Below are 135,977 nucleotides of genomic sequence, written 5' to 3' on the forward strand. Positions count from 1 at the left end.
AGCCGCAAGGGCAGACCCCGGCCCTGCCTGCGTGCACCCACTGGGGGCACACGGCTCCAGCAGCCTCACATCCGGCCCTCCGCGGCCCCACCCCCGTGGTCTCATCCTTCCACGGACAGACTGATTCCTGCCCGTGTGAGCTGGTGAGTTCTGGCGACTCGTCTGGTGTCCCGTTAGCTCCTCCTGGACCACGCCTGCAGGGGTCCCTCCGACGTGTAGGGTGGCAGTCACAGTGGTGAAGCAGGGAGGTGGGGGGCGGTTCCCCCAGGCATGCCATCAGAGGGACATCAATGCAGAAGGGTGGCTCTGGCTGACCCATCTCTGCTGACCGTCGGAGTGGCGGAGGTCGCTGTGTGCCGTGGAGTCTCGGCCTCTTCACGGGGCTCTGGCTTTCATCAGTCCTGAGACCCATTGGCAGGTCTGTTTCCTGGGGATACTCTTGTAGCCAGCACCACTTACAGGATCAGTTGGGAAGCCGTGTTCATCCCAGACATTTTGGATACAGACTTTTTACCAAAGGCACTATTTATGGAGGAGTGGAGCTGCCTTGGGAAGCAAAGGGGAGGTGGAGGGGCACTGGAGGCTTGCAAACAGGAAACTGTCACCGTCTTATAAGCTGGAATGATGAGGGTAGCAGCTAGTGTTTCTGGAACCCACAAGGAGCTGGGCCCACGGAGCAGGGCTCCCCCACGGCCGTGGTCTCAGAGGTGTGGCGGCTGCCAGAGGCTTGGCACTGAAGCTGGGCGGGAGCTCGGAAAGATGACCTAAACTACTGAGGAGTTCCCCGCTCTGGTCACTCGTTTATGTCTCCCTTGGGCTGATCCAGCCGGAAACTGGCTGGCGTGGGAGCCAGCCTCCCAGGGCACAGAGCAGGGTGGAGGCCTGTGAGGGTAAAGGGAGGCTGGAGATGAGAGCCTCGGGGGGTCAGGCTGTGACTGGGGGCTGCCACCTTGGAGAAGGGCTTGCAGCCAGGGACTGCTGCTGGGGGCTTAGCAGAGGAGGGGTCCAGCTGAGGCTGACTGCTGCTCCAGGACAGTCACCAATGGCCTCCACTGCTGCAGGGGCATCAGACTTCAGGGATGATGAGACCTGGCCAGAGCCGGGGAGGAGGAACAGGCCCCCACTACAGTGTTCCTTGCTTCCCCACCTCACCTTCTTGCCCCCAAACAAGAAGGCCGAGGCCCAGGAGAGGGAGGTGAAGGCCTGTCCGAGAGGCAGGTCATTGCTCTTCTCCTCGTGCCAGTGGTGGAGTGAGTGAGCAGACCCAACCCCGCCCGAGTTCAGAGCCTGTGGGTCACAGGTGCGGTCAGCAGTGAGATTCCCGAGGGAAAGTGGAGGGCTGAAACTGTCTATGAGATGAACATTTTAAACTGTCGGGGATGTTTTGATGCCTGAATGTTGTGGACCCTGCCTGAGCCTGAGATAAAATTATGGGAGAGAAAGGGGGATTGGACAGAGCACAGGAACTGAGACAGCTCATTACACCCTAATGAGCTGAGATGCCTCAAAATAAACCTAGTCCAGGTGGAGATTGGATAGATGGAGGATAGATGGATAAGTGGGATGGACAGATGTTTGGATGGTTGAATGGATCAGAATTGGATGGGTGGGTGGGTGGATGGATGCATGTTTGGGATTGATGCATGGATGGATGTAGGATAGATGGATGGACAGGAATATGAGTGGATAGAAGGATGAATGGATGTGCAGGTGGACGAATGGACAGGAAGATGACTGGATGGATGGATGGAAGGAAGAATGGATGGTTGGATGAACGGATAGAAGGATGGATGGATAGAAGGGTGGGTGGATGGATGGATAGAAGGATGGATGGATGGGTAGAAGGATGGATGGATGGATAGAAGGGTGGATGGATGGATGGATAGAAGGGATAGAAGGATGGATGGATGGATGGGTAGAAGGATGGATGGATGGATGGATAGAAGGATGGATGGATGGATGAGTAGAAGGATGGATGGATGGATGGGTAGAAGGATGGATGGATAGGAGGATGGATGGATGGATGGGTAGAAGGATGGATGGATAGGAGGATGGATGGATAGATGGGTAGATGGATGGATGGATGGGTAGAAGGATGGATGGATGGATAGAAGGATGGATGGGTAGAATGATGGATGGATAGGAGGATGGATGGATAGATGGGTAGATGGATGGATGGATGGGTAGAAGGATGGATGGATGGATAGAAGGATGGATGGGTAGAAGGATGGAAGGATGGATGGACAGAAGGATGGATGGATGGATGGATGGATGGGTAGAAGGATGGATGGGTAGAAGGAAGGATGAATGACTGTGTGGCGTGGATGACTGGACAGCAAGATGGTTGGATGGGTGGAGGATCAGCAGGGGTGCCTCCTGAGAGCTCTGGGAGACTCAGACCTGGACCGAATCCTCCAGTGGACTACTTTGCTGCTCCGTCTGCTCCCCTCTACCCTCTGCCTCTGTTAGTGAAACCCTGACTCAGTGACCTGTTGTGTGGGTTGAGAAGGCAGGGGTGGGGCAGCTTTCTCCCAGCCAGGTTGGGGTCAAGGGGAGGCACAGATCAGAAAGAGGTGCAGGTAGGCGCTGAGGTTTGGTCTGGGCTCTGCCCGGGAAGCTCACCTGGGCCCTCCAGATGTTTATGGAAGGCCCCAGGGCTCTTCTGGATGGGGCTCATGAGGGCAGGTGGCAGAACTCCGTGCCCCTGTCAGCAAATAATGAGGTAAGCACTGTGGGTGCCAGATCGGCATTTCAGTGGGCGGGGCAGGGCTGCTGGCTGAGCGGGATGTGTGAGCAGAGAGATCCAGGCAGACCTCGCTGGTGTGCTGGGGGCGCAGCAAGGCGGCCAGAGTGTCTGGAGATGAGTTGGGAGAGGCGGAGGGACGGGGCGGGGCGGGGGGCACACAGGCCTGGCGGCCACCGCAGCGGTTTCGAGTTTGAGCGGATTCCATGCCCTGGGTGACAGGACGCGCCCTGGGTTCGGGCCGTCTCCGGCCGCTGCGTGGAGAGCACACAGCGCAGGGCAGGGGGAGCCGGGTCAGCCAAGAGGGCACTGCAGCGGTGCGGAGCCGGGCAGGGGCGGCCCCGCGGAGGGCCGGGCGCGCGGCTGGAGAGGCCGCGGACGGCGCCCGGGACGCTCGGGCCGGGGCGGGCGCGCCGCCAGGCTGGGCCGCAGCCCGCTCACCCGAGTTTGCGGAGTACACTGAGCGCCTTGCTGTCTCCGCAGGAGGGCTCCTGATCCGGGAGGCTGCGGGCGCTGGGACGGTTGGGCGGCGCGTCCCAGCCACTGCTCTCGCTCCTCGCCCGGGAGCGCCGGCCTGGAGCCGGGTGTCCGCGTGGAGAGCGCCCTCGCTCCCCGCGCCCGCGCGCTCCCCGCCCCCCGCGCGCTCCCCGCGCCCGCGCGCTCCCCGCCCCCCGCGCGCTCCCCGCGCCCGCGCGCTCCCCGCCCCCCGCGCGCTCCCCGCCCGCCGCGCGCTCCCCGCCTCCCGCGCGCTCCCCGCCCGCCGCGCGCTCCCCGCCCCCCGCGCGCTCCCCGCCGCCCGCGCGCTCCCCGCCCCCCGCGCGCTCCCCGCCCCCCGCGCGCTCCCCGCCCGCCGCGCGCTCCCCGCCCCCCGCGCGCTCCCCGCCCCCCGCGCCCGCGCGCTCCCCGCCCCCCGCGCGCTCCCCGCCCCCCGCGCGCTCCCCGCCCGCCGCGCGCTCCCCGCCCCCCGCGCGCTCCCCGCCCCCCGCGCGCTCCCCGCCCCCCGCGCCCGCGCGCTCCCCGCCCCCCGCGCGCTCCCCGCCCCCCGCGCCCGCGCGCTCCCCGCCCCCCGCGCGCTCCCCGCCCGCCGCGCGCTCCCCGCGCCCGCGCGCTCCCCGCCCCCCGCGCGCTCCCCGCCCCCCGCGCGCTCCCCGCCCCCCGCGCGCTCCCCGCCCGCCGCGCGCTCCCCGCCCCCCGCGCGCTCCCCGCCCCCCGCGCGCTTCGCGGCACCGCCCAGCCCGCGACCAGCGCGCCCCCTGGCGGCAGCGAGCCGTAACGGCGCCGCGTGCGCTCCCCGCTTCCCCGCGGCTAACCGGCTGCTCCCGCTTCACAGCCACAGCCCCGGCCCTGGGCAAGGGGCTTGCGCGCTCACCGAGGCTGTGAGCCACGGCGTCCGGAAATAAACCAAGATGCACGGATTGTAGTGAAGAGTTCTTACAAAACGTGGTCCACTGGAAGAGGAAATGGCAACCCACTCCAGAGTTCTTGCCTGGAGAACCCCATGGACAGTATGAGAAGTCAAAAAGACCTGACACTGGAAGAGGAGCCCCCGGTGGGAAGGTGTCCGGGATGCTACTGGGGAAGAGCAGGGGGCAATTGCTAATAGCTTCAGAGAGAATGAAGAGGCTGGGGAAAGCGGAGGCCCGCCAGTTGTGCATGTGACTGGAGATGGAAGTGAAGTCCGTTGCTGTAAAGAACAATACTGCATCGGAACCTGGAATGTTAGGGCCATGAATCAGGGTAAATTGGAAGTGGTCAAGCAGGAGATGGCAAGAGTGAACATCATCATCTTAGGAATCAGTGAACTGAAATGGACTGGAATGGGTGAATTTAATTCAGATGACCATTATATCTACTGTGGGCAGGAATCTCTCAGAAGAAATGGAGTAACCCTCATAGGCAACCAAAGAGTCCGAAATGCAGTACTTGGATGCAATCTCAAAAACGACAGAATGATCTCTGTTCATTTCCAAGGCAAACCATTCAATATCACGGTAATCCAAGTCCATGCCCCAACCACTGATGCCAAAGAAGCTGAAGTTGAATGGTTCTATGATGACCTACCTTCTAGAACTAACACTAAAAAAAGATGTCCCTTTCATCATAGGGGACTGGAACACGAAAGTTAGAAGTCAAGAGATACCTGGAGTAACAGGCAAGTTTGGCCTTGGAGTACAAAATGAAGCAGGGCAAAGGCTAATAGAGCTTTTGTCAAGAGAACATGCTGATCATAGCAAACACGCTTTTCCAATAACACAAGACATGATTCTACACATGGACGTCATCAGATAGTCAATACCAAAATCAGACTGATTATATTCTTTGCAGCTGAAGATAAAGAAGCTTCATACAGTCAGAAACGGTGTAGAAACAAGACCTGGAGCTAACTGTGGCTTAGATCATGAGCTCCTTATTGCAAAATTCAGGCTTAAATTGAAGAAAGTAGGGAAATCACTAGATCATTCAGGTATGACCTAAATCAAATCCCTTATGATTATACAGTAGAAGTGACAAATAGATTCAAGGGATTAGATCTGGTAGACAGACTGCCTGTAGAACTATGGACGGAGGTTCAGAACATTGTACAGGAGGTGGTGACCAAAACCATACCAATGAAAAAAAAGCAAGAAGGCAAAGTGGTGTCTGAGGAGGCCTTACCGATAGCTGAGGAAAGAAGAGAAGCCAAAGGCAAGGGAGAAATGGAAAGATAAACACTAACCGAATGCAGCATTCCAGAGAATAGCAAGGAGAGGTAAGAAGGCCTTCTTCAATGGACAGTACAAAGAGGCAGAGGAAAACAATAGAATGGGAAAGACTAGAGATCTCTTGAAGAAAACTGGAGATATCTAGGGAACGTTTCATGCAAGGGTGGGCGCAATAATGAATAGAAATGGTAAGGACCTAACAGAAGCAGAATAGATTAAGAAAAAGTGGCAAGAATACACAAAAGAACTATACAAAAAAGATCTTCATGATCCAGATAACCACGATGGTGTGCTCACTTACCTAGAGCCAGACATCCTGGAGTGTGAAGTCAAATGAGCCTTAGGAAGCATTACTATGAACAAAGCTAGTGGAGATAATGGAATTCCAGCTGTGCTGTTCCAAACCCTAAAAGATGATGCTGTTAAAGTGATGCACTCAATATGTCAGCAAATTTGGAGAACTGAGCAGTGGCCACAGGACTGGAAAAGGTCAGTTTCCATTCCAATCCCAAAGAAAGGTAGTGCCAAAGAATGTTTCAACTACCGTACAATTGCACTCATTTCACATATGAATAAGGTAATGCTCAAAATCCTTCAAGCTAGACTTCAGTAGTATGTGAACTGGGAGCTTCCAGATCTGAGTTTCAAAGAGGCAGAGAATCAGACGTCAGATTGCTAACATTCTTTGGATCATGGAGAAAGCAAGGGAATTCCACTTATACTTCATTGACTACACTAAAGCCTTTGACTGTGGGGATCCCAACAAACTGTGGAAAATGCTTAAAGAAACTGGAATACCAGACCATCTTACCTGCCTCCTGAGAAAACTGTATGCAGGTCAAGAGGCAACAGTTAGAACCAGACATGAAACAACTGACTTTCAAAATTGGGAAAGGAGTATGACAAGGCTGGATATTGTCTCCCTGCTTATTTAACTTACATGCAGAGTACATCGTGAAAAATGCCAGGTTGAATGAATCACAAACTGGAATCAGGTTTGCTGGGAGAAATATCAATAACCTCAGATATGCAGATGACACCACTCTACTGGCACAAAGTGAAGAGGAAACCAAAGATCCTCTTGATGACGGTGAAAGAGGAGAGTGGAAAAGTTGGCTTAAAACTCAACATTCAAAAAACTAAGATCATGGCATCCGGTCCCATCACTTCATGGCAAATAGATGAGGGAAAAGTGGAAACAGTGACTGATTTTATTTTCTTGAGCTCCCAAATCACTGTGGATGGTGGGTACAGCCATGAAATTAAAAGATGCTTGCTCCTTGGAAGAAAAGTTATGACAAACCTAGACGTGTATTAAAAAGCAGAGACATCACTTTGTTGACAAAGGTCTGTTTAGTCAAAGCTATAGTTTTTCCAGTAGTCATATCTGGATATGAGATTTGGACCATAAAAAAAGTTGAGTGCCAAAGAATTGATGCTTTTGTTTTTTGTTTTTTAATTGATGCTTTTGAATTGCGGTGCTGATGCAGACTCTTGAGAGACAGCAAGGAGATCAAAGGAGTCAACCTAAAGGAAATCAACCCTGAATAGTCACTGGAAAAACTGATGCTGAAGCTCCAATATTTTGGCCACCTGATGTGAAGAGCTGATTCATTGGAAAAGACCCTGATGCTGGGAAGTTAGTTAAAGTTAAGTCGCTCAGTCGTGTCCGACTCTTTGCGACCCTGTGGACGATAGCCTGCCAGGCTCCTCAGTCCTTGAAATTTTCCAGGAAGGATACTGGAGTGGGTTGCCATTTCCTTCTCCAAATGCTGGGAAAGACTGAGGCAAAAGGAGAAGGGGCCCCAGAGGATGAGATGGTTAAATGGCATCACCTACTTAGTGGACACGAGTTGAGCAAAGTTGGGAAGATAATGAAGGACAGAGGAGCCTGGCTACAGTCCATGGGGTTGCCAAGAGTTGGATGCAACTTAGTGACGGAACAACAACAGTGGGCTTCTCTACAGAAGCCCTCATGGCCTCCGGAGTCCAGGACGGTGGGCAAATGCAGCCCTTCTGACACACTCGACCCTGGTGGGACCAGAATCACCACCTGCCAGTGGGGAAGGGGTCCTCGCAGGCTTAGGAGACCTGCGGCGCCTGGGGTCCACCCTCACTGTGCAGCGAGGGTCCGCGGGGGCGGGGAGTGTTCAGAGGGGCATGGAAGGGCAGAGTCCAGCTCTCCGGGAAGGGCCAGGACAGCTGGGGCCCTGGCCACACCCGCTGAGGCCTGGCACCCTGGATGCCCAGTCCCGCCTGACCCGTCGGCAGCAGCAGCCCTGGGGCGGCAGGAGGCAAGAGAGGAGCGGGGTGAACGGGGGCTTAACTGGAGGGTCTCAGGAGAGATGGAGGAGCACGGGGGATTTTGCAAGCGGGCGGGCTGCTCAGTGTGTTGGGGGAGCTGAGAGCTGGGGGGGCTGCTGCTCAGATTCCCGAGAAGAGGCGGTCTGAACCCCTCCCAGGTGGTGAGGTCCTCCTCGCCGGCAGGTGGAGGGAGGGAAGGGGCGGTGAGGTAGGTCCTGGGGGTGCCGCCCCCCCCCCCGGGGTCTCTGGGACCGCTTGCGCCTCCCGGAGCCCCAGACCCTGTCTCAGGTGGCCCCAGGTGCTGTCAGAATCCCTTGGAGTTCCCATCTGCCCACTGCTTCTCCAGGGGTCGGTCATGGAGCAGGGGCAGGGACCAGGCAGATCACTTCCCCCTGCAGCCATGGACGGGCGGAGTGGGCAGCAGGCTGGGGCCCGAGCCGGCGGAGGAGAGCTTGGGGACCAGGGCCCGGCGGGTGATGGGCCGGGCCAGCGAGCGGAGCTGGTGATCCCCCCAGGGCACCTCCAGGCTCCCAGCTCCACGCCTCCCACTGTTTAACTGAACCCCAACCCTCCAGCCTCGGCAGCCCCCAGGATAAGGGTGCATGGTGGTTAAAAAAGTGTTTAAGCTTGTTTCCTGTGTGCGTGTTTCAAACTTACAGGAGAAGCAGTATGCTAAAAAAAATGCTGTTTCTTCATGTTACCTGGTTTTACAGAGGTATCATGTGCCCTAGGTACCCGCCCACACCGTAACTGGATAGTTACTGTAATTTTTACTTGTGTAACAGTGAAGAGTCTGTCTGCGATGAAGGAGATGCAGATCTGACCTTTGGTCGGGAAGATCCCCGGGAGGAGGAAATGGCAACCCACTCCAGGATCACATAGACATCCCTGTAAACACCCGCGGTCTCCATGTCCCTGCTGGCATAAAACCCTGGGCCTCCAGAGGCCCACAGCCTAGCAGGCAGAGCAAACCAGAGACAAGCAACTGTCCTGACTTCCCAGGAGCTGGAAATGCAACCATACCCCAGTTAAAAATGAAATCTGGCCCTCATAAGGCTTGGGAAATACAGCGTACCCTCCAATAGCAAGGTACGCAGCGCAAGGCTTCTGGACGTGAGACGCTGTGTTCCTAATCACCTGAGTCATCTCCATGAGCTCCTCGTATTTGAAACCAAATTGTATCTCCCCACCTTAAGTCCCGGGATTTCTGTATCGAGCTTCTTCACGTGTATTGGAAAAAAACTTGCAGGCCTTTCACTTACTTACAGCTGATTTGTCGGTCAGACGGAGAATTTTTTGTGCTTTGTACAGTTAAATTTCGGATATTAGGTGTTCATGGAAAGGCCGTTTACAGTAGATATTTCTGTAACGTTTCTCTCTTCTTTAACACTGATGCTCACTTATTTGGTTGGACTGAACCCCCAGGGAGGCCCCAGCCTTCCTTCCTCAGGAGTCGTCTTGCCGCTCATTCTTGGCGCTCGTGAGACGCTCACAGCTGGGCTTGCAGCCTCTAGCCCCCCGCCGCGTCCATCCATGGAGTAATATCTGCCCTCAAGTGTTGAATCTTTCACTTTTCTGCTTAGTTTTCAGCTGTTTTCCCTTTGCGACCTGGTCTTAATCTGGATACGATTCTGATAAGAGGCTAGAGTAGCTTCTGAGCGTCTGTGTTTTAGACGATAACTCGTGTGCTATGCTGTGAGGCCCTCAGGCGCGTGCGACTCTTTTCAACCCCATGGACTGTAGCCCGCCAGGCGCCTCTCTTCATGGGATTCTCCAGGCAAGAATACTGGAGTGGGTTGCCACTTCCTACTCCAGGGGACCTTCCCAACCCAGGAATCAAACCCAGGTCCCCTGCATTGCAGGCAGATTTGTTACAGTCTGAGCCACCAGCAAAGCCCTAAAAGATGACTCTACCCAAACTCCATTTTTTTTTTTTACCCCATCTTTATTTGGTTGTAGTTCTAATTCCCAGTGTTGATGGATCACAGGTTTGATTTAAAATTTTTTTCCTTTCCTAGGTTACTATTATTCATTGGAAGGACTGATGTTGAAGCTGAAGCTCCAATACTTTGGCCACCTGATGTGAAGAACTGAGTCACTGGAAAAGACCCTGATGCTGGGAAAGATTGAGGGCAGGAGGAGAAGGGGGTGGCAGAGGATGAGATGGTTGGATGGCATCACCGACTCAATGGACATGAGTTTGAGCGCGCTCTGGGAGATGGTGAAGGACAGAGAGGTCTGGCGTGCTGCAGGCCGTGGGGTCGCAAAGAGTCGGACACGACTGAGTGACTGAACAGCAGCAAAGGTTACTATTAAATGCAACCTTCTTGCACTTCATTCCATGCACCTGTTCTTGTTCTTATGTTTTTTCCTTTATTTTTTTTTTTTTTGAGGTATAATTCAGTATAATTTACAAACAACGACAGGCACAGATCTCTGCTGCAAAGCGCCGGTGGAATATTGGCTATAACACAATGCCTCCACCTCTTTTCATTCTTTCTTTTTAAGAACTTTAAACTGAGACGTAATTCACATACCACAAAATCCTCCCATTTAAACCGTATAATTCTGTGGTTTTCAGTATATTCAGAGCTGTGTGAGCGTCACCCATCAGCAAGACCTAATTTCAGAAGCTCTGCTCATTGGCCGTTTGTGTGTCTTCACTGGGGAAATGCCTCTTCAGACCCTTCGCCTGTTTTAATTAGGCTTCTTATTATTATTGCCGGCTGTAAGAGTTCTCGATGTGTTCTGGTTATTAGGCTTATCAGACACAAGACTTGCAGATACTTTTCTCTCACCTTGTGGGTTGTCTTTCAATTTTCTTGGTAGTGTCCTCTGCAGGCAAACGTCCTAAATTTTTCACAAGTTAAATTAATGTTTTCCTTTGTGGCTTGTGATTTTGGTGTCCTATTTAAGAAAACTCTGGCTGACCTCAGGTCATGCATATCTCCCTCCATGTTTTCTTAGAGGCCTAGCTCTTACACTGAGGTGTCTGATGCATTTTGAGTTAATTTTTGTATATGGTGTAAGGTAAGGGTCCAGTTTTATTCATTTGCATGTAGCTATCCGATCTTCCTAGCACCATTTGTTGAAAAGTCTGTCCTTTCCCCAGTTAAATGGTCTGGGCAGTTTTGTCAAAAGTCACTTGACGTTATATGTGAGGGTTTGCTTCTGGGCTGTCCATGCTTGTATTCTTTATCTGTTCCTGTGCCAGTACCAAACTGTTTTAATTACTGTAGCTTTGCAATAAGTTTTTTTTTTTTAAATAATTTTTAAATCTTTATTAAATTTGTTACAATATCGCTTCTGTTTTCTGCTTTGGTTTTTGGCTGTGAGGTGTGTGGAATCCTGGCTTCTCACCCGGGGACTGAACCTTCACCCCCTGCATCGGAAGGCAAAGTCCCGACCACTGGACAAGGGAAGTCCCCTGTGGTATGTTCTGAAATGTGGATCCTCCAACTTATTCTTCTTCAAGAGCGTTTTGGCTATTTGAAGTCCTTTGCAATTCCATATGAATTTGATGACTGGCTTTTCTACTGTGGGAAGGGGCTGTTGGACTTTTCAGAGATTGTGCTGAATTTGTAGATTGCTTTGGGCACTGTCGACATCTTAACAATGTTGAGTCTTCCTGTCTGTGAATAGGGGATGTCTTTGCATTTATATCGTTTCTTTTCAATTCTCTTCAGCGGTGTTTTGTAGTTTCTAGCATACAAGGCTTTCATCAAGCAGGTGGATTTATTCTTAAGTATTTAATTCTTTTAGATGTTGTTTAGATGGAACTGCTCTCTTAATTTCCGTTTTGAAATGTATTTATTTATCTATTCTTTTTGACTGTGCTGGGTCTCGGCTGCTGAATGTGAGCTTTTCTCCGACTGCGGCGAGTGGGGGTGCTCTCTGGCGTGTTGTAGGGGCCCCGCGCTGCGGTGACTTGTCTTGAGGCGGAGCACAGGCTCTAGGGCCCGCAGGCTTCAGTAGCTGTGGCTCCCGGGCTCCAGAGCACAGGCTCAATAGCTGTGGGGCATCGGCTTAGCTGCTTCTCGGCATGTGGGACGCTTTTGATACTTTTGAACTGAGGTGTTGGAGAAGACTCTTGAGAGTCCCTTGAACTGCAAGGAGATCCAACCAGTCCATCCTAAAGGAGATCAGTCCTGCATATTCATTGGGAGGCCTGATGCTGAAGCTGAAGCTCCAATTCTTTGGCCACCTGGTGCGAAGAAATGACTCATTGGAAAAGACCCTGATGCTAGGAAAGATTGAAGGCAGGAGGACGACAGAGGACGAGATGGTTGGATGGCATCACTGACTCGATGGACATGAGTTTGAGCAAACTCTGGGATTTGGTGATGGACAGGGAGGCCTGGCGTGCTGCAGTCCATGAGGTTGCAAAGAGTCAGACACGACTGAGCGAGTGAACTGAACTGATGTGGGATCTTCCCCAATCAGGGATCAAACCCGTGTTTCTTTCATTGGCAGATGCATTCTTTACCACTGAGTCATTCTTTACCAGGGAAGCCCTTAATTTCCTTTTATTGCCTGAATTATTTGTGATCTTACTGCTTCCTACTACCTAACATTTTAATGTTACGTATTTGCTTGTCTTCTGTCTCCTTTGCAAGACTTAAACTTCCATAAGGGTTACAGCTTAGATTTTATTGTCATGGTATCTTAACAGTGTCAGGCACATAGTTCAGTACATAACTCTTGAGAGCATAGTAATGACAGAACCATTCACGTATATCAGCATTCGCTTCAGTTTCTATAGCTTTTGTCTTGGGCCACAACAGAGAATACTGCACAAGAGCTGTGACCATGAATTTCCTGCAGTGAAGGTTTTATTTTTATGGCAAAAATTCTTCATCAGGGAATTGACATCCACTTGTCTTTTTAATCATATCTGCAGTTTTCAGACTGCTTTCCAAGGTGATGCGATGATTCCCCTCTCTGCCATCAGCGTACAAAGGTCCCCCACCCCTCCCCTAACCCGGGACCACCAGGCTCGTGTTCAGAGTCAGCAGCCTGGGGGTGGAGCCTGTGTCAGCGGTGCTCGAATCGGCATTTCCCCCACGGCCTGTGAACTTAAACACCTTCACGTGTTTGTTGATGAATTGCTCTCCTGTGAATTGCTTATTTCCTTTGTCCACTTTCCTACTGGCTCTTAAAAATCTGTTTTTTGTCAATTTCCAGGAGCCTTTGGTCTATTATAGATATTTATCATTTATCTGTCATCTGCTTTACAAAAATTTATTTTTCCAAATTTATTATTTTCATATTGTTTATTTACGGCTTCTTTTTCCACAGAAAATTTAATATTCCTACAAAGTCACATAGATCTACCCCTCTCCTATAGCTCCAGGGTGTTCGACCTGAGGCAAGGCATTCTTGACTCTGTGTTACCTGCGTGTTGATTATGCATGTGTTTTTCTTCAGTTCCTTGGTTTCTGCATTTAATCACTTAATCAGTCTGGCTCTCACAATGACACAGCGTGTACATTTTTCTTCCAGATGGTTCTCTACTGTAACAGCGCCACTTAGTGACTAACCCGTCCTTCCTACTGAATTTACCTGCCTCTTCTGTCACGAAAGAAATTCTCCCCCAAGTGGTAACGACTTCTAGCATTTCTATCCTGGTGCCGGGTCTGCTCGCTTATTCCTAAATCCATAGTGTGTCTGTCAGATCAGTGTTCAGAGACTGGCCTCATGTCTGGGTGGCAGATCCTCCCTTGCTCCTTTTCAGTCTTTTCTTGCCTGTTATTGGGTATTTATTCTCACATATCAGATCGTGCACTCCTTACTGCCAAATTCAGACATAAATTGAAGAAAGTAGGGAAAACCACTAGACCTTTCAGGTATGACCTAAGTCAAATCCCTTATGATTATACAGTGGAAGTGAGAAATAGATTCAGGGGATTAGATCTGATAGAGTGCCTGAAGAACTATGGACGGAGGTTCGTGACATTGTACTGGGGGCAGTGATTAAGACCATCCCCAAGAAAAAGAAATGCAAAAAGGCAAAATGGTTGTCTGAGGAGGCCTTACAAATAGCTGAGAAAAGAAGAGAAGCAAAAGGAAAAGGAAAAAGGAAAGACATACCCATTTGAATGCAGAGTTCCAAAGAATAGCAAGGAGAGATAAGAAAGCCTTCCTCAGGAATCAATACAAAGAAATAGAGGAAAACAATGGAATGGGAAAGACTACAAGAAAATCTGAGACACCAAGGGAACATTTCATGCAAAGATGGGCTCAGTAAAGGACAGAAATGGTAGGGCCCTAACAGAAGCAGAAGATATTAAGAAGAGGTGGCAAGAATACACAGAAGAACTATACAGAAAAGATCTTCACGACCCAGAGGATCACGATGGTGTGATCACTCAACTATAACCAGTCATCCTGGAATCCGAAGTCAAGTGGGCCTTAGGAAGCATCACTATGAACAAAGTTAGTGGAGGTGATAGAATTCCAATTCAGTTCAGTTCAGTTCAGTCGCTCAGTCGTGTCAGACTCCTTGCAGCCCCATGGACTGCAGTACACCAGGCCTCCCTGTCCATCACCAACTCCCGGAGTTTACCGGGAGTACACTGGAATTCCAGTTGAGCTATTTCAAATCCTAAAAGATGATGCTGTGAAAGTGCTGCACTCAATATGCCAGCAAATTTGGAAAACTCAGCAGTGGCCACAGGAATGGAAAAGGCCGGTTTTCATTCCAATCCCAAAGAAAAGCAATGCCAAAGAATGCTCAAACTACCACACGATTGCACTCATCTCACACGCTAGCAAAGTAATGCTAAAATTCTCCAAGTCAGGCTTCAACAGTACGTGAACTGTGAACTTCCAGATGTTCAAGCTAGATTAAGATAAGGCAAAGGAACCAGAGGTCTAATTGCCAATATCCACTGGATCATCAAAAAAGCAAGAGAGTTCCAGAAAAGCGTCTACTTCTGCTTTATTGACTATGCCAAAGCCTTTAACTGTGTCGATCACAACAAACTGTGGGAAATTCTTCAAGAGATGGGAATACCAGACCACCTGACCAGCTTCCTGAGAAATCTGTTTGCAGGTCAAGAAGCAACAGTTAGAACTGGACATGGAACAATAGACTGGTTCCAAATCAGGAAAGGAGTATGTCAAGGCTGTATATTGTCACCCTGCTTATTTAACTTATATGTAGAGTACATCATGAGAAATGCTGGACTGGATAAAGCACAAGCTGGAATCAAGACTGCCAGGAGAAATATCAATAACCTCAGCTATGCAGACAACACCACCCTCGTGGCAGAAAGCGAAGAACTAAAAGAACGTCTTGATGAAAGTGAAAGAGGGGAGTGAAAAAGTTGGCTTTAAGCTCAGCATTAAAAAAACTAAGATCATGGCATCTGGTCCCATCACTTCATGGCCAATAGATAGGGGAACAATGGAAACAGTGACAGACTTTATTTTTGGGGGCTCCAAAATCACTGCAGATGGTGACTGCAGCCATCAAATTAAAAAACGCCTGCTGCTTGGAAGAAAAGTTATGACAGCATATTACAAAGCAGAGACATTACTTTGCCAACAAAGGTCCATCTAGTCAAAGCTAGACTACTGGTTTTTCCAGTGGTCATGTATGGATGTGAGAGTTGGACTACAAAGAAAGCTGAGCGCTGAAGAATTGATGTTTTTGAACTGTGGTGTTGGAGAAGACTCTTGAGAGTCCCTTGGACTGCAAGGAGATCCAGTCAATCAGTCCTAAAGGAAATCAGTCCTGAACCTACACTGGAAGGACTGATGCTGAAGCTGAAACTCCAACACTTATAGCAACCTGATGTGAAGGACTGACTCATTGGAAAAGACCTTGATGCTGGGAAAGATTGAAGGTGGGAGGAGAAGGGGACGACAGAGGATGAGATGGTTGGATGGCATCACTGGCTCAATGGACATGAGTGTGAGCAAGCTCCGGGAATTGGTGATGTACAGGGTAGCCTGGTGTGCTGCAGTCCATGAGGTTGCAAAGAGTCGGACACGACTGAGCGAGTGAACTGAACTGATTCTTACATATAAGTTTTAAGTTTATTTTGGCCATTGAAAAGACCTGGGGCTCTACCTGGTCCTCATTTCTTTTGTTCAGATCATGCTTTATATGGCTCTATAGGAGTTTCCAGCTTTCTTCATATAGGTCATGTGCCTTTCTTTGTGTACTTAAATTTTTTGTTTTGTTTCCCATCACTGTAGGGAATGCAATAGATTCCCCATTTTTAGAAGCTCATTAGTGGAATAGAAAAAAATGATGGATTATTCCATATTCTCTCTTCCTGCCTATTCACCAGATTATTTTATTCACACCAGTGGTTTTTACTAGTTTTTCATTCTTCTTTTCCAGTGTTTATGCTGATCCTCTCAGTCTCATCTATATTCATAAGTGGGATGGCTATCTTTCTGTACCATCTGTTATCAGCTGGGGGGGGGGGGTCCGCCTTTTCCTGTGGGATGGAATAGAGCCGCACTCAGACTGGTCTCTAAAGGCAGGCAGAGGTCTGCTCCTCCTGCAGCCTGCACCCCCACCCCCCCCCACCCCACCCCGCATCCTCCCCGCCCCGCCCCGCAGCCGCCTTTGCTCGCCCCTGGCCCGCATCCTGGAAGACAAACCAGCTACAGCTGCCCTCCTGCTCGTGGGGGAGGTTTGAGGACTCAGGGGGCCTTTGGCTGACGGCACCTCTCAGCCTGGGGAGTAACTGCTCGGCCCCCAACTTGTAGGTCTGGGGGCGGGGGAGGAGAAGCCGGGTGATGGCCCACCAAGGTGGGCAGGGGGAGCCAGGCGGCCCGCTGCTGGGTGCCGGCATCATCAGGGTCCCAGAGACCTCCCAGCAGGGCCCACTTGGAAGAGACCTCAGCATGTGCCGCTCGGGGGTGAGGCAGGGCAGGCCTCCAGGGGCGGCCCTCAGCTCAGAGGCGCCCAGTCCTGGAAGGCTCCTTCCTCCGCCTCTCCTCACCTCGACCCCAGGCCCCCGGCCTCCGCGCCACTTTCCCGCGGAGCCCGGGCTCCCATTCTCGGGGAGCGCCCACTCTGGGCACCTGCACCCTCTCCTTGGATGCCCTTGACCGCGCCTCCATCCCTTAAAGGAAAGGACGTCGACCCAAGCGTGCCCCCACCCGGCCTCCTCCATCCTCCCCTCCCGCGGGGCTCCTCCTTAGTCGGGGTGGGGGTCGGGGATGGGAGGGGACGCTCATGTACTCGACACCGGGGTCCTCCCGGCGCGCTGGCCGCGAGCAGGTCCCGGGATTGAGTCCTCGGGCTCCGAGTCCGGCGGGGACACGGCGGCCAGCGGCCAGCACGGAGCTTCCCGAGCCGCCTCCGGTGCCGCGTCCTCGCTCCCCGTGGTGCCCCCAGGGCCTCTCGGGGCGGCGAACACGGACTGCCCACCGCGGGCCGCCCAGGCCCGCCCCTGAAGCGCAGAGCCGTGTGGCTCGGTTTCAGAAGCCCCTTCCCTGTGGCCGCTGGAAAGGAGAGGCGCGGGGGCTCTGAGGCGGGGTCTCTGCCGGCCGGCCCCTCGGGACCAGGAGAGGGGCCGTCCCCCGGGGCCCCTCCGCCGAACGCGGGGCTGGATGGGCTGCGAGCCTCACAGCCCGGTTCCCTCCTTCTCCCGGGGCGGGAGGGGAGAGCCCACGCTGGAAAGCTCGTCCGTCCGCTTCCTGCCCGGCTGCCGCGCGTCGTCCCCGGTCGTGGTCTCCCACGGCCCCTCCCTGCTCCGTGCATCCCCGCCCTGCCGCCCCGGGGCGCCCCTCCGCTGCCGCCGGTGCGGCCTTTTCTCGGGGTCCACCCCCCCAGGGTCCCGGCCTTTCCTCGGGGCCCGCCCCCCCCAGGGTCCCGGCCTTTTCTCGGGGTCCGCCCCCCAGGGTCCCGGCCTTTTCTCGGGGTCCGCCCCCCCCAGGGTCCCGGCCTTTTCTCGGGGTCCGCCCCCCCAGGGTCCCGGCCTTTTCTCGGGGTCCGCCCCCCCCAGGGTCCCGGCCTTTTCTCGGGGTCCGCCCCCCCAGAGTCCCGGCCTTTTCTAGGGGTCCGCCCCCCAGGGTCCCGGCCTTTTCTCGGGGTCCCCCCCCAGGGTCCCGGCGTTTTCTCGGGGTCCCCCCACCCAGGGTCCCGGCCTTTTCTCGGGGTCCGCTCCTCCCCCCCAGAGTCCCGGCCTTTCCTCGGGGTCCGCCCCCCAGGGTCCCGGCCTTTCCTCGGGGTCCGCCCCCCCAGGGTCCCGGCCTTTTCTCGGGGTCCGCCCCCCAGGGTCCCGGCCTTTTCTCGGGGTCCCCCCCCAGGGTCCCGGCGTTTTCTCGGGGTCCGCCCCCCAGGGTCCCGGCCTTTTCTCGGGGTCCGCCCCCCCAGGGTCCCGGCCTTTTCTCGGGGTCCGCCCCCCCAGAGTCCCGGCCTTTTCTAGGGGTCCGCCCCCCAGGGTCCCGGCCTTTTCTCGGGGTCCCCCCCCAGGGTCCCGGCGTTTTCTCGGGGTCCCCCCACCCAGGGTCCCGGCCTTTTCTCGGGGTCCGCTCCTCCCCCCCAGAGTCCCGGCCTTTCCTCGGGGTCCGCCCCCCAGGGTCCCGGCCTTTCCTCGGGGTCCGCCCCCCCAGGGTCCCGGCCTTTTCTCGGGGTCCGCCCCCCAGGGTCCCGGCCTTTTCTCGGGGTCCCCCCCCAGGGTCCCGGCGTTTTCTCGGGGTCCGCCCCCCAGGGTCCCGGCCTTTCCTCGGGGCCCGCCCCCCCCGGCCCCACCCACTCCTCGGCCGGCCACGCCCCCGGCCCGGGAAGAACCTGCTGGTTGACCGCAGGGCGCCCCTGGTGGGCTAGTGGAGGGAAGGGCAGGGGTCCCCCGAGGGTCGGTCAGCAAGGCCTGGGGGACCAGCCTGGTACGCTGGGGCAAACTCGGGGACACGGCCCTCCAAGGGGAGGGAACAGCCTGTGAGAAGGCTCAGAGCCGGTGCCGGTCACGCAGCTCAAAGCAGGCAGGGGGCTGGCCCGGCAGCTCGCCCAAGGGGCTCAGGCGGCCGCTTGACCTGAGGGCCCGCAGAGCCTGTCTGTGCTGGGGGCGCCACCCTCTGTGGGCCAGAGACTGCGGCCAGAACGCAGGTCAAGGAGAAGGGGTGAAGGAGGCCAGGCCCCTGCCACCTCCTTACCCAGGGCCCCAGGATCTGGGAGCGGGAGGTGAGCTGCTGTCCTTGGAACGGCTTCAGGGAGGCGGTGGGCTTGGACCTCAGGGAAGGGGAGGCAGTGGGGGGTTCTGGAGAAAACAGGAGCGGGGTCTCCTCCTCCACGCACTCCCCCTCCCCAGACAGCCCCCCTCCTGCCCGTCAGGCCCTTCAGACCCTGGGGTTCTCATCCTTACCCTGTCCACCCTACGCAGTGATGCTGGGGACCCTCCAGGGCTGTGGGGTGTCCCGAGGCAGGCGCAGTGAGGCCAGAGTGCAGATAGGGGGTGGTGAGGGGGCTGGGGGTGGGAGCGCAGACCCCCAGGAGCCTGCGGAGGGAGCTTCCTGGGAGGGAGCGAGGCTGCTGGGGGAACACGGGCGGCCCCCTCCAGCCTGTGGCTGAGAGCTCCCTGATGCGTCTCCTGAAGCTGCTGGGCTGGTAGGCTCATCTGTCATTGTCTTAATTTCAGTTATTTTTTAAAAGATTTATTTATTTATTTATATCAGTTTCCCTGATAGCTCAGCTGGTAAAGAATCCGCCTGCAATGCAGGAGACCTGGGTTCGATCCCTGGGTTGGGAAGATCCACTGGAGAAGGAAAAGGCTACCCACTCCAGTGTTCTAGCCTGGAGAATTCCATGGACTGTATATGTCCATGGGGTCGCAAAGAGTGGGACACAGCTGACTGACTTTCACTTTATTTTATCTCTGGCTGTGGTGGGTCTTTGTTGCAGTGTGTGGGCTTCTAATTGTGGTGGCTTCTCTTGGCTTCTCTTTGGATCTGGTGACGCTCGGCGCTAAGGCTTCAGTAGTTGCGGCCCATGGACTTAGTTGCACCACAGCATGTAGGATCTTCCTGGACCAGGGATCGAACCAGTGTCCCTGCATTGCAAGGCAGATTCTTGACCACTGGACAACCAGAAAAGCCCTTTCAGTTATTTTTAACTTTAGAATTTCCATCTGATATTTTTTTCATGGACTCCGGGCCTCTGGTAAAATTCTCCATCTTGTCGTTTGTTTCTCGAATGTTCTAATAATTATTATTTAAAAAGCCAAATTGATAGCCCCAATATCTGGATCACCTGTGAGTCTGCTTCTTTTCTTTTCTAAAAGCTGTGCCGGGTCTTCGCTGCTGCACGCGGACTCCAATTTGTGGCGTGTGGGATCTCGTTCCCTGGCCAGGCATGGAACCCGGGCCCTCTGCACTGGGTCTTAGCCACTGGACCACCAGGGAGGCCCCTGCTTCTTTCTTCTCTAGATTCTTTCGCTCCTTCTTCCTTCGTCTCTTTTGTCCCCGTGCCCCGGCACGCCCTGTAACTAGGGGATGAGTGTCGGGTCTGTTCAGGATGGGGGTGACGTACGTCTCATCGGCTGCAGACTCACTTGCGGGGGCCTCAGCTGAAGGCTTGGGTGTTTCCCACAGCTCCCTCCTCCATGCCGGGGCTCTGGTTTCTCTCTCCACCACCACCAGACTGCTCAGCATTCCGCTTAGCCTTCTAGGCTTTTAGCTGCCATTTTCCACGTGGCTTCTCAGTCCTTCACCCCAAACAGCTTGAAGTGAAGTGAAGTGAAGTGAAGTCGCTCAGTCATGTCCGACTCTTTGCAACCTCAAGGACTGTAGCCCACCAGGCTCCTCTGTCTGTGAGATTTTCCAGGCAAGAATACTGGAGTGGGTTGCCATTTCCTTCTCCAGGGGATCTTCCCGACCCAGGGATCGAACCCAGGCTTCCCACATTGCAGGCGGACGCTTTACCCTCTGAGAACCAGGGAAGCCACCAAACAGCATAGAAATGGGCAAATACCTCCAGGGGGCAAGAGGCTCTTCGATGGGGTTTCATGCCGGCGTTTCTCTCCCTAGGCCATGAGGATGTGGAGAGCTCAGGTGCTATGTTCTCCTTGGCCTCCAGGGACAGCATCTTCCACAGATCAACAGGCTCCCAAGGGGGAGAGTGGCCGAGGACGTGCCTCATTTCAAGGTCATCCTCTCTGGTAAGGGCCTCAGCCCCTCAAGTCTTGGCTGCCTCGGTTGCTCACCAATGCCTTCAAACAGTTGTGTATTTTTAAAAGTCTTTCGGCCATACCATGCAGCACGTGGCAACCTTAGTTCCTGATCAAAGCCGTGCCCACTGCACTGGCACTGTGCAGTCTGTCACTAGGCCGCCAGGGAGGTCCCCAGCTGTGTACTTTTAAATGTGGCTTTAAAAGTTGCTTTTGATGCAGAGTTTTGTCTGATGTTTGCTATTCATCATAGTTGGAAGCATGATTAAAAATTAAATGGTCTTATAAACTACAATGAGTGCTATGGATTTGCTTGGTATATGGTCAGAACAATCTACTGGATGATTTAATTGACTCAGAAATTATCAGGGCTTCCCAGGTGGTTCAGTGGTAAAGAGTCCGTCTGCCAATGAAGGAGACATGGGTTCGATTCCTGGTCTGGTAAGATCCCACATGCCATGGAGCCATTAAGCCCGTGTACCGCAGCCACAGAGCCGGTGCTCTAGAGCCTGGGCGCCGTGACTCCCAGCGAGGGAGTTACGTGAGCCTGAGCGCACATGCACAGCTGCGGGGCCCGAGTGCCTGGAGCCTGTGCCGGGCAACGCAAGAAGCCGCAGAAATGAGAGGCCCTCGCGCCGCAACTAGAGCAAAGCCCCAGCAGCAGCGAGGACCCAGTACAGCCATAAGTAAATAAACTAAAAGTTTTTTTAAATTGTCAAAATTATGTGTTTTAAATTTTATAACAAAAATAAGAGAAATCAGGTTGCATTTATTTTAGTAAGAACCACATTAAGGAAGCATATCAAGATAGAGTATGTGGTTTTCTTTTCTTTTCCTGCTCATGAAATCTGACACTAGAAACCACGAGAATCTTAAGCCTGTGTGACTCCCCTGGTGAGTGGTTTCTGTGTGGGAATCGTACACCTGACTTAGCCAGTTCCTCTTTAGAGGAACTAAAGAGCCTCTAGATGAAGGTCAAAGAGGAGAGTGAAAAGCTGGCTTAAAACTCAACATTAAAAAAACTAAGATTATGGCATCTAGTCCCATCACTTCATGGCAAATAGATGGGGAAAATGTAGAAAGAGTCAAATTTTATTTTCTTGGGTTCCAAAATCACTGTGGACAATGATTGCAGTCACAAAATTTCTCCTTGGAAGGGAAGCTATGATGAACCTAGACAGTGTATTAAAAAGCAGAGACATCACTTTGCTGACAAATGTCTGTATAGTCAAAGCTATGGTTTTTCCAGTAGTCATGCACAGATGTGAGATTTGGACCGTAAAGAAGGCTGAGCACCCAAGAATTGATGCTTTCGAACTGTGGTGCTGGAAAAGACTCTTGAGAGTCCCTTGGACTGAAAGGAGATCAAACCAGTCAGTCCTAAAGGAAATCAACCCTGAATATTCATTGGAAGGACTGATCCTGAAGCTCCAATGCTTTGGCCACCTGATGTGAAGAGTTGACTCATTGGAAAACACCCTGATGCTGGGAAAGATTAGGGGCAGGAGGAGAAGGGGATGGCAGAGGATGAGATGGTTGGATTGCATCACTGACTCAATGGACGTGAGTTTGAGCAAACTCAAGGAGATAGTGAAGAACAGGGAAGCCTGGAGTGCTGCAGTTCATGGGGTCACAAAGAGTTGAACATGTCTAGTGATGAAACAACAACAACTCAGCCAGAGCCCCATTCTAGAATCGTCGGAAAGCCCGTTCATCTCCCATGAGAGGAAACAGCATGCTAGCCACATGCAGTGTCTTGTTTTGATACCTGGGAGTTGGTTCATCTGTTCCTTCCCGCCCCAGGGAGGCTGCAACCACTCCTCTCCTTGAAAGAATTCTGGTTTCTGCTTATGTGACTTGGGTCCAGTTTGAGACCATAAGGCCTTGGAACATTTTAATACTTTCTTGTTTGAGCCATCAAATCAGAAGGAAGAAGTCTGCATAGTGTATGTATCTGGGGTGCAGCAGACACTAAAGCGCATCATGATATGGGCCGAAGCTGTAAAGCAAGGATCTGGGCTTGGAGTAGCAAGCAGGCGGGGCTGTGGGTGCTGCCAGGGTCGGAGCAGACACCAGGTGACGGTCAGCGTGCATGCAGGACGCCAAGGAAGGCTGTGGTGTGTAACAGTGTCGATAAATGATGATGTGATGCAGTTCAAAAATGTTGACTTTTAATTAAATGTTTACAACTATTCAAAGAGCACATGTGCATGAGTTAAAATACACAAATTAAGTAAGTGTCCAGAGTTAAAAAAAAAAAAAGTCTTTGGTTAGGACAAGGATTTAAAAAAATGTTTTAAACTTTATTTGGCTATTCTAGGTCTTAGTTGCTGCATGGGGGGCCTTCAACTGCGACATGCAAACTCATTTGCAACACGTAGGTTGAATGGTTAAGACTCTGCGCTCCCAATGGGGGGTGCTGGGGTTCCCTCCCTGGTCAGGGAACTAAAATCCCACAAGCTGAGCAGGCAAAAAGAAAAGAATAACATGTTTGTTTCGGGTCCAGTTCAGCAGCAGTGACAGGGATCTGGACTGGCCTTGCTGCTCAGCTCCTGGTCTTCTCCTCTTGGTCATATTATGGCTGCTGCAGCTCCAAGCATCACATCCTCAGCCAGCAAAGGCAGTGTGCAGACGGCAGTGTCTTCCCTCACCTCATCTCTTCCATGGGAGGTTTAGCATTCCCAGAAGCACCCTTCCCCACCCTCTGATCGAAAGCAGAAGCCCCGTCACTTGTCAAATACTGGGCATGTGCCCACTCCCAGCACTGGCCCATCCTCTGGGAGATCAAGAACTCTGCACCAGGGGCTGAAAGCACCTGGGTGTGCTGGCAGGAACCAGGTGGGGTTTCCAGGCAGAGTCACTGAGGTGGGAGGGCCGAGGCAGCACTGCAGACCAGAGCAAAGCCCTTCCCGTCCCCTGGGGCTCCTGGGGTGACCCTAGGTGGGAGGACGTGGTCCTGCAGCCCTCCCTCACCCGCCTTGTCTGTAACGGATCGCAGGGTTATGTGGGGGCACATGAGGACCTGGACCCCGAGACGGAGCTATGGGATTATGGGGGCTGGGTGGGGGCGGCGCATGAGAGCCTGGACCCGAGCAGAGGCGGGCTCTGCCCGCCAGCCAGAGGGTGCGAGCAAACACCCGGGGCTCCCGAGCTGGGCCTGCTCCTAGCTCCTGCCGAGTCCCAGAGCATAAGAGGGCCCCTGGCTAGGGCGTGAATGGGGAGGGGAGGTGCGGGATGGATGCAGCGCCCATCTGGCGGGGCGTGGCCACCGCCCTCCCCACCCTTGGGTTCCCTTTGTAGGAGTGACTTCTGTGGGGGGGTGTAGGCAGACACCCCTTCAGTAGGGAGGCTCAAGGTTCTCGGGGACCTGGCCGCCAGCAGCCCCCCCCACCTGCCCTCAGGTTTAGGGGTGCAGGGGCTAACGCCTGGCCTGCCACACCCAGCATCTGCTGCTCCCAGGCCAGGCCCAGCAGGACGGGGTGCCCCCTCCCCCGCAGTGGAGGGGCACCCCTTCAGCTGGGGTCTCAGCTGGGCTGAATAATTAACCAGGGACACCGTGTGGCCCAGGCTTTAGGACCGGCCTTCCTGCTGTCTGCGGGTAATTAGGATAATTACCCCTGCTGAGACAGGGGGCCAGCAGACCTGGGAGAAAGGCCAGGGGCCTCCCTGCCTCTGACCCAGCTGCCCTGCCCGCTCTCAGCCCGCGTCTAGGCCTGAGGGCCATCCCTGTTGGCCCAGGGCCAGGCAGGTCCACACAGGCCTGGGCAGACACGCAGGGAACACCGAGGGGGACGCCGGCCCCTCGGGAAGTCCCACTAACCCACCCCCACCCCACCCCCCCGCCGGCTGCAGCCGACCTTTGGCTCCAGTCCGAGGCAGCAAGGCCGGACAGACTCCCAGAAGGGGCCTGGGCTGGGGCTTCATTCTGGGTCAGGAGTTACCACAGCCCTGAGGCTTCTTTCTCATTTCACAGCAAATGCCTCGTGAAATGACTGGCCGTGTGCAAATGTCCAAATGCAAAGGACGGCCACTCCCCGATCCCGGACCCCTGACCCCCGAGGACAGGGCAGCTGGGCTGGCAGATGCTCGGGTTATTTGAGTTCTGCCAGAGAACCCCAGCCTAAGTCCCGGGGAGCAGGGCGTGGGGCTCAGGAGGGGCCCAGCCCCGCCCGACGCTGAGTCCAGGCTTCAAAGGGCAGCAGGCCGCGGGCCAGGAAGGGCAGGGAGGCCTCTGTCCCCGCGTTTATCTCTCCTCTGCATCCCCGGGACCACTCCCACCCCCAAGGGTGTCTGCAGGCTCCGCCTCAGGCCCCAGGGACCACTCAGACCCTACCTGGCCCTGGAGCCAGGGGTCCACAGGGCGTGCTGGCCGCTCCCTGCCACATTCTGCAGGGACCCTCCCCCTCCTGTCCTGTCCGACTCTGTGACCCCATGAACTGTGGCCCACCCGTCAGGCTCCTCTGTCCACATTAAAAGCATGAAATTTACTATAAAAAAAAACCTTTTTTCTTTGCCACTGCAACCATTTTTAAGGGTCCAGTTCAGGGGCATTAAGTACATTCGTGTCATCATGCAACTGTCATCACCATCCACTTCCTGAACTTTTTCACCTTCCTTCCTGAATCTGAAACTGTCTCCATTAAATATTCACTCCTCATCCTACCCCCGCCCTCAGCAATCACCATTCTACTTTCTGTCTCTAAGAATCTGATTACTCTAGGAATCATAAAGAGTTAGCTTTTTGTGACCGGCTTAATTCTCTTAGTGTAATGTCTTCAAGGCTCATCCATGTGCCTTTTAAAGGCTGAATAATATTCCATTGTATGGATGCACCACATTTTGCTTATCCATTCATCTATGGGTGGACATTGGGATACAGCCATCTTTGGGCTATTGTAAATAAAGTTGCTGTGAACGCAGGTGTACAAATACCTATTTGAGTCTCAGCTCTCAACTCTTTCAGGCGTATATTCAGAAGTGGAATAGCTGGATTGTATGGGAGTTCTATCTATATAGAAGCAACACCATCTTGCATTCCCACCAACAGGGCATAGGGTTCTAATTCTCCACAGACATCTTCCCCAACACTGATCATTATTAATTTCTAACAGTAGTCATCCTAACAGGTATGAAGTGGTATCTCCTGGTGTGGATTTGCATCTCCCTAATGATTTGTTTTTTTGGGCTCCAAAATCACTGCAGATGGTGACTGCAGCCATGAAATTAAAAGACGCTTACTCCTTGGAAGGAAAGTTATGATCAACCTAGATAGCATATTAAAAAACAGAGACATGACTTTGCCAACAAAGGTTCGTCTGCTCAAGCCTATGGTTTTTCCAGTGGTCATGTATGGATGTGAGAGTTGGACTGTGAAGAAAGCTGAGCGACGAAAAATTGATGCTTTTGAACTGTGGTGTTGGAGAAGACTCTTGAGAGTCCCTTGGACTGCAAGGAGATCCAGCCAGGCCATCCTAAAGGAGGTCAGCCCTGGGTGTTTATTGGAAGGACTGGAAGCTGAAATTCCAGTACTTTGGCCACCTCATGCAAAGAGTTGACTTATTGGAAAAGACCCTGATGCTGGGAGGGATTGGGGGATGGAGGAGAAGGGGACGACAGAGGATGAGATGGCTGGATGGCATCACCGGCTCGATGGGCATGAGTTTGAGTAAACTCTGGGAGCTCGTAATGGACAGGGAGGCCTGGCATGCTGCGATTCATGGGGTCGCAAAGAGTCAGACACAACTGAGCGACCGAACTGAACTGAATGACTAATGGTATTGACCATCTTCCTATGTGCTTGTCGGCCACTTGGGTATCTTCTTTGGAGACATGTCTATTCAAGTCCTTTCGGGCTAATTATCCTTGCATCTTTGTTTTTTTCATGGACTTCAAGATTGGTTCACATAATTATTAGAAAAAAAAAAAAGTCCCGTAGCTGCTAAGGTTGCATCCAATGTACAGGTCACCCTGGGGCGACTATGGCCTCACCCTCCTCCGGTTTCCTTTCCAGCCCTCACTGCAGGTTCCTGGCTAGTCTACCTGTCTTTCCTACCCTCTCCCTACGGCTGCAGGCACTGCCCCCCCTTAGGAGGCCTCCAGATGCCCCAGTTCTGTCCTGAACCCCGGACGCTCCTGGACAGCTCCCCTGAGCGTCCTTGGGTCTCTCCACCATTGCACGTCACTCAGCAGCTGAGCCCTGCACACACGCTGTCCGGGCCCGTTCGCCTGGCTCCAGGGACAGCAGGGTCCAGGTGACCCTGGGCATCCTCTTGGCTCCTCTCTTCCTCACCTTAGGGGAAATTAGGGTTCTGTCAGGATAAAGATGCACAGGGAGGAAAGGACTTTTATAAGGTTCCACTTACCAAGGTGCAGGTAAGGGGAGGTGAAACCAACAGGGCGGTGAAGGTAGGGGCTGCTCCCAGAGCCCTCAGTTCAGTCCAGTCGCTCAGTCACATCCGACTGTTTGTGACCCCATGGACTGCAGCGCGCCAGGCCTCCCTGTCCACCGCCAACTTCCGGAGCTTGCTCAAACTCAGGTCTATCGAGTCAGTGATGCCATCCAACCATCTCATCCTCTGTCGTCCCCTTCTCCTCCTGCCCTCAATCTTTCCCAGCATCAGGGTCTTTTCTAAAGAGTCAGCCCTTCGAATCAGGTGGCCAAAGTATTGGAGTTTCAGCTTCAGTCCTTCCAATGACTGTTCAGGACTGATTTCCTTTAGAACTGACTGGTTGGATCTCCTTGCAGTCCAAGGGACTCTCAAGAGTCTTCTCCAACATCACAGTACAAATGCATCAATTGTTCAGTGCTAGCCTTCTTTATCCCAACTCTCACATCCATACATGACTACTGGAAAAACCATAGCTTTGACTATACGGACCTTTGTCAGCAAAGCAATGTTTCTGCTTTTTAATATGCTGTCTAGGTTGGTCGTAGCTTTTCTTCCAAGGAGCAAGCATCTTTTAATTTCATGGCTGCAGTCACCATCTGCAGTGATTTTGGAGTCCCCCGGAAATAAAGTCTGTCACTGTTTCCATTGTTTCCCGATCTATTTGCCATAAAGTGATGGGACTGGATGCCATGATCTAATCTTATCTTGGTTTTTTGAATATTAAGTTTTAACATTTTCCAGCACTTTTTCCACTCTCCTCTTTCAGTTTCATCAAGAGGCTCTTTAGTTCTTCTTCGCTTTCTGCCATAAGGGTGGTGTCATCTGCAAACCCGAGGTTATTGATATTTCTCCCGGCAATCTTGATTCCAGCTGTGCTTCCTCCAGCCCAGCGTTTCTCATGATGTGCTCTGCATAGAAGTTAAAATAAGCAGGGTGACAGTATACAGCCTCAACATACTCCTTTCCTGATTTGGAATCAGCCTGTTGTTCCATGTCCAGTTCTAACTGTTGCTTCCTGACCTGTATACCTCCTGAGATTTCTCAGGAGGCAGGTCAGGTGGTCTGGTATTCCCATCTCTTGAAGAATTTCCCACAGTTTGTTGTGATCCACACAGTCAACGGCTTGGGCGTAGTCAATAAAGCAGAAGTATATGTTTTTTTGTAACTCTTGCTTTTCTGATGATCCACCGGATGTTGGTAATTTGATTTCTGGTTCCTCTGCCTTTTCTAAATCCAGCTTGAACATCTGGAACTTCACGGTCCATGTACTGTTGAAGCCTTGGAAAATTTTAAGCATTACTTTGCTAGCCTGTGAGATGACTGCAGTTGTGTGGTAGTTTGAACATTCTTTGGCATTGCCTTTCTTTGGGATTGGAATGAAAACTGATCTTTCCCAGAGTCCTAAGAGGGTAGAAAGGGCCTCAGGGCAGGGCCTGGGGCCTCAGAGAGAAGACAGGTGTGTGCCCAGCCAGGAGGAAACTGGGGAAATTCTCCAACTTCTGGGCTGGAGTCCAAACTCCCAGGAAGCCAGGGGAGAGTGGGGGATGGGGTCACCGATGCAGTCCCAGAGCGCAGGGCGCGAGGGGGAGGAGGGTGGGTCTGGGGGCAGATCCGGAACACCCAGCCCAGTCCTCTGCCCCACCTCTTCTCTTCCCGGGCTAGGACGGGACACTTGACCGGTTTCCCCCTCCCCGCCCCCCAGTCCTGTTCTCTTATCCGCAGCTCTCGGAAACCCTCATCTGAGCATCAAGCACTCCCTGGGCGCCGCTCCGTCCTTGGGATGGAGCCCAAGCTTCCCGATCACCTGGCCACAGGTCCCTCCCCTGCCCCCTTGGACCCCTCAGGTCCCCTCGCAGCGCAAGCTCCCTCCTTCCGCTGAGCCGAGCGCAGGTGGCACCGCCCACCGCCGGGCGGTGCTGGGACCCTCCTCGCCCTTCCCTCTGCAGGTGCGTTTCCCCCAGAGCTGCCGTGGCCCTCAGTCTGTGCCGTAGGGTGCGGAACCCCCCAGGTCAGGGCCTGGCTCTGTCCGGGGCCGGAGACCGTGGGGCGGGGCGGGCCCAGGAGCTCCGGGCGCCGAGCAGGGGGGGCCCGGTCGCGCCCGTGAACCCTCCGCGGCTCCGGCCGCCCAGGCCCTGAAGCCCAGCTCCCAGAGCTTCCCTCGCTCTGGCCGCGCGCCTCCTCCCTCGGCCCAGGCCTGCCAAGACCGTGAAGGCGAGAACGCCTACCTGCCGAACCCCACCGCGGCGTCTGCCCCCGCCGCGCCCGCGCCCCGGGCATTAATCCCTCTTGCCTGGAGCTCCTGGGGCACCGGACACCTCTGTGGTAGCGCCCAGCGAGGGGCGAGCGGCCCGGGGGGACTCTCTCCCGGACCCCGCGCCCCGCCCCGGGTGGACGGAGGAAGCGCCCGCGACCCGCCGGACCCCGGCCCTCCGAGAGAACGCCTGGGGTCGGGCGCTGGGGGCTCGCGAGGGCGGGGCGCGCCCTGGGGCTCCCCCCGCCACCACCCCGCCTCCTTCTCCCTCCAACCCTCACTAGGGCGGGCGGGGCCGAAGGTGAGGGGCCGGGGGTGCGGCTCGAGCCTCGGGCTCCCGGAGCTGGGTTAAGCGTTAACCGCGCGCGGGCTCGGAGCCAGGACGCGGGGCGGCTGCGGGCACCGGGTTGCGCCCGGCACGCAGGGGCGGGTCCCCAAGGCGAGGCGGGGCGCAGAGCCGGAGGGGAGGGGTCTGGGAGCCCACGGGGGCCGGGGGCGAGGCGGAGGCCCGGGAGGCGGGGCGGGGCGGGCGCGGGCGCGGGGGCCGCGCGCACCTGGCGGCCGGGGCCGCCCCGACCTGGATTTCCGGGGGGCGGAGGCGGGGCCGGGGGCGGGCCGGGGCGGGGCGCCCGCGGACGTCAGGGACCCGCCGCCGAGGCCCGGCGCCGCTCCGCCCGTGGGCTCGCCCGGCTGCCGCGAGCGTGCGGGCCGCGCCGGGCATGTCCTAGGCGGCGGCCCCGCCCAGCGCTCGGCCGGCCGGGCGGGAGGGCCGGGGCCGAGCCGGGACGGAGCCGGGGCTGAACCGCAGGTAAGACGCGCCGATCTGCGCCCGCGGCGGCCGGGCCTCCCCGCGCGCGCACCTGCGCGCCTGCGGAGCCGCGTGGGCGGCGGGCAGGGGGCCGAGGTGCGGGGTCCAGTGGGCCGGACAAAGGCGCGAGGGTGGGGGCTGCCGACGCACCTGGCCGGGCCGGTCCCCGCCGCCGCGGAGGCGGCCCGGGTCTGCGCCGGGCCGGGAGGGGCCGCCGAGGGCGTCTGCGCGGCCTGGAGAGAGGGGTCCCCGCCCAGCCACCGGCTGGGCCCCGGCAGTCCGCGGCGGGCGCTGATTCAGAGACGGCGCCGCCCCCTCCCCCTCCGGGCCCGGCGCTCCCGCCGGCCGCCTCCCGGCCTGGCCTCCTCTCCGCGGTCCCTCCCTCCGCCTTCCTCCTCCTCCTCCCTGTCTCCTCATTTCCCTTCCCCGCCGCCGCCGCCGCCGCCGCCTCTCCGCCGTCCCTGCCTCCTCTCCCGGCCCGGCCCCGGCCTCGGCCTCGGTTCCGTCTGCCCCTTCCAGCCGCCGCCGCCGCTCCCAGCCCTTCCCAGCCCTTCCCAGCCCCTACCCCGAGCGACTCCTCCTCCCCGCACCCCTGGGCGGGTGGCCCTTCTGGCTGTGGCGGCCGAGGGGACAAGTTTGGGGTGTTTATTATTCTCCCTCCTAGCAACGATGGCCAGCCCAGCTCCGAACCGGCCGTAGGCTGCTGGGGAGCGTCCACTGCTCCAGGCCTGGGCCTTTTTGGGATGGGCTGGCAGTGGCAGGGGCGGCCTGGCTGGGCCACAGCCGCGTCACGGGGCTCTGGGGGTTTGGCCTCCCTTTGCCAGCAGAGGCTGTGGCCTTCTCTGGGTGGGGTCTCCGTTCCCAACTGCTGGTGGGGACCTAGGAGCAGGTGACGGCAGAGGGCGGGAGCTGGGCGGGGTGGGGGCTGGGAAGCACCGTGATGGGGCGGGCATACCCCTGGAGAGAGTGCTCCGAGGGCTGCAGGGGCTCGGAGGTCCCCACCTCCTCCGCCTCCAGCGCCTGCCCCTCTGGCTGGACCCTGAGGAAGGGCAGGGGTCCCAGGATGAGGGGGCTCTGGCCGGCTGGGGCCGTCTTCTGGGTGGATTTTGTGTGTCTTTCCACCTGCTTGCCCGAGGTGGCACGGGGTATGCCATGGATGACATGGTCACTCGGGCCTTCACCGATGGGTGGGGCCTGGTGTTGAGAGCTGGCTCTTAGGAGCCTCAAGCAGAGGTCTGGGTGTGGGCGTTGCAGGGAGGAGGCCTGGGGGTGCTCCCCCAGGCTGCCAGCACCTTCTCCCTCTTCCTGGTTAGTGGCTCACCGCTCACCTAGTCCCCGCCGCACATGGTGGGTCAGGTCAGGGACCTGGGACCTCCAGGGCTGGCCTCACAGGTGTGTGACACGCGCTCAGACCCTGAGCTGGGTGTAGCCGTCAGCTCCTCCTGTCCTGAGCGCCTCCGTGACTTTGGAACAGGCCCGCTGCATTTCATCCCACACTTAGCACCCAGGGTGACAGCATGTCCTAGGCCCTCCAGGGCCTCTGCTCTACTCCTGGACCAGCCAGTGGACTCCCAGGCACGCCCGACCCAGTATCTGGGCCCTGGCCCGTCCCTCTGCCTGAAGCCCAGCCCACGGGGCTCGTGCGCCTGCGTCCCCACCGCCCGCCTTGGATGGACCTCTCCCCCCAGCGCGGCCACCCACCCCTGTTGCTCTGTGTTGCTGGCACCTTTGCACAAGCTGCTCGCCTCCTTGGCACCCGCCGACCGGCTGGAAGGAAGCCCCGCGATGCGGGGAAGGCGTGCGGCTCCCAGAGCCCAGGATGCCGCCTGCCTGTGCGCACGCCCGCTCCAGGAGCGTGGCTCGGGCGCTTGTGGGCGGTGCTCCGAGCGTGTTTGGAAGCTGTGTGCACGCGTGTGTGGCATGGGTGTGTCTGCACACTTGGTGCCCGTGCCCTTGTGCTGGTGTGGTGACACGTCTCTGGGCAATGGGCGTGGGTCCCCCCGCCACCACCACATCTGCCCCCAGGACCTCGGGCACTGCAGCACCACCCGCCTCCTGGGCCCTGGAGGGGCTGCCTGCTGCCCTGACCCCCCGACTGGCCTGGCCTGCGGGGTGTCTGCCAGAGACATTGGTGCCCTTTCACGGCAAGTGTACTGATGGCTCAGGGCGCTCACCTCCAGCCTGCAGTGTCCAGCTGCGGGAGGCAGGGCCTCTGGTTCAGAGTCTGTGTCCGGGGCTGCGGACCTGGCCTCATGGGGCCCCTGAGGCTGCTCGCGGAGTCCCCCCGGGAGCAGGTCACTGGAAGTCATGAGGGTCCACGCACAGGCAGTGTGGCAGAGGCCCCGCATGCCTGACCCCTGGCACCCAGACAGAGAAGAGGGTACACGTGGGCCCAGAGCATCAGGGGGGACCTTAGCCTGGGAGGGGGTTCGTGGAGGACAGGCACGGTCCGGGAGGGGCTGGCCTGGAGCACAGCATTTCCGAAAGCGGCCACAGTGGTGGCACCGTGAAGGTGCTTGAGGCCCAGTAGGCCAGGCCCTGCATGGGCCTTTGGGGTGCCCAGGGGCCGGGGCCCAGGCCGGGGCGCCCTTCTCTGATGACGCCTCCCACCCCCAGGGCCGGACGGGCCTCATGAACGCCAAGATGAGCGTCACCTCGTGGTTCCTGGTGAGCAGCAGCGGCACCCGCCACCGGCTCCCCCGAGAGCTCATCTTCGTGGGGCGGGACGAGTGTGAGCTCATGCTGCAGGTGAGTGTGGGCACCTGCGCCGGCCCGGGCAGGGGTCAGGGAGAGCCCGCCCTGCTCCCTGCGGGCCCCCCGCGGAGGAGGCCCTGGGTGTCCCTGCCTGGGCCCTGGGCCCACAGCGGGCCCGTGGGTCTTGGGTGGGCTGTGTGCTCAAGGGCAAGGGGCCTGGGCCTCTTCTAATGGGAGGTGCTGATGCCGTCAGACTCTGAAGGCGTCAAGCCCGCCTTTGGAAGGTGCCTGAGAGCGGATCTGTGCACATCCTCCTCACCTGGGGGCCCCATCTGGGCTGGGAATCAGGGGCCACAGGGCCGACTCTGACCAGGGGAAGCCCAGTGCCCCCGGTGGGGCTGGAGAGGCCTGCAGAGCACCAAGTGCCAAGATGCCAGGCACTCGGCAGTCAGGAATTTCTGTCTGGCCCCAGCCTGTGTTGCGCTGACCTTGGTTCCCGAGTCTGGCTCCTAGGATCAGGGAGGGGAGGGCGCGGGGCTGGAGACCTGATCCTGCAGGGTCCACAGGGTTCCCCAACGCTAATGGTTGTCACTGAGTCGGGCTCCCTGCAGCCCCGAGCCCTCCCCGGCATGGGGCCTGGGCCCCTGTCCCCAGGGCCTCCAAGCGCCACAGGTCCCACCTTGGGACTCTCAGGAGGCACTCTCCTTGGGCTGCACTGCCCGGTCCAACCAGGGGCCCGCTCAGGGCCGGGTGAGACCCTGTTCCCTGTGCTGCCCCCTCACTCCCTGGGATTCGTGAGGCTTGGGGCAGCCGAGGATCCCAGCCAAGTGCGTGTCCACTTGGGCAGCAAGTTCAAGGCCTGTGCATGTCCAGACAGCCTGGCTTCACCAACGATTCGCCTGCCTCCAGACCCAGCAGGACGCTGCCTTGCTGCCTTTGCTTGTTTGGTCTTTTCAGTATCTCTGATCTAGAGTAGCCTCTCCCTTTTTCTCTGTGCATCTTGCCTTTGGAAGTCGCCTTTGGAAGGCTCTGTGCGGGCCTGGGCAGGTGTTTTCTGTAAAGGGCTGGGTACCAGGTTGAGGCCTCGCGGGTCACATGCCTCCATCACAGCCCTTCACCTTCGCTGTTGCCACGAAGCCCTGCGCACAGTCCAGCGGGCGCCAGTCAGACTTTGTGATGTTGAAATGTCAGTTTCACACTATTTTCACCTGTCCTGAGTCTTTTCGTTTTTGGTTTTTTTTTTTTTTTTTGACCCTGTGAAATGGAAAGACTGTTTCTCAGGGCCACATAAAACAAGCCGAGGCCGCAGACTGTGCCTCCGGGGATGGCTGATGGTGGTGTCATGTGACATGACCCCTGCTGCCTGTCAGTTGCTGAGAGATCTGAAGGGCTCGCTGCCTTTGGCCCGGACCCCTGGCAGGGGGCTGTGTGGTCCCTGCTGTGACCGAGTGTGTGGCCCACCCCGGGTGGCCCGGAGGGCCTCTCATAGGAGGTGGCACCTGGTGGGAGCCTGCGAGGACCGGGAGTGCTGGGGGGCCAGTGTGCTGACCCCTCCCTCCCCGGCCCCGGTCCTGTCCCCGCACCAGGCCCTCACTCTGCCTGCTGCTTTTCCCCAGGGTTGGAGGAGAGGCTCCCGGTGCAGTGGTGGGCAGGGTACTCAGAGTGAGTCTGAGGTCCGACTCCCAGTTTCTGGGCCAGTTGGTGGTGGAGCCCTGAGCAGGGTGGAGGGCCGGACCAGCTCCTGGCCTGGATGTGCCCTCATTTCTGCCCTTGGCTGCCCTGGGCCATGTGTCCATCACACAAGGAAACAGGCTCCAGGTGGTCGTGTAGCTGGAGAGTGAAGTGGGAACGCCGCCCGCTCCACCCACCGGCCCCTCGCTCAGGATGCCCCACACCCTTGTCTCCTGGGCTGTGTGGTCCTGCCAGCCCCCGTCACCCGCGACCCTCTGTGGAACCCCTGCTAGCGAGTTCCTCACCGGCACACCCCTGCCCGACCTCAGTCCCCCACCCCCCACTGCCTGGACTGAGTCCCCCCACCCGGATGGGATTCCCTTCAGCTTCTCCCCGGGGGCAGCTCCAGGCTCCCCGGCCTCCTGGCTCCTGCCTGGCGGCCCCCGTGGCTGCCCCTCGGCCTGGGCCCTGGGCGCACGAGGCCTCTCCCTGGAGGCCGTCCACACCTACAGCCTCGTCCCCGTCTCCGCGCATGTGATGCACACGGTGACTGTCACCGCCCTGTCCCCAGCCCCCCGTGTCCCCAGCCCCTGGGGGCCTCAGAGGCAGCCCCGGCCTGCTGCTGCTGAACAGACCCCTTATCCTCTGACCCGCCGGGTGTCCAGGGCAAACCCCGACCTTCCCTCTCCCACCTCGCGCCTCGGGCGTCCCTGAGTGCCCCCCAGCCTCCAGGCCTCTGTGGGGCCCCGCCTGTCCCCGCTCTCTGGTACCCCCATGCCTGTCCCAGCCCCTCCACTTAGCTGCCCTCTCCCGTCCCATCCTCACCCTCTTCCAGCTGCGTGTTCCTGGAGCGCCCGGGCCTGCCCTCCGCGTCCATTCCCACATTTGTCGCTTGAGGGTCACTGGCCCCGTGCTGGAGCCTGGGGTCCCCATGGCAGGGCTGGGCCGGCCACAAACACGTGGGGGGACCCAGATGACCCCCCAGGAGACAGACCGAAGGTGGCACAGGGGTTGGAACGGGGGGTGTGTGACATGCTCGGAGCTGAGAAGGAGCAGCCTAGGGGTGCTGCTGGAGATGGGGGGTCCTCTCGGGGGACGCAGGAGGCCGTGCGATGAGGGGAAGGCTGGGAGCAGGGGGCTGCCCCGAGGCTGTAGTGCCATCCAGGCAGGGGCCTCGGAGGGGGCGGCCGGGTGGGGGCGCTGTGTTGCGGGGGCGGCGCTGCCCGCCTGGCCTCGCTGCCCCCAGACTCTCCAGCCGGCCGCCCACGCACCTCAGGGCATGGCTCCCGGGCTGAGCCTGGCTCCCCCCGGGGCCTGAGTGAGGATGAGAGTGGGGACCCGGGCCCAGGCCTCCAGCTCTGCGTCCTGCACTTGTGGCCCAGGCTCTGGTGCAGGGCGTGTGTCATTCCGTGTGCACACACGTGTATGCACGCACAGGCGTGTAGGTGCACATGTGTATGTGTGCATGCACGCGTGCATGTTGGACATATCTTTGTGTGAGAGAGAGTGTGGCGAGAGGTCCTCTCTGCTTCCGCCCATTCGCCCCTTGGGAGGGCTCCATCTGCTCCCGTCCTTACCCAGAGACCCAGCCCGGGAGCCTCTGCACACACACCCCACAAAGGCAGGCCGTGGGCGCTGTGGCCCAGCTGGGTGGCGCTGGGTATGAGCTGGCAGCAGGGTGTGCCCACAGCCCAGGGTATTGGCCACTGCTGGATTCCAGGCGAGGCTTCCACCCATGGAGGGCGTCAGGCACGAATTTTGGAAGCCCGTCTTTACTCCGTTTTAAAGGGAGTACAATTAGGTCCCCTCCCAATGGTCCCTGTGTCTGGAACTTCTCTAGTCTATTTTGCATGTGACCCACCTGCTCCACTTGCCATGCCCCCTGCTTTGGGTCATCTTAAGTCTGAAGGCCCAGGCCCCCTCCCCTTCGCCAGTGAGCTGCTGGCCTTGGTGGGGGTGGTGTTGCCTCTGGCCTGGGGCATTGGCCTGAGGGGGAGGGGTTCTGGATGTGGGGCCCCTCCTTGCCTGGGCCCAGGGGGTCCCGGGGGTCCCCTCAGTCTGGGGAGGGGCTTTGGCAGGGGCTGTGCCTGGAGTGGAGGGGTCCTAGGAACTGGAAGGGGCAGCCCAAGCTCTGGGTGCAAATGAGGGGGGCTGTGCCAAGTCCCAGGAGCCAGCAGATGGGCAGGGCGGGGCATCTTGTCCGGAGAGGGAAGGTGGACCGAGGGAGGGGGTGGTCCTGGGCAGAGGACCCAGGCCCAGAGTGGGCAGGGCACCTCCAGACCCTGCATAGTGGTCTGGCTGGCAGGCAGGGAGGGGAACATTCGGGGAGGGCTGTGGCTTTCGGGGAGTCCAGGAAAATTCAACAGACGAGTCAGGGTCAGGTGGGGGGCTGTGGGAACGGATGCGGGTGGGCTGACTGGGGTGCTGACCTGGAAGGTGGGGGCCTGGGGGCATGGCCGGAGCAGCTGGGGGTCGTGGTTGGCGGCAGTCCCAAGGGACGCTGCAGGGCCAGGTGGGCGAGGAGGAGGAATTGGGTTTGGCCAGGCTGGGCTTGACCCACCCGGAAGGCAGCCGGGCGGTGGAGGTGGGGGTCTGAAGCTTGGAGAGGGAAGAGAGGTGTTCAGGTCAGAAAGGTGGGTCTAGAAGCCCCTCTAGGGGCCACACCTCGGCAAAGGTGGCGGCCGAGTCTGAGGAGCAGTGTGCTCTCTGCCACCCACCCCTCGGGCCTCAGGCCGGGCAGAGCCCCCCAGGTCCCATCACGTTTCAGTGTGCAGCCTCCAGCAGCCTCTCCCTAGGCCCACGGTGCTGGGAGGCCTGATGCCCGGCTAGGCGGAGGGCCTGGTCCAGCCCCCAGTGGCAGCCAGGTGTTGGGCAGCTGGCTGGACGTGGAGAGTGTGTGGGAGGAGGTTAGCCCCAGTCCTCCCAGCTGCCCTCTGGACTCCAAGGAGTGCCCGACCCGTGGGGCCTCCCACGGGGGCAGTGGCCTGCCTGGGAGAGGGCGGGCAAGCCTGAGCAACCTGGAGGCCTGGAGGCCTGGAGGAGGGGGCGGGGTCCCCCGTGTGCCCACCGACCCCCCCACCCGGTCCAGGCCATGGCAGGGGCGGCCTCGGGGCCCAGTAGGGAGTCCAGTGGGGGAGCTGGTGCCTGTGTCCAGGCACAGGCTGCGGCCAGGGTGGCCAGGAGCCGTCTAGCTGCGGGTGCCAACTCTGCCTGAGAAAGTTAGGGCCAGGGCACAGACCAGGCTGGGGCGCAGGGCAGTAGGTGTCAAGGTCAGACTCAGCTCACCTGAGACTCGTTACTTGGGGAGGCAGAGCCACCTGCCCCAGCGCCGCCCGTCTGAGCCCGGGGAAGCTCGATGGTCCTCCCTGGGAAGTGCCCAGGTTGGGGCTGGGGCTCTGCGGCAGGTGGCTCTGTGTCAGGGAGGCCCCGGCTGGCCCCACGGACTCTGCACTGCCCTTGAAACCACCCTTGCACCCGCACTCCCTCCAGGGGCTCGAGGGTCCGTGGCAGGATGAGGTGGGGGCCCCGCAGCCCACTCTGGGGCCCCCACCATAGCAATGTCGTTGTGCCCCGGCCGGCCAGCGCCAGCCTCAGCATCCAGGACAGGCCCAGGGTTGTGGCCTCCGCGAGCCCGCCTGCTGGGTTCTCCTTTCCAGGTCCTGCCTCGGTGCCTTGGCCAGGCTGTGTGACCTTGGATGCAGGCAGGGCTGGGCCGGAGCCCACGTCCCCCTCTCCCTTGCCTGTGCTCGTCTCCGGGTGAGGGAGGAGGCCCGGCCCTGGGAGCTCCCCTCCTGGGGGCGGGTGCTGGAGCCTCCCCGGAAGCTGGTTGTTTCTGGATGATGCTGGAGGGGCTGGGTGGGCAGAGCCTCAGAGGGGAAGTGGCTCCCGGTGGCGGGCGCTGGCGGGACAGTGCTGGCAGCGAAGGGCTCTGGGCCCTCACCTGTGAGACCTGGGAAGCCCAGAGGGTGGTGACGCGGGGGCTCAGGTGCTGGGCCGCCCTCCCCAGGGCCAGGCGGTCCTGTCCGGCGGTACGTGGGCCCCACGAGTGTGCTCTGCACGTAGGGTGTCTCGTGGGCACTCCTGGAGGGCTGAGTGGCAGCGCCCCTTGGCGGCCGGTCCTGCCGGTCACTCCTGAGGCTGGACCTCGCGGGATACAGCTGCCCCTGGACCCGAGGGGTGGGTCCTCCTTACTGAGGGGTGGCCGCGGGGTGGGCGGTGATGCTCTGTGCCGAGACCGCCAGCCCCCTGGCTGGGCAGGGCAGCCTGTGCTGGCGCTTCCTGACCGAGCAGAACGTGACCCTGTGACCTCGCCCGGCGGAGAGGCTGCAGCTTGACCCTGGGAGGGAGCTGGGCGGGGTCCTGGTGCGCTGGCGGCCGGGCGGAGGCACCTGGGCGGCAGGGTGCGCGCTCAGCGTGTGCGAGCCTGCTGAACGCCAGCGGACGTGCGCGTGCATGTGTGTGCGTGTCCCTCGCTCTGGGAGGTGTGCGCTGTGGGATTGGCTGGGCGGGGTGGGGCTCCCCTGAGCCCCCCAGCCCCCCGGTCCTCCCCCGTGCCCCACCCCCCACCCGCGCCCTTGGGAGTGAACAGCCTGTCCCGGAGCACTGGAGGGCGTCCGTCCTTCCCACGCTCCCCCGGGAGCAGTGGCGGGGAGGGCATTGGGCGCTGGCCTGCTGGTGCCCGTCGGTCACAGAGGGAGGGCCCAGAGCGGCAGGTGGGGCGGGAGGAACCCGAGGCTCCTTGGTGCTGGGCGGGCTGACTGGGTCCGGCCCGCACGGGCTTGCTGGGGGGAGCACTCCCCCAGAGACGTGACTGAGACCTTTGTGCTGCGAGGCCCCAGGCCTGGTCGGGGCGGGTGGATGCGGGGCCACCTGCGGGGCCGCTTCCCCTGGGTCCCCTTCCCGGGGGCCACCTGAGGGCCTCCGTTCTCTCCAGTCCCGCAGCGTGGACAAGCAGCATGCCGTCATCAACTACGACCAGGACAGGGACGAGCACTGGGTGAAGGACCTGGGCAGCCTCAATGGGGTGAGTGCAGGGCTTCTGTGCTGGCCACGCCCCCACAGGCCCCACCCACAGCCGCCCCGCCCCCTCTCCTTGGCCCCGCCCCTGTCCCACCCCATGCCCCCATGCCCCCATGCTCCAGGACCTCCTGCTCTGGAGGCCTCCTTGGGAAGGCTCCCTCTGGGCAGGGCCCCTAGGAGGAGGGGCGGCCTTCTGGGAGGAGGGGAGTCAGACTCTCAGGAGGTCAGGGGAGGTTCGGGGACCTCTTGCAGGCTGCAAAATGGGCTCCTAAGATGGATGGATGCTGGGTGTCCCGTCCTAGGGGCATATGTGAGCTCCTCTGTGAGTTGGGAGTGGCAGGTCCAGAGAGGTGACCAAGAGGACGTTCCTGGCTGCAGGAGCAAGTGAGGGGGTGGACAGAGACCGGCAGGGAGGGCAGGAGGGGCCCTCCGCAGGGCTTGGTGTCTGTCTGGGCATCTTGTTCCTTCTCGTTGGCTCCCTGCCCTGGAGGCTGTTTCAGTAAGAAAGCAAACCACCAGCCTCCCTCCAGCCAAGGAGGACCCTGCCCGCCCCCAAGCCATGAAGTCTGGCTCCCTCCATCCTGAGCTGGGGGTCCCACAGCACCCTCAGGCCCACGCTGCCTCCACCAGTTGCTGAGTACCACCCCCCGCGTCCCCCTCTGAGCGCCCCCAGCCGGGGGTCTCGGTCTCTGCTGGAGTCTGCCCCCCGAGACCCCTCTTCCCTCAGCCCTTCAGTCAGATGAGCCATTCCAGCCCGAAGGGGCCCACACAACCTGAGCAGACTTGCACAGGGCCACCCCGCAGGTCTGGGGGCTGCCATCCCAGGGCCTCGGGCGCCGGGGCTGGCAGGAGGCCGTGTGTCTGTTTCTCAAGGGTGTCACGGGCTCTGTGCTCCGGGCCGTGTCAGGGTCCCTGGGTGCTGGGTGGGCCCCACGCCTTGGCCCCACTTCCAGCCGTCTGACCTGTCCTCCCTTTGGGGCGTGACGCTGGTGTGCCCTTCCCAGCAGCACGGAAGGGCCGGGTGGTTCACGGCCCCAAGTGCCTGGCTCAGCGCCCCATTGCCTCCCGGCAGACATTCGTGAATGACGTGCGCATCCCAGACCAGAGATACGTCACGCTGAAGCTCAATGACGTCATCCGGTTCGGCTACGATATCCTTCCGGGTGCTCACCCTCCTCCCCGCCCCCTCCATCCGCACGGCCGCCGTCGCGCGCGCTGCTATCCTGGAAGCAGGTGGGGGCCCCTTGGTCCCAGCCAGGACCCCAGGGGTTAGAGGCAGGACGGTGAACCTGGGCGGGGCCCCGGCCTGACCTGGGCACGTCTGTCCACTCGCCGGCCCACCGGTGTGCGCTCACACAGGCCTGAGGGATGAGAGCTTTCCAGAGGCCGGTGTTGCTAGGGGACCCCAGGAGTGAGCAGCCGGGACCCGTACGCCTAGGAGTGCAGCCCGTCCCCGGCGCCCCCACTGAGCCCTCCCACTGGTGGAGCCTTGGGAGCCGGGGCTGACGGTAGTCTGGGATGGGAGCCGGAGCTGGGTGCGTGTGGCCTGCCCTCCGGAGGCCCCTGGGCCCCTGGGCCGAGCGTGGGGTGGAGGGGCCCCTGTAGCCCTCAGGCACGTGGTTGCGATGACCGGGGCCAGCACGGCCCGCAGGCGGCCCCTGCAGTGTGGACATGTGCCCGGGACGGCCCGCCGACGCCCACCCTCATGCGCGCGTGCCCTCCTCATCCACCTTGCTGGGAGTGGAGGATGCCGTCCGCGGGCCCGGCCCGTCCTTGCTGCCGCCCGTGCTCCTTAACGCGCTGTCACATCCCAACATGTACGTGCTGGAGCGCGTGCAGCACCGCGTCCCGGAGGAGGCGCTCAGGGTAATTGCGGCGCGGCCAGGCCCCGCCCCCGGCCCCCCTCCCGCTGCTCGTAGCCCAGGCCTCTTGGCTGCCCTGCCTGGCCGCGGTGCTGTGAGTCAGCCTGGTCTGGCCTGCTCCGCCGGATGGCCTGGTCTGGCTGGCGGGGAGATAGCCACCCCCCAGCCACAGACGGGAGGGCGTGGCTGGAGCCTGAGAGGAGGTTTCTGGGCCCAGGAAGACGGGGGGGTGGGGGGGGGGTGGGGGGGGTGGTAAAGGGGTGAGGACCCACCCTCCTGGCATCTCGGGCACCAGGAAGACCCTCCTCCTGGGTGGGGGTAGGCAGGGAGGGGTAGCCAGAGGCCAGCAGGGGGCAGCCTTTGGGAAGGTCCTGGGTGGGGGCGCCCTCCGGCACACTTCCGTCTGCTGGGGCTGGCGGTGGCGGGTCACAGCAGGTGGAGCCCCCACTTTCCCCTTGCTCAGCTGAGCGGGCGTCAAGGAGCGGACTCAGGGGACCCTGTGCACAGCCCCACCCAGGAGCCCCAAGACAGGAGTGAGGGGAGGTTCACTCCCATTTTCCAAAGGAACTGTGGGTAGTGCAAGGAGAGTGGGTGGCCTGCCCAGAGTCCCATGACCAGTGAGGAGCAGCGGCCCAGTGAGCCCGGCTCCGACCACCACGGAGCTCAGCTGGAGGTGGGGGGACCGTGCACGCAGGCACGACCAGGCACGTGTGCACACACGCACGGGCACCGGGCAGGCGCTGCTCTCCACCTCCCACGGCTCCTGGGGGCTGACCCCACCCGTCTCTCGAGGGGCCTGTGGGTGGTGGTCCCCCTCTGACGGCTGCTGCCCACTCCCTCCTGGAAGCTTGTGAACCCCCAGCATCGAGCTGTGTGGCCCGGGGCAGGTCTTAGGTGTCTGCCCCACCCGGGTAGTGAGGGAGACCGCATTTTCTGTGGGGCCGGGCCAGGCAGGGCGGGGCAGTCCTGGGGTGGGGGTGGGAGGTCCTGGGGGGGGGGCTGTCCTGGGGGGGGTGTCCTTGGGGGAGGGACTGTCCTCGGGGGGCGGGGCTGTCCTGTGGGGGTGTCCTTGGGGGCGGGGCTGTCCTGGAGTGGGGGGGCGTGGCTGTCCAGGGGGTGTCCTTGGGGAGGTGCTGTCCTCGGGGGGGCGTGGCTGTCCTGGGGGTGTCCTTGGGGGAGGTGCTGTCCTGGGGGGGGGGGGGCGTGGCTGTCCTGGGGGGAGCGTGGCTGTCCTGGGGGGTGTCCTTGGTGGAGGGGCTGTCCTGGGGTGGGGTGTCCTGGGGTGGGGGTGGGAGGTCCTGGGGGGCGGGGCTGTCCGGGGGGGGGGGTGTCCTTGGGGGAGAGGCTGTCCTGGGGGGGCGGGGTGTCCTGGGGTGGGGGTGGGAGGTCCTGGGGGGGCGGGGCTGTCCTGGGGGTGTCCTTGGGGGAGGTGCTGTCCTCGGGGGGGCGTGGCTGTCCTGGGGGGTGTCCTTGGGGGAGGGGCTGTACTCGGGGGGCGGGGCGGGCGGAGCGGGCCCGCCCTCACCCCCACTGCTGCCCACAGCATGAAAAGTACACGAGCCAGCTGCAGGTGAGCGTCAAGACCCCCGCTCCCAAGAGGCCTGAGGCTGTGCCCGAACAGGCGCCGTACTGCGAGGCCTCGACCCCCAGGCCAGAGCGGGGGGACCGGAGGCCAGGCCCAGGTAGGACGGCGGTGCTGCGGGGCAGGGGCGGGGCGGGGCGCAGCACACAGGCCCGGGCCCCTCACCGGGGGCTGGCCTTTGACCCCCACCCCCGACGACCCCGCCCGTGTGTGCCTGCCTTCCTGGGCCCCCATAGGCACGCCTGTCCACTCAGCCCTGTCGACATTCCCTGAGCCCCCCGGGCGGTCCAGTCAGACTTAAGGGGCCCTCAGCTCCCGGCTCACTCATCTGTGGCCAGAACCAGAGCAGGGCCTGGGAGAGGCGCCAGCCCTGGGCAGGCCTGATGATGGTCCATCAGGCAGAGGGCCGGGACCGGGGCCAGGCCTCCCCTGGAACAGCCGCTCCACAGAAGGGCTCTCTCCACCACGGGTGCAGAAACGGGGCTCGGGATGGTTGGCGGCTGGCAAGGGTCCGGGTGGCTGCAGGTCGGAGCTGGGAGGCAATGGCAGGGCCTCGCGCAGACCCCAGCATCTTCCCCAGCTGCGGGTCTCCCCTCCTGTCAGCGATGGGGCCGCGTGACCCAGGGTCAAACTCTGTCCCTCTGCAGAGGCGGCCACCTACCGCACCCCTCTGTACGGGCAGCCCTCCTGGTGGGGAGAGGACGATGGGGGCGCCCTGCCCGAGGACCGGCGCCAGGACGAGCCCTGCCCGGGTGAGCCCTGGGGGGCGGCCTGGGCCCGGGTGCCTTCTCGGCCGTGGGGGAGAGCCGGGGCGGGGGGTGGGTGGTGGAGCTGACGGTGCCGCCTGTGGTCCTGAGCCCGCGTCCCTCCCGCCCCAGAGCGGCCCAAGGACCTGGCTCAGCAGGACGGCGATCTCACGGGGACGCCGGCCGGCTTCCGGGCCCCCTCGGAGCCTCAGGTCTACTCCTTCCGGCGGGAACCCAGCTACTTCGAGATCCCCACCAAGGAGGCGCCCCCACCGCGGCCCCCAGAGGCGCCCACCAGGGAGGCGGAGCCCGGCGGGGGCGGGGCGGCCCCCGTGCAGAGCCACGCCTGCTTCACTATCGAGTTTGACGACTGCAGCCCGGGCAAGCTGAAGATCAAGGACCACGTGACCAAGTTCCTGCGCCAGCGGCGGCCCCCAGGCAAGGAGGCCGCGCCCGCGGAGGTGGTCTCCGCCGAGACCAAGGTGGCCGACTGGCTGGTGCAGAACGACCCGAGCCTGCTGCCCCGGGCCGGCCCCGGCGACGACCGGCACAGCACCAAGAGTGACCTGCCGGTGCACACGCGCACCCTGAAGGGTGAGCGCGCGGCCTCGTCCCCCGCGATGCGTCTGCGTGTCCCGGGAGCTGCCTGCCCGGGCCGGGGCCCTGGTGGGGCCCTTCCGCGTTTTCTTGCTGCCCCTCTGGACCGCGTGTACAGAGTTTCCGGGGTGGGTAGCGGGGCGCCCTGTTCCGCCTCTGGAACCGCAGGGGTCCTGTGTTCCTTATCTTCCATCTCACCCATCGGATACCCCCCCCCCCCCCACGCAGGCCACAAGCACGAGGACGGCACCCAGAGCGACTCGGAGGACCCCCTGGCCAAGGTGGCCGCGGCCCCCGGGGTCCCCGCGGAGGCCGGCGGGGACCAGGCGCGGCTGCAGAGGCAGATCAAGCGGGACCCGCAGGAGCTGCTGCACAACCAGCAGGCCTTCGTCATTGAGTTCTTCGACGAGGACACGCCCCGGAAGAAGCGCTCCCAGTCCTTCACGCACACGCCCCCCGGGGACCCCAGGCTCGACCGGCGCCGTGGCCCTGGGCCGGCGGACCGCCCAGCCGCCCCCTCCCCGGCCCGGGGGACCGGCAGCAGTTCGGGGCCGCAGCGGGCTGGCTCGCTCAAGCGGGAGAAGACGGAGGAGCGGCTGGGCAGCCCCTCGCCGGCCGCCCGGGCCCCCGCCCGCCCCTTTGGCAGCGTGGGGCGTCGCTCCCGCTTGGCCCAGGACTTCGCGGCCCAGTGTCTGCGGGACAGCTCCCCGGCAGCCCGTCCAGGCCCAGAGAAAGCGCCCCCCACGCTGCCTGCCCCCCTGACGCCCCGTGGGGCCAGTCCCGCGGCCCCCTCACCTCCGCCGCCCCCGCCCGCCGACCCCCAGGTGACGAAGGCCCGCAAGCAGGAGGAGGACGACAGCCTCAGCGACGCGGGGACCTACACCATCGAGACGGAGGCGCAGGACCAGGAGGTGGAGGAGGCCCGCAAGATGATTGACCAGGTGCCGCGCAGGGGGCGGGGCGTGGGGGTAGGGGGTCCGGCCTGGGCACAGGCTCTGACCGGGCGCCTGTCCCTCCCGGCAGGTCTTTGGGGTCCTTGAGTCCCCTGAACTCTCCAGAGCGTCCTCGTCCACCTTCCGCCCAGTCATCAGAGGGGACAGAGACGAGCTTGGAGACGGGGTGGCCCAGCGAATGGCCCTGCTGCAGGAGTTTGCCTCCCGGCCCGCGGGCGTGGCCCCCCAGGTGGAGCTGCAGGTGTGGGGCTGAGCCCAGACGCTGCCCGGGGAGGAACTGGGCTGGGAGGGGCAGCACCTGGCCCAGGTCCCGGGTGCTGGGTCCCGGTCCCGCTCCTGGTCCTGCCCAAGCAGCGGGCTCCAGGCTCCGGGGCCCACCTGGGCTGAGAGGTCCAGGCCTGGGATCCTGAGTCAAGTTGGGTGCCTGGGTGCGTGTGCCCCCGGGGTAGGGCTTGGCAGAGCCTACCTGCTGACCGCTGGGCCACTGGACCAGACTGAGATGCGGGTGGTCAGGTCAGGGTCCTGTGAGCCAGGCGAGGCCACAGGGGGCCTCTCCGCTGCTTCTCTGGGGGAACAGGGGCAGGCACAGGGAAGGTGTGGGAGCCGAGTGTCGGGCTGGGCTGCTTCACCCCGCGCTGCCCCCGGATCTCCTTGTGGTGCTCCAGCCTCTCGCCCTGCAGCTTCACGCCCTTCTGCCCTCCCCTCCTAGGGCCTCCCGGTACCAGGCTCCCCTGGGGGTCAGAAGTGGGTGTCCCGCTGGGCCAGCCTGGCCGACAGCTACTCAGACCCAGGCCTGTCAGGTAAGTGGCTCCGGCGTTGCAGCGGCGATGGGTGTGCGCGCATTGCCGCCGGAGGAGGGCCAGCTCCCTATGTGCTCAGGGGCCCTGTGGGCAGCGTCTGCTCCAGCTGGCCCCTTGTCTCTACAGAGGACGGCCCCGGGCGCAGAGCCACGGAGCTGGAGGGAATCCCGCCAGTGCGGCCGCGGCGGCTGCTCCCGCAGCTGCCCAGTGACAGGGCAGACAGCCCCGCTGGACCTGAGGCGGCCAGGAGGAGCGGTCCCGGGCCACCGGAGGTGGGCAGCGAACAGTCCATCCTCCTCTTGGGTCAGGAGGACCTGGAGCCTGACAGCCTCAGTGACGCCAGTGGCTCAGACGGCGGACGGGGCCCTGAGCCCGGCGGGGGCCCCCAGGAGGAAAGACGCAGGAGCCCCCAGGAGGGGCCAATGTGGACCAGGGGCCAGCGCTCCCCAAGGGGTCCCGGGGAGCCAGCCCCCACCTCTTTCTTCATCGGCGAACACCCGAACACGGAGGTGGCCCTCCCCAGGAAGGCCCCTGCGGCTCCGGGGCAGGTGGAGGGCCCGGGGCAGGTGGAGGGCCCGGGGCGGGCCCAGCCCAGCACCCCCACCCCTGCCCCCGCCCGTGACGGCATGTACGTCAGCGCCAGCGGGAGGATGGTCATCCAGCTGCAGACAACGGGGACGCCCCCAGAGCTCGAGGGCCCTGCCCCAACCCTCCCCAAGGAGGCCTTGGCGTTCGTCCGGCAGGAGAGCTTCACCAAGGAGCCGGCCAGCGGCCCCGCAGCGCCCGGCCAGCTGCCCCAGATCCCCAGCCATCCCCTCCTGCAGGATCTGGTCGCGGCCCGGGCCGCACGCATGGACCTTCACTCTCAGGACACCCACCTGATCTTAAAGGAGACTGAGACGGCGCTTGCCGCCTTGGAGGCCCGGCTGCTCTCCAAGTCCCTGGAGGAGCCGGAGGGGGAGGTGGGCAGTGCCCCCAGGCCGCCGGAGGACTCCCTGTCCGGGGACTCTGACGTGGACACGGCCAGCACCGTCAGCCTGCTCAGTGGCAAGAATGGGCCCAGCCCAACCGGCTCCCAGCCTGCCGGGCTGCAGAGGGAGAAGCCGCCATCCCCAGCAGCTGCGCAGGACCCGGGGGGCGTCGGCCTGAGCAGCGCCCGTGAGCGGCTCTCGGAGAAGCAACGTCGCCCGCTGGGCCCGGTGGATGCGGGCCGCGGAGAGCCAGCAAGACGCCTGGCCGCACGGCGTGGCCACGGCCCCCGGGGGTCCGTGGACTGGCCCGACGAGGACCGCGGCTCCAGCCTCGCACACCCGCCCGGCACTGACACGGTCACTTCTGACCATGAGACCCCTGGGGCCACGGGCGCAGCTCGGCCGGGGACACGCCGGAAACCCATGGCCCCTCCACCACCGACTGCCGCTGCCCGGGAGGAGCAAGGCCGAGGCTCAACCAGCGTCCAGAAGGCGCAGCAGGCGCTGACCCGCTCCAACAGCCTGTCCACCCCGCGGGCCACACGGGCATCCCGCCTGAGGCGGGCCCGGCTGGGGGACGCCTCGGACACAGAGGCGGCAGACGGCGAACGGGGGCCCCCGGCCAACCCGGAGCACGCGGGGCGGCTGGCGGCCGAGCAAGTCAAGAAGCTGTCCCGCCTGGACATCCTGGCCATGCCCCGGAAGCGGGCTGGCTCCTTCACGGGGCCCAGCGACTCGGAGGCGGCCCCCACCCGCGCTGGCTTCTCCGGCCGCAGCGTCGAGCTGTACTGCCCTGGACGCAAGCCCACCATGATGGCCGAGGCTCGGCCCACTGCCAGGAAGGCCGCCAACGCCACTGCGGTCCCTCGCCAGCCCTTCAGCAGGGCCCGCCCGGGAAGCGCCCGATACTCGTCACCCAGTGAGTGCCGGGAGCGGGCAGGTGGTCCCGGGCTTGGTCAGCGTGGGCGGCATGTCTGCAGCTTCCTGTGTGGCAGCCCGGCCGCAGGTGTCGGGCCCAGTGCTGGCCCTGGAGGAGCCCCCTTCCCGTTAGCAGATGTGTGGGCCCCCAGCCGGCTGTGCAGAGCGGTGGGCCTCCCACCCACCCCAGCCCTGGCCGTCCTGCACACGCGGGAAGCCGTGCCTGTCCTGGGTGGAGGGGCCTGCAGGTGGAGGGCCAGGTCCGTCCACTCCCTCTTGGGGTCCGGACCGCACAGGTGCAGTGGGGAGGGCTGGCCGCCGTGACCCCGGAGCTGGCCTCCTGCCGGGGTGGATCCCCGTCCGCAGGGTCTGACCGTCCTGAGTGAACCGCTTGGAGGCGTTGGCTCTGCTATTTCCTCACTGCCTGGCCCTGGCCCTGTGGGTACCCCGCTGTGGACTTAGAGCCCCTCCCTGCCTGTGGGTCTGCTGGGGGCCGAGGCGGCGGTGGCTGGTCGGGGGTGAGGGGTGAGAGGCCAGTTGGGGGTGCTGAGGTTCTGGTGGGGCCAGGATGGCTGCGGGCTGGGGCCACACCTGCTTGGCCCCCGCCCTCCCGATCCTGTGCGTGTTCGTGGCTGCCTCGGGGGCTCCGTGCCGGGGTGGCCAAGGAGGGGGTGCTCCGACTTGGCAGCTGTAAGGGGGGGCTGCGGCAGCTGAGCTTGGGATCTGACCAGGGGCTGTGTGAGGCCACCAGCGCGGTCCAGCCCAGGGCCACGGCTGATCTACCTGGAGAGGTTCACCCTCACCTAGGGTGTCTGTGGGCAGCACTTCTCTGCCACCAAGGACCCTGGTTCCCATCCAGTGGGCACAGAGCTACCCCCCAGACAGAATACAGCCCATGCCCAGTGCTGACCAGCCGCCACCCTGGGCTGCTCTGCAAGGGCCCTCGGACGCACCCAGCTGCCCGTCCAGGCACATGCCTCTGAGCCGGCGGGGATCTGCTGGCGCTTCAGCCAAAGGGCTCCTGGGTGCAGGGGTGCCAGCTGCAGCTCGGCTCACCCTGCCGCTCCGGGCCCTCGCCCGGAGGCCTGGGGGCGCCCGCGGGTGCTGAATGCTGCTCTGTTCTGTTCTTGCTTCTGGAACCAACTCACTCACCCGAGACACGCGTCGCCGGCAGCAGGGCTCCGATTGCACATCCACTTCGGAGGAGGAGTATGGCCCCCACCACGGCTCCCCCGAGCACACACGCTCCCGTGCCTCCACAGCCACGCAGACCCCACGGGTGGGTGGCCCCGGCCGGGCGCGGCCCCGGGACACAGATGACGAGGACGAAGAGCCTGACCCCTACGGTTTCATTGTGCAGACGGCCGAGATTGCGGAGATTGCCAGGTGAGGGGTGCGTCTCCTTGGGACTGGCTGGGGGTTCAGTTCCTCAAAGGGTTCAGAAATGCTGGTCGCGAGGATGGGTACCTGGGATTCAGGTGGGTGGATGATGGATGGATGGATGATGGATGTTTAGATGGATGGATGATGGTTGGGTGGACAGGTGAATTGATGGAGGGTTGACAGTTGGGTGGTTGGATGGATGGATGGGTGGTGGGTGGTTGGATGATGGTTGGGTGGTGGGTGGTTGGATGGATGAATGGATGGGTGGATGGGTGGTGGGTGGATGGATGGATGGGTGGTGGATGGATAGATGGATGGTGGGTGGTTGGATGGATGGTGGATCATTGGGTGGATGGGTGGTGGGTGGATGGATGGATGACTGGATGGGTGATGGGTGGTTGGATGATGGTTGGGTGGTGGGTGGTTGGATGGTGGGTGGTGGGTGGTTGGATGGATGAATGGATGGATGGATAGGTGGATGGATGGATGGTGGATGGTGGGTGGACGGATGGATGGATGGATGGATGGATAGGTGGATGGATGGATGGTGGGTGGTGGGTGGATGGATGGATGGTGGGTGGTGGCTGGTTGGATGAACGGATGCAGATCTGCCCATAACAGTATGGGGAGGAACCTCGGGCACAAGGAAGGTCTCCACAAAGTTTTTATCAAAGGTGAACTTTTTATTTATGCAGTCGTTTAGTGGAGGGTGCCTCCCGGTCAGGCGCTGAGCGGATGCTGCAGCAGCCAGGGGGAGAGACTGGCCTGGCCGGGCAGCGGTCAGTGCTGTGCCGGCCGTGAAGGGGGGCCAGGTGAACGGCTGGGCTGATGAGTGGCACATTCGGTGCCCAAGATGCTCAGCTTGGCCGGGGAGGCACGTGACTGGGGCAGGCACCTCCGAGGACAGTGGCCCACGTCGGGGTGGAGGCCCGGCATCGTCAGCACGGAGGCGGCGACCCAGGCTGTGGGCGGCGTGAGGTCATGAAGAGAGGGCTGGGGACATCGTGCTCAGGACGCCTGCAGGCAGTTGGAGGCCAGCTGCCGGCAGAGGGAGGCGAGCTGCTTGCAGAGTGATGCAGCCAGGAGCTGGGGGGCCGGCCCAGAGGACAGGGCATGGTGTCCTGGAGGGGAGCCGCCCCGGGTGAGGAAAGGGAGTGGAGGCGGGAGGAGAGAGGACGGGACGTGGGGGCCCTGCGGGGGCTCTCTGCGTGCGCGAGCCTAAATGCACCAGTGTGTGGGGTGCTGGAGGTGCGGGAGGCCATGGGGAGGCGGGCAGGGGCCATGGGGGTGCAGGGGGCGCTTCTGTGTGCAGCTCCAGCCCTGGGGCTTTGTGGGAGGCCCGGCGCAGGGAGCTGGCCCCCAGCGGTCCCCGGCCTTTCCCTCCTCAGGGCAGAGGGGACGAGGAGTCTCGGCTGGCCCCAGGGGCTGTGGCTTGGCCCTGCTGTCCCATGGGGAGGTCCCTGGCCTCTCTGGGCCGGCCTGACCCTGACTTTTGTCGGTGACCCCGCCTCTGTGTCCCATGGAGCAGGGCCTGTGTGGTCCCGATGGCCACAGGAGGGGGGGACGTGGCCGGGGCCTGGGGGTGCCTCTGCCCACCTCTCCCCAAGGCGCCCAGCGAGGCTCTGTCCCTCTGTCACTGCTACTGCGGGAGGCTCTGTGCCCCCCGCCCCTCACCCAGCGGCCGCCTCCTGGCAGGGCCTCCTGCCCCTGCCTGGGGGATCGTGTCCCCCCTGGCTCCTGTCCCCAGCGTCCCCCCCAATGGGGCTGGGCCTGGGAGGAGCCCACAGGGACCCGTCTTCTCTCCTGCCGGCTGCAGGCTGAGCCAGACGCTGGTGAAGGACGTGGCCACCCTGGCCCGTGAGATCCACGACGTGGCTGGCGATGGTGACTCCCCAGGCTCCCCGGGGCCCGCCCGTAGCCCCTCACTCAACAACGTGCCCAGCACCCCTGCCTCCACCATCTCTGCCCGCGAGGAGGTGAGCCTGGCCCTTGGTGGCCCCTTCCACACCCCTCGCAGGCGGGGCTTGGGGGTCATGGCTGGGAGCCCTCAGCGGAGGCCGAGGGGAGGCCGGGGACCCCGAGCCGCTGGTGCTGTGGTCTGCTCTGCCCGCGGCGCGCTGTGCGTGGGCCACAGCCCTGCTCGCCTCCTCTGTAGCTGGTGCAGCGCATCCCCGAGGCCAGCCTCAACTTCCAGAAGGTGCCACCCGGCTCCCTGGGGCCTCGGGACCTGGACCAGAACATGAACGACCGCGGCGAGGACGCTCTGGCCAACAAAACACGGCCCCGGAACCGCGAGGAGGCAGGCGCCCCCCCCCCCCCCAGGGGAGCCCCCTTGGGGCGTGGAGGGGCAGGGCTCCCTGGGTGAGCGGGCGCCGTGCTGACGCCCGGGTCCCTGCAGGTGATTTTTGATAACCTCATGCTGAACCCAGTGTCTCAGCTGTCCCAGGCCATCCGCGAGAACACGGAGCACCTCGCCGAGAAGATGAAGTGAGTCGTCCTGCGGTCCCCCCCGGGGAGGGGCCAGGGAGCCACCGCCGCTTGCTGGACGCCCAGCCTGGGCCCCAGACACGGGTACAGACACGCGCCTGTGAGCCAGGACCGTGCCGGGCGTCTGCAGACACAGACCCGTGGTCTGGGGCGCAGGGCCCCCAAGTGGCCTGCCCCGCCCTCCTCCCAGCCCTCCCCATGTCAGGCGCAGAACCGGGACGCTGGAGCCACCAGCCCGGGTCCTGCTCTGGGTCTCAGTCTCCCCTTGTGCCCGGTGGGGGATGGCCTGGGCCTCCCTGTGGCTGGCGGGGTGGCCTGGGAGGGTCCGTGCGGGGCCCCAGGGTCACCGTCCTCTGCCTGCTCCCGCCCCCACTCCTCCGGGGACAGGATCCTCTTCCAGAACTCAGGGCGAGCGTGGGAGGACTTGGAGGCCAGGATCAACGCTGAGAACGAGGTGCCCATCCTGAAGACATCCAACAAGGTGAGGGCCCCCTGCCCCCAACCCGCTCGGCTCCGGGGAGACCCGGGGAAGTCACAGAAGCCGGGACCCTGGCTCCTCGCCCACCCCGGTGCCTGGGGAAGGGTGAGGCTGGGCGGTCCTGCTCTACCTCCTCCTTGCTCTCCCGCCTCTAGGAGATCAGCTCCATCCTCAAGGAGCTCAGGCGCGTGCAGAAGCAGCTGGAAGGTGGGTGAGGCCCCGACCTGGGGGGGCGGGGGGAGGGCGGCCGGGGGCCTTGGCGGGGCCTGACCCACAGTCACGGCTAACTGGCTGGAAGGACCCCCAGAGGGTGGGCCCGGGCAGCAGGGCTGGGCCTCCGAGCAGCCCGACGCTCCCACCCCCTCAGTTATCAATGCCATCGTGGACCCCAGCGGGAACCTGGACCTCCTGACCGGAAACCGCGGCCCCGTGGGCTCGGCCCAGCTCGGGCGAGGCCGGCCAGCCACCCAGGGCCTGTGCCCGCCCTCCTCGGCCCTGCCACCCCGGAGCTTCCCGCAGCGAACGAGCTGCGGGACCCCTGGCCTCCCCGAGCCCCCCTTCCGCCCCGACTTCCTCCCAGATGCCGAGAGGTTCCTGATCTAGGCGGCGGCGCCTCCCCACCCACTCCACCCGCTGCCGCGGCCTCTTCCGCCTCGGACAGGTCACTGCAAAGACCCCTACACGTGCCATAAGCCTGTGGGTGCCCAGGCCCCCTCCTCAGCTCCCGCACCGTCCCCCCCGCCCGCCCGCCCTGCTGGCCTCCTGGCCCAGCCCCCGCTGCGGCCACCGCCAAGGGCCAGCGCCCCCCCATCCCCGTCGTCGTGTCTTTAGCTTTGAGGAAAGAGTCATTGAGCCACTGCAGTCGTGCCCCTCCCCGGCCTGGAAGGGTCCCGTCCCCGTCGTGGGCTGGGGGACGCCCGCTTCCTGCCAGTCCCTCCGTGCTGGCTGGGACCAGCTGGAGAGGAGGGGCTGGGCAGTGTGGGCTTTCAGTGCCAAATGCAGGGCCAGGGGTGGGCGTGCCCAGAGATGCCCCAGGCCTCGGGGCGGGCAGAGTGCGGGCCAGGCTGGGCAGCGGTGCAGCCCGCGGGGACCCCACTGCTGTGAGCCTTTGGTGCCAACACAACTGCCAAACTCAGCGTGTGGGCCGGGCGGCCACGCACACAGACGCACACGCCAGGAGCACGTCCGCACTCACGGCAGGCCCAGGCTCGGCCGGGGGGGGTGGCAGGCCCTGCCCCGGCCCCGGGGTCCAGGGGAGCAGCTGACCAAAGCAGCCAGAACCCCGGACTTCCAGAAGCTCCCTGGACTGCGCGCCCTCCCCCGCCCTCTGGACGCTGCGGGCATTGAGGGGTGGCCCTCAGGCCTCCGTGCGCCGGGGTTGGGGGGTGGCGGCATGGGGGCAGCCCCCCTAGGAACAGTTCATTTCTCAGGATCCTCAGCTGGGAACGAGCCAGGCAGCAGAGCGCGGCCCCTCCTTCCCGGGGGGCTGGTGTGTCTGGAGCCTCTAAGCCAAAGAGCCTGTTGGCTGTGGCGGGTGGGCGTGCGGCCGGCCTGCCTGGACCATCCTGGGGTGGGGGTGCGCCCCGCCTGGCGTCTGCACTAATGTCGATGGCGAGCGGGGGTGGGGGCGCCGGGGCTGGGTCCCCGAGGCCGGTGGGTGCGGATCTGGGCTGCGGGGGGCGATGCCTGTCTGTGTTTCCGTCCCGCTGACGCGGTGCCCAGGCCGTGCGCCCCTCCCCGACATTTACGTGTGTGAGTGCGGCGGGGCCCCCGCCCGGCCCCGCCACGAGCCTGCTGCGTCCGCACGGAGGAGGTGCTAGTCCCGGGGCCCCCTCCCTCCCCGCATGCCCACACGGCTGTCGCCCCAGAAGCGAGCAGTGGCCGTCCACCCCCCCCGTGGTGATCATTGCACAGCGTTTCTATTCACGAGTCCGCGCTCCGCTCCCCTCCAGCCTTCACCCGGGCTCCATAACTTATTTGTCCGGCTTCTCGGAGGCACCTCTGTGCGTTTGTCCTCAGGTGGTCTTATGGATGTCTTTCAAAAAATGGTTATTTTATATGATTTGTCATGGAATATGTTCTAATAAATCATTCTTCTATCATGTGGCAACAGGCCGCTGTCTGTCGCCGTGGACTCATTTCTCCAGCGGTGGTGTTTGGGGAGGGAGGGGGCCCCCTGCAACCGGGAGGTTCATGCCAGGGTCTCCCTTCCTGGTCTGCTGCTGCCGAGTCACTTCAGTCGTCTCCGACTCTGTGCAACCCCGTAGACAGCAGCCCACCAGGCTCCCCCGTCCCTGGGATTCTCCAGGCAAGAACACTGGAGTGGGTTGCCATTTCCTTCTGCATTCCTGGTCTGGAAAAGCTGTCTCAACCTCCAAGTCAGGCGCACTGCAGGACAGACACGCGGCCACCAGAGGGCGACCTAGGCAAGAAAGCAAAGCTGGGAGATGTCTGCGGTTTGCTTTGGAAAAAAACATTCTTCAAGCCGTTCAGTGATGCAGCATCCAAGGGCACCCTTCACAGCGGGCCGTGCCGTAGCCAGAGCCCAGGAGGGACGCAGGCCCTGGGTGCTGGGCGTCTGCTGCTCCCAGTCCGTCCCCCTCCTCAGGGCTCAGAGGGGCCTCTGACCTTACTTGCTGACCCTCCCGCCCAGGAGTGATATGTGCCCACCTACAGGGAGGACTTGGAGAAGGCAGTGGCGCCCACTCCTGTACTCTTGCCTGGAGAATCCCATGGATGGAGGAGCCTGGTGGGCTGCAGTCCACGAGGTCGCTAAGAGTTGGACACGACTGAGCGACTTCACTTCCACTTTTCACTTTCATGCACTGCAGAAGGAAATGGCAACCCCCTCCAGTGTTCTTGCCTGGAGAATCCCAGGGACGGGGGAGCCTGGTGGGCTGCTGTCTATGGGGTCGCACAGAGTCGGACACGACTGAAGTGACTTAGCAGCAGCAGCAGCCATGTCTCTTAGGCTCTTTTCTGTATTTCCTATACATTTTTTCTCTTCGTGCTTCAGTCTTTATTTCTGCTGCCCTATATTACGGTTCAGGTGTCCCCGGTGGCACCAGTGGTAAAGAACCCACCTGCCTTTGCAGGAGACAAGAGACGTGGGTTCGATCCCTGAGTCAGGAAGATCCCCGGAGGAGGGAATGGCAATGCACCCCAGCATTCTTGCCTGGAGAATCCCATGGAGCCTGGTGGGCTGCCGTCCAGGGGGTCACAAAGAGTCGGACACGACTGAAGTGACTTAGCACAAGCTGCAGTTCTCCAGTCCTCTCTTCATTTCTCTTCAGCTGTCCCGTAGCCCATCTCTTGCTCTATTTGCTTTAGTTATTTTATTAGTACTTCTAGAATTTCCACTTAATTGATAAAAAAATAATTTCACATCTCTAAGTAAAAATTCCTGACTTGTCACTTATTGTTCTGAACACGTTAGTCGTGTCTATCTCCGAGGTTTGCTCAGTAGCTCCAGAGCCTGGACCCCCTGGTTTATGCTTGGTTCTATTTCTTGATGTGCCTGCTGACTCTTGACATAAAAAAAGTGAAGTAAAGTAAAACAGTGAAATAAAGGGACAGATATTGTGAGTGGAAAAAAGTGCAGAGGGACTTGCCTTGTGGTCTCGTGGCTCCATGCCCCTACTGCAGGTTTGACCCCTGGTTGGGGAACTAGATCCCACATGCCGCAGCTAAGAGTTCACACGCCATCACTACAGATCCCATGTGCTTCAACCAACGTGGCTGCCTCAGTTCAGCCACGTAAACGTATAAAGATAAATAGGGACTTCCCTGGTGGTCCAGCGTTGAGAATCTGCCTGCTGACGCGGGGGATACTGATTTGATCCCCGGTCCGGGAAGATTCCACATGCCGTGGAGCAGCTGAGCCCAGGACCCACAACCACTGAAGCCCGCGTGCCCTGGAGCCCGTGCTCCGCAAGGAGAAACCCCCACAGTGAGAAGCCCGCGCACCGCTCCTGGGGGGTGGCCCCTGCTCAGCAGCCGGAGAGCACCCTCGTGCAGCGGCAAAGAACCTATGCACCACAGCAGGGACCCAGCGCAGCCAAACCGTTTTCGTTAATTTAAAAATAAAGATTTTTTTGAGGAAAGTACAGTCTCTAAACAATGCTCTATGTGATCAGTGAGGATCACCCTGTCCTATGCTGGAGGGACTGAGCTGGATTGAGATGCACTCAGGCTGGTCCACGTCCTGACTGCAGGTGGTTCTGGGCTCACCTCCTGGGATCCCAGTGGAGAGTCAGGCGAGCGACCAGCTTTCTCCTCCTCTGACGAAGATCCCGAGCTCAGTTTTGTCTTCCCGGAACGATAATCTTACTGTGCTTGGTTCAGCTTTGCATCCACTGCAGGCTCAGCCTCAGAGCCCTGTGAAGCAGGGGAATCAGCAGTGCCGAAGGAGGGCAGCGCAGAGTGCCAGCTCTCTCCCCGGCTCCCCCTGCTCCTAGGAATCTCGGCTCGGCAAGCCCTGGCAGGCCTGAAGGCTGGTGCCCTGCTAGCTTTGCGAGTCTGCGCAGACCAGCCTGTCCACTCTGAATCTTTGCAGCCACCCTTGCCCAGCTGTTCTGCCTCTGCCTCACAGCTTCTCTACCAACTGGGAAGCCTGGAAGTGCTGCTGAAAATAAAATGAAAATTAGACACAAAGCCAAGATAAGAAGACAGAAAGGGAAGCCCCCATGCCCCAGAAGTTAGGTGGGAAACAAAAGGCAGGATGGATAAAGAAACGGATAGGGCACTGCTTCCAGGGGCCGTTAAGGTCCATTAAAACCCCTCACATCGGAGCAGGTGATGTTTTCTGTCCATGCAGAGTCAGAAGATAAGGCTTGTGCCTGGTAAGAGGAGAGTTGATATTAAGAATCCTGTTCAGAGCTGGGTGTTCAAAAGTTTGTACACAGAGGGAAAGGGGCCAGAAAAACTCTCCCCATGGCCCCAGTGACAGGGTAAGGAGGCTTGTCTGTTCCCAGGTTCTGGGTGAGAGGCGGGGGAAAGTCCACAGTAAGAAGCTGAGACCTTGGGGAAAGTTGACCAGCTGATAAACAGAGCTTAGAAACAAACAGTAAATGGGAAAGTTGGTCACTGGAAATCAGCCAGATTCAGAAAAGGAGAAGGATAGATTGTGAGGCATGGAAGCTACACTGTAAAGCTTCTGCATACAGTTAATCTGAGTTTCAGTTTGGGGATAAAGAAAATGCAGAGCAGGGATATTCAAAGAGACAGTAGCTGAGAGCTTTCCAGAAATGATCAAAGGCATAAATCCTCACAGGTCCCAAGAGGGATGTATAAGAGTAAACTTTGGTGACTTCCCTGGGGTCTAGTGGTTGAGAATCTGCCTCCCAGTGCAGGGGACACAGGTTTGACCCCTGCTCGGGGGAGATTCCACATTCTGCGCGGCGACTAAGCCTGTGTGCCACAAGTGCTGATCCCACATCACTGCAGGGACTGAGAGTCGTGGGCCTGGAGCCTGCGCTCCTCGGGAGAAGTCACAGTCACGAGAAGCCCAAGCCCCACAGCTGGAGAGAAGCCCCCTGCTCTGCACGACTGGGGGAAGCCCTTGAAGCAATGAAGGCCCCGTTAGCAAAATACATGTGCAGATATTAAGAATAAATTAAAGCCAACATAGTCAAACTATTGAAAGAAAAGGGTTATCAGCCAACAACTTTGTACCCAGAGAAACTACCCTTTGAGACTGAGAGAGAAAGAAATGGCTTCTGACAATAACGCTTGAAGATTTACTACTTTTAGCGCCAGAATGAAAGAACTATTTAAGGATAATCAGGAAGAAAAAACTGAGTTCAGAAGGAAGATGTGGCATACAAGAAAAAATAGTAAATAAATTGGGCAAACATGCAGTAAATCTAAGTAATTGTTGACAGCTAAAAAATTATAGTGATTGTGAAGGGTTACCCCCAAAAAGAGGAAACTAGAATACTAGAGAATAAGTAAATCAGAATCCTTGAAGAAAGAGTTGGAAGAAAAAAATTCCCAATCTCATTTTCTTGTTCAAAAAGGTGGAGGGATCAATGGATTCTAAACTTTGAAGTCAAGTACTGAGTGAAATATTTAAGGCAGCCACAAGAAGGACGGGGGGCTTCCCAGCTGGCACTAGTCGTAAGGAACCTGCCTGCCAGTGCAGGAGATGCCGGAGATGCCGGAGATGCAGGAGACGCAGGAGACGCAGGAGACGCAGGAGACGCAGGAGACGCAGGAGATGCAGGAGATGCAGGAGATGCCGGAGATGCAGGAGACGCCGGAGATGCCGGAGATGCCGGAGATGCAGGAGATGCCGGAGATGCCGGAGATGCAGGAGACGCCGGAGATGCCGGAGATGTAGGAGAAGCCGGAGATGCCGGAGATGCAGGAGAAGCCGGAGATGCCGGAGATGCAGGAGACGCCGGAGATGCAGGAGACGCCGGAGATGCCGGAGATGCCGGAGATGTAGGAGAAGCCGGAGATGCCGGAGATGCAGGAGAAGCAGGAGACGCAGGAGACGCAGGTCTGAGCCCTGGGTCAGGAAGATGCCCTGGAGGAGGGCATGGCAGCCACTCCAGTGCTCTTGCCTGAAGACGCCCACGGACAGAGGTGCCTGGCGGGCTCAGTCCGTGGGGTCTCAAAGAGCTAGACATGACTGAGGCGACCTAGCCTGCACAGAAGGATAGGACGATGAGGGAGCTTTTCTTTCAGCTGCTTGGTGGCTTAAGAAAGTGAAAGTCAAGGTGTTGGATCAATGACAACAAAAACATGTTTAAATGTTTCACTGAACACCAAGGAACATACTCAGCTGGAGTTGACCTACGGCTTGACCTCTGACCCGAGGCCTGATGACCTCTGACCCAAGGCCTGATGACCTCTGGCCCAAGGCCTGATGGCCTCTGACCTGAGGCTTGATGGCCTCTGACCCGAGGCCTGATGACCTCTGACCCAAGGCCTGATGACCTCTGGCCCACGGCTTGATGGCCTCTGGCCCAGGCCTGATGACCTCTGGCCCAAGGCCTGATGACCTCTGACCCAAGGCCTGATGACCTCTGGCCCCAGGCTTGATGGCCTCTGGCCCAGGCCCTGGCCCACCCCAGGGGCGGGGGTGCACAGAGCCGGGCCCTCTGTAGGGGCTACATGCTCTGTGTCAGGCTGCAAAGGCGGAAATCCACCTGTCTTCAATGTTGAAGAAACCTGTCTGTCTCTGCCCCAGCTTTGGATGGAAAAAAACGGAAACCCGAAACGCTCTTGTGTAGATGGAGTCAGACAGAAAGTCTCGGTCCCTGCCTGGTACGTGCGGGAGATGGTTGAAAACGGGACAAACACACGTAAGGAGGAAGACGCAGCCCGTCCTGCAGGCACCCGCAGACCTGCGGAGAGGCGAGCTCGCTGAGCGCTGCTGGGCTGGTGTGCCAGAGAACGGGGTCTAACAGCCCGGGGAGGGTGTCAGCCGCGCATCGCTGTCTGTGAGCTGGTGCTCTTTCATCCCCCCGAGGGCCTATCAGCCATCTCTGAGCACAGGAAGACTCACCTGAGGGTACCTGGGATCCTCACACGGCTGCGAAGTGTACACTCATCTCACTCACACGAACCCGCTTCCGGGCTGGGCCCTTGCAGACACGACTGGCCTGAACCTGCCTGCTCTGCCTCACCCCTCCGTCCTGCAGAAGCCGCAATCACGGCTCTTCCTCACAGTTCACTCCCTGCCTGTGACTGGCCGGGAACGTCCTGTGTGCCCTCCGGGGCATGCTTTCCTTGCCCCAGGGAGCTGGGGGCATAGATGCGAACTGCTGGGTATAAAATGAGTAAGTCATGAGACTTCCTGTGGTCCAGTAGTTAAGGCTCAGCGCTCGCAACGCAGGGGGCCCAGGTTGAATCCCTGCTCAGAGACCTAGATCCTGTACGCTGCAACTGAAACTTCACGTGCCGCAACTAAGACCCAGCGCAGCCAAATAAATATGTTTAATAAAAATATAATAAAATGAATGTTATAGGGATGTTATGTACAGCACAGAGAATTACGTTACATTGCAATAACTTTATATGGAGTGTAATCTATAAACGTATTGAATCACTATGTCATACACCTAAAATTAATGTAACATTGCAAGTCAACCACACTTCACTTGAAAGGTGGCTGCAGCCATAACATTAAAAGATGTTTGCTCCTTGGAAGAAAATCTATGACAAACCTAGACAGTGTATGAAAAAACAGAGACATTACTTTGCTGACAAAGGTCCAAATAGCTATGGTTTTTTCCAGTAGTCATGTATGGATGTGAGAGCTGGGCAATAAAAAAGGCTGAGTGCGGAAGAACTGATGCCTTCGAACTGTGGTGTTGGAGAAGACTCTTGAGAGTCCCTTGGACTGCAAGGAGATCCAACCAGACCATCCTAAAGGAAATCAATCCTGAATATTCATTGGAAGGACTGATGCTGAAACTGAAGCCTCTAATACTTTGGCCACCTGATGCGAAGAGCTGACTCACTGGAAAAGACACTAATGCCGGGAAAGACTGAAGACAGGAGGAAAAGGGGACGACAGAGGATGATCTGGTTGGATGGCATCACCGACTCAATGGACACGAGTTTGAGCACGCTCCGGGCGGTGGTGAAGCCTGGAGCACTGTCGCACGTGGGGTTGCAAAGAGTCAGACATGACTGAGTGAACACCAACGACAAAAGTGGGGGAAAATCACACAAGAAAAGAGAAAAAAAAGACGACCTTGTAATGTCACGTGTGAGTTGGGAATAATCAACAGGAACTTCCTTACAGAGGACTGTCAGGAATAACATAGAAGAATAATAAACTCAGAAGACCGAAGTGTCTGAAGCCGTCTGGGACAAGCTGCAGCACGGGGAATCGTGGGGCGCCCAAGTGCTTCCCCTCAGGCCGTTCACCAGGGGCAAGGAGGGAGGTCCTGATAACCACCAGGCTTCGCGTCACTGACGGCGTGGGAGCCGGACCCCAAGGGGACGCCGAGCTCGGGGACGGCATCGCGCAGCACCTCCCGCCGGCATCCTCGCCAGGGCTCCGTCCGCCTGAGACTGGCAGTGGTGGGTGAGAGGTGACTTATTGAATAGGACGCTTGTGCAGCCGTGAGCAGGAGGGCGAGGAGTGCCGTGCCCCGAGCACTTACTGGGCTGCACTTTTATCCTCAAAGGAAGAGCGGGGAGGGGAGAAGACCGTCTTTGTCTTTTTTGAGCAGACGTCATGCTTCCATTATTGCCTCTGCCTCCAGGTTGAGCGGGGGAGTTTTCCTGCCCCTACATGGTCAAGCTAGGCCCACAGATCACCAGTTTTCACGGGTGGAAAGAGCACGTCCTAGGGCTCACTAACTGAGTGAGCTCCCTGGCAGGATGTGGGCCTCGGGCCGCCGTGTTTTATTGTGTGAGGGCCTGTCCCGGGCTTCTGCTGAGTGGCTCTGTGCTAAGCCAGCCTGCTTGGTTTTGTGGTTAAGCAACCCTGCTCTCTCGGCTATCATTAACTTACAGGGGTCTCTCAAATCTCCTATTTACACTTCCCTAGTGGGAGTAACTAATCACCCATTTGTCCCTTCATTCTACCCCTGTCATAAGCAGGCTTTACGACTCACTTCTTGGTACAGGAGGCCGGGCAAGAGGAACAGAGACTCCATGACCGGAAGGGGGGGCGGTGGAAAGGTTGTCTCAGGTGGTGTGAGGGTGAGGAAGTGATTTAAGGGACATAAAAACCAAACTCAGTGTGGGGACCTCAGCTGGATGCAACAGCAAGTCAGCTATACGTGACAACTTGGTGACAGTTAGTGAAAGTTGGTGAAAGTTTTAACATCACTATAGACTGACGTCTAGCATCCCCCCAAATTCCTGTCTTTAAAACCTAACCCCCCATGTGATGCTATTAGGAAGTGGGGCCTTGGGGAGGTGATTATGTCATGAGGCTGGAGCCCCTGGGAATGGGATTAGTGCCCTCAAGAAGAAACCCAGGGAGCTGCCTGGCCCCACCCACCAGGAAGGAGGAAGACAGTGAGAAGTCCAGCCACCCAGCAGCCGGAACCAGACACCAAATCAGTCAGTGTCTTGACACTGAACTTTCAGCCCCCAGAACCGTACAAGCACCTCAGTCTGTTACAGCAGCCGGGATGGATGAAGACAAGACTGAACCATGAAATTGATAAAATTAAGGAATTGTTGATTTTTTTAGGAGTGATCCTGTAGGAAATTTGTTTGTTTAGAAAGTCACACTGAAGTATTTAGAAGTGAAATATTCCCCATGTCCTCTGTTCATTTATTTATCTTTATTGAAGTATAGTTGATTTATAGCACAATATTATATAAGTTATGGGCTTCCCTGATAGCTCAGTTGGTAAAGAATCTGCCTGCAATGCAGGAGACACCAGATCAATTCCTGGGTCAGGAAGATCCACTGGAAAAGGGAATACATTATTCTTAGGCTTCCCCTGTGGCTCAGCTGGTAAAAAATCCGCCTGCAATGTGGAGGAGACCTGGGTTTGATCCCTGGGTTGGGAAGATCCCCTGGAGAAGGGAAAGGCTACCCACTCCAGTATTCTGGCCTGGAGAATTCCATGGACTGTAGAGTCCACGAGGTCACAAAGAGTCGGACACGACTGAACGACTTTCACTTCATTATATAAGTTGCAGGTGAACAATATAGTGATTCACAAAATTTAATGGTTATAATCCACTTGTTGTGTTTATAAAATTTTGGCTATAGTCCCTGTGTTGTATAGTTCCTCTTTAATTTAAAATTCCTTCCTGGGGGCTTCCCTGCTGGCTCAGCGGTAGAGAATCCGCCTGCCAATGCAGGAGACATGGGTTTGGCCCATGGGAGGCTCCCACATGCCATGGAGCAACTCAGCCCGGGTGCCACGACTCCTGAGACTGGGCTCCAGAGCCCGGGAGCTGCAGCTACCGAAGCCCGCGCACCTTAGAGGCCCTCCTCCACAGTAAGAGAGGCCACCACGATGAGAAGCCGCGCACTGCAACGAGGGAGGAGCCTCACTTGCTGCAGCTGGAGAAAGGCCCGGCACAGCCTCAAATAAAGAATAAAATAAATAAGCAAATAAAATGAAAATTCCTCCCTGACGCAGAGGCGGTGCGTGTCGGCAGTTGTGGAGTCTAAGCTGCACGTCATGGCTGCTCGTTACGCTCTCCTCTCCAGTGTGCGTGCCTGAGACTTTCTGCAGAGAAAAAGTCTAATGAAGCAGCAGAGAAGAGAAGATGCTACTACACTTGTAAGACTGATGACTCAGAAGATACGGCAAGCCCTTCAAACCTATGAGACAACGTCAACAAATCTTCATTAAAAACAGCAAAAATACAAACAGGGCTTCACAGAGGAGACCCCGTGACCGGCAAGCAAGCTTCGTCGTCAGGGGCCTGCGAGCTGCAGCCACACGCGATACCACTCTGCGTCTCCAGATGCAAAAGCCGCAAAGCACGGTGGGAAGTGCTTCTGAAAACACCCAGCATGGTCTTGGAAAGTGAAGATGTCACTGAAGGGAAACGGTGTCCAGTGACACCTACCCGGGAGCAGAGGCCACCTTGGCTGTGGTCTGGGGAGGAGGGCAGACCCCCAGGCTGAACTGGGACAGGGTATCTGGAAGAAAGCGCAGGGGCCTGGGGGCAGCCAGCGGCATCTTCCCCTTTCACGTCTCAGCCCACTCACACCAGCCCCAGGACTCTGCCCGGGAACCGATACCCTCTCCCTGGTCACCCAGAGGTCAGCACCCTGGACAGGGCCCCTGCAGCCCAGTCCTGCTGGGGTCTTGGAGGCAGGGCCTGGGCACCCACCCAGTCCAAAGAGGACTTTGAATGAAGGAGTGGGAGGGGGTCCTGTCCTCAGAGACTCCCAGGCAGACGGGAGAGGGGGTGGGGCAAAGGAGGCAGACACCTGTGCTGGGAACCACAGCCAGCCTGCCTTTTCAGCCAGCCCAGGGAGCGGCCGGCCTCCGGGACGGAGGTCCCAGCTGCCTCCATTTCCCAGAACCCCTTAGGCTAGGTGCAGCCATGTGACTAGGTTCTGAATCGTGAGACACGAGTGGAGTGCCCTGTGAGGCTCCCAGGATGTCTGCCCTTACATCCTGTTCCGCTAGGAACAGGAGGCGATGACTGAGCTCCGGCAGTCACCGTGCGGCCATGAGGCTGCCCGTTAGGCCTAGGGGTTGGGAACTGAGAGCTGCAGGGGCCTGGTTCCCAGGGGCTGCAGGGCCTACACCATCCCTGGGCGGCCAGGACTATGGAGAAACAAGCAATGTCGCTCGAGACCTGGTTCTTTGAGTCTCGATGTGTGTGTGCATGCCAGGTCCTTCAGTCGTGTCCAAGTCTGTGCAACCCACGGGCTGTAGCCTGCCAGGCTCCTCTGTCCATAGGATTCTCAAGGCAAGAATCCTGGAGTGGGTTGCCATTCCCTTCTCCAGGAGATCTTCCCAACCCGGGGATCGAACCCACATCTCTTAAGCCTCTGGCATTAGCAGGCAAAACACTAGCGCCACACGGTTTGCACCAAACCTAACTCGGATGCACAGGCCTGTGACTTGGGGGTGGGAGGTGGGGAGGGATTTTCTCCGGCCGTGAAAGTTCTCAGCCCCACCCTCTAGCTGGCTCACCCGGCTCCAGATGTCTGTCAAGGGTGCAGAGGGAGGTATGCAGGACGAAGAGGAAGTGGCCAGAAGGGGAAGCAGCAAGCTGCAGAGAGGAGGCAGGTGGGAGGTGATTGCGGTAATGGCCTGCAAGCTGAGGGCCTGCGTCTGTGGCGAAGCCAAGATGAACGCCAAGGCGGGACCCTCGGAGGTAAGCGCCAGCGAGGCCAGATGGGAGGGCTAGACCGAGGGCTCTGAGGGGGGGTACTTCTGTCCACTGCCTCCTGACCGGTGCTGCCAGCTGCCTGGGCCCAAAGCGCCGCGAAGCTCCAGCGGGGCCTGTGGACCATCCCTCCCCCTGCTGGCTTGTGCAGCCGGGCCCACCAGGGTCTGGGGTCTCCCGGTGAGCTCCACCTGGGGTGAGCCTGCCCAGCACAGGGCGTGGGGAGCTCGGAGCTGCCCCCCGGGGGTCTCCCAGCCCAACACAGCCTTGAGATGCCAGCGCTGGGGGGTCACCCTCTCCCAGCAGCCAGTCCTACCCCTGGACACGCGGGGTCCTCAGGGTCGAGCTGCCCAGAACCCCCTGGATGGAGAGCCTCCCCAGGCCCTTGTAGTTCGCAAGGGGGTAGGTGGCCTGGCAGGCGCCTCAGCTGGGCGCCCCCCGGATGGGGCTGTGGGGGCGGGGCAAGCCCACCTTCTCCTGAGCCTGGGGTCCCGGGCCCCGGGCAGGACTGCACCCCGGTTGCCTCTCCCGAGCATCAGGGAAGGGTCTGGGGAGCCCACACTGAGGCAGGGAGGGCGATGGCAGGCCCCCAAGCTCCCCTCTTCAGGGTGCAGGTGAGGACCCTGACTCCCGTCTGAAGGGGCCCCTGAGTTCTGAGCCCGCTCTCTCACTCCGGGGCCCCCACCACTCTGTTATGGTTCTGCTCAAGGCAGACCCCCCCCCCAGGCCCAGCTCCCAAGGCTGGCCCTCCCCCATGAAGGCAGACTGGGGGCCCTGCGGGAGAGCACCCCCAGAGCCCGGGGCCTGTGGGACAACCTGGCTCCCTGGGCCCCTGTGCCCAGCCGAGCTGTGCTCACAGGCGGGCAGCGTGACCCCAGCCCCAGGCCCCAGGCGGCGGTGGCCACTCGCCATCAAGGCCAGGAGGGAGGGCTGCACCCGCCCCTCACGGAAGCCTCAGAAGTTGGCTGGTGGTGGGCGTGGGGGAGCGGGGTTGGGAGGACCACGTCACTGTGCACGGACCCCGCCCCGCACTCCAGGGAAGGCAGCCTCAGCTCAGAGCTAGGGAGCATCCCGCTTGGGGTGGCAATTGAGTCTGCTTTGGGGACCAACTCCAACCAGGATCCAGTCCACCTGGCTTCCAGCTCCTCGTGAGAGTGACTACTCTGAGGGGACAAGACCTCCATCCCCAGCTGGCTGCCGCTCAGAGTTCTGGGCGGCAGCTGCAGAGTTCTGGGACAGAGGGAGACCCCCACCAGCATCAAGGGGTCCTGACTCAGCCCTTAGCCCCCAGACAGCACCACAGGGCCCAGCTCAGCCCCCAGCCCCTGGCCCCCAGAAAAGCAACCCTCTCTCTGTGCCAGGCCCCCCATCCAGGACCAGGGTCATTGCCTGGCTCCCAGGAGGGGCCAGCATAGGGCCAGGATGGGGGGCCCAGCCCGGGAAGGGAAGCAGCTATTTATGAACCACCCTCGAGAGGACCCAGCCTGAAAGCAGAAACGGCGGCAGACTCGCTGTGGTTGAAACGAGGAACTGAGATTCAGACGCCCACACGGCCCTGGGGGGTTGCCGAGAGGGGAACCAGCAGGTCATACGCGCCCTGGGCACACACAGGACACGCGTGTACACGCACATGCAGTAGTGGTGGGTGACGGACTCAGCGTCAGGCCAGGCCAGGGCGAGGCCCCGCCAGGCATGAGGTCTGCAGGGTCCCCACGAGGTGGCCCCCCCGGTGCCCAGCTGCCCAGGAGCGTGGGGTCACCGTGCCCGGGCCCAGAGCTGCAGGTGATGCCGGTCACCCCGCCAGGGGCTGAGGCCTCTGCTGAGCACACGGGTGGCCTCGGCGTGGCCTGGCTCCACGCCGCCCCGCGGCCTGCGGGACAGGGCAGTCGGCACTGCGAGGCGGGGGGCCCACGGGAGGGGGTGAGCCACAGCACAGGACCCCCGGGCCAGAGCGGCAGGGGCAGCAGGAGCCGCGAGGGGCCAGGACTCCCCGCCCAGGGGCTGCTGGCGCCTCTGGAGGAGCCGAGGACGCGGCCAGTCCCTAGGCCATGGCCTCAGGCCTGCCCTGGCCAGCCAGAGGAGGTCTGTCTCAGCACTAGAGCGGCCAGGACCCGCTCAGGAGAGTGTGGCCCCTGGGGACCCGGGTGATGTCTTCCTCCAGCTGCAGGTGCGGGGGACGCTGGTGCTGCTGTGCCTGGGCGCTGTGACCCTCACCTGCCTCCTGGGGCTGGGGTCCTCCCCTTCCGCCTGGAGCCGGGGCTGCCTTGAGGAAGGGCCCACCAGGCCTGGAGGCCTTGGCTCCCGTGTGGACTGGGATCTTCCAGGAGGGGAGGCCCGGCGGCGGCATCAGCAGAACGACTCCTGCCGGTGAGCAAACTGTGGGCTCCGTGGGGTGGCGGGCGGGCAAGCCTGCGAGGCTCTGCCCCGGGTGCCCCCTGCCTTCCCAGCCTGGGTCTCCCCAGAGGGACAAGCACCGCCCTTGGTCCCCTCCTCTGGGAAGAGGCAGGTTCTGGGAGGGTGGGCTGGAGGCAGGGGGAGTGTCTGGGAAGGGGGGCCCTGATGGTAAGGGCGGGATGGGGATGCTCTTGGCAGCAAACACAGGCTATCACCTGGGACTCGGACTAGGTGGTCATCGCAGCCCCCCCACCCGGGGTGGGGTCACAGGGTCAGCCCCTCCCGCCCCCCGCAGGGTCTGGAGCCTCAGAACCCCCCGGCACACCCCCTGACCGAGCCCCTCCCTCTGGATCAGCCTTGGTGACTCCAAGGGCCTCCACACCCACAGGAGACCAGACCCAACAGCTCCGAGGGGAGCGTGCCGGGCTTGGGTAGGGTGGGGACTGGGCACCAGCCCCACTCAGGCAGGCCCCCTGGGGCACTCCTGGTGTCAGGCCCACCCTGGCCCGTCCAGCCTGCGGCCAGGCCCCCTTGGCCTGGGCTCTGCCTCCCGCTTGCTGAGTGGGTGACGTGAGGCTGGCCGGCCGCTCCTGCGCTCACACCCGGCGCCCCCTCTGCAGGCTCATCCTCGTGGAGAGCATCCCCCAGGACCTGTGGTCTGCAGCAGGCAGCCCAGCTGCCCAGCCCCTGGCCCAGGCCTGGATGCAGCTGCTGGACGCCGCCCGAGAGAGCGTCCACGTGGCCTCCTTCTACTGGTCCCTCACGGGGCCCGACATCGGGGTCAACGACTCGTCTTCCCAGCCGGTGCGTGGCCCTCGCCCCTGACCCGGAGCCTGCGGGCTGTGCCTGGGCCAGGCACACAGCAAGGCCAGCAGGCTGCCCATCCGTCTGGCCGAGCTGTGGGCAGTTGGGGCCGCCTCAGGGGAGACCTGGGCCCCTCCTCGTGGGATGGGGCAATCTCTCTCTCACCTTGGCCTGCTCCCACAGGGCGAGGCCCTCCTGCAGAAGCTGCAGCAGCTGCTGGACAGAAACGTGTCCCTGGCTGTGGCCACCAGCACCCCGACTCCGGCCAAGAACTCCACTGACCTGCAGGTCCTGGAAACCCGAGGTGGGTGGGTGCCTGCTGTCCTGGGCCCGGGGACCAGCAAGAGCTGTGGGGCTGTCTGGGGGCCGGTTCCAGGGGCCAGATGTATTGTTTCCCAGGGGGCAGAGCACAGGGTGGCCTCTGGGGCCTGCTGCGTCCAGCGCTCTGAGCTGTGGGTGGAGGCTCAGTGGGGAGCCAGAGGCCACGGGACAGTCCCCACAGGGCCAGGCTGACTGGGGGGGCCCTGGGCCGACCGACGCCTCCGTCCTCCCACCTGTAAAGTGGGGGTGAGGACACCATCCATAGGGAGGACTGCCGTGAGGAGGAAGGAACTGGGCTCAGCCCAGCGCCCTGCACCCTTGTCAGGCGCCCAGGTGCGACGCGTGCCCATGGGAAGGCTCACTGGCGGCGTTCTGCACTCCAAGTTCTGGGTGGTGGACGGGCAGCATGTCTACGTGGGCAGTGCCAACATGGATTGGCGGTCCCTGACACAGGTGAGTCCCCGCGTCCCGGGAGGGGAGGCCCTCGGAGCTTGTCCACCCTGGTGCCCCTGACATCCCTGTGTGGGCAGTCGTCCCGGGGGGCGCAGCCAGGTCTGTAACGCCCCTGAGGTAGAAACACCCGGAGACTGGTTACGGGACTCCAAAGGCACTAAACTCCCAATGCAGAAGGTCGCTTACCCGCCTGGAAACATGGTCAGGTCACCGTGTTCAAGCGGCCCTGCGGACAGAGCAGGAGCCTTTCAGGAAAAGCGGCGCTTCAGCCATCAGTCGAAAGGCTGGCAGCGGCCGTCGATTAGCAGTGAGGACCAGTTGTTTTCCTTTGAGAGTTGATGCTTCCTATTGTTTTTGGGCAATGAACATGTATTGCCCTTGGAACATAATGTCTAAGAAAAGCAGGGACCCGCTGGGCTCCCCTCCAGACTGGCCGCCCAGGGGGGTGTGCGCCTGCCCGGCAGCCCTGGCCCGGGGTGGGGTGGGGGATCCGCCCAGCCCTGCAGAGGGCCCCTCCCGCAGCATGGCCCGGGTGCCCACAGGTGAAGGAGCTCGGGGCCGTCATCTACAACTGCAGCCGCCTGGCCCAGGACCTGGAGAAGACCTTCCAGACCTACTGGGTCCTGGGGGCGCCCAGGGCCGTCCTCCCCAAGCCCTGGCCTCGGAACTTCTCCTCCCACATCAACCGCTTCCAGCCGCTCCGGGATCGCTTTGACGGGGTGCCCACCACCGCCTACTTCTCGGTAAGGGTGGACAGGCCCGGAGGCCCTTCTGAGCCCCTGCTCTCTGGCCGGCCACGCCCACAGGAAGCCCCACCCACCCCAGCCCTGCCCTGCAGACCCTGGCATCTGCAAGGTCCGGGGCTGTGGTCCTGGGGTGACCCCAGCAGAAGACGTGGCCGTCGTCATCGGTCTTCGTCGTCGGTCGGCCCAGGGAGACAGGCAGCCTGAGTGGCAGGGGACGCCGCATGGCCCTGGGGCCTCCACGCACATCGCTGGCTGGGGTCTGACTCGGGACCAGGAAGCGTTTGGGGGAGGACCAGGGCATCAGCAATGCTGTCGCTCCGCCGGAGAGGGGAGGGAACTGGGGGGCGGGCGGCCACAGCCACCAGCCAGGAACCTTCCTTGGGGTGTGGGCAGCTACCCCAGGGCTCGGTTACAGTGGAGACCTGGCCTCAGAGGCAAGGATGCATCCCCAGATGTGAGGGTCCGGCCGAGCCCCCCAGGGAGCTTCCTCCCGGTCAGGCCAGCCCAGGGCCCCAGCCCAGCGGGCTGCGCCTCCTGCCTTTGTCCCGGTTCCCGGGGCTGGAGGGTGGTGTGTGCTGGGGTTGCGGGCCCAGTAACCAAGCAGCTCAGAACCAGGCCTCTCAGGGACCTCTCTGGCCCACAGGCATCGCCGCCTGCTCTCTGCCCCCACGGCCGCACCCGCGACCTGGATGCGCTGCTGGCAGTCATGGGGGCCGCCCAGGAGTTCCTCTATGCCTCGGTGATGGAGTACTTCCCCACCACGCGCTTCAGACACCCCGCCAGGTGGGCCGGCTGGGGCCCGGGCTGCCGTCTTCTCGCCTGTGGGGACCCCCTCGGGGCAGGCCGGCAGGGCCCCGCCGGCCCAAGGACCCTGACCCTGCCGTGCCCCTCCCCCAGGTACTGGCCAGTGCTGGACACGGCGCTGCGGGTGGCGGCCTTCAGCAGGGGGGTGCGCGTGCGCCTGCTGGTCAGCTGCTGGCTCAACACCGACCCCAGGATGTTCCCCTTTCTGCGGTCCCTGCAGGCGCTCAGCAACCCCGCGGCCAACGTGTCCCTGGACGTGGTGAGAAGGCGCCCCTGGGCCGGGTGGGGCAGCGGCCTCTCCACCCCCTGACTCGCCCTTTCTGTCCCCCCAAGAAAGTCTTCATCGTGCCCGTGGGGAACCACTCCAACATCCCCTTCAGCAGGGTGAACCACAGCAAGTTCATGGTCACGGAGAAGGCAGCCTACATAGGTGAGCCGGGCGGCGGCCCACGTCCTCCTGGGCTCCCGGCGCGGCCACCCCAGCCTGCACGGGGCTCGTGTCCTCCAGGCGGGGCCCGCAGTGCTGAAGGGGGCTGGGCTCTCCCCCTCAGCGTGGACCCCCAGGCAGGGGGCCTGCATGCGGAAGGGCTCAGGACCCACGGGGGAGGCCAGCCCAGTGGTCAGCCGGCCACACGGGGGGGTGGGGAAACCCCGCACAGAGCTCCCCGAGCCCCGAGTTTGCAGGTGGGCAGGGGTGGGGCCCCTCTGGTGAAGAGCTGGCCGCGTTCCTCAGCAGCCACAGGGGCCACTGGGCTGGGTGGGGCAGCAGAGGGACCTATGCGGCCCCAGTCCCAGCCTCCCACATCCGCCGCCCGCAGGCACGTCCAACTGGTCAGAAGACTACTTCAGTAGCACCTCGGGTGTGGGCCTGGTGGTCAGCCAGAGGGCCCGCGGCACCCCGCCGCAAGAGAGCACTGTGCAGGAGCAGCTGCGGCAGCTCTTCGAGCGAGACTGGAACTCCCGCTACGCCGTGGGCCTGGACGGTCGGGCCCAGGGCCAGGACTGTATCTGGCAGGGCTGAGGTTCGGCCCTTCCTGCCAGCGGGGTGGGGCCTCCTTGCCTTGCCTGGCCCCCAGCCTGGACTCCAAGCAGCTTCACCTGCATAAGCCCTGGTCCGGAGCAGGACTGCCCAATGCAGGGCAGACACAAACTACTCGCTCTCCAAATCTAGCCCCTTTGAAACCCAACCTTCCCCCCGCCCCACCTCCTCCAGGGAGCCCTCCTGGATGCCCCTCCCTGACTCCCACGGAGCCGCCTTTCCCGTCCACAAGTGGGGCCTCGAGAATACGCGTGTGCCTGTCTCTTGTGTGCGTCCGCTGTGGGCCACGCCCGCTTCGGCTCAGCCTCGATCCACCTGCGAGGGGCCTGTGTCTATGAGGCCACACGGAGGCGACGCCAGGCGTCTACCATGGGAGCCCCTGACTCCTGAGGGTGTGCAGTCCTGGGCCCGCAGGAACCTGGGGACAGATCAGGGGACGGGTTCAGCAAGACGCGGGGGCCTGTGCGGGGGGGCTGTGCCCAGGCGGGGGGCCCAGGCCTGTGGAGGCCTCGCTACTGTGGCACCCCGTCCTGGTACGCGCGACCAGGACCGGTGGGTAGTCAGGAGGACCCGGGTGTGAGTCGGAACGATGGGTGACACCGGGCGGGGTGCAGCTTGATGCAGCCCCACGGAGCCCATCCTCCCTGGGCCTCGCCTGTACCTGCCCTGCAGAGGCAGGACCGGAATCCTGGCCCGACGACTCGCATCTGCCCTTCTGCTAGGAGTGCTGGGTCAGAGGCCTATCTCAGCCTCAGCTCACCACCTCCTGGTTTCCGACCTTGGCTTCAGAGCCCACCTGCCCTGGCAGAGGCCTCCAGGCCGCCTGAGGCTAGAGCTGTGGGCTGGTTCAGTGTCCAAGAGACCCTGGCAGCTGAGGGAGCCATCAAGGGGACGCCAGGTCCACCCCGAGCTGCCACCCCTGCCTGGGCCCTGAGTCCTCGCGATCTCAGAGAGAGCCAGCGGGGTGGCTGTCGACCCGTGGGGGTCGGGAGAGGATGCCACAGCTCCATGCGGGCCTCCCAGGCGTCCAGCGTGTCCGGGAGCTGGTCTGTGTGTGAGCTGTCCCCGGTGCCCGACCCCCGCCATCCCACCCCAGCTGTGCCCCGGGAGCAGTGGAGCCCGGGAATGCTTTGCTCCCCTGGCCACTCGGCCATGGTCCAGGCCGTGATGGGGAGACAGCGAAGGCCCACAGCCAGGGCAAGGCCTGCCCTACACGTGGCAGGTCTGGTGGCCAGCCGCGGAGGCCTGCTCCAAAGCATGATCCCCTCTCCCCCTGGGAGACCCAGCATGATGAGGCTCGAGAGGCCTGGGGGCTCCTTCTGGGGTGTGGGGGACAGAGCCTGCCCCCGAGGACCCTGGACCCAGGCCCTCGTGTGGACAGCTCTGCTGCCCGGACGGGGGGCGTGTCCGCCTCACTTGAACGGGTGGGATGAACAGGCGGTTAGTGGCACGGGGTGCTCACAGCCCTCGCCGGGGGCCGACCCCCGCTGCGGGACGCAGGAGGGTGATGTGAGCTGTCCATCAGCCAAGCCCGAGGCAGGGCAACGAGAGCAGCCTCCAGTCAGCGAGGAACGGGGCCCTGAGCCACCCAGCCGGCAAGGACCTGAGCACCGGGGGCTGCTCCGCGTTTGTGAGGCGGCTCCTCCGCAGGTTGCATCTGGAGATGAGACAGGGGCCTCGTGGGACCCGGCCGAGCTGAGCCTGGGCTCCCGACCCACAGAGATGGGGGCACAGAGGCGCGGGGTTTCAAGCCCATCGTGTGTGGTGCTGTCACACCGCATAGGCGACGTGCTCACGTGTCAGAACGGAGGCCGCCCGCACGGCAGAGGGCTCCCCAGGGCCTCCAGCACCATGGCCCCGAGAAGTCAGACGTGACTGTGTGCACAGAGGCGTGAAGCCCAGGAGCCAGGCTGGCCCCCACCACGGTGTTTCTCTGGGTCTGGGCTCCCCCGTGTTCTCCCCCCAGGGCCAGGAGAGGCTCCTGTAGCCTCCTGGACTGTGAGACCAAGGCCCCACGAGTGCCCCCTCCCCAGCTTCCAGAGGGTTCTACATCTCTGACTGGGGGCCCCTTCCCTGCCGGCCCCCACGGGAGATGTGACTTCCTTCCGGAGGGAGGGCGGGGGAGGGGAGCGAGCGGCCCTCTGGGCCCGGAGTCCTGCAGCGTCCCCGCCCCACCTTCAGTGTTTACAACAGGTGTCCCTCTCGGAGCAGAAGGAGGCATCTCCAGGAACCTCCCCTGGGCAGCAGGGAGGTGCCCAGGCTCCAGGGACGTTCCCCAGGCAGCAGGGAGGTGCCCAGGCTCCAGGGATGTTCCCCAGGCAGCTGAGAGGTGCCCAGGTCTCCAGGGATGTTCCCCGGCAGCAGGGAGGTGCCCAGGCTCCAGGGATGTTCTCCGGGCAGCAGGGAGGTGCCCAGGCTCCAGGGACGTTCCCCAGGCAGCAGGGAGGTGCCCAGGCTCCAGGTCCCCCCATGGAGCGCTGCACACTCACGGGCCCAGAAAGGGCATCTGAAGGCCATGGGGAGAAGTTGCGACCCTGAAGGGCTGTAGGACGCTCCCTTGACCTTGTTCTGCGTCCTGCTCCCGTGGGCGGCTGGCGAGGATGGCCACCATGGTGCAGTGAGCCCTGAGCCGGGCCGCTGTGGTGGCTGAGGACCCAGTGAAGCTTCCGGGCCAGGGCCCTCCGCCCCCTGGGCCGCCCCTGCGCTGGCCCATGGCCCTCGCCTGGCGTGGCCTCCCAGTTCAGGGCAGCCTGTCCCCAGCCTCGCGGTGGAGCCCTGGGTCCGCACCTTCCTCCTCGGTCTCCGAGCTGTGAGTGGGGAGGACGCCCCAAGCAGACATGCGGTGGGGGAGCCGCCCTGACTCTGCCTGGCAGAGCAACCTAGCAACCGTTAGGGGGTGTGTGCGGAGGAGCAGAGATGAGCTCCACCCAGAACAGAACACTCGCAGCCGTCACGGGAGGGGGGCAGCGCTTTATTTATGGCCCATTCGGGGTCCAGGGAGCAGCCAAGTGGGTCCCATCTTCAGGCACAGGGGGGCTGGGGGCCACGCATGCCGGAGAGGGCAAATGGATGCCCACGGGCGTCTGGCACTCACGGACGGACGCCTGGACCACTCGGCGGCCTGCTGCCCTCAGCCCAGCACGGGCATCACTCAAAGCATCCCAGGGCTTGCCTCGGCGAGACGGCCCCTGAAGAGTGGGCCAGCTCTAAGCGGGCAGGGAGACGGTCTCCTGGACTGTGGCAGATTCTGCCGGCAACAGGGAAATAACCTTCACCAGGAAGCAGCAGCTGTGTCCTCGAGGGGCTCGTGGTCAGGGGTCTAGTAACACGTGTCTAGTAAAGACCCTCAGGAGCCCGGGACCCCTCCTGAAGCTTTGGGAGGCAGCACACTTCGGGAGGGCCGGGGGCGGGGGCCCCTCTGCTCGCAGCCGGCTCCGCTTCGTCCTCCGCTCTGGAGGTCACGGTGGACACTCGCGTGCACACGCGGGGCGCAGGGCACAGCCTCCACTTCCTCCCGTCCTCACTGGGCAGCGGGCACGGGCGCAGGCTCGTCCGGAGCCCCCGGGTCCGGTTCCAGCAGGATGAGCTCCGTCCTGGCCGTGGACGTGACCATGGCCCCGGCGCCCTGCACCCCCTCCTCCTTGTCTTCTGGGGAGAAGCTTTCGCGGGCGTCAAAGAAGGTGATGGCTTCTTCTTGGAGCTTTTGCTCTGCCGGAGCCGCCTTGTCCTCCGAACTCTTGCTTTTCTTGGTCGGGGAGGAGGAGAACCCTAATTTGGGGAATCGGAACCAGCCTGCCTTCTCGGTTTTCTTGGGCGGCCCTGCCTCAGGCTGCGAACTCGGCGGGGTCTGGACGGGGGCTGGCCCATGGGCTTCATCTTTGGAGTCAGCACGTGTCTCTTCGGAGGAAGAAGAGAAACCGATGTTGGGAAGCCAAAATCGGAACAGACCAGAAGACCTCTTACCTTCCGGCTTCTCTTTCGGAGCCTGGTCTCCTTTGGCCAGGCCCGCGGCAGCCTCCTCGCTGTCCTCTTCGGGGGGAAATTCGAGGATTTCTGCGGGCTCCTCGTCGGAACAGCTCTCCACACCTGCGTGGCCAGAGTGCAGGTCGGCGGTGAGTGCTGGGCCTCCGGGTACGCTGACGCTGGACGCGATCACTTCAAATGGTTCTCCGGTGTCTGGCTGCAGGTCCCCAGAAACGGGGTCTGCTCCGGGGCCGGCTTCTTCGGGAGCCTCCGGCAAGCCCACCGTTGGCCGGGAGTCTCGGACCCTCCCCTGTGTGGGGGGCTCAGAGATTTTCACTTTCAGCAATGAAAATCCGTAGGAAGCGGTTTGGATCTCGGACGCGGGGATCTCTGATTCCCGCACAATCTGGGTGGAAACGGCCTCGTGTCCCGAGAGGTCGGCCGGCTCTGCCGTCACCACGCCATGTACGCCGACCCCGGGACCCTCTCCCTGAGCACCATGAATGTGCACTCGGACCCTGGAAGCTTCCGGGGAGAGGTCAAAGGCCACGGGCTGCTCCTCGGGGGTCCCAGCGCCGGCCTTCAGGATGCTGGCGCCCCAGGCTCCCGGGCTCTCCGTGCGCAAGGCGTCGTCCAGGCTGCTCCCAGCGCACTGCACCTCCCGCACGGCGGGGATGAAGACGTCGGCCTCCGAGCCGGGGTCAGGGAAGGCGAACCTCGGCATGCTCAGCCTGGGCAGTCTGACAGTTACCACGGAGCCCTCCCAGGGCTGACCCACGCTGACCACGGAAACCTGGGACGGCCCATCGGTCCTGGACACCTTCAGTTTAACAGGGCCTTCGGGCTGGGAGGACCATTTCTCCTCCCTCCCCTCTCCCCCAGTGAGGTCCAGGCCTGCAGGCCCAGCAGGAGGAGATTTCGTTTCCAAAAGTGCCCCGCTGGGCATCCGAAGCGGAAGGGAACCTTCGCCCGGGCGGACCCTGGCTTTGGAAGTGGACAGGCCCGCAGGAGATGCCCCTGGAGGAGGCGGGTGCGGCATCGGGCCTCTGCCGTCCAGGTGTATCTTTAGCACGTCCACACAAGATGCGCTCTTCTCAGCTGCCTCCAGAGGCTCAGGCGCCTCCACCTCTAACCCCGGAGGCCCCTGAGCCTTGACAGGACCTGGCCCTTCTTCCCCCGGTGAATGAGCAGCAGGCGGGGGACTCTGCACCCTGGGCAACCCCTTCGCCCTGGCGGGGTGCCGGATGCTGGGCAGGTGGAGGGCGGGCATCCTGAACCAGCCCCCCTGAGCGGGTGCGCTGTCCTCCGTCGGGGCGTCCGCACTTGCGGCTCTGCACGACTGCTGGAGGGGGTCTCCTATTGACTGGGCCATCCCCTGGCCTTGAGGCTGGCTGGCCGTGATGTCCTCAGGTGCGTGCCCTTGGCGGCCGTCTCCCAGGGGCAGGCCGCGTGCAGAGTCCAGGCCCTGAGCCTCGCTGGGAGGGCACAGGGCAAGGGGGGTCTCCGCGGCCCCAGCCTCCACCGCAGGACCTCCTGCTTCGGGGCTAGAAAACCCGAACTTTGGTCGGTAAAACTTGGGAAAGGTCACCCGACCATAAGATGCAAGAAACAGCGGGTCCAGAGGGCTGGCAGGACGATCAGGAGGGCATGGAGCGTGCTCGTCCGGGGACAAAGCGGCAGGACTTTCTCCATCCTCCTGGGAATACGAAGGGATTTCTGGAGGGAACTGTGCGGCGTCGGGAGCAGTCACCTGGTACTTGATGAGAGTGACAGGCTCCACAGAGATGGACGAGGACTCATGGTGAGAACGGCTGACATCAAGGCTCCCTGAGGACACGCCAGGCCAACCCAGGTGAGGACACGGCAGGGCTGGTTTATCACTGGAAACATCTGGGAAGGCAGAATCCACACCAAAAACATGCGGAAGCAGAGAAACGTGAGGATCACCGTCAATAATGGGAGAACTTATGCAAGATTTCCCTGATGAAGAAAACAACTTCGGGAACCTAAAATGGGACTTTCGTACATCGATTTTTACATCCGCTTCACTAGTCAAGGTATGGTCTCTGGCGGCCACCTCCTTGTCCCCCAGGGCCAGGGCGCCCTCCAGATCGGCTGAGGCCAGCTCCACGCGGACCTCACTGGTCTTGACCTCGGCCTGCACCGAGGGCGCGGTCACCTCGGCCTGGGCCTTGGGCAGGGATACGTCCACGGCGGCCTCCATGGCCTTGCTGGGCGCCGACACGCCGAAGGACGGCATCTTGAACTTGGGGATCTTGATCTTGCTGTCTCTGGCGGCCACCTCCTGGTCCCCCAGGGCGAGGTCGCCCTCCAGCTTGGCGCCTGGGGCCTGGGTGTCCACCTCCACACTGGGCAGCGACACCTCCACGTCCGGGGAGGCCACCTCGGCCTTGGCGCCCTTCAGGTCCAGCTTGGGCCCCTTGATGTCCACCTGCGGGGCCTTGATGTCCACCTTGGGCAGCTTGACGCTGGGCATCTGCACCTTGGGCAGGTGGGCCTTGATTCCGACTCCCGCCGCCCCTTCCTTGAGCTCGGCTTCGGGCAGGTGCGCCTCCTGCAGCTTGACACCCACCTCGGCGGCCTTGAACTCCAGCTCGGCCGAGGGCAGCTCCACGCGGACCTCACTGGTCTTGACGTCGGCCCGCACCGAGGGCGCGGTCACCTCGGCCTGGGCCTCGGGCAGGGACACGTCCACGGCGGCCTCCATGGCCTTGCTGGGCGCCGACCCGCCGAAGGACGGCATTTTGAACTTGGGCATCTTGAACTTGCTGTCTCTGGTGGCCACCTCCTTGTCCCGCAGGGCCAGGTCGCCCTCCAGCTTGGCGCCCGGGGCCTCGGTGTCCACCTCCACGCTGGGCAGCGACACCTCCACGTCCGGGGCGGCCACCTCGGCCTTATCGCCCTTCAGGTCCAGCTTGGGCCCCTTGATGTCCACCTGCGGGGCCTTGATGTCCACCTTGGGCAGCTTGACGCTGGGCATCTGCACCTTGGGCAGGTGGGCCTTGATTCCGACTCCCGCCGCCCCTTCCTTGAGCTCGGCTTCGGGCAGGTGCGCCTCCGGCAGCTTGACGGCCGCCTCGGCGGTCTTGACCTCCAGCTCGGCCGAGGGCAGCTCCACGCGGACCTCACTGGTCTTGACGTCGGCCTGCACCGAGGGCGCGGTCACCTCGGCCTGGGCCTCGGGCAGGGACACGTCCACGGCGGCCTCCATGGCCTTGCTGGGCGCCGACACGCCGAAGGACGGCATCTTGAACTTGGGCATCTTGAACTTGCTGTCTCTGGCGGCCACCTCCTTGTCCCCCAGGGCCAGGTCGCCCTCCAGCTTGGCGCCTGGGGCCTGGGTGTCCACATCCACGCTGGGCAGCGACACCTCCACGTCCGGGGCGGCCACCTCGGCCTTGGCGCCCTTCAGGTCCAGCTTGGGCCCCTTGATGTCCACCTGCGGGGCCTTGATGTCCACCTTGGGCAGCTTGACGCTGGGCATCTGCACCTTGGGCAGGTGGGCCTTGATTCCGACTCCCGCCGCCCCTTCCTTGAGCTCGGCTTCGGGCAGGTGCGCCTCCGGCAGCTTGATGCCCACCTCGGCGGCCTTGACCTCCAGCTCGGCCGAGGGCAGCTCCACGCGGACCTCACTGGTCTTGACCTCGGCCTGTACCGAGGGCGCGGTCACCTCGGCCTGGGCCTCGGGCAGGGACACGTCCACGGCGGCCTCCATGGCCTTGCTGGGCGCCGACACGCCGAAGGACGGCATCTTGAACTTGGGCATTTTGAACTTGCTGTCTCTGGCGGCCACCTCCTTGTCCCCCAGGGCCAGGTCGCCCTCCAGATTGGCGGCCAGGGTTTGGGTGTCCACCTCCACGCTGGGCAGCGACACCTCCACGTCCGGGGCGGCCACCTCGGCCTTGGCGCCCTTCAGGTCCAGCTTGGGCCCCTTGATGTCCAGCTGCGGGGCCTTGATGTCCACCTTGAGCAGCTTGACGCTGGGCATCTGCACCTTGGGCAGGTGGGCCTTGATTCCGACTCCCGCCGCCCCTTCCTTGAGCTCGGCTTCGGGCAGGTGGGCCTCCGGCAGCTTGACGCCCACCTCAGCGGCCTTGACCTCCAGCTCGGCCGAGGGCAGCTCCACGCGGACCTCACTGGTCTTGACGTCGGCCCGCACCGAGGGCGCGGTCACCTCGGCCTGGGCCTCGGGCAGGGACACGTCCACGGCGGCCTCCATGGACTTGCTGGGCGCCGAAACGCCGAAGGACGGCATCTTGAACTTGGGCATCTTGAACTTGCTGTCTCTGGCGGCCACCTCCTTGTCCCGCAGGGCCAGGTCGCCCTCCAGCTTGGCGCCCGGGACCTCGGTGTCCACATCCACGCTGGGCAGCGACACCTCCACGTCCGGGGCGGCCACCTCGGCCTTGGCGCCCTTCAGGTCCAGCTTGGGCCCCTTGATGTCCACCTGCGGGGCCTTGATGTCCACCTTGGGCAGCTTGACGTTGGGCATCTGCACCTTGGGCAGGTGGGCCCTGATTCCGACTCCCGCCGCCCCTTCCTTGAGCTCGGCTTCGGGCAGGTGCGCCTCCGGCAGCTTGACGGCCGCCTCGGCCGTCTTGAGCTCCAGCTCGGCCGAGGGCAGCTCCACGCGGACCTCACTGGTCTTGACGTCGGCCTGCACCGAGGGCGTGGTCACCTCGACCTGGGCCTTGGGCAGGGACACTTCCACGGCGGCCTCCATGGCCTTGCTGGGCGCCGACACGCCGAAGGACGGCATCTTGAACTTGGGCATCTTGAACTTGCTGTCTCTGGCGGCTACCTCCTTGTCCCCCAGGGCCAGCTCGCCCTCCAGCTTGGCGCTTGGGGCCTGGGTGTCCACCTCCACGCTGGGCAGCGACACCTCCACGTCCGGGGCGGCCACCTCGGCCTTGGCGCCCTTCAGGTCCAGCTTGGGCCCCTTGATGTCCACCTGCGGGGCCTTGATGTCCACCTTGGGCAGCTTGACGCTGGGCATCTGCACCTTGGGCAGGTGGGCCTTGATTCCGACTCCCGCCGCCCCTTCCTTGAGCTCGGCTTCGGGCAGGTGCGCCTCCGGCAGCTTGACGCCCACCTCGCCGGCCTTGACCTCCAGCTCGGCCGAGGGCAGCTCCACGCGGACCTCACTTGTCTTGACCTCGGCCCGCACCGAGGGCGCGGTCACCTCGGCCTGGGCCTCGGGCATGGACACGTCCACGGCGGCCTCCATGGCCTTGCTGGGCGCTGACCCGCCGAAGGACGGCATCTTGAACTTGGGCATCTTGAACTTGCTGTCTCTGGCGGCCAACTCCTTGTGCCGCAGGGCCAGGTCGCCCTCCAGCTTGGCGCCCGGGACCTCAGTGTCCACCTCCACGCTGGGCAGCGACACCGCCATGTCCGGGGCGGCCACCTCGGCCTTGGCGCCCTTCAGGTCCAGCTTGGGCCCCTTGATGTCCACCTGCGGGGCCTTGATGTCCACCTTGGGCAGCTTGACGTTGGGCATCTGCACCTTGGGCAGGTGGGCCCTGATTCCGACTCCCGCCGCCCCTTCCTTGAGCTCGGCTTCGGGCAGGTGCGCCTCCGGCAGCTTGACGGCCGCCTCGGCCGTCTTGAGCTCCAGCTCGGCCGAGGGCAGCTCCACGCGGACCTCACTGGTCTTGACGTCGGCCTGCACCGAGGGCGCGGTCACCTCGGCCTGGGCCTTGGGCAGGGACACGTCCACGGCGGCCTCCATGGCCTTGCTGGGCGCCGACACGCCGAAGGACGGCATCTTGAACTTGGGCATCTTGAACTTGCTGTCTCTGGCGGCCACCTCCTTATCCCCCAGGGCGAGGTCGCCCTCCAGCTTGGCGCCTGGGGCCTGGGTGTCCACATCCACGCTGGGCAGCGACACCTCCACGTCCGGGGCACCCACCTCGGCCTTGGCGCCCTTCAGGTCCAGCTTGGGCCCCTTGATGTCCACCTGCGGGGCCTTGATGTCCACCTTGGGCAGCTTGACGCTGGGCATCTGCACCTTGGGCAGGTGGGCCTTGATTCCGACTCCCGCCGCCCCTTCCTTGAGCTCGGCTTCGGGCAGGTGCGCCTCCGGCAGCTTGACGCCCACCTCGGCGGCCTTGACCTCCAGCTCGGCCGAGGGCAGCTCCACGCGGACATCACTGGTCTTGACCTCGGCCCGCACCGAGGGTGCCGTCACCTCGGCCTGGGCCTTGGGCAGGGACACGTCCACGGCGGCCTCCATGGCCTTGCTGGGCGCCGACACCCCGAAGGACGGCATCTTGAACTTGGGCATCTTGAACTTGCTGTCTCTGGCGGCCACCTCCTTGTCCCGCAGGGCCAGGTCGCCCTCCAGCTTGGCGCCCGGGACCTCGGTGTCCACCTCCACGCTGGGCAGTGACACCTCCACGTCCGGGGCGGCCACCTCGGCCTTGGCGCCCTTCAGGTCCAGCTTGGGCCCCTTGATGTCCACCTGCGGGGCCTTGATGTCCACCTTGGGCAGCTTGACGCTGGGCATCTGCACCTTGGGCAGGTGGGCCTTGATTCCGACTCCCGCCGCGCCTTCCTTGAGCTCGGCTTCGGGCAGGTGCGCCTCCGGCAGCTTGACGGCCGCCTCGGCGGTCTTGACCTCCAGCTCGGCCGAGGGCAGCTCCACGCGGACCTCACTGGTCTTGACCTCGGCCTGCACCGAGGGCGCGGTCACCTCGGCCTGGGCCTTGGGCAGGGACACGTCCACGGCGGCCTCCATGGCCTTGCTGGGCGTCGACACGCCGAAGGACGGCATCTTGAACTTGGGCATCTTGAACTTGCTGTCTCTGGCGGCCACCTCCTCGTCCCGCAGGGCCAGGTCGCCCTCCAGCTTGGCGCCTGGGGCCTGGGTGTCCACATCCACGCTGGGCAGCGACACCTCCACGTCCGGGGCGGCCACCTCGGCCTTGGCGCCCTTCAGGTCCAGCTTGGGCCCCTTGATGTCCACCTGCGGGGCCTTGATGTCCACCTTGGGCAGCTTGACGCTGGGCATCTGCACCTTGGGCAGGTGGGCCTTGATTCCGACTCCCGCCGCCCCTTCCTTGAGCTCGGCTTCGGGAATGTGCGCCTCCGGCAGCTTGACGGCCGCCTCGGCGGTCTTGACCTCCAGCTCGGCCGAGGGCAGCTCCACGCGGACCTCACTGGTCTTGACCTCGGCCCGCACTGAGGGTGCCGTCACCTCGGCCTGGGCCTCGGGCAGGGACACGTCCACGGCGGCCTCGATGGCCTTGCTGGGCGCCGACACGCCGAAGGACGGCATCTTGAACTTGGGCATCTTGAACTTGCTGTCTCTGGCGGCCACCTCCTTGTCCCCCAGGGCCAGCTCGCCCTCCAGCTTGGCGCCTGGGGCCTGGGTGTCCACCTCCACGCTGGGCAGCGACACCTCCACGTCCGGGGCGGCCACCTCGGCCTTGGCGCCCTTCAGGTCCAGCTTGGGCCCCTTGATGTCCACCTGCGGGGCCTTGATGTCCACCTTGGGCAGCTTGACGCTGGGCATCTGCACCTTGGGCAGGTGGGCCTTGATTCCGACTCCCGCCGCCCCTTCCTTGAGCTCGGCTTCGGGTAGGTGGGCCTCCGGTAGCTTGACGCCCACCTCGGCGGCCTTGACCTCCAGCTCGGCCGAGGGCAGCTCCACGCGGACCTCACTGGTCTTGACCTCGGCCCGCACCGAGGGCGCGGTCACCTCGGCCTGGGCCTCGGGCAGGGACACGTCCACGGCGGCCTCCAAGGCCTTGCTGGGTGCTGACCCGCCGAAGGACGGCATCTTGAACTTGGGCATTTTGAACTTGCTGTCTCTGGCGGCCACCTCCTTGTCCCCCAGGGCCAGGTCGCCCTCCAGCTTGGCGCCCGGGGCCTCGGTGTCCACCTCCACGCTGAGCAGCGACACCTCCACGTCCGGGGCGGCCACCTCGGCCTTGGCGCCCTTCAGGTCCAGCTTGGGCCCCTTGATGTCCACCTGCGGGGCCTTGATGTCCACCTTGGGCAGCTTGACGCTGGGCATCTGCACCTTGGGCAGGTGGGCCTTGATTCCGACTCCCGCCGCCCCTTCCTTGAGCTCGGCTTCGGGCAGGTGCGCCTCCGGCAGCTTGACGCCCACCTCGCCGGCCTTGACCTCCAGCTCGGCCGAGGGCAGCTCCACGCGGACCTCACTGGTCTTGACGTCGGCCTGCACCGAGGGCGTGGTCACCTCGACCTGGGCCTTGGGCAGGGACACGTCCACGGCGGCCTCCATGGCCTTGCTGGGCGCCGACACGCCGAAGGACGGCATCTTGAACTTGGGCATCTTGAACTTGCTGTCTCTGGCGGCCACCTCCTTGTCCCCCAGGGCCAGCTCGCCCTCCAGCTTGGCGCTTGGGGCCTGGGTGTCTACCTCCACGCTGGGTAGCGACACCTCCACGTCCGGGGCACCCACCACGGCCTTGGCGCCCTTCAGGTCCAGCTTGGGCCCCTTGATGTCCACCTGCGGGGCCTTGATGTCCACCTTGGGCAGCTTGACGCTGGGCATCTGCACCTTGGGCAGGTGGGCCTTGATTCCGACTCCCGCCGCCCCTTCCTTGAGCTCGGCTTCGGGTAGGTGGGCCTCCGGTAGCTTGACGCCCACCTCGGCGGCCTTGACCTCCAGCTCGGCCGAGGGCAGCTCCACGCGGACCTCACTGGTCTTGACGTCGGCCTGCACCGAGGGCGTGGTCACCTCGACCTGGGCCTTGGGCAGGGACACGTCCACGGCGGCCTCCATGGCCTTGCTGGGCGCCGACACGCTGAAGGACGGCATCTTGAACTTGGGCATCTTGAACTTGCTGTCTCTGGCGGCCACCTCCTTGTCCCCCAGGGCCAGCTCGCCCTCCAGCTTGGCGCCCGGGACCTCAGTGTCCACCTCCACGCTGGGCAGCGACACCGCCACGTCCGGGGCGGCCACCTCGGCCTTGGCGCCCTTCAGGTCCAGCTTGGGCCCCTTGATGTCCACCTGCGGGGCCTTGATGTCCACCTTGGGCAGCTTGACGCTGGGCATCTGCACCTTGGGCAGGTGGGCCTTGATTCCGACTCCCGCCGCGCCTTCCTTGAGCTCGGCTTCGGGCAGGTGCGCCTCCGGCAGCTTGACGGCCGCCTCGGCCGTCTTGACCTCCAGCTCGGCCGAGGGCAGCTCCACGCGGACCTCACTGGTCTTGACCTCGGCCTGCACCGAGGGCGCGGTCACCTCGGCCTGGGCCTCGGGCAGGGATACGTCCACGGCGGCCTCAATGGCCTTGCTGGGCGCCGACACGCCGAAGGACGGCATCTTGAACTTGGGCATCTTGAACTTGCTGTCTCTGGCGGCCACCTCCTTGTCCCCCAGGGCCAGCTCGCCCTCCAGCTTGGCGCCTGGGGCCTGGGTGTCCACCTCCACGCTGGGCAGCGACACCTCCACGTCCGGGGAGGCCACCTCGGCCTTGGCGCCCTTCAGGTCCAGCTTGGGCCCCTTGATGTCCACCTGCGGGGCCTTGATGTCCACCTTGGGCAGCTTGACGCTGGGCATCTGCACCTTGGGCAGGTGGGCCTTGATTCCGACTCCCGCCGCCCCTTCCTTGAGCTCGGCTTCGGGCAGGTGCGCCTCCGGCAGCTTGACGCCCACCTTGCCGGCCTTGACCTCCAGCTCGGCCGAGGGCAGCTCCACGCGGACCTCACTGGTCTTGACGTCGGCCTGCACCGAGGGCGTGGTCACCTCGACCTGGGCCTTGGGCAGGGACACGTCCACGGCGGCCTCCATGGCCTTGCTGGGCGCCGACACGCAGAAGGACGGCATCTTGAACTTGGGCATCTTGAACTTGCTGTCTCCGGCGGCCACCTCCTTGTCCCCCAGGGCCAGGTCGTCCTCCAGCTTGGCGCCTGGGGCCTGGGTGTCCACCTCCATGCTGGGCAGCGACACCTTCACGTCCGGGGCGTCCACCTCGGCCTTGCCACCCTTCAGGTCCAGCTTGGGCCCCTTGATGTCCACCTGCGGGGCCTTGATGTCCACCTTGGGCAGCTTGACGCTGGGCATCTGCACCTTGGGCAGGTGGGCCTTGATTCCGACTCCCGCCGCCCCTTCCTTGAGCTCGGCTTCGGGCAGGTGCGCCTCCGGCAGCTTGACGCCCACCTCGGCGGCCTTGAGCTCCAGCTCGGCCGAGGGCAGCTCCACGCGGACCTCACTGGTCTTGACGTCGGCCTGCACCGAGGGCGCGGTCACCTCGGCCTGGGCCTTGGGCAGGGACACGTCCACGGCGGCCTCGATGGCCTTGCTGGGCGCCGACACGCCGAAGGACGGCATCTTGAACTTGGGCATCTTGAACTTGCTGTCTCTGGCGGCCACCTCCTTGTCTCGCAGGGCCAGGTCGCCCTCCAGCTTGGTGCCTGGGGCCTGGGTGTCCACCTCCACGCTGGGAAGTGACACCTCCACGTCCGGGGAGGCCACCTCGGCCTTGGCGCCCTTCAGGTCCAGCTTGGGCCCCTTGATGTCCACCTGCGGGGCATTGATGTCCACCTTGGGCAGCTTGACGCTGGGCATCTGCACCTTGGGCAGGTGGGCCTTGATTCCGACTCCCGCCGCCCCTTCCTTGAGCTCGGCTTCGGGCAGGTGCGCCTCCGGCAGCTTGACGCCCACCTCGCCGGCCTTGACCTCCAGCTCGGCCGAGGGCAGCTCCACGCGGACCTCACTGGTCTTGACGTCGGCCTGCACCGAGGGTGCGGTCACCTCGGCCTGGGCCTCGGGCAGGGACACGTCCACGGCGGCCTCGATGGCCTTGCTGGGCGCCGACACGCCGAAGGAAGGCGTCTTGAACTTGGGCATCTTGAACTTGCTGTCTCTGTCTTGTCCGTCTTTCCCCTTTCTCTCAGTTTCTGTTGTTCCTGCTGTGTCCGTGGTTTGTTTTTGTTTTTCTGTTTCCTGAATTTGTGTCGTTTTGACTCCTCTGCTCTCCTTGGCTGGTGACCACCCGAACGAGGGCAGCTTGAACTTCAGGATTCTTGTCTTTCCCTCCATCTCCTCCGATTCCTGGTCCCCTTCCCCGGCGTCCTCCGCCGCCGCCTCCTCTCCTCCTCCGTCTGGTTTTGTCTGCTCTGTTGCTGGTCCTCTGGTCGTCTCTGACCCTGTGTCCCCTTCGTCCTCCACCTTCGCTGCGGCGTCGTCGGCAGAGACCTGTGTCCACCAGCGTCCCCAGCGCACCGGGGCCGTGCCCTCTGCATATTCCGGTACTGTTTCTTTGGCAACTCTGAACTTGGGTGTCTTTAGGCTGGGTATGCGGATGCGGAATTCCAGCTGGCCATTCTGGTCGCCGCCCTGGTCTGCGGAGCCCTGCAGAGACAGCCTGGCATTGCCCACCAGTGGCCCCTGGGCGTGCTCCGTGGCTGCCTCTGTGGTCTGGGCCAGGGCTGTCCCCGCCTCTGTTTGGTCCTCCGCTGGAGTCTCCTCTGGGTCCGTGGCCTGGGCTTTCTTCCTTCGCAGTCTAGGTGCGGGGCCCGCCCCGTCGCCTGTGGGTCCCTCGCCGGGCAGAGTGGGCTCCGTGGCGGCCTCAGCCTCGTCGGGCAGTCCTGCTCTCACGGCCTCTCTCTCGCCACGTCCGGCCGCCCCGATGGCCTCTTGTTCGGCCTCCGAGGGCCCTGCCTCCTCCAGCAGCTCGACTGGGCCTGCCCCGCCGCTGTCGCCCCTGCCCGACGGGCCCTTCCCGGGGCCCATCCTGAACCTCAGGCTGGGGAACCGTCTCCTCCACTGGCTGCCCGGCTCCTCCTCCGCAGGGAGCGGGGCCTCTGTGTCTGTGCTGGTGGGTGACAGGTCGGGTCCCCGACCCCGCTCGTAGGCCTCCGAGGAGCTGTGCGACCTCCGGGGCCCTCGCTTGATCTTCAAGGCTTGGAACTTGGGCCAGGAAAGCCGCTCCCGCTGGGCGCGCCGGCCCCTGCCCTCCCTGGGCGTGGGGAGGAGCCTCTGCTGGTCTCCGTCCCCTTGCGGAGTTTTCGTGGGGGTCTCCGTGCAGCCATCGGCGACATCCTGGTCCTGGAACAGGGAGAGCGAACCTGTTGGCCCGAACAGGGAGGCGGAGGCCCTGGACTCTGGGGACTGGAAGGGGCGGGGTGGAGCCGGCAGGGCAGAGCCCCGCGGGCCAGGGCGCTCACCTGCTCCTCGCCGACCCTCGGGCCAGGCTCAGCACTGCCAGCTGCGTCCTCCTCGGCCACGCTGGCAGGAAGCTTCCGTCTGAGTTTGAACTGAACCTTGTAGGGCTCTGAGTACTGAAGGATTTTGAGAGCATCTTCATATTTAATGTTGTCGAAGAATATGGTTGCGCTGAGGAGTTGATCCCCTGGACAAAGACAGACGACCTGGCGCCTTAGTGCCCCTGGCCTCACGGGAGGGGCCCACAGCGGGTGTGAGTGGAAGGCTGCCTGCCCCTTCCGTTTACTGAGCCCCGGGTGGATAGGAGCCCCTCATTTCCAGGCAGAGAACTCAGCACAGAGAGTGACCCCGGCCTGGATGCGGCTGAGAGGTCTCCACGGAGCCACCTTGCACCCACTGGGGCCCGTCCCCCTCCCCCGATGGGGCCGTGGGGAACTGGGGACGGGCCCGTGGCACCTTCTCTCAGGCTGAAGAGCTTGGCAGCTGACGAGTCCTTCAGCACTTGCTTGACGAAGATCCCCTGGTCCCCACCGCCCGTGACGCTGTAGCCGCTGGCTCCAGCCTCCACCTCCGTCTTCAGTGTCACTTCTGTCCCATCCTGTGTGGACTGAGCAAAAGCCCAGCAGGGCCTTGGTGAGCACGCGCCTGTCCCACCACGGGTGTAGGTGCTGGGGGCTGCCTCCCCTGAAGCCTGGGGCCCCAGAGCCCTGTCAACAGGCAGCCGGACCTGGGCCACAGTGTCCGGCTCTGGGGGAGGCTGGCGGCTGCCACCTCTGCTGACAGCAGCCTCCCCTGGTCCCTGCCCCCACTGACCAGGACTCGGGAACACCCTGCCCCGGCCGTCCAGGCCCAGCAGGGCTGCTGAGCAGAGGAAGAGGCTTCACGCGTGTGTGCCAGGCCTTTCTCCACGGGCTCCTGGTTCATCATCACCCTCACTCCCAGTACTGACCACTTACAAGGTGATGCTCAGCTGGTACCAAGGAGGGTCATTTGTTGCTGCTGTTCAATAGCTCAGTCGTGTCCGACTCTTTGCGACCCCACGGACTGCAGCACGCCAGGCCTCTCTGTCCTTCACCACCTCCCAGAGCGTGCTCAAACTCATGTCCATTGAGTCGGTGATGCCATCCAGCCAGATCATCCTCTGTCGTCCCCTTCTCCCCCCTTCAATCTTTCCCAGCATCAGGGTCTTTTCAAATGAGTCAGTTCTCGCATCAGGTGGACAAAGTGTTGGAGTTTCAGCTTCAGCATCAGTCCTTCCAATGAATATTCAGGACGGATTTCCTTTAGGATGAAATGGTTGGGTCTCCTTGCAGTCCAAGGGACTCTCAAGAGTCTTCTCCAACACCACAGTTCAAAAACATCAATTCTTCAGTGCTCAGCTTTCTTTATGGGCCAACTCTCACATTTGTACATGACTAGTGGAAAAACCACAGCTTTGACTACACAGACTTTTGCTGGCAAAGTAACGTCTCTGCTTTTTAATATGCTGTCTAGGTTAGTCATAGCTTTTCTTCCACGGAGCAAGTGTCTTTTAATTTCATGGCTGCCGGCACCATCTGCAGTGATTTTGGAGGCCAAGAAAATAAAGTCTCTCACTGTTTCCATTGTTTCCCCATCTATTTGTCATGAAGTGATGGGACTGGATGCCGTGACCTTTGTTTTTTGAACATTAAGTTTTAAACCAGCTTTTTCACTCTCCACTTTCACTTTCGTCAAGAGGCTCTTTAGTTCTTCACTTTCTGCCATTAGGATGGCGTCATCTGTATATTTGAGGTTATTGATATTTCTCCCCACAATCTAGATTCCAACTTGTGCTTCATCCAGTCCGACATTTCACATGATGTACTCTGCATATAAATTAAATAAGCAGGGTGACAATATACAGCCTTGATATATTCCTTCCCCAATTTGAAACCAGTTCATAATTCCATGTCTGGTTCTAACTGTTGCTTCTTGACCTGCATACAGGTTTCTCAGGAGGCACATGAGATGGTCTGGTATTCCCATCTCTAAAATTTTTCCACAGTTTGTTGTGATCCACACAGTTAAAGGCTTTGGCATCGTCAATAAGGCAGAAATAGATGTTTTTCTGGAACTCTCTTCCTTTATCAATGATCCAACAGATGTTGACAATTTGAACTCTGGTTACTCTGCCTTTTCTAAATCCAGCTTGAACATCTGGAAGTTCTCAGTTCACATACTCCTGGAGCCTGGCTTGGAGAATTTTGAGCATTACCTTACTAGCGTGTGAGATGAATGCAGTTGTGCGGTACTTTGAGCATTCTTTGGCACTGCCCTTGTTTGGAACTGGAATGAAAACTGACCCTTTTTTAGTCCTGTGGCCACTGCTGAGTTTTCCATGTTTGCTGGCATATTGAGTGCAGCACTTTCACAGCATCATCTTTCAGGATTTGAAATAGCTCAAGTGGAATTCCATCACCTCCACTAGTTTGCTCATAGTAATGCTTCCTAAGGTCCAGTTGTCTTCACACTCCAGGATGTCTGGCTCTAGGTGAATGATCACCCCATAGTCATTATCTGGGCCTTTAAGGTCTTTTTTGTATAGATCTTCTGCATATTCTTGCCACCTCTTCTTAATATCCTCTGCTTCTGTTAGGTCCATACTGTTTTTGTCCTTCATTGTGCCCATCTTGGCATAAAATGTTCCCTTGGTATCTCTAATTTTCTTAAAGAGCTCTCTAGTCTTTCCCATTCTATTGCTTTCCTCTATTTCTTTGCATTGTTCACGTAAAAAGGCTTTCTTATCTCTCCTTGCTATTCTTTGGAACTCTGCATTCAGATGGGTATATCTTTCCTTTTCTCCTTTGCCTTTAGCTTCTCTTCTTTTCTCAGCTATTTTCTCAGCAACCATTTTGCCTTTTTGAGTTTCTTTTTTGGGGATGGTTTTGATCACCGCCTCCTGTACAATGCCCGGGAGAATGCCAAAAACGGCATGAGCGGCCTGAGCTCGGACATGACGGATCCTCGGGGTCTGGGAGATCACTGGAATGGCTGGCCTTGAGGGGAGTACTGTCAGTGACAGAACAGGCTGCCAGGCGGCGGTCGGTGGCCCTGGCTCCCCAGAGCCCACAGAACCCAGCCCCTGCTGTGGTCTTGGATGCAGCAGGCAGTGGCCAGACCCACTGCACAGGTGGGAACACTGAGGTCTGGGCACCTGGGTCCACCTGGTCAGTGGTCTGGGCCCTTCCTCCTGAGTCTTGGGAGGCCTGGCCCGGCGTCCCGGAGCCCCGCCCCCTGGCCTGAGGAAGGAGCTGGCACACCCTTCCCCAAAGCACGGGGGCACCCTGCCAGCTTTCCTGCTCCTCGACATCTCGCTCTGGCCCTGGCCTCCCAGCTGGAGGCCCTGTCAGGGACCGGCCCACGCCCACCCTGAGGTCCACTCGCCGCATGCCCACCTCCAGGTGGCTCATCCTGGAAAGCGTCCGCGAGTCCCCTGAGTCCCGCTTCCACCAGGACCTCCGCCTCCTCGGCGCGTCTTCCTGCAGCAGCAACAAACAGCGGGGTGACCGACCCGGCCCCAGCCCAGGGGACAGGAGGCACTCGGGGAGGCCCAGACGCCCGAACCTGCCTAGAACCTGCAGGGTGCGGCCGTGTGCAAGCGGAGCCAGGCTCCTCCAGGCGGAAGGCGGCTCTGGCCTCGATGCTTCCCACGGGGCCCAGCCCCCATGTCCACAGGTAGAGGGGACAGAAAGGAAGCAGCGCCAGACGGAGGCCTTGTCGGGAACGCACCGCTGCTGGCCTTCCGCAGTCGTCTCCAGAGGTGGCCGCAGAGACCCCGTCTGCGTCTCCTCGCCAGAGAACCGCGTGCGTGCACACGTCCCGCGCCCCATCGCACACGGGGCATGAGGTCTCTTTCCCAGCTGCACACGTGTGCTCTCTCCCGCTCTTGGCTGGCTGAAGGGAGGGCCCCGGGGCAAGGGCAGAGGAGCCAGAGCGGACACAGCTGTCCACGCGGGGCGACCCAGAGGCGGGGTGGCCGCCTGTGCCTCTCCCCGCTGAGCCCGCCCTCCGCCTGCGCGAGTCCGTCCGGGGGCTTACCGGGAGTCTGAAGCCGGCACCCTCCGTCACGCACTCGTAGACGGGCGAGGAGCCCTGTGGCCGGGGACGGATGAGCTCGGGCCCCGGCCCTGCAGTCACCTGGCGGGAGGACAGAAGCTCAGGCTACCCTCAGCCACGCGGCTCCGCTCAGGTCCAGGGAAGGCCGGGGGGTAGGAGCGGGCCGCACCCTCCGGGACCTCACTTACCGAGCGCTCGTCCTCGGATTCTGCATCTGGCTCTCCAGGCTGCAGCTGCCGACCGGACACTACAAAGGGAGGGCTGAGTCAGTGGCGCCTCGCCGGCAGGTGGGGCGGACGGTGGCTGGGAGCAGGGGCCCAGGAGAGGCTGTGGACACACAGGTGGGATGGCCCGCACGCTGGGCCTGGGGTCAGGGCGAGGGTCAGGGGAGGACCCGCAGCCCCTGAGCTGGGGAGGCCGCGAGGCTGGGTCTGAAAGCCGGGAGCCGGGAGGGGGTGCGCGGATCAAGTAGGTGAACCTCACAGATTTAGTCAAAGCCAGTTACTAAACAAACACACAAATAAAACAGTAATTACAACCCTGACAAAGAATGGGAATCCAGAGTTACTGTAACATGGACAGTAAAATGTCCAGAATGCAACACAAAAGTACATGACATGCAATGAAACAGGAAAGTATGACCTGCAGTGAGGAACTAAAGCAACTCAGGGAACCTGTCTTTGAATGTCCACAGATGCTGGATTTGGCACAGACTCCAAAGCAAGATTCATAAATTTGCTCAAAAAAGTAAAGGAGAACATGTTTGAAGAATTAATGAAAAATATGATGACCATTGTTTGATGAAGAATGTCATAAAGAAACAAATTATTTTTTTTAAATTGGAAATTCTGGAGTTGAAAGTTTACTGGAGAGACTCCATAGCAGAGCTGAGATAACAGGGGAGTGAAAAACTGGTAGATTAGGGGAATGCCCTGTGGGCAGTGATCAGGACTCAGCATGCTCACTGCTGGGGCCCAGGTTCAATCCCTGGTCAGGGAACTAAGATCCTGCGAGCTCTGTGGTGCAGTCAGAAAAAACAACCACAACAAAAACACTTGTATATTAACAGAAATTAGTCATTTTAACCACTCTAATGGCAAAAAGGGAAGAGGAACTAAAGAGCCTCATGATAGGGGTGAAAGAGGAGAGTCAAAGCTGGCTTGAAACTCAACATTAAAAAAACTAAGATAAAAAAAAAATTTTTAAAAACTAAGATCATGGCATCTGGTCCCATCACTTCATGGCAAATAAAAGGGGGGAAAAGTGCAAGAAGTGACAAATTTTATTTTCTTGGGCTTCAGAATCACTGCAGACGGTGACCAAATCCATGAAATAAAAGATGCTTGCTCCTTGAAAGAAGAACTATGACAACCCTAAATAGTGTATTGAAAAGCAGAGACATCACTTCGCTGACAAAGGTCCGTACAGTCAAAGCTATGGTTTTTCCAGTAGTCATGTACAGATGTGAGAGTTGGACCGTAAAGAAGGCTGAGTATCAAAGAACTGATGCTTTCGAATTGTGATGCAGGAGAAAGTTGTTAAGAGTCCCTTGGACAGCAAAGAGATCAAACCAGTCAATCCTAAAGAAAATCAACCCTGAATATTCAGTGGAAGGAGTAACGCCAAGGCTGAAGCTCCAATAGTCTGGCCACCTGATGCTAAGAGCTGACTCATTGGAAAAGACTCTGATGCTGGGAAAGACTGAAGACAGAGGAGAAGTGGGCAGCAGAGGATGAGATGGTTGGATGGTATCAGTGACTCAATGGACATGAGTTTGAACAAACTCCGAGAAATAGTGGAGGACAGATTATGGCCTGTGCACTAAGGCCGTCCTGCTGCTTGTTCTGTAAGTGAAGTTTTGTTGGATCACAGTTACGCTCATTCACGTACGTGTTGTCCACAACTACTGCCGAGCTACAACCATGGAGTTGCAAGAAAGATCACATGGCCTGCAAAGCTGGTGTGCTGCTGTCCCTGGGATCACAAGGTGTCAGACATGACTTAGCGACTGAACAGCAAAAACCAGTGTAAATAACAAGGGGGAAAGGATTGAAAGAAAATGAACAGAACCTCAGAGATCCACGGGATGACATTAAGAATGCCAATTATGTGTAGCTGAAGTCTCAGAAAGGAAAAGAGAGAGGCAGAAACAAATTTTTGAGAGAATAATGGCTGAAAACAATCTACAGATCTCAGAAGCTCAACAAACCTGAGCAGGATAAACACAAAGGGATCCAGACCTAGACAATCACATCAAAATGTTCACAAGAAAGAGACAGTTTTGAAAGCAACAAGGAAAAGTGGCCCATCATATTTAACGGTATGACAATGCAATAACTATCCAATACCATGGAAGCCAGGAAAAAGTGGAACAATAGATTCAAATTGCTAAAAGAAAAATGTTGTCAAACCTGAACTGTATATCTAGTAAGGTATCCTTCAAAAATAAAGGGAAAATAAAGACATCTGCAAAGGAACCAAGAGAATTCATTGCCAGCAAGTCTTCCTAGAAGAAATGCTAAAGGAACCAGTATTAGAAAGTAACCCATTTCTACAGAAAGAAATGAAGAATGCAGAAAATGGTCACTAATGTGGGCAAATATAAAAAGCTCAGCAAACATATCCCATTCCATCTTTTAACTTCTTTAAAAGATGTGAGATCATATACAGCAGGGGTTTGCAAACTCTTCTTGAGACAGGTCAGACAGCATATGTTTCAGGCTTTGCAGGCCACGTGATCTTTCTTGCAACTCCACGGCTGTACCTCAGCAGCAGTTACAGACAAAACGCAAAGGAACGAGCACGACCGTGACCCAGCAAAGCTCACCCACACGCCAAGCGGCAGGACGGGTTAGTGCGCAGGCCGTCATCCGGCAACGGCCCGGCAAGGTGGTGACTCTAGAGTCATACTGTTGGGGCTGTAACACACACAGATGTGATACCTGTGGCAATAACAGCCAAAAGGAAGGGGGAGGGGAAGGATACACGTTGGATCAGTTTCTGTATTTTAGCACAATTAAGTAACCGCGAGGGAGTGCCGGTGGGAGTAGGTACGGGCTACAAACAGGCTCCAGAGAACCGGGGTTGATGGGAATGTTCTAGAACTGGACAGCGTGATGGCTGCAAAGCTCTGCAGTTACTGAAATGACTGAATCACGCATTTACAATGGGTGAGGTTTATGGTATGCAAATTACACCTTCGTAGACCGGTAAAAGGAAAAGGTAATTAACTGTATAAAACAAAAGTAATAAAACATAGAATTTAACATATGTAGGAGTAATGTATGTGACAACTATAATATGAAGGAAGGAGTCGGGGTAATGGAAGTTCTTACTGTAAAGTTCTCACATTATACATGAGGAAGTATAATGTAATTGGAAGACACACTGTGGTAATAAAAAATACATGGTATAAACCATGAAGCAACCATTAAGATGAAAAACATGTGTAGCTAATAAGCCAACAGCAGAAATAAAACACAATACTAAAAATATGTTTGTAAAATATACATTAATATAGATGACAAAATAATAAAATATATATGTATATATACAACACATATGAGTGTATTATTGTATATATACATATAGAATAATATTGTATATACAAGAATGTATATAATTTGGATATATACAAATTATATGTATAATTATATGTACAATGTGTATAATTTACATTACTTACATTAATATAATTATACGTGTATGTGTATAATTTATATTCATATTTGTCTAGTATATAATTAATTATATACATTTAATGTATAAATACATATCAATTTACAAATATAAACTTTATAAACATGTGTAATGTATGTTATTAAGCAATTGTATACATGTGTATGTGAGTGCATGCTAAGTTCTTCAGTTCTGTCTGACTCTGTGAAACCCTATGGACTGCAGCCCTCCAGGCTCCTCTGTCCACGGGATTCTCCAGGCAAGAATACTAGAGTGGGTTGCTGTGCCCTCCTCCAGGGGATCTTCCCGACCCGGGGATCGAGCCCGTGTCCCTTACATCTAACCTGCATTGGCAGGCGGATTCTTCACCACTAGTGCCCCCTGGGAAGCCGTGTATATATATTTAAGTAACTCTAAAACATGGTAAGGAATGAGGGAAAGAGGAGCAAAGGATGGACTAAATAAAATTAGAAAGCAACTAGCAAGATGGTAGGATTTAAGCCACCCATATTGACAATATATTAAATATAAAAGGACTTAAAATTCCAATCAAAAAGGTAGAGATTGTCAGCTGAAATTTAAAAAGCAACCCCGATTACACGCTGTCTAGGCAAAATGGACTATAAATAAAAAGAAGTGAAGTGAAAGTCGCTCAGTCGTGTCCGACCCTTTGCAACCCCATGGACTATACAGTCCACGGAATTTCCAGAACACTGGAGTGGGTAGCCTTTGCCTTCTCCAGGGGATCTTCCTGACCCAGGGACAGAACCCAAGTTTCCCTCGTTGCAGGCGGATTCTTTACCAGCTGAGCCAGAAGGGAAGCCCAAGAACACTGGAGTGGGCAGCCTATACCTTCCCCAGCGGACCTTCCCCAGCGGACCTTCCCGACCCAGGAATCAACCCGGGGTCTCCTGCATCACAGGCGGATTTCTTACCAGCTGAGCTTGGGGGACGCCCTTAAACGGAGAAGACGAGACAATACGGGCTGTGCGGCAGGCGTGCTCAGCCGCGTCAGTCGTTTCTGACCCCGAGACCCTGTGGACTGCAGCCCGCCAGGCTGCTCTGTCCATGGGGATCCTCCAGCCAAGAACACCGGACTGAGTTACCATTTCCTTCTCCGGGGGATCTTCCCAACCCAGGGATCAAACACATGTCTCCTGCGTTGGCAGGCAGGTTCTTTGCCACTAGCGCCACAAGGCAAGAAAAGAAAAATATCTAATCATTTCAAAATAATAAATCATTTTTTAAAACTAATCATTTCATAATAATAATACAGGGCACAATTCATCAAAAAAAATCTACGTCTGTATACACCTAGAGGCAAAAAACACTGAAGGGAAAACTGAAAGGAGAAATAAACAAAGCCACATTGAGGACAGAGACTGTAACACTCCGCTCGGTGCTCGCTAGCCTTACAAAACAAAACAGGGAAGAGAACTGGCCCACCCGTCACCCAGCAGGCCACCCGAGGGAGCAGAGCACGCACTCCTCTTCACTGAGAGGGACCACACGCTGGCCCATTTAAAGGTCTCAATACGTTGAAAATAATTTAAACCATTTAAAGTCAGCTAGGTATTTTCTCTGACCCCCAACAGAACCAAGTCAGTATGATATAAACACAAATATCAATGGAAAAGAATAGAAAGTCTACAATAGTCCCACGCTTTGTGAGATCAATTGATTTTTGACAAAGCAGCCAAAATATTCCAATAGAAAATTAATAGTCTTTTCAACAGCGGTGCTGGGACAAGTGGATATGTATTTGGGGGGGAAAAAATACCTGGACGCTTACTTCATAGCATGCGTAAAAATTAAGTCAAAATGAATCACAGAGCTAAGTGTAAAACTTACAAGTGGCCGGCACTAGTGATGGAATTCCCGTGGGAGGGGCAGGCCAGCTGGAGAGAGGCGTCAGGAGGGGGCTGCGGTGCTGGTTACACCAGTGTTTCCACTTTGCGAGAAGGCATTTAGCTACACAAGGATGACTTGCACCTTTCACCAAAAATGTTTAAATTCTACATAAAATTGAAATGAGGAAATTATAAACTCTATGCCAATAAACCTGAAAATGCGGAGGAATTGGACATGTTCCTAGAGACACACAGGACAGCATCACTCAGGAGAAACCGGTTATGCAAATAGTCTTGTGATGATGCAGCATCAAAACCCCTCCTTAAAACCGGTCCACCAGCGCCCCCTGAACTGCACTCTAGAGCCCAGGAGAAGCGGCCCTGGATCTTGTGGAATCTGGCCGGGCTCAGAGACCCCTCCATGGTTGTGTCCGCACTGCTGGTGGGGAGGGGACACCTGCCAACCCCGGAGTTCCCGCCGACCCCGGCCAGCAGGGCTTGGAGCAGGAGAGGACCCCCCTTCCACGGGCCGGTTCCCCGCCGCTTCTCCCTGTCCGCATGGAGCCCACGGGGGAAGCCCGGGTCTGGGGCGACTGCGGCTGTGGCGGCTCCTCTCTGGCCAACTTGCCGTGTGACCCGAGCAAGCCCGTCCCACTCTGAGCCTTGACTTCCCCAGGGAAGCAGAGGTCGGGGCGCGGCGGGGAAGTGGGAGCCAGTCCCCGCGGATTCGGGGCCGCCCGCGGGGGCGGGAGACCCGGGCCTGCTCCCCGCCGCGCCCGCTGCCCTGCGGAAGCCGAAGGCGAGGGCGGCGGGCCCCGCACCGGCCGGCCGCGGTCTCCCTTCCCGTCCTGCCCGTCCCCAAAGTGGGCGCGCTGGGCGAGCGCCCGGGAATCGGAGGCCGGGGGAGGAGCCACTGCCCGAAGCGCTCAGCCCGCGGGGCCGCGCGGGGGCCGGACGCGCGGGGGTCGGCCGAGGGTGGCGGCGCCCGGGCCCGGCCCCCGGCCTGGCCCGCGCGGGGCGACCTCCCGCTCCCCGAGCCCCGTGCTCCGTGCGGGGGCGCTGGCCGAGGGGCGGGGAGCTGCGCGGAGCCGCCCAGGAAAGCAGCCCGGCCGCCCCCAGACCGCATCCTTCTCTGAGTCACAGCAAAACAAGGCCGGGACCGCCCTCCGCGCCGGGCTGGCAGGCGCGTCCCTGGGGGAGCGGGCAGCGACCCGCCCAGACCCGGACCGCAGCTGCGGGAGGCGGGGTCCCCAGGCGGTGCGCAGCGGGGCCTTGGGCTGGGCGCCGCGGTCCAAGGCCCCGAAGTCGGGCGGGGATGCCCCAGGCCCCGAGAAGCTGTAGCCCCAGACCTGCTCCAGAGGAGGCTGGAGGCTGAAGGGAAAGGAAAGGCCGGGGGAACCTGAGGCAGGGAGGCTCAGGCTGCCCAGCTTGGGCTGGACCAGCGCCCCTCCTGCTGCTGCGGCCCCAGCCGGCCCAGCCCCACCCTCACAATAACCCCCTCGGGTGCCAGAGCCCTATACCTAAGGTAGGAACCAAAAGTGGGGGCTCAGGGAGGCAAGCACAGGCCAAGCCCAAGGTCACGCTGCTGGGAAGGTGCACGGCTGTCTGTAAGCTCTGGGTCCCTCTGCACCCCTTAAGGCAGAACCCCAGGCCGGCTGGAGCCCAGCCCAGAGACGCACAAACAGGAAGGAGGAAATCCTGCCTGCCCCAGGGCCAGGCAGCCAGCAGCCCTGCCAGCCCTGGACCTGCCCCCACGGAGTGGAGAGGAGGCCTCCCGGTAGCCCCGAGCTCTGTTCTGCCAGTCCCTGTGTCCTGTGGGGCCCCCACACCCTGAGTGCATGCGAGGAGTCCCTCCCGGCGGCCAGCCTGACCCGGCCTGGGCCCTGCAGAGAGCCCAGACCCAGCAGTCGCCTGGCATAATGACTGATAACGTAAAGTCACCAAAGCCCACTTTGCAGAGGAGGATGTAGAGGTGACTTGCTGGGCCAGGCCCAGCCGGTCCGATTGCTGGCACCTGCTGCCTTGCCCAACGCCCGTCCCCTCCTCCCCAGGGCTCAGGCCTGGCCATGGCCCCAGCACCCTGGTTGGGCTACACACGCACCCTAACTAGTCCACAACCTCAAACGCTACCTACTGGGGGACTTGGGGGGGTGGGCACCCCACCATCAGAAAAGCTTCACTCCCAAGAATGGCAGTCCTCTGGGGTGGGGCCTCCGGGGAGCGTCTGCGGAGCGGGCAGAGCCAAGGAGCAGCCGACGTTGGCCGGGGGTCAGCTGCAGAAAGGGGGCGTCCACCTGGAAGACTTCCCCACACTCACCTGGCCCTTGGGGCCCCAGCCTGACCTGGGACTCTCCCGCCAGCCCCAGCCGAGGGGGGCTTCTCAGGGGGCCCAGCGGAGGACCACTCATGGGCGCAGCAGCTTTGACTAAACAGAACCCAGGTGTGCACCTGACTGACCGCCCCGGGAGCCCAGCTCCAGCCTCCAGCTGGGGCCGGCTCTGGGGCGCGTTTACTCCGGCAGCGGTAGGACCAGGGACTGTCAGTGCGAGGGGAAGGAGATCGGCCAGCAGCAGGGCCCTCGATAGTGGCCTGAGTGTCCAGCCTGGGGTGCGTGTGTGGACAATGTGCACAGCCCCAGGGGAGCCCCCGGCCGGCCCAGGCTCCCTCCACAGGGGACGCTGCCCTCAGGCTGGGAGCCCAGTGCCCACAGGGGCGCACGGGACACCCCACCTCACCCCACCCTGGAATGTCAGGAGGAAAGGGCCGAGCGCAGCTGACTTGTCACGAGACCTCCAGACTTTCTGAAACAACGCCCGCAGACAGCCAAGGGCCCGCCCTGCCTCCCCGGGATTTCTCAAGAGAAGTGTGCTGCCTGGGATGGCAGCCTGGGCTTCGGCTCTGCATGCAGGAAGGCCTCGGTCCCCCCGGCCCACGGCCACCTCCACTGCAGCCCTGGCTGCAACCAGGCGGCTTTCAGGCCACCTTCTCCAGCCCAGCTGTCTGCCCGGCCCACCAACACCGGCACCCTCCCCAGACCTTCAGAGCTGGGCTCCAGACCAGCCCTCTCTCCCGACCTCTGCCCTTTTCATATGCAGCTTCCTCTGCCATCTCACCGTCCAGCTTGGCCACCCTGTCATCATCTCTGGCCACTGCCTGGTCCCTGGCTCCTGGAACATTCTCACCAAACACTGGCATGCAGTAGGTGCATAGTAAATGCTAGAGCCGGGAGTAGGAGGGTAGAGGAAGGGACGGTGAGTCCCGCCCAGGCTGAGGGTGCGGCGGGGTCTCAAGGGCTAGGAGGGGCAGCAGGTGAGCCCAGCGCATCTCCTTCTGCACCTGGACACTCGGAGGCCTGAAGGCAGCTCCCAGACCACCAGCTGCATGGGCCTGGCAGCAGAAGGCAGTGTCCTGACCCTCTCGCCCACCCCAGCAGGCCCAGAGGGCCCGAGTCTGTCTGTGTCCAGGCTGAAGGGCCAGCACCCAGATGCCCAGCGCCGTGTGACTCTGGGGCACCACCACAGGCCCACACTGCCCACCCGGCACCTGCAGATAAGCTTGACTGAAGCGCCCTCCTCTCCCCCAGGCCCCAGCGCATCAGAGCGGGGTCACCTAAAGGACCCACCCTCGGCCACACGGCCCAGCTGGGGGTCTGCCTTCCCTGGGACTGAAATGGCCATGCCGACCATGGTGACCCTTGGCCACCAGGATCCGACCAGCCTGCCCCTCCCGCATCAGCTGGGCTGGAGGGCAGACTCAGGGAGATGGCAATGGAGATGCCCAGCCCAGCCCTGCCATCCCCCCAGAGTCCCCCCCTCCACCCTGCAGGGGTGGCCGGGTGCCCCAGGGCTGAGCCCAGGAAGGGGGCAGGGGGCAGAGGGCACACCAAAGACAGCTCAGCTGCTTACCGAGGCCGATGTCCTCCCAACTTTGCCCGAAGTGAAGATCCAGACTCTCAGCTCCCTTGGTCCGTCCTCCCGGCTCCTCCCCTCCAGGCCCCGCCCTCAGGCCCCCTTCCCAGGCCGGCCCAGAGTCAGCCAAGACCCCTCCCCGGCCACAGGGACCGGGCGGGCCCCCTCACAGGCCCCCACAGCTGGGTCAGCCCCCTCCCGCTCACTCAGGAGCAGGGGGGCCCCCCAGCCCTCCCCCAGAGCGCCCCCCCAGGCAGAGCAGCTGACTGGGGGAGGAAACACCAGCCCGCTCAGGGATGCAGTGAGTCATTGCCCGCCCCGCCCTGGCCTGGCCCGGCCCAGTGCAGTCAGTCCTGCTGGGTGGACAGACAGGCAGGTGGGTAGACCTGCTGTCACACACGACCATCCAGGCAGGCTGGGCACGGCCTGGGCCAGAGGCTGGGGGGCTGGCAGGCCGGGGTGCCAGGGAGGGACGTGGAGGTACAGCCCGAGGGGTGGATGGAGGCACCTTCCGGGACGGGCCTAGGATGGCTCCCTCTGGGGGGGCAGCGCCTCACGGCCCCTCAGGCTCTGCTGAGACCCCCGCCCAGGGCACAGGCAGCCTCTTCCACCGCCAAGGCCACAAAGGCCAGAGCAGGGCCAGACGGAGCCCGTCCATGGCCTGGGCCAGTGACCTTGGGGAAGGCGGCCTTGGCCACTGCCGCCCGGCCCAAGCCCCTCGAGGGCAGCCTGACCCTGGCCACCCTCTAGCCCTTCAGCCAAAACCCAGCGCCCAGAGTTCCAGGGCACCTGATGAGCTAGCTGGGCGTGGTGGTCCCTGGTACCAGCAATCGTCACCAGCCGTCCGCGGTCGTTGGATGTAAGTGGCTGAGCAGCACCTGCGGAAGCCCCCCCAGCTCCCTGGAGCCTGCCCACCCGGCCTGCCAGCTCCTGTCGCCTCACCTTCCTCACCCTGCTCCCGGGGACCCCTGAGGGGGCGGGAGGATGGGGCTCTGGCTGCCAGGCCCCGCCCTGAGCAGGGGCAGGCCCAGCAGGCCCCGGCAGGCCCGCAGACTGTACTATCAGCCCATCTGTGGGTCCCAGGGCCACCCCGCCCTGCGCCCCACAACCCTGGGGGTGGGGCCCCGCTGGCTGCGGGCACCTGCACCCCACAAGCAGGCTGCAGCAGGCTGGCACCGCTGAGGGGCCCAGCTGGGGGCTCAAGGGCCGTGAGGGGTCACGCCCAGCCCTAGGAAGGGTCAGCCCGCACCCGCCAGCGCCGGCCGCCACAGGGCTGGGGGCGCCTCGGGGAACCGAGAGTAACAGTCACCGAAAGAAGCCACTGGAGGGCTAGGTCGCCCCAGAACAGGGGAGTCGAGAGCAGCCTTAAGAGGGGGTGACGGCAGGAACGGCCCCGGCCGCCCAGAAGGCTCTGGCCAGCTTGAGGCGGCTGGCACTGCCCGGGACACAGGTGAGAGGCCGCGAGGGGGACCGGCACGCAGGCGGCTCCCGGCCGCCCCCCACCCACCCCTCGAAAACCTAGCAGCCATAAATGGTGCTGGTTATGCGAGAGGAAAAGCCGCTCGGCCTGCTGGCCTGCAAGTGCACCTAGTCCGCCGGCCCACACGGTTCTCACCGGCGGACTCTTTCCTGCCTGGCGCCCCACCAGGCTGCCGCCTCCCTGCCCGGGCAGGGCCGGGCGGGCTGACTCAGCTGGAAGGAGGGCGGGGTGCTGGCCTCCTCGCCGGAGCAGGGGTGCCCCACGCCAGTCAAGCCGCCCCCACCACCTGCCCTGCCCTGGACCATCGCGAGAGTGTGGCCAGCCTCCCCGCCCGAGCAGCCTGGGCCCCTCTGCGGTGCAGTCCGCAGGCTGGGCCTCCTCCAGCCTCACTGTCTCCCCCCAACCCCCTGCGACAGGCCCTTCCTAGACTCCAGCATGGACACTTGCTGCTTGCTCGGCCCCAGCCCCCTCCCAGTGCGGACCCTGGTCTATCCCCCAGCAGCCAGTGCCAGCAGCCCCTGGGAGGTGGGCGCTGGCTGGAGTGCTGGGAGAGAAGGGAGGGAGCCAGCTGGAGGGGCAGGGCTCTGGGTCGGCACCGCTGTGACCCAGTCGGGCCGAGCGTCCGCGGGCTGCCCCACACCCCGCCTCTGGGCTGGCATCTGTTCTGAGGGGTGTGCCTGGCCCCCCCAGCAGACAAGCACGCTGAGCGAGGACCTGCCATCGCCTTGGCACCCAGGGACCCTGCCTGCCGGTCCCCTGGCTCCAGCTGGCCAGGCAGGTGCAGGGCCAGCGGAAGGGCCGCTGGGCACCTCCAGGCCTGGATGCAGGCTGCCTGGCACGTGCCCGCCGACCCCTGCCACCCAGACTCCAAGCTCTTCCTCGGAGGCCCCGTGGGAAGGGATGGGGCAGGGCTGGAGGCAGCGGAGAGCGGGTCAGCTGGTGAGGAGGTTGGGGGTGAGCATGCCCTTCCGGGGGGTGCGTCCGCCTCCCAGGAGCAAGGCCTGCCCAAGGTGGGGGGAGCCGCCCCGAGGGATCCTGCAGCCAAGAGCCCGGTGGGAGGCCACCTCCTTCCCGCCTGAGCTGGGCCCGGCAAGGTTGGTAGCTCCTGGGGACAAGGGCATCAACCAGGGTCAAGGGCAGTGTGGAGGAGGCCACCCAGAGCCAGTGCGGGCGGCCCACCATCAGCGTGGGGTGGGGGGCCACTCAGGGCTCGAGCCCCAGACACAGAAGCCCTGCCCTGGCCCAGGGGGGCCCGACCTCCAGGGCTGCCCACCTGCAGTGAGAATGGACAGTGGGGCTGGGCCGCCGTGACGGGGCCCAGACGCCGACACCCGCTACAGGCCTCCTCTCAGCAGTGGGCACCCACAGCTGCTGCTGTGTCCAGGCTGGAGCCCAACTGGGATCCTTCCCAGGGCTCCTGGTGGTTCACCAGCTAAGGCAGTGGGGAGCCAGCCTCTGCCTGCGGGGGCAGGGAGCCCGCCCTCGGCGGGATGTGCGGGCTGAGTCCCTCCCACAGGGCTCTTGGGGGAGGGGGCCCAGCACGGCCCCTCACCCTCCTGTGCGCAGGGTTGGAACCAGGCAAGCAGTGGGCTCGGGCGTGCCGCCGCCCACCCCGCCCCGGGCCCTCAGGCCTCCTGGGCCCGGCTCCATCTTTCCATTTTAGAAAGTGTTTCTGACTATTAAATATTTATCCCAGTGAGTTGGACCTTTAGCTCCAGCAGCCTGTGCCCCCAAGAAAGAAACATTGGAGAAACTGGAGGAAGGGGGGCTGCTGGCAATGCCTCTGAGGCTCCTGGAGTGACCGGGCCCGGCCAAGAGTGGGGAGGGGCTCCGAGACGGCGACCCGTGCACAGCCTCCCCTCTGTCCTTAGCTCCTCTGCCGCCCCTCCTGCACCCCGCTGGGCCTCATCCCTTCCCGTGGGACCAGCCCTGAAACCCTCTGCGGCTCCCAGCGGCCCTGGGACCACAGCCCTTCCTCCTGATAGCCTTAATTCCCGCCCCTCCCCAGACCCTCCCCGTTAGGTTGCTTGCTGCTCCCCATCAACATGCTCTCCAGGCTCTCCCCATCAGGCGGCCCTTCCCCGTGGAAGCCCTCCCTGACTGGTGTCAGAAGTCCTACCTGTCTCACCTTCCCTTAATAAACACCCCTGCTCCCCAACCTGTGGACACCTGAGGCCCAGGGCCCCTGGGACGCGCAGATGGATGGACGGGTGGACAGACAACCCCTCTTCACAGCGGTCCTAAGAATAGGCTCTGCCTCCTCCTGTCCCCTGCAGTGCAGGAGACCCGGGTTCGATCCCTGGGTCAGGAAGTTCCCCTGGAGGAGGAAATGGCAACCCACTCCAGTGTTCTTGCCTGGAGAATTCTACGGACAGAGGAGGCTGGCGGGCTACAGTCCACGAGGTTGCAAAAGTCGGACACGACTTAGTGACTAAACCACCACCTCCTGCTCCCGTCCAGGCAGAGGACCTAGCCAGGGAAATCTGGGCTTTTCACCCAAAGTGGGTGATGGGGGCCCCAGATGGCCCAGGCCCCACTCCCCTGTCCGGGCGGGGTTCTCCTCCCTGACGCTTCCACTTCCCCATCCCCAGGCAAACCAGCCCCAGGCTGGACCTGAAACAGAGCCCGTCTGCAAAGCAGTCACAGAGATACAGAGACGGTCAGAGCCTGAAGGACAACAATCCAGGGGGCTTCCTGGAAGAGGCAGCTCCTGGCTGGGCCCGAATGGAAGCGCTTAGCCAGAGGGAAGAAGGGCATCACAGCATTCCTGCTACAGGCCCAGCCGCGGTGAGCCCCAGGTGGAATGGGTGCATAACGGGAGACAGGTGGTTTGGGGCACTGGACCTTCCCGTCCACGCCTGGGCCCTGCCCCACTTCCTGAGGGGCCTTGGGGCGGGAGCCAGGCGGTCCAGCTTGTCTCCCCACAAGACGTGGGGGTGTCGTCAGGGACACACACACATGCCATCACCAGGGGTGGCTTTCAGAGTCTCATTGAAGTGCCGGGAGGATCCAGACCCCCACCCAGAATGACCGCCCACACCTCCTTCTCAGTGCCCGTCCGTCTGCCCCTGCCTGGGGGCGCCGGGCAGCTCAGAGCCTGGGGCACAGCTGCTCTGGCCCCGTGGAGGTCACAATGACTCCACGCTGGCTTCAGGCTCTGCCTTGCTGCTCCGAGACTCCGTGGCCCCGTCTCCACCGGTGCAGAGAACCAGGCAAAGCCACCCATTCAGACCGCTCATGGGGGCAGCCCGGGGCCTCCCCGGCCACACCTCTCTACCCCGCCTGGGCCTGCTCAGCTGCGGTCACTGCCGTTCACAGATCTGAGACCCAGCCCAGAGCCCAGAGCCCAGAGCCCCGAGCCCAAAGCCCAGAGCCCAGGGCTGGGCAGAGGCCCCAGAGGGGACGCCTGACACCGTGCGGCGCTCCCAAAGGCCCCGGGGTTGCTGTGGCCCCCGCCAGGGAGAGACCACCCAGACCCCCTCAGGATGTCACCAGCACCTGGGGCTCTCTGGTCCTTGTGGGGGCTTCTGAGGGTGGGTGTGGGAGGGGCCACAAACCAAGCCAGGGGTTGAAGGGCAGAGGCCCAGCCCGGGAGCTGGGGCTTCCCAGGAGGCTCAGTGGTAAAGACTCCGCCTGACAAGGCAGGAGCTGTAGGAGACCCGGGTTCGACCCCTGGGTCGGGAAGATCCCCTGGAGGAGGAAATGGCAATCCACTGCAGCATTCTTGCCTGGAGAATCCCATGGACAGAGGAGCCTGGCGGGCTTCAGCCCACCGGGTTGCAAAGAGTGGGACACGACTGAGCGACAGCATGCAGGCATGTCAGCGGTCTAGCTGCCCAGGACCCAGCTCTGCCTGAGAAAGGAACCAGCCGTCCCAGGGAGAAGAGGGCGGGGAGGCGGGGGGAGCACCCGGGGACGTGGTTGGCGCCTGCAGAAGGCCGGTGCACCCGGGAGGAGCAGGGTGGGCCCCCAGGAAGGCAGGGCGTGTGAGTGAGTCACTCAGCCGTGTCCGACTCTTCGCGGCCCCGTGGACTGTAGCCCGCCAGGCTCCTCTGTCCATGGGCTTCTCCGCGCAAGGATACGGAGCGGGTGAGTGGGTGAGTGCAGCTCAGACTGGCCGCGCCCACCGCAAAGCGGGCGGATCCCCGCGCTGGGGCGTTCCCAACACAGCCACCAGGGGGCAGCCTCCGCGCGCAGGTTGGACCTGACACAGCTCCCGCCCCCGGCCGGGGCACAGGCTCTGAGACGTGCGACCTGCGGGAAGCTTTGGACCGCATAGAAAGGCAAGGGACAGGGAGGGTCTGCCCGCCTCTGGCTGCTAGGAGGGAACTGCAGCAGGACGATGCCTGCACTGAGGCCCGGCATGCATGTTCTCTGGCCTCCTCCGAACGATGGAGAGGGTCTGAGAATCTGCATGTTGGACACAACTCGCAGGCCCTCTGAGCCAGCAAGTCCTGTTCCCCAAGAGGGGTTGGTTCTTCCGGCTGGACACAAGGAGGAACTGCCCCAGAGGCCAAAGAAGCACAGGTCACAGTGAGAATGAGGGCCTCAGCTGGGGAGGGGCTCTCAACACAGGCCTCTGTGAGACAGGGGGGTGGATGAGATGGCCGGAGACCCTGCAGCTTAGGAGTCTCCAGGCAGCCCGTGAGCGAGGAGGAGGCCAGTGTGGCAGGCAGAGCAACGGTCCCACGTCCTTTGGGCCCTTCTGTCCCTGTGATGCAGCGGAGTCCCAGAGGTGTGGGCCGGGCCCACCGCAGTCAGGAGGAGGGGGCTGGGAGCTTGTCATCCTCCTGTTGGCCATCCAGGGAGAATGGGTGGGATTCTCACCTGGGCAAGGGAAGCCCACACAGGAGGTGGACTGGGCTTCAGTGCCAGCCAGACAAGCGGACCGTGGGAGGGGCCACAGCAGCTCCTGGTGCCGCTGGAGGGGCGCCCCACCCTCTCTGCATTAGCACTGCCATCATCACCACCACCAAGCTTGCTGCCCCAGGGAGTGGGGTTTGGCCTGTGCCGATGCAGTGTGGCCCCAGCCCCCCTTGCCGCAGCTGACCAGGTGTCCTGGGTGTGGCCAGGCTGCGGCATGACTGACCCTGAGCTGGAAGGACTGTCCCTGCCCCACCCCACCCTGCCCTCCATGCAGCGGAGACACCCAGGCCCTGAAACTAGGCCCAGTGCAGGGACAGGCAGATGACTGAGCACCCGGTTCTCATCCTGTGGCCAGAGGCACAGAGGTAGGCACTTTCCCCTGCCCAGCCGTGGGGGACCCTGTGTCTGAGCTCTGATCTCACTCAGGCCCCTCCCAAGCCCCAGACCTCAGCCACCACCTAGTGACCCAGCACGCAGCAGCCACATGCTGGACCCGGCCCAGCCTGGCCCCACAGTTCTGGACCAAAGTCAGGAACATTAACTCCTGGTCAACCTAGGCTGCTCTCCCCAAAACAGATCAGAGGGCAGTCCTGGCGGCAGGTCCCCACCGTCTGGCGACTCCTGGTAGTCTCACTCCACACACACGTGCAGCCCTCCCCAGGCGGCTGCCTCCAGGACAGCACGACGTCCCAGAGGGCTACAGCAGGGGGACGGTGGCAGAGAAGGAGGTGCAGACAGGACAGTGAGGTTCAGAGAGGCGAGGAGCGGCGGAAGAGTAGGGAAGAGTCGGCGACCCGGGGAACAAAGTGAGCAGCAGGGACAGAGAGGGGAGGCCAAAGAACAGGGACAGGTAAGAGGGGAAGAGCGGGAGCAGAGAAGCAGAGGTCCGAGCAGCCCCCGAGGCGCAGACACGCGCTCGAGACCGCGGGCCGGTCCCAGAGACGCCCCCACCCCGGCCGGCGCCGCAGCCCGCCCGCACTGCGCGCCCCAGGACTCGGCCGGCGCGCGCCCGGCGGGGAGCCCACCCGCCCCGAGGGGAGCGGGCTGCAGGCGGGGAGAAGGCGCACCGCTGCCGGGGGCTCCGGACCAGGTGGGCAGCATCACGTGGAAGCAGTCGCACATCTTGGCGGCCGGGCGGTGCGGGCCCGCGGCGGCCAGTCGCGTCCAGTCGCGTCCAGTCGCAGGTCCCGGCTCCGGCGCGCGGGCGGCCCGGGGGCCGGGCGAGGGCCGCACTCTGCCTCTGCAGCCCAGCGCTGCAGCTGGCGGCCGGCAGCAGACTGCGGGCTCTGCCGGCGCCCCCAGCCCCGCCACCGCCCGGACCCCGCCCCGGCCCGCCCAGCCCGCGCGGAGCCGCTGCGGAGCGAGCGCGGGTGGGGCCGCCGTCCTCATTCAGCCCATTGGCTGCGGCCCTCTAGGCCCCGCCCCCTGGCGGCCACGCCCCGCCCCCGTCCGCGGGGAACCAGTCCGAGCCAGGCCCCGCCCCCAGGTTTGCCCCCACCCCCAAGTCCGACCCTGCGGGTTTCCCACCTCCAGGCCGACACCCTGCGGCCTAGACCCGCCCCTAGCCTGGCCCTGCCCCGCGCCCTCAAAGGACCTTTCAGAGTGTTGGCTTTGGGCCTCTGCCAGCGAGGGGTCCCGGACGCTGCGCCTGACTCCCGGACTTCACCTGCTCGCCGCAGTCTTGTCTCCCAGTCTGGGGACTGACTCTGCAGTCACGCACTGGGGAGCGGGCACCCTGGACGAGGGCCTAGGGGTCGTGGGGGTCCAGGGAGGCCGTGGCTGCGATCTGACCCCACCTGACCCGCCCCGGGGCCTCCGGGTCCGGAGGTGTGCGCTACCAGGGGTAGCAAGGTGTAACGGTGGGGGTGGGCGGGGAGCGGGCCTGGAAGGCTCCGGCCGACAGCCTAAGCTCAGACTTCAGGAGCAGGGCAGAGGGTTCCGGACCGAAGCGACCCTGGAGTGCGTGTGCAGAGTTTTGGGAGTAAGAGGGCAGATGCTGGCTTATGCTGCCCAAGCGAGGCTCAACACTGCTGGGGGCAGGGGCAGCAGGACTGGACCACGGGGGCTGCAGGCAGATTACCAGGTGGCCTGGGGGTGTCCCATGGGGTGCACCGCTGGAAGTCAGGAGCCCTGCAGGATGGAGGGGGCTGGACCAGGGCGGGGGTGTGATGAGGGAGAAGGATCCTTAAGCGGGCAGAGGGGACCCGGTGAAGACCAGTGGGGAGGGCGGGGAGTGTGGGGCCCACCCTGGGCCCTCTCTTGGGTGGCATGTCTTGGGGCAAGGCCAGGGGGTGGGGAGGCCCAGGAAAGATGTTTCCGTGGAAGTAGGGATTAGCTGAGGCTCAGCCTTGTGCAGACCCAGGAAAGGCCCCTTGGGGCATGCAGGTCTCCTGGGGTGGGGGCGTGGAGCCTGGGCCTGAGCACCCCAAGAGCATGGCCCCGTTCCCAGGGGCTGCTCTGGCCTGGGGCCGAGGGGGCCGGGGCAGGTGACACACACAGCAAGTTTTCCTGGGGCAGAAAGAGGCCAGGCTGAAACGGGAGGCCCAACCGCACAGACACACAACCTTGACACAGACACACAAACACGCATAGACACACACTTGCCACACACACACAGATCCTTGTAGGTGAGATAACACAGACTCACAGTGGTACCCAGACACAGGTCCACTTGGATCTCTCCTCATGCACTCCAAGACAGGCACTCCCCCCCCCCCCCCCCCCACACACACATCCTTGGGAGTGCCCTCAAAGGCACGCACGCACTTGGGTCCCCGTGCCGGGGACAACAGGAGCAGACACACACGGGCGTGCACACACAGACCGCACAAGGCACTCCTGGGCTCGCTCGGGGGGCACACAGCCCGCCGGGCCCAGGTGAGATGCCTCGTGGGATGACTCATGCCTGGTGTTCCCGCTAGCCGGGCTGCAGCCGGGCAGCCTTCCAGCAGTGGGTCAGATGGACGCACTCATCATTGCTGGGAAGAGGCCTTGGCAACTTCCAGCCTCTTGAGCCTGTGGCACGATGGGGCACTGACATGTCCTTCAGGTGGGGACACGGGGGCTTGGGCCGCACCCCTCCTGCCCTGCTGTCTTCTCCCGGGCCAGCAGCACTCCCCGGGGGCCAGAGACCCTGCCCTGTTGTGTCCAACTGGGCATCAGTCACTCGTGGGCACAGGGAGAGAGCTGTCTGTGTTCCTGGGTGTGTTTGGCACCTGCTTGGGCCTGTCGGGGGTCTCAGCCAACCTGTCCTCTGTGCGTTTGAGTCTGGCCTTGGGGGCCTGAGAGCAAGCAGCCATCTGCAGCCCACGTGAGCTCTCTGTCCCCCTGCCCCTCGGATAAGTCATGATCCTGGGACCCCGTCCAGCGGCAGTGACTTCACGCCCTGTGACACATCCTGATGGTCCAGCATGCCGCACACAGGGCTGTGGGGGGGGGGAGGTTGGAGCCTGGGGGGGAGGCCAGGGGGCCCCCCACATCAGCAGAGGCCAGGAGGAGGGGATCTCATGTGGCCACTGAAGGAGAGCGGAGGCGGGCACCGAAGTCCCTGTGCAATTGGGTGCCCCCTGGGAATCCTGAATATTCACTGGAAGCACTGATGCTAAAGCTGAAGCTCCAATACTTTGGCGACCTGGTGTGAAGAACCGACTCATTGGAAAAGATCCTGTTGCTGGGAAAGATTGAAGGCAGGAGGAGAAGGGGACGACAGAGGATGAGATAGTTGGATGGCATCACCGACTTGATGGAAACGAGTTTGAGCAAGCTCCGGGAGTTGGTGATGGACAGGGAGGCCTGGTGTGCTGCAGTCCACGGGCTCACAGAGTCGGACAGGACTGAAGCGACTGAACTGACTGGGAATCCTGGCTGGCCAGGGCCTGGAGGAAGCTGGAGCAGGGACCCTCCCTGGGACCTCTTCTGCCCTTGGCCTTGGTGAGGGCTGTGAGGGCGTACATTGTCCTGCTGGGGCCTGGCTGGCTCTGCAGCCAGGGAGGCGGCTGAGCGCTGGCTCAGGGTCCCAGATTCAGGATGAGGGCAGGCAGGGGCCCCCAGCCCAAGGGGCTGCCCCCACTCTGCTGCCTGCTCTGGGGCAGAGGGCTGGCGTCACCTGCTGTGCTCATCCCTATGAACCACCACGGCCCCTGCAGGCCCATTTCACTTCTGGAAGGGCGTGGCCCCTCGGGCAGTGGACCCCACAGGGGGCGGCTTGCAGCTGCGTAGAGGGAGATGACCCCCAAGTTGGCCCCGGGCAGTCAAGCTGGGCTCTGCCTCCTCCCACCTGCCCTCCACCCACCTGTGGAGGCCTTGGGTGCCCCAACCTCGCCCCTGGGCCACAGAGCCGGACAGGTGGGACCTATGAGGCCCACCCGAGCCCCACTCCTGCCCTCCCTACAGCCCGACCGCAGCTTGGCCAGGTCCCTGCCGTGGAGCCCCAGCAGCCAGGAGCTCCCGCCGTCAGGCTCCGCTCCAGCCCTGTCCTGCGGTGCCCCTCTGGGCACAGACGCCCCGCCGGGGAAGGCCACAGCAGCTGGGCATGCCTCAGGGATAACTGCCCCTCCTCCCAGAGCGTGGCGATACGGGCCGCCCCGCAGCTGTGCCGGCACTCATGAGGCCCCGCACCACTTCTGAGGGTCGCCCCACAGGGGCTGGCGGTGGCTGTCGTGTGGCACTCACAAGCTCACCTCCTCCCAAGGACCACCGTGCCAGGGAACTGGGGCCACACCCCCAGCCCTGGGCCGCTGCTCTCAGACTGGGTCCCGAGGTACTGGGGCTGGCGAGGCAGGGCGCTGGTGGGGCTGAGGGTGAGGAGCCAGGGCTGCCGGCCAGAGCCCCCGGGGCCCCAGGTCCTCAGCAGAGCCCGCAGCCTGCCCCACCACCTGGCTGGCTGCTCTCCGTGCCTCTCCAGGCAGGCAGGGATGTCCAGAGCATCAATGATTGATGTCTCCTTGCAGCCGCTGCAGTAGCATAATCAAAAATAGCCCTGCCGGTGGCCCTGCCCCAGCCCAGCTGGAGGGGCATAACTGCATGGTGTGGGCCCTGGGACTTCCTCCACCGCCATCTGCCCTCCCACCCAGTCCTTGCACAGAGGAGGTCGGGGAGGGCTGCGAATCTCTAACTGCAGGCTGAGTGCCTGCTCCAGCCCTGGGGAGGGGTGTTCTCCTTGAATGACCCTAAGGACTCAGGGTGCTTCCTGGAGCAACAGACCCTTGCCCATGGCTCATCAGGTGATGCTCAGAGATGCTAGGGTCCTGTGGGGCTCCAGGCGGAGTAGAGTCTGGCCCCTTCTTCCTGAGGCTGGGTTGGGGGAGGCTTGGCTGGGCAATGGCAGAAGAGAAGCTCCCCCCCTCCCAGTCTGCACCATTCAACAGGGCTGGGGCCCAGGGACGGAGTGAGGAGCCCGTGTGGGCTTTCTCCTGCACACGGCAGCCGGCCTCCACAGCACCGTGGGGCGTCCTGGCTTCCGTCCCCCATTACTCCCACTTTCATGGGGACTGGGCCCCTCTGACCACTGTCCTCCAGCGTACAAAGCCATTTAAACTTCAACAGCTGCCTGCCCTGCCCTGCCCGCCCATCTGGAGGGCTGGCCCTCAGCTCCTGCCCCAGGCCGTGCCCAGAGCCCCAGATGCTGGTCTGAGGAGTCAGGGGCCACCTGTCAGCTACTTGGGCTTCCCCCACCCACACCTGCATTCAGGGCCGGGCACCAGTGTCAAGGTCATGCCTACTGCCTGTCTGTGGGCTCCCCCAACACAGCACCTCCTGAGCAGGGTAGGCGGGGGTCAGCCAGGTGTATGAGCTTCCTGTGGCTGCTGTAACAAATAAACATGCACATGCGTAGTGGCTTACACCAACTCTCATTTATTCCCTACAGTTCCAAGTGTCGGCAGATTTGCGTTCCATCTAGAGGTCTGTTCTGGGGCAGATCCATGTCCTGGCCTTTTTCAGCTCCAAAGGCCATCTGCATTCCTTGGTTCATGGGCCTGCATCACTCTGACCTTTGCTTCCATCTTTCCACCTTCTCTTTCAGACTCTGACCGTCCTCCCTCCCTCTTGTAAGGACCCTTGTCCATTACAACGATGTAACTGAGGACCATCTCGCCATCACGAGAGGCGTAACATAATCATGTCTGTAAAATTCCTTCTGGGGCTTCCCTGGTGACTCAACGGTCAAGAACCTACCTGCCAATGCAGGAGACTCGGGTTCGATCCCTGGGTCGGGAAGATCCCCTGGAGAAGGAAATGGCAACCCACTCCAGTATTCTTGCCTGGGGAAATCCCATAGACAGAGGAGCCTGGTGGGCAACAGTCCACAGGGTCGCAAAGAGTCAGACGCAACTTAGCAAGTAAAGAACAAAGGTTCCTTGTGCTTCGTAAGGGGTCATGCTCGCAGGCTCTGGGGATCAGGAAGAGCTCCTCCTGGAGGCATTCATTCTTCACCTACCACACCACACAATGCAAGACAACCCACCCTTGGCCCCGTGTCATGCCTGGGTCACAGGGCCATCCTCACTCTTCACATGGGGAATTGCTGAGGGTCAGAAGAGCTGGTTCCGCCCCAACAAAACTTCGTACTCGGGCTTTTGTGCCTGGGTATCAGCTTCCTCAGCTGACAGGAGGCCGACACCCCTCCTGCCCCTTTCCAGCTCCTGGACTGTGCAGACGGCATGGACAGTGGATGAGGGTGTCCTAGCAGTGGGTGGGCAACAGGGGACAGCTCGCCCTGGGTGCTGTCGGGGCAGGAGAGGGCTGGTGTCTGGTCACCTTCCTGCAGCTCACCCCGGTGACTGCCCAGCACTGGGCACTCTGCCTGCATCGCTCCAACACTGCGTCTCTGGCCGCCGTGCCCCGCAGGAAGCAGGGGAGGGGCAGACAGTCAAGGTCCAGGGTTCAGAGAATGATCTCATCTAGTCATTTTTTAAATTGAAATTTTCTGTAGCTTGGCTGAGAAGGACCAGGGAGAGAACCAGTGATTCATGCAAACTGGACAGGGCCCAGGGAGATCCCTGGGTCACAGGGTGGAGAAACCTGAGCATGGAAGGAGACCAGGAGACAGGGCGTGGACCAGGACTTCCGCGGGGGCATGATGGTCGAGCCTGCGGAGGGCTGACCTCATGAGGCTGGGTAAGATGGAGAAGGGCGCAGAATGCCTGGGGGGGAGCTGGCAGGAGGGTGAGGCCGGCCGTTGATGCCCACCTTGCCCTTGGGCCAGCGGCCGCAGGAGGGGCTGATGGCCCATGGCCCAGGCTGGCCCTGCTCTGCCTTGGGGCCGGCTGGTGACCACGCCGGGACCCTGGGCTTCCGGATTGGGCACCACACGGCTAGACACCCCCGCTGCGGCGGGGCCGCGGAGCGAGGGGCAGCGGAGGGCAGCCGGTGCGGGCAGCGGGCGCCTGCTCCTCCCGGCCGCGCGGGGCACTGCAAGGCGGCGGCTGAGCGAGGGACGCACCTAACTGAAGGAGAACCCTTCACGCGGCGGCCGACTGGCGCACGGTGACGGGGCCCACGCAGGGCGGGCCAGCTCAGGGGGCGGAGCCTGGCTCCGCCGGTGCGGGGGCGGGGCCTGGCGTTGCCACGCCCGCGCGGCGCCGGCGCGCTGACGTCAGGGCGGCAGACGCCGGAAGCGGGACTGGCGCGCGTCGTTGCCGGGCAACGGTCCGGCGCCGGCCTAGGGACAGCCGGCATCCCTGCTGCGCCGGCGGGCGGAGGCGGCGAGGCAGCCGAGGTGGGTGCGGGCCGGGGCTCCTGCGCCCTGAGTCCGCCCCTGAGGAGCCCTAGGCCAGACCCGATCGGGGTCCTCAGCGGCCGCCTCGGATCTCCGCTCCCCCCCCGGAGAGGGAACTACCCGAGCCCCCGGCCCAACTCTCGGGGCTCTCTGGGCACTGCCTTCCCGCGGGCGCCCCGACTCTCCCCTACTCTGCCAGGTTGGGCCTCGCAGACCCTTGCCCACGGCGACCGAGGCAGGACCCCGCAGCTCGCCCACCCTGCCAGGCTGGGCTGACCCCCGGGACCTGTCTGGTCTTTAGGACACGCCCCTGTGCTGGACCGGTGGCCCAGGCGCGCGGAGGAGGAAACCGGGCAGCGCTCCGGTCACTTTTCCTGGGTGACCAGGCAGTCTGAGTCCCTTCCACAGCGACAGTGGACTCACACCAGGCCATCTGTACTCCTGAGGAGGCCGTGGGCAGCTGCTGGGCCGTGGGCGAGCAGGTGACCCCCTCCGGCGCTGTCTACTTGGAGCTGCTCCCTCACAGCAGTATGGATGTCTCCTGAGCGTCTTCCCATCGCGTCTGTGCGGGCCCGGGGCACCAACATGCAAGACCAGCGGGAGCTGAGGGGCACCCCTGGCCAGGGGCTCCCTGTCTGCGCCTTTCTGAGTGACCTCCCAGAGCAAGCAGGCGGGGGTTCCCTCCACCAGGTTTCTAAAGACCTCGGTGCACCTGGGAGGCAGAGCGGTGACGCTGTGGAGTGGGCGAGGCCCCACTCCACCCTTCCCCCGCTGGATGGGGAAGCCAGGATCTCTGGGGACAGCTTCGAGGGCTTGTCTACCAGCACCGCCAGGTGTCCAGAGCCAGGGGAACACGGCGGCGCCTGGGGGGAGTTTGAAGGCTTTCGGGAATCCTCAGCCAGCTCTGAACAATTCTCTCAGTCCTTTGAGCTCCGGGAGAGGCCCTCAGCCTCTCAGCCGTGGAGAACCGCTTCTGCCCAAAAGGAGCACGGTTCTAGCCAGCCTCACCAGGGTGGAGTGACAGGAACCGGAGCCATCGCCCCTCCTGAGGTATTTCTAAAGTCTTGGCCATGTTGCATAGGAAGTGTTTCCTACCCTGTGGTGGGGGACTGGTCAGGGAGGGGGTCCACTTGTCTCTGGGCCTTCATCCTGGGCCCCTCCTGCTTTCCGTTCCCTCCACCTTCCCGTCTGCCCACTCTCCATCAACTAGGCTGTGTTTTCCTGGGCCCAGTTCTGGGCATGTGGGGGAAGAGCATTTTGAGTCTGTAATCTCCTTACTTAGAAAACCTTGCCGGATCACACGTCAGTGTGTGTTAGTGACGGGGTGCTGGAGGCGGCCTGGAGAGCCCATCACACGTCCCTCATCCCTCCGGTCCTGCCCTGACCACCAGTGTCTCTCTTCACTGTGACTGCCTCTCACCCATCTCTCTCTCTGCCGTCTCTTCCCTTGTGATTTACCCCTAACACCAAAAGCGAAACACAGAAGGGAGAGGAAAAGGTCCGCTGGTTCTAGGGTGGACCATTTGTTTTCTAAACCCAGCAGTGTTTCCCTGGCCCTCTGACAAGATCCACTCCCCATTCAGTTAGCTCTGCTCTAACGCCTGTTTTGAAGACAGGACTGTCTTCCAGTGTAGTTACTGTATCGGGGAACAATTTGAGCGTAATGTGAACTTTGCCGGAAACACGGGGTGAATGCAGAAAACCACACCTGCTGAGCTGAGGCCCACGTGAATATACACCACACACATGCCCACCTCTCCCAGCCACCTCGGTCTGCCACACGCATCCCCCGCCCCTGGGGGCTCCCCCACCTAAACCCCAACCTCAGACAGCTCACCTTCCAGTACTTCACACTTCTCACAACCCACAAACCTCTCTTCCGGGAAGTGCCATTTTTACTGCAGTAGGGACAGATTTTTCAACCAATTCACACGTGCAAAACAGCACTCGCATTTTCACTGGGTGTGTCTTTTTTCCGTGTGTCACTGATGAAGTTTATGACTGTCGTGCCATGATCACACTTTCCCACACACCCGTTTCCACGGCACGATTCACAGTGCAGTGATTTTTAGGAACACATATGTCATGATTCAGTAGCAGCAACGATATAGAATCAGTTACAAATTTCATTTGTACCAAAATTACATATTTGGAATAAGGTGACATGATGTGTGTATGTTTCCTAGCTTTGGTGTGTTTTTCTTCTTTTTCAGCCCATTGTCAGCTGTGAGGATGTTTTCAGGTCTGCTTTTCAAGAAGTACCAGTCCCACAGGCCCCCGAGGGCATCTCCACCTTAGACCACTTCTTAGAAACAAGGAATGAAGAAAACTCTGGCCTTGAATCCGTGCATAAACTGTGGTAATGAACTGAAATCGGTACTCACCTGTCGTCCGGCAGGCTGAGCTGGTGGTCTTGGGGTCACAAGGTCTGCTCCGACCTCTGTGGAGAACACTGAGCCTCCCGAGGTCCCACCACCTGAGGTCAAAGGGTCGAAGGGCGGCTGGCACGGGTGCCGCCCGTCCTCTGAGCAGGCCTGCCCAGCCCCGCCTCGGGGCCCCCCCAGCAGGTCCGGAGCCGAGTGGGCCGGGGAGGGCCAGCTCCTCGGGTCTGGGTGGGAGCGTGGCGGGTTCCGGAGGGCCCAGGGGGCTGGCATGGCGGGCTCGGGCCCCTGGGGGACGGGAGCGAGTGACCCCCCAGTTCCTGGAGAGGTTCTCAGCCCACCTCAGGGCTGCTACTCCCGGGGCCAAGTCCCTGGGATCAGAGGTCACAGAGGTGCTTGTCTGCCGATGGCCATTTCGTCAGACGGCCTTAGCAGAAAACCATACTAGCTCAAGTGAACGGTGAGGTGGGCCCAGGCCCCAGAGGGGCGGTAGAGGTGGCTGGGAGCCGGCTCCTCTGGGACCTAAACCCGCCTCACAGGCTGATACTGCAGACAGCGCTGCAGGCGGGCCCTCCTGGGCCCTGGCAGGGTTCTGAGCCAGCCTGCCCAGCGCACTCTCCCTGACCAGCAGAGGCCTGGGGACCAGGGCTGAAGCGCGCCTAGGGCACACTGCTTCCCCAGGTTGTGGTCCAGGCCCGCAGGCGGGGGGCATGAGCCCGGGGCACCTGTACACACAGGTGGGCCTGGGGGTCGGGACCTGGCTCGTCTTGGCGCTTTCACCCTGGAGCTGTTTGGGGACCAGCCGTGCCCTCCCTCCCGGAGGCCTTCGCTCTCGGAGGCCGGGCCAGTCCACCGGGCGGGGCCCCAGCACCCACTCTGGCATCTGCTTCTCTGTCTGTGGGCATCTCTCTGGCACCTGGCCTGGTTCCAGGCACCTGAGATCATCCAGGAGCAAGACGGCAGAGTATATCTAGCCCCCTGGAGCTTCTGCCCTAGGAGGAGACACACGGTGGTGGAATCAGTCATTCAGGCCAGGGATGGGCTCTGTGGAGACAAAGCCGGGAGGAGGGAGCGGTGCTGGTTGAGTAGATGCTTGAGCAAATGAACAAAGAAACAAAGGCCGGGGCTCTGCGTTCAGAATGCTGGAGGGCAGATGCCCTCTGTGCCTCCCTTCTGAAGGCCTTCCAGCTTGCCCTGTAATTAAGGCAGCTCTTTTCCAGTTCTGAATCTAGAAAACTCTGGAGGGCTCTTCACAACACTGGGACCACGACGATCTCCCGATGCGTCTGGAGCGAGTCCCGCAGTCGGGAAAACTTCCTCCCTGTTCTTGGAGTAGACGCTGCTCAGAAGGTGGGCTGACCTGGGTAGAGATGGGTTCCCGGAGGCCGGCCAGACCACATGACGACTTTGCCAGCCGCGCTGCGCATCGCAGCGCACCACAGGGCCCGCATCGGGCTGGGGAGGGGGCGGGTGCACCAGCGGCCTGCTGCTGCTTCCTTGCGCCGCCTGTCCGGTGTAGGTCCTCGGGAAGGTCACTGCGGGGCCAGGGTGCACAGAGGGCGACCCCCAGCGGAGCCCAGACCGGAGCCACGTTGCCATTTTACAGGGAGATGTGCCGGAGGCCCAGGTGGAAAGGGAAGCTGGGAGGAGAAGACCCTCTAACGTTCTGTCCCTCTGGCTGACTCTGGTTTGCTTTCTCAGAGCCTCGCAGGGAGCCCTGGCCGCACTCTGGGCGAGCCTGGCCTCCACGAGCCCGAAGAGCTCGGCTTCCGCCTGCAGCGCTGCAGAGCCCTGATCCAGACCAAGGTGAGCACGAGTCACTCTGCTGCTTCACCTGTGGCTCTGAGAGTCCAGGAGTGCCGCGGGGGCGGGCGGCAGCTCCTCTCCACTGCACGGTGGGGCCCAGGCAGAAGGAAGGGGCTCCATCCCACAGCCCCTCGCCCGGAAAAGCCTCTCCAGGAACGGGGTCTCCACCCACCCTTGGAGCAGGCGTTGGGAGGGGGACGCCCTGACCAGCCCATCGCCTCTAGAGCCCTGAGTTCCACCCTGAGGGACCTGCCCACCCCCGACCCCCACCCCGCGCTGCCCAGGAGGTGGGCATCCCGCCCCCAGGGCCAAGGCCTGACGCACAGGGGCTGAGAGGGGGTCATGTGGGGAGGGGCCTGAGTGGAGCTGGGGAGGAGGGCGGGGCAGTGCAGCCCGTGGGCCGGACCTCTGCTCTGCAGAAACGTCATGGGGCAGGAGGTCGAACCTTCCAGAGGCATGTGGCTGGGCTGTCTTAGAGCAGCGAGACCTAAGTGTCTCCAGCAGCCCTTCTCCCGCGGCAGCCCCAACGGGGACCGGAGCTCAGCGGTGGCCCGACAGGAGCGTCCAGGGGTCGCGGCTGGGCGGGAGGAGAACCAGGAGGCCGACCCAGTCAGGCCAGAGCTGCCCTCAGGCACCGTCCCAGCCCGTCCACTCGGGGAGAAGCTGTGGCTTCCTCCAGAGCTCCTTCGTGTTGACAGCGCGTGGGAAGGCCCAAGACGAGCTGGCCAGGTGCCAGCGGCCAGGGCGTCCCGGAGGGCACGTGTGCTCGCCCTGACCGGTCCCTCCTCTCTTGGCAGCTCTCGGGGACGCCGGGTGGTGGACAGGGCAGCCTGATCACCTACAGCCTCTTCCTGAAGACCCCCGTACACGGAAATGGGCAGTACATCACGCTTCCAAGGAAAAAGAAGATTTTCAGTCCTCGTAACCTGAAACTGACATTGTTTAATAGTGACATTTGCTAAAGTGGGAGAACTTTTGTGTGTTGATGCGGGATTTCACCGTGTCTTCCCAGTCTGGTTTGGTACTGGAAACCAGAACGGTTTCGTGGAGGTGGTCCACGTCAGGGTGGACACTCTGATGAGGGGGTGCGTTGCTCAGCAGGGCCAGCCGCCAGGAAGGGTGAGCCCGGGTCCCCAGGAGCCCCACACCAGCCTGGCGGGGGAGAAGGAAGGTGGCTCTGGGGGCACTTGTGAGACCCTGTGCCTGAACCACGCTGCCCGGGACCCCAGGCTGGCCTGGCACGCGGCTGGGACTGCCGCTGGGAGCAGCCGTCAGGGCCCCGGGAGGCCCTGCGTGTCTTGCTGCTGCAGTGGCCCCGGCCCGGGTATTCACGTGGCTGGGCGTCCGGCGGGGGTGGGGGTGCCGTTTCCCCAGAGCAAGCGTGCTCCCTGCAGCAGCCACACCTGCCTGCCAGCGGGCGAGCAGCTGTCATCAGCTAAGGAAGAGACCCCTCCAACGAAAGAGCCCAGCAGGCAGCACTGACTTTTGTAAAATTTTATTAAATGAAACAGCCCGGACAAGCTGTGTTCTTGCTAAATCGCCGGCTCTGTGGGGACCCGTGCTGGACCCTGAGCGGCAGCCCCGCCCGCCCTCGGGGAGGCCTGGGGAGGGAAGGCCAGCGGGGCCCGCAGGCACAGTGACCCCAGCGTCCGTGTGCCCCCAAGGCTGCTCTCGAGGCAGGGAGACCACAGCCGGGGCGGCCTCAGACGCCAGCTCCATGGACGCGGGTGTCAGACCCCAGCAGAGGCCCAGTGGGGACACGGTGACCAGCAGGTCTCACTTGTCACACATCACACGGCAGAAGGGTGGGGTTGTCACCCACACCTCAGCGCCCTCAGCCACTCTACAGACCACCTGCCTGTAGACCTGAGGCTTATCTAGGGGTGACTGATCCTGGGGGCCTGGGTGTTTGAGAAACTTGCATCTCCTTCTTTCCAGCCGGTAGGTGGGAGTCTGGAAACAGCTTTCTGCCATGCTGCTTCCATCATAGGGAGGGGACGGCCCACCTGGGGCCTCCCAGGACCCCGCCAGCAGAGATGGCCTGGGCTGTGCCGTCACGTCCCGACTTTCGGTTAAAGACTTGAGAACCTGACATGTGCCGTCCTGCCACCCCCCCCCCCCCCCCGCCCCAATCTTGATGCCCGTAGCCTGCAGCAGCGTGAAGCGGGGCCTGGGCGCCCAGAGACGGAGGCGGGGTCCCGCTGGTGAGGGCACCAGATCCTGGTCACTAGACGGTGGTCAGTAACAAGGGCCCGGCCCCGGCCTTACAGGAGAGTTCCCACAAAGATGGAAGCAGTGAAGCAAGTGAAGCAGCTAATAAGGGAAAAGACAGTGCTGGACGTGGATAGGTAGGCGCGGGGCAGACTCAGAGGGACAGCCCCTGGGTCGCCCCTGTGGCAGCTCCAGTCACTCCCGTGGCATTTCTTTGTTCGGCCAGTCACCTCGGCCTGCCTGGCCCCCAGCCCACTTCCCCTGCATCTCAGGATCCTCCCGTGTGCACGCACGCATCTCAGCCAAGGTGGATTTTACTGAAAGGGCGTCTAGGTAGAACATCCTTGACGTGAGTCCCCTTTGGCCTCCAAGGAGCCTTTTCTGCACGTGGTCGGAGAGGTCTCCAGGACGGGAGAAGCAGCAGCAGGTGGTCTGGGCGGGGCCCCACCTCCTCCCTGAGTTGCCCTGCTATTCTTGTCTTGGCGTTCCCACCCACAGGGAATGTCTCCGGTCACTTTACCCTAGGGGGCCCGTCTGCCTCCTGCCTCACACCCAGATTCAAACTCAGACGCTGCCATGTTCCCGTTCTCATGGCGGCCCTCCCTGCCCCGCTGGCCCAGGGTCCAGCCGGGCCTCAGGCAGCTTCTCACTGGCGTCCGGACTCTGATCTCTGTTCCCCCGCCCCCCTCCACGCTCTGCTCCTTCACCAGGGCCTGGCCCCCGCCTCCACTACCTGTCTAGTCGGACGTCCAGTTCAGCCCCGATTCTGCACCCTGACATCCACCCGCGTGAGGAGGGGGCTTCCTGAGCTGGGAGAGACTGGCCGGCTCGTGGGGAAGTGCCGCCCGGTCACCCGACTGGGAGGCACAGGGGGTGGGCGGCCAGCGCTCTCACGCGGACCAGAGCAAGCCCAACCAGCTACCAAACCAGGGCTTAAATAAAGTTGCTATAAAACCTTTAAAGATGAAAGGGAAGGTGTTAGTCGCTCAGTCGTGTCTGACTCTTTGTGACCCCATGGACTGTATGTAGCCCCCCAGGCTCCTCTGTCCATGGAATTTTCCAGGCAAGAATACTGGAGCGGGTTGCCATTCCTTTCCCCAAATTTGAAAATAAATAGAAATAAACAGGGTTGAGGTTATAAAGAATACCTAGGCAATGGAAGAGGTCCACAGCAGCTCTCGTCACCCCAGCGGTGAGTGAAGGGACTTCCAGCTCCCTTCTGTAACTGAGAAGACCGCTCTGACCAGCACTCTGGGGTTCCTGCCAAGGCACCATCAGCCTCACGGGGCTGGGTTCGGACACACAGCCCTGCAGAGCCCTCGGCCATCGTGTGAGGAGGAGCCTGGCTTCCCTGACGCCTCCACGCTGCAAAAAGTGTGCAGAGTGACCACAGAGAGAGAGGGCAAGAGGTGCCCGAGGACCCAGCGCTGGAGTCTGCCAGCCTGGGAGCCAGCCACGTGTGAGGGGAAGCAACAGCCAGGAGGACACACGGTAACGTTTGTTACAAAACCAGATGACAGTGAAGACACAGCATCAAAGCCTGAGGGAGGCAAGGAAATCGGTGCGTGCCTCGAAATTCACAAACGCAAGGACAGGAACTGAGATTAATCACTGCCTGACACACCTCAACACTTTACCCTGCGTTCCCTGTGAACTTTTTGAGTCACCTTCTCATGTGATGATAGTCTCCTATCACTTACTCTCCTTAGAGATAACCCAGTGTATGCTTACTACGGACGGTTCAGAAGCTTCTTTCAATGTTAAAGACTAGTCATTGGTGTGAACCGCCCTCAGGGCTGGGCCCCTCGGGAATCTCTCCTCTCCGCAGCTGCAAACACGCACTGAGCATCTCTCCCCGAAAACCCAGCTTCCTTATCTGGAGCCCAGAACCAGCCTGGCCTGGGGGGAGAGGGTCATGAGGTGGTGGGGTGAAGGCAAAAGCCTTAGGATTGCAGCCAACACACCTTTTTTGCAGTTTATGAACAGGTGCACACAAGAACTTAAAGCTTCACCCTCCCCATCGCTAGGCCTGGACCTCCATTCAAATCCACCACCAGCAACTAACCACTGTTCCTCCCTGGGGACCCTGACACTTCCAGGGGAATCAGTGTCCAGGCGGGCCCCATCTCAGCATACCGAGGACGACTGGGCCATCAGCACCCTGAGCAGGCTCCCGAAATGCGAGTGGGCCGCTGGCAGGAGCAGAAAGGAGACTGGGGCCTCAGCCGCATCCACAGACAGGGACCCCAGAGCCAAAGCCCAAGTCACCACGGAGGCTGCCGGACAAACCCTGCAGCCGCCCTGACACGGAGCGCGCGTTCCGAAGACAGAGCCGCCACCAGGACACAGTACCGCGTCAGACGTGCTGCGCAGACATCCAGCTCAGCTACTTCCCCAAGGGAGCACCTTCAGAATCTGCGGGGAGCAGCCCTCGGACGTCGAGGGCCACAGCCCGCGTCTCACCCGCAGCTTCCCGACCTCAACCCCCGCGTGCTGGCCCCACCTGCCGCCTGCGGAGAGGCCGGGGCGGGAGAGCGGCCCCTGCCCACCCGCCACCACACCCACGTGATGCCACGCCCGCCCCACAGGCCCCCTGGATCAGCGGGCTGAGCGAGGCAGGAGGTCCACCGCAGGGGGCCGTCAGGTAACTGACAACACACTCCACTCCGTTAGACAACTTTTTAATAAAATGCGGTGTAATCGCTGATACTAAGCAAACAAGTCTTGGGTAAGGGCTGCAGGAGGAAGAAAAAGCACAAGAAGTGGGAAACGTGGGGTGGAGTGGGGAGTGAGGAGACTCACTTGTAAACCAGTGATAAAGATCTAAACGCTGTGGGCGGTCTGGGTGCCCGGGCAGAGGACACACAGCCCAGCCCACCGTCAACGACCCTCAAGACGGAGGAGCCACGGTAGTGACGTGTCCAGACTCCTTCAGTCCTAGACTTAAGTTCAACTTAAGATTCTGTCCCAGCACCGGTTTAAAGGAGCAGATGCGAACACCCTCCAACGCAGCGGCGCACAGACGCCCTCCCCAAACACGGCGGCTCACAGCAGCCTCTGCGCGCGTGGGCCCAGTGCGTGGGGGTCCAGCAGCCGGCCAGGCAGCGGTGCTGGAGGGCAGCAACTGTGGGAGCAAGCGTGGCTGGGCTGGAAACCTGTGCAGGAGGGGACCCTAGACGCAGACCCTCGGAGGCACCACCCGAGACCTCGGGTACAAGTGGTCTCCAGGCAGAGCGCACCTGACTTTCAGCCCCGAAGACACTTACACATAAACAGGCATAAATAAAACCCTTCAGAACCCACACCGCAGTCCAACAGACTCGTGGTCACGCGGCAGATCTGGTGAATAAACCCTCAGAACCCACACGGCAGTCCAACAGACACATGGTTATGCAGCAGGTCTGGTAAAGGCATCACGTGCAAGGCCTCTGACCCTGACCTCGCTCGGACCGCAGCAGGGCCTACGGGCAAGGCTCACACCCAAGTCCAGAGTGGAAATCACGACGCGTGGACACTGCAGACTCAAGGCAGTGATGGCTCCTTGTAAAAAGAACAGTGTTCTTTAAACCTTAAAAAAATGAAATACACCGACTGCAACTGTTTAGGCTGTAAGTTTCTAATGTAGCAGCAGACCATGTTTATAGAAAAAATATACTTTTAAGAAAATAGCTAAAAAAATCTAGTGATCAAAGTATAAAAAGTTAAAAAATGTATCTTAAGACAAAATATTGCCTCAAACATATAGAACTTAATTTTAGAAAATTCACCCATCTGAAGCTGGATGAGGCCGGGTGCGGCTGGCATCCCCTGGCGGGGCTGTCTCAGCGCACCGGTCAGGGCCCAGGGCGGCACGACCGCCCGCGGGAGAGCCGCCGGCCCTGGGAGGGCGGGGCCGCCGGGCGCCGCCCCGGGGCTCTCCCGATCACAGGGCGGCCCGGCACCCACGGCCTCGCACCGTTTCCGCGAGTCTCACAGACGCAGCGCCGCCGCCGCTCAGGCCTCCACCAGGATCTCCACCGCGCGGTCCAGCTCGCCCAGGTCCGCCTTGCAGCCAGCGCCAGGCGGTGGGGCGGCCGCGGAGGCGAAGGACTCCAGCCCCTCCGGGCCCGACTTGGCGCCGCCCACCATGCCCGTCAGCACGGCGTCCAGGTCGTAGTAGGAGGCGTCCACGTCGGAAAACAGCTCCTCCACGGCGCCAGGGCCGCGGTTCTCCAGCGTCTCAAACACCTGATCCAGAGACCTGGGGAAGCCCCCGCGGCTCTCTCCGGGGCCGGCCCTGTCCCAGGGGCCTCCTGGCACGACTCCGGGAGCCTCTGCTGCCGGGACCGCATGCAGCGCAGAGGCCAGGTCTGCGGGGTCGGGGGCCGGCGGCGGCCCCGCCCGAGCCGAGCGGCACAGAATCTCTGTGGACACCAGGCGGTCACGCGGCGCCCGCCCCGGGGTCTGGGGCCCGGGCAGGCGCCAGCTCCCGTCCTGGGTCATCTCCTCCTGGATCTGCCTGACCGTGTTGGCGATGAGGACCGAGCGGCACAGGTTGGGCTCCGCCAGCATGTGGCACAGCTGCAGCTTGACCAGTGACATGTCCAGGAGCGACTGGCGCTGCAGGGGGTCGGCGGGCGCCTCCTCCTCCTCCTCCGAGCACTTCCTCTTCAGCCCGCGGGCGAACATCTTGCCCTGTGGAGACAAGAGACGCTGCTGAGCCCGTTGCAGGGGTCCCGCCGATTCTGCGCACCTTGGCTCGGACCTCGGGGGTAACGCCTATCAGCGGGGTGGGGCTAGGGCGTGGACGGAGCAGACGCACTGCGCTGCACCCGCTCCTCCTTCCGTCCTCAGCATCTGGAAGGCCCAGGGCTGGGGCGCGGTCCACCAGGGGCTGGAGCAGTCTATGGCTCTGAGTGGACACCACACCACACCACTGGATGAAAATGCTGGTTCTTGGGCCTCACCTGGACCGAGGCTGACCGGACACAGCCAACCTGCTGCACCTCTGGTCTCAGAGGCAGAAAAACAAGGAAGCTGCCCTTCTGAAAAGGCTCTAAGTTAGGAGACCCCAGGGGACGTTAAAGCTGGAGCAGAAAGCCAGGGCCCATGTTTCCCCACAAGCCCCCCGTAGGGTCCCTCCTTCCAGGAACAAAGTGAAGCTGTAATGAACAAACCCTCTCTCAAGTTCATAAAGTAACTCAACATTTTTATTTCAAGAAATCAACCTGAGTTATCCATTCAAAGTTAAAGCGGCCCTTGCCATCAGCCCCACCTTAAGCACAAAGGTCCCCTGTCCTCCGAGTCTCCTTTCAATATCACAGCTCTCACCTCCTGTGTATTTAACATTTAAAGAACTTTTTTAAAAGTATGTGACTTCTTGGGTACTTATCCCAGAGAAATGAAGGCCAATGTTCATGTGAAAACACGCACAAGAATGTTCACAGCAACTCCACTCACGACAACCCCAAGCTGGGGAGCAAGCCCTTCAGGGAGCGGGTGCTACCGCTCAGATGCCATCACGCAGAGGAGGACCGCCCAGCGGTGGGGACTCGGATGGGCCTCGAGGGGGTCACATGGCACAAGAAAGCTCATCTCAGGTGGCCCAGGGCCGGCCCCCCATAAGGATCCTACCACGCAGAGGGGGCTCCCTGGGGCCAGGACAGCTCACACAGGGACCTCGGAGGTGCTGCGTGAGCCCCGAGTGCCCAGAACCACACGCGGGCACACGGCACTCAGACACAGGCACGCACGACCCCAGCAGTGCCGAGGCTGCTCAGAGCCAGTTTCCTGCAGGGGCTGCCAGGCCAGGCACTGCGCGCGGACGCAGACACCGGGAGGCAGGGAGGCAAGGAGGCCCCTCCAGGACACTTTTCTACAGCTTCCTGTGGACCTGCAAGCACTCCAGAACAGAAAGGGCAAGAACTGCGCCCAGGACCCCCCTGGCGGCCCAGGGGCTGAGACCCTGAGCTCCGCGTGCAGGGGGCTCGTTTACTCCCCAGGCAGGGAACTAGACCCTGCATGCCTTGACTAGATCTCACAAGCCACAAGGAAGATCAAAGATCCCGACTGCTGCAACAAAGACCCAGCACAGCCAAAAAAACTCCTACAAAAACGAAGTGACCACAGCACACCCCTCACAAGATGTTTCCCCAGAACAGCAAACAGGTCTAACTCATCGGGACGATCTGGAAGCCAAGCCTATCACGGCAGCCTGCACAGGCCTGCTCATCAACAGCTTCGGCTCACCACCAGAACCCAGGAAAAGTATCTCAGTGACTTCCAGTGATAAAGGATTCAAGTGTTTTGTCTTGGCTACAAATTCAACTTTTACAGTCTTTCTTCCCCAGTTACTTGTGTAAAAGTCACAGGCTTAAGAATTCTAAGCATACTGAGAGTTAATATAAATTATGTCACATGATATCCGGTCCTATCACTTCACGGCAAACAGTTGGGGAAACAGTGGCTGACTTTATGTTGGGGGCTCTAAAATCACTGCAGATTGTGATTGCAGTCATGAAACTAAAAGACGCTTACTCCTTGGAAGGAAAAGTTATGACTAACCTAGACAGCATATTAAAAAGCAGAGACATTACTTTGTCCACAAAGGTCCGTCTAGTCAGCTATGGTTTTTCCAGTGGTCATGTACGGATGTGAGAGCTGGACTATAAAGAAAGCTGAGCGCCAAAGAATTGATGCTTTTGAACTGTGGCGTCGGAGAAGACTCTTGAGAGTCCCTTAGACTGCAAGGAGATCCAACCAGTCCATCCTAAAGCACATCAGTCCTTGGTGTTCATTGGAAGGACTGATGTTGAAGCTGAAACTCCAATACTTTGGCCACCTGATGTGAGGAACTGACTCATTTGAAAAGACCCTGATGCTGGGAAAGATTGAGGGCAGGAGGAGAAGGGGACGACAGAGGATGAGATGGTTGGATGCCATCACTGACTCAATGGACATGGGTTGGGTAGACTCTGGGAGTTGGTGATGGACAGGGAGGCCTGGCGTGCTGCGATTCATGGGGTCTCAAAGAGTCGGACACGACTGAGCAACTGAACTAAACTGATAAAGAGACACCCTGTGTTCGGGAAAAACACTCGAGCTTCAAGGGTTCCTCTCTCTGTGGTAACGAATCACCTCGAACGTCTTTCCAGCTAATCTCAAATCCCGACTCTGCACGACCACTGACTTAACTTAGGTCCCCGGGGATTTCCCGGTGTGTGTCCAGAGCTTAGAACTCTCAGTTCTCCTGCTGAGGGCCCAGGTCCCATCCCTGGCTGGGGAACTAACCTCCTGCAAGCTGCACAGCCTGGACAGAAATAAAAAAAAGGTAATTTAGAGCCTAAACAAAACTCCCTCAAATAACACAATTAAGCTCAACTTCAGCAGCAGAGGAAGTCGGCCCACCCTCCTACAGGCCCCTTGCAGCTCAGGTCTAGGGCAGGTCAGCAGCCACTTGGGCCAGCGGGGATGGGTCTGAGACCACAGCCAGGAGGCTTCACAGGGCACCTCAGATACCACCTCCCTTTCCTCAAGGGGTCCTCAGAACGGCCAGCCCTTGAATTCACGACCCGGGGGAGCCCCCCACTCCAGGCACTAAATTCAGGGAGGCAACAGCTCGGTGCCCTCAGCATGGGGGCAGCACCAGGAGAGGCCAGAGGACAGCCTTCCCGCTGTCTGCCGAGACAGAACACACAGCGAGGACACTCAGCCGCCGCCACGGGAAGCAGCCCGGGACACAGCCTGCTCCCACCACCCGACGGGCGGACAGCAGGTTTCTGTCAGGCTGCCCAGGACGCCCGACAACCGCCGCCCTCCCCAGCCCAGGCTCCATCAGTAGCCCAGGCTTCCTGGTTTTCGGTCTCACTCCCCACAGAGGACCAGCTGGAGAAAGCTGCACTGGACGTGCCCACGGCCAGCACGCTGGCCAGTCATCCAGCCCCCAGCCCCACCCTGGGAAGCACCCCCACGCCTCTGCTGCCCTCACCCCTGCCCAGCCCGGTGTGCTGGGGGCAGCCCCGCGGCGGCTCGGAAGACAGCACTGCGCTCACTGCGTGGGGCCCAGTTCTCGTCCGTGGTCCCTGGGGGTGATGGGGGAGAAGCCGAAGCACGGGGCAGAGATGCTCGGCAGCCAGGTGCCAGCCCATCTTCCTGGAGTTTCCAGGGCACGTTCTCCTGGGCGCATCCGCCTCTCGGGACGCCCTGCTTTCCACGCTCATCACGCCTTCCCAGTTACTCGGCACTTTACCGCCACTTCTGACAGTCACGTGTTTGTCACAACATAGAACACCCCGATGGTCCTGCTGGTCTCTCCAGGGTTCATGTCCCTGGCCTTCCGGGGGACAGATGAGGCGCCACCAGCTCCAGCACTGACTCGGCGCATCGCGGGAGGAGCAGCTGGGATCCTGCCAAGCTGCCCTCAAGGAAGGAGCGCCCCTGCCCCCTCCGCATCTCCCCCGTGCTGCCGTCACAGCGGCTGCTGAGTCCCCCATGCCTCACCGACGGTCCCTGCAGCAGCCAACACTCCCTCCAACCCCCGCCCCGCCCGCGGATGCAATGTCCCGTAAAGTTCCAAGAGAGCTAGTGGCTGGGTGAAGTGTGCTGTACCCGAGGACAGGGTGCTATGCAGTAAGAAAACTCCACGGACAGACGCAAGCGTATTCCTCGGTGGACTGACACCCGCTGAGGAGCAAGGCAAGGACAGATACAGGAACTGAGCTCTCGGTGCGCATGAACTCGCAGAAGAGGAGAGGGAACCCAAGCTGTTGCCACTGAGGAGTTGGGAGTGGCAGGAACTCCCTGGGATGGCGGGAACACAGCCCCTTCAGGTGGGAGCACGGGTCAGAGAGGAGGCATTTGTCGGAATTCACTGAACTGCACAGCTAACATCTGTGTGACTGCACTAAATGACACCTTCATCAGAAACAAAAGTGCGTCAGTAAACAAGGTGATGCGGCGGCTACCAGGATAAACCTAAACCACCAGCTGCTGCCTCCGTGCACCCCAATGGGCATGCCAGGACAGAGCTGGCCTAAATTACTCCTTTCAAACACTCCAAAGCCTAAGCAACTGTTAATTTGTGTTACGCTCAACCCAGGAAGATGTTGGCAGACTATTATGGAAGGGAGCAGCCCTTGGACAGTGCCCTATTCCTGAGGCTGTGTCAGAGGGTGGGGTCAGGGTGACCCCAGAAGGTGGCCTGCGAGGGTCTCCTCCTCAGACATCTGTGTTTGGGACCAAGTCTGAACAGAGGACGGTCCTGAGGGACCCTGACAGATGCCAGGGCAGAGGAGGGGACGCAGACCCCCGGCCTGCCTAGCGGAGCCTCTGCTCAGCCCAGACTGTGGTTGGAGGGTGCTGAACTCCTGACACAGGGGGACACAAGGCCCCAGCCTCCCAGGCTGTCCTAACTGCAGAGCCTGACTCATCGGTGAGTGCTGAGCAAAAAAATGTGGGGCAATACCCACCTCTGCAATCGGTGGGAAGGTCTCACCATGGAGCTGGTTAAACCCCGAGGCCCCAGTCCTCATGTGCCACCCACCCAAAACCCAACCTCCCCGGGCAGCCACCTGCCAGAGGCACCCCCATCCCCACTCTACAGCATCGCCCTCAGACCTCCTCCAGACCAGCGCTCCACCAGACGAAAACGAGAGGGAGGGACAGGCCTCGAGTTCTGCGTGGCGGTGGGGCCAGGGGGTGCTGCGCCCACCCGCTGGGGCACCCTGCCAGGCACAGCCAGGTCCCCGTGCCCCCACCGAGAGCCAGTGGGAGATGCAGACCGCTGACTCAGAGGAGGAGGGCCAGGAAGAGATGGTCACCACGGCCCTCAGCCCTGGGCGAGCACTCACCTGTGCGAGCCTCAGGTATTTACGGCAAATCAACATGAACAGTCCCAGTGCTGTCTCACTATCAGACTGGCTTTGAAATACTCACCAAAGATGCAGCAGGCGAGACAAAGTCTTAAGAGTGCTGCCTCTGAGCTGGTGTGGTAGGGTCACCCTCCACTACAGCCTCTCTGGAGTTTTCATAAGCTAGCACTAAAAAGTTGACTACAAGTATCTTTTTTTGAGGGGGGCAGCATCAGGGGACCTGTGGAATCTTAGTTCCCCACCAGGGCTCGAACCCGGGCCCCTGGCAGTGAAAGCATGGAGTCTTAACCACCTGACTGCCAGGGAACTCCCTCAAGTAACTTTCGTTACTTGGAATAAAATACACAAGCTTTCTCTGCCTCGGAATATGTTCTAATAGCAAGCTTGAGGGAAACTTCCAGCTTTTTCCCAAGATAAAAGCTGCCGTCTTCTCTCTCTCTCAAAAGAAAGTCGTAACTGTTTTTTTCATTCTGAATTTCAATTTTAATTATAAAACATGGTGGAACTTGAAAATAAAGAGCAACTGTATGTAGGAAGTTCATACAATATTTAACTTTGTAAGAGGACAGTATCTTTCCTGGCTCTGTTCAACAGAATGGTTAACCCTGTGAGGTTGTCCTGTGCCAGCCACACGGGGCCCCCGAAGAGGAAACAGGGTGAGCTTCCAGCAGAGGGAAACCTGCTATTTGTGGACCACAGCCTCTCCCAGCAGTTACCTGGCGGATGCTCTTCCTGGTCATCCTGCTTAGGGGACAATCAGCTTTTGAAATCGTAGGGCGGGCTTGCCTCTGGAAGCGAGTCTGGTATTTTTCCTAGCCCGGCGACCAAGGCAGGATGGGGCAGCTCAGGCAACCCAGTGGACACAAGGTCTGGGAGCCCTCCTCCCCCGACACCCTGCTCCCCTCCCTGACGTCAGTGTCCACTGGACGGGGCAGATGAGGCCAGGCTGCAGGGAAGCAGAAGAGTGTGGTTTCAGGCCACCCAAGACTGGCATCACTCCCCTGACCAGCTCTTAGAGAAGCTGGGTCTTCTGCTGTACAGCGGAGGGAAACCATTGCAAAACATCCTCAGGGTTCCTTTTCAAAGCAATTAAAGCTGAGACACAAAGGAAAGGAACTCAAACTGAACACTCACAGGCACGCAGCCCACTGCAGGGAGGCAGCCCTGACTTCGGGGGTTGCAGAAAAAGGAGCCTCGGCCTGGGCCATTTCTGGACAGGACAGTATTGCAAAACCCGCGTCCTGCTAAAAAGACCTATGATGAAATCTAAGCATTCCATTGCGAACACCTATCACCCACTGCTGGCTCTATGAGAAATGCAGATTAGGAAGGAAACCTAGAAACGGATGGGTGGGGAGACAAAAGGATGAATGGATAGGTGGGTGGAAGAAGAACAGAAGGATGGACAGATGAGTGACAGAGGGGCAGCGGCTTCGGGGCACTGTGGTCAGGGCTACAGACAGGGTCAGGGTCCCTACAGGTCTTCCTGGAGGGTCACTGTGGGAGCTGGGGGGATGAGGGCCTGCACTGACCTCTTCCAAGTCCAAGGCAAGAAGACAGCGTGGGGGATTCCCCGCGGAGAGCCCGACAGACCCACGTCAGGGGTTTCTCCTCCTTAAAAGACTCCCCAGTTAAGGTAAAGCTAAGGGGACGTTCCTGTGGAAGGAAATGGAGCGGGACAGCCCAAGTCCAGGCCGCGGCAGCAGCAAGGGAGCCCCAGGAGGCCGGTCACTCGGCGAGAGAACCGGCGGGACGTCGGTCTCCACGGCCACGCCCCTTCTGCGACGCGCCTCCGGCCTCCAGGTTCCCCCCGAGCCCGACGCCTCGGGCACCCCCCGGGTCCCCCTCAGCCTCCCGGGTCTCCCGTCCGCGACAGCCCTCCAAGGACCCCTCCAGGCGTTTAGGGTCCCCGCCTACGACCGAGTCCGCCGCGGCCCAGCAACCGCACAAAGGCCCGGGAGACGCCGGAACGCTTACCTGGCTGCCAGCGTCCGCGCCGCCCGCGCAACCCGCGCCGCCGCCGGGGGAGGGGCTGCCGGGAGGGGCGGGGCCAGGGGCGGGGCCGCGCAGCGCCCACAAAGGGTCGCCGTGGAGCCGGCCGCCCCGCCCGCTGATTGGCCGGGGGCGGGGGCGGGGCCTCAGGTTCAAACCGCGGGCGGGGCCTGGCGCGCGAGTTCCCGCGCGGCCGCGTTGGCCGTTGGGCCCGCGCCCCAGGCCGCCCAGCCCCGGGCGGCTCCCAGGTCTCCGCGCGCGGCCCCAGTGCGCCTGCGCCGTCCTCCCGAGGGGCGGGGCGCGAGAGGATGGGGTGGGGGAGCTTCTTTTAAAAGCTAACTTTTTAGTGGGAAGGCCCTGGATAGGGTACAAAAGCCTCAGTCCATTCAGTCAAGGAGCGTTCCTCGAGTGCAAGCCGGGGGCTCGGTGGTGACGCAGTGAGAAGCCTCCATTCTCCCGTGTCCCGTGACGAGTGCCCAGGGGTAGACGCTGGGGCGCCCACCTCGCGGGTAGCGCAAGCCCGCGTTGAATGGGGGCTCTGCCCACACAGGCCTCGAGGGCCATGGCCGCCTGAGGAGGAAGGACGGGAATAGAGGGGAGAGCGTCCAGGGCGTGAGCGGATCTGGGTCCAGGTGGGCCGGGTGCAAGGACTGGGGCTTCCTTCCAAGGGAGGCAGGAGACGGCCTCAGGAGACTCGCAACTGGTGATAGGTTTGGGGAATAGAAAGTCCAGTTAGGTCACTGCAGTGACTCCACTCCAAAGGTCATACGTGTGCACGTCAAACGAGGAAAACTAGGGAAAAGTTTGCTGCACCAAAGATTAAATTCCTTAATAGGCAGATTATCCTACAGCTGGAACAGAGATGAACAGACTAACAGAAAGTGGGTTCAGGGCAAAGAAAATAAGATTCCCTTAACCAGTGGATGAGATAGGTCATCACCAGCTCAATGGACATGAGCTTGAGCAAACGCCGGTAGATAGTGAAGGACAGGGAAGACTAGCGGGCTAAGAGTCAGAAAATACTGAGCGACTGAACCACAGCCTGATGGACAATGCTCAGCCTCGGAAGGAAAGCAATGCAAATTCAATCTACACTCGCTTGATGCCAATTTACACTCTCAGATTGACAACGATCCAGAATGCTGTAAGGAAGGTGATACCTTCCAGAGACTTCAGTCTTACTCAAGCAAAATGTCCAGCATAAAATAAAAAATTAACAGCTATACCAGGATATGAGACCAAAAATGGCAAAAAAAAGAAAGAAAAAAACCAAAACAACAGATAATAGAAATAGACTTCTGGGTGAACCCAAGAATTGCTGTCATCGAGCTATTTAAAAACAGCAATTGTTGTATTCCAGAAAATTAAGGAGAACTGGAATCTATGGAAAACACTCAAATGCGAGAAATAATACCAGTCATACACAAGATAATGAGGAAGGAACTCTTTTCAACATGTTCAAAGGATGGGGGCTTCCCTAGTGGTCCAGTAGTTAAGACTCCTGGCTTCCACAGTAGGGGGTGACAGTTCAGTTCCTAGTGGGAAAACTAAGATCCCATTCTCACTCTGACGTGCATTGCAAGCTTATGAGTCACCAAGAATATGGAATACTCCTGTAAGTTAATGATTATTCAAGAAAGCAGGTTTGCTTAACCACAAAACCAAGAAAACTTGCCTAACAAAGATGAGACGGGAATCCAAGTTCTTGTTCACAGAGCCAAAGAATGGAATCCAGGAACATGAAACATTCACTGTAGCAAATGAATAGGATTTAAAGAGGAGGAAAGTACAAAGCTCTCAGCATAGACACTGAGAAATCTATATGCAGGTCAAGAAGCAACAGTTAGAACCGGATATGGAACAACGGACTGGTTCCAATTTGGGAAAGGAGTACGTCAAGGCTGTATATTGTCACCCTGCTTATTTAACTTATATGCAGAGTACATCATGAGAAACGCTGTGCTGGATGAAGCACAAGGTGGAATCAAGATTGCCGGAAGAAATATCAATAACCTCAGATATGCAGATGACACCACCCTTATGGCAGAAAGGGAAGAAGAACTGAAGAGTCTCTTAATGAAAGTAAAAGAGGAGAGTGGGAAAGTTGACTTAAAACTCAGTATTCAGAAAACTAAGTCATGGCATCTGGTCCCATTACTTCATGGCAAGTAGATGGTGAAACAATGGAAACAGTGACAGACTTTA

The 135,977-nt window shown here is 61.3% G+C and overlaps 6 protein-coding genes across 14 annotated transcripts; 4 read left to right on the forward strand and 2 right to left on the reverse strand.

The window, feature by feature from the left end:
* Positions 1-28,824: 28,824 nt before the first annotated feature.
* On the forward strand, positions 28,825-31,026 carry LOC136147000 (basic proline-rich protein-like). Its single transcript, XM_065906087.1, has 4 exons — positions 28,825-28,861; positions 28,991-29,214; positions 29,260-29,820; positions 29,944-31,026. Exons 1-4 carry the CDS (start codon positions 28,825-28,827, stop codon positions 31,024-31,026), a joined length of 1,905 nt encoding a protein of 634 aa, XP_065762159.1.
* Positions 30,171-54,594, forward strand: CEP170B (centrosomal protein 170B). Of its 3 annotated transcripts, none has more exons than XM_065906260.1 (19): positions 30,171-30,327; positions 32,944-33,075; positions 39,626-39,715; positions 40,784-40,862; positions 41,519-41,577; positions 43,117-43,255; positions 43,803-43,907; positions 44,034-44,495; positions 44,727-45,439; positions 45,522-45,692; positions 46,161-46,251; positions 46,378-48,141; positions 49,277-49,526; positions 51,340-51,499; positions 51,679-51,822; positions 51,922-52,010; positions 52,398-52,491; positions 52,644-52,695; positions 52,856-54,594. In XM_065906260.1, the coding sequence occupies exons 2-19, from the start codon at positions 32,959-32,961 to the stop codon at positions 53,089-53,091; spliced, it is 4,815 nt and encodes a 1,604-aa protein (XP_065762332.1). In that variant the 5' UTR covers positions 30,171-30,327; positions 32,944-32,958; the 3' UTR covers positions 53,092-54,594. The 3 variants fall into 3 exon arrangements, with proteins under 3 accessions (XP_065762332.1, XP_065762333.1, XP_065762335.1); XM_065906261.1 differs by having other exon boundaries at positions 49,298-49,526; XM_065906263.1 differs by having other exon boundaries at positions 49,403-49,526.
* A 10,590-nt stretch (positions 54,595-65,184) lies between these two features.
* PLD4 (phospholipase D family member 4) lies at positions 65,185-72,066 on the forward strand. Of its 2 annotated transcripts, none has more exons than XM_065906774.1 (10): positions 65,185-65,262; positions 67,436-67,641; positions 68,289-68,472; positions 68,656-68,776; positions 69,035-69,246; positions 69,789-69,989; positions 70,636-70,775; positions 70,890-71,055; positions 71,130-71,226; positions 71,615-72,066. In XM_065906774.1, the coding sequence occupies exons 1-10, from the start codon at positions 65,194-65,196 to the stop codon at positions 71,815-71,817; spliced, it is 1,599 nt and encodes a 532-aa protein (XP_065762846.1). In that variant the 5' UTR covers positions 65,185-65,193; the 3' UTR covers positions 71,818-72,066. The 2 variants fall into 2 exon arrangements, with proteins under 2 accessions (XP_065762846.1, XP_065762847.1); XM_065906775.1 differs by having other exon boundaries at positions 69,119-69,246.
* Positions 72,067-74,792: 2,726 nt separating this feature from the next.
* AHNAK2 (AHNAK nucleoprotein 2) lies at positions 74,793-92,108 on the reverse strand. Of its 2 annotated transcripts, XM_065906129.1 has the most exons (8): positions 92,018-92,108; positions 91,375-91,458; positions 88,415-88,565; positions 87,961-88,145; positions 82,439-87,841; positions 80,504-81,934; positions 79,190-79,999; positions 74,793-78,685 (listed from the first exon to the last, which is right to left on the reverse strand). In XM_065906129.1, the coding sequence occupies exons 2-8, from the start codon at positions 91,387-91,389 to the stop codon at positions 75,356-75,358; spliced, it is 11,325 nt and encodes a 3,774-aa protein (XP_065762201.1). In that variant the 5' UTR covers positions 91,390-91,458; positions 92,018-92,108; the 3' UTR covers positions 74,793-75,355. The 2 variants fall into 2 exon arrangements, with proteins under 2 accessions (XP_065762201.1, XP_065762200.1); XM_065906128.1 differs by having other exon boundaries at positions 80,504-87,841.
* A 22,666-nt stretch (positions 92,109-114,774) lies between these two features.
* On the forward strand, positions 114,775-121,604 carry CLBA1 (clathrin binding box of aftiphilin containing 1). Of its 2 annotated transcripts, none has more exons than XM_065906533.1 (6): positions 114,775-114,933; positions 115,836-116,584; positions 117,748-117,893; positions 119,136-119,265; positions 119,617-119,721; positions 120,519-121,604. In XM_065906533.1, exons 2-6 carry the CDS (start codon positions 116,069-116,071, stop codon positions 120,681-120,683), a joined length of 1,062 nt encoding a protein of 353 aa, XP_065762605.1. In that variant the 5' UTR covers positions 114,775-114,933; positions 115,836-116,068; the 3' UTR covers positions 120,684-121,604. The 2 variants fall into 2 exon arrangements, with proteins under 2 accessions (XP_065762605.1, XP_065762606.1); XM_065906534.1 differs by lacking the exon at positions 114,775-114,933 and adding an exon at positions 115,445-115,534.
* A 1,244-nt stretch (positions 121,605-122,848) lies between these two features.
* Positions 122,849-133,811, reverse strand: CDCA4 (cell division cycle associated 4). 4 transcript variants are annotated; one of them, XM_065906538.1, is made up of 3 exons: positions 133,313-133,705; positions 132,915-133,024; positions 122,849-126,606 (listed from the first exon to the last, which is right to left on the reverse strand). In XM_065906538.1, the coding sequence occupies exon 3, from the start codon at positions 126,598-126,600 to the stop codon at positions 125,926-125,928; it is 675 nt and encodes a 224-aa protein (XP_065762610.1). In that variant the 5' UTR covers positions 126,601-126,606; positions 132,915-133,024; positions 133,313-133,705; the 3' UTR covers positions 122,849-125,925. The 4 variants fall into 4 exon arrangements, with proteins under 4 accessions (XP_065762610.1, XP_065762608.1, XP_065762609.1 ...); XM_065906536.1 differs by lacking the exons at positions 132,915-133,024; positions 133,313-133,705 and adding an exon at positions 133,758-133,811; XM_065906537.1 differs by lacking the exon at positions 132,915-133,024.
* Between the last annotated feature and the right edge of the window lie 2,166 nt (positions 133,812-135,977).

Source organism: Muntiacus reevesi, chromosome 15 (genome assembly GCF_963930625.1).
Source record: "Muntiacus reevesi chromosome 15, mMunRee1.1, whole genome shotgun sequence".
NCBI classification, from domain to species: domain Eukaryota; kingdom Metazoa; phylum Chordata; class Mammalia; order Artiodactyla; family Cervidae; genus Muntiacus; species Muntiacus reevesi.

Coding starts and splice junctions, on each gene's coding strand:
- LOC136147000 (XM_065906087.1), top strand. CDS start 28,825: ATGCAGTCCCAGAGCGCAGGGCGCGAGGGGGAGGAGG. Junction 29,215..29,259: donor CCTCGCCCTTCCCTCTGCAG/GTGCGTTTCCCC, acceptor TCTGTGCCGTAG/GGTGCGGAACCCCCCAGGTC. Junction 29,821..29,943: donor TAGGGCGGGCGGGGCCGAAG/GTGAGGGGCCGG, acceptor CCCGGCACGCAG/GGGCGGGTCCCCAAGGCGAG.
- AHNAK2 (XM_065906128.1), bottom strand. Junction 88,146..88,414: donor GCTCTTCAGCCTGAGAGAAG/GTGCCACGGGCC, acceptor GTCTTTGTCCAG/GGGATCAACTCCTCAGCGCA. Junction 80,000..80,503: donor TGTCCCTGCCCAAGGCCCAG/GTCGAGGTGACC, acceptor CCCGAGGCCCAG/GCCGAGGTGACCGCGCCCTC.
- PLD4 (XM_065906774.1), top strand. CDS start 65,194: ATGGCCTGCAAGCTGAGGGCCTGCGTCTGTGGCGAAGCCAAGATGAAC. Junction 65,263..67,435: donor CCAAGGCGGGACCCTCGGAG/GTAAGCGCCAGC, acceptor GTCTTCCTCCAG/CTGCAGGTGCGGGGGACGCT. Junction 69,990..70,635: donor CCACCACCGCCTACTTCTCG/GTAAGGGTGGAC, acceptor TCTGGCCCACAG/GCATCGCCGCCTGCTCTCTG.
- CEP170B (XM_065906260.1), top strand. CDS start 32,959: ATGAACGCCAAGATGAGCGTCACCTCGTGGTTCCTGGTGAGCAGCAGC. Junction 39,716..40,783: donor ACCTGGGCAGCCTCAATGGG/GTGAGTGCAGGG, acceptor GCCTCCCGGCAG/ACATTCGTGAATGACGTGCG. Junction 44,496..44,726: donor GCACACGCGCACCCTGAAGG/GTGAGCGCGCGG, acceptor CCCCCCACGCAG/GCCACAAGCACGAGGACGGC.
- CLBA1 (XM_065906533.1), top strand. CDS start 116,069: ATGTCTCCTGAGCGTCTTCCCATCGCGTCTGTGCGGGCCCGGGGCACC. Junction 117,894..119,135: donor GAATCCGTGCATAAACTGTG/GTAATGAACTGA, acceptor GCTCTTTTCCAG/TTCTGAATCTAGAAAACTCT. Junction 119,722..120,518: donor GAGCCCTGATCCAGACCAAG/GTGAGCACGAGT, acceptor CTCTCTTGGCAG/CTCTCGGGGACGCCGGGTGG.
- CDCA4 (XM_065906535.1), bottom strand. CDS start 132,520: ATGACCAGGAAGAGCATCCGCCAG. Junction 126,607..132,496: donor CCAGGAAGAGCATCCGCCAG/GTAACTGCTGGG, acceptor TTGTCTCCACAG/GGCAAGATGTTCGCCCGCGG.